The sequence below is a fragment of the Annulohypoxylon maeteangense genome, assembly GCF_022496945.1.
Source record: "Annulohypoxylon maeteangense strain CBS 123835 unplaced genomic scaffold GGS22scaffold_25, whole genome shotgun sequence".
Taxonomy (NCBI): domain Eukaryota; kingdom Fungi; phylum Ascomycota; class Sordariomycetes; order Xylariales; family Hypoxylaceae; genus Annulohypoxylon; species Annulohypoxylon maeteangense.
The window spans coordinates 203,437-339,165 of NW_025953272.1; the positions used below are offsets into that span (position 1 = coordinate 203,437).

Consider the following 135,729-nt stretch of genomic DNA (forward strand, 5'->3'; position numbering starts at 1 on the left):
TGTATGAGGATGACGAAGACCTGGATCTGCTCCAGAGGAACAGTATGTTGCTTTCATTCTTATACGTATTGATGATGTCCTACCCTTCCCAGTTACTCGCACACATCTTGAAATCTATCGATAAAAAGGATGTTAGTTAATATAATTATTTATAGTGGACTCAATCCATACTTCGGGCAAAGGTGACCTACTCATGTGGCAGAGGAGGTTGTCGTCGACCTGGGGAAGCCGACATTGGAGATGCGAAGAAAGAATGCAGTACGAGAGACGAAAGTCAGTGGACCGCACCAACTTCGTGTCTATGATGCTGGTTTGCAAACGCATGTATGTTTTCACCGAAGGCCCATCGTACCCACCATCGTGCATCGCCACTCGCGATGAGCTTCCGTAAATATTAATATCAGACTAACCAGCCGAGCGCATAGGTTTCCTGAAGTCGTCGAGTCAATATTTGAATCGCACCAATTTCTATTCAACGACTTTTTCTCGGCACATAGGTTCTTCGTCTATAACCCATCACCATACATACCACATATACGCCATCTGGACTTATCGCTTAATCTTCCTTTCCATGAATACGCACCATTCATCGTCGGCGCATCCAAGAGCCGAGTTAGAGAGCTCTGGAAGGCCCTAGGACGTATCTCATGTTTGCATACTTTGCGCATCTCTCTCGATATTTACGATCGCGGTGCTTGGCGCAAGATCCCGGAACAGCGCGTCACGGAGCAACTCAAGGACCTCAAGGTATTGAGAAGTTTTACTCTCGAGTTGCCACCATCGCTGCCCATCAAGGCACATATTCCAAATATGGAAAATCTCGATGCGCAAGAAGAAGCACCATTCACAGTTGTACGCCGCCCTCCTTTGCGATATTGGCAGTTCGCTCCTGGTGAGGTGGAGCGCTTCACGTGGGACATGCACACGAAAGGCCAGCAGACTCACTGCTTCATTGCTCTGAGCAGAGATGCGAGGAATGTCCCTAATCCGTACTTATTGGACTTCTTTTGAAAATGATAGGCTATAGGCAGTGAAAACGCGTGTTGATTGGTTCTTCGGTGTACGAGCCGGGAGCCAGGAGTCGGGAGTTAGATCCCGCAGGGTACTTAAACAAAGAATAGGTAGGTATTACTAACATCACATGTCTACAATTAATATCGAATGAATCCGAATGACTCATTTCGGATAGGGTCGTCTGGATGGATCTGGATGGATCGGAATACATTTTTATGAATTTGTTTTGCAGTTGATGTGCGTCCATCTGGTCATATTACTCGAGTCATTAGTTCTCATAGGCAACACCCTCCTGGCCCCCCCTTATTTCTCCCACCTTACTCTTTTCGTACGTATAAACAATACGCTGCATCAGCCACAGTCGCATCGGACGACTGACGTTGCTTAAGTGTAGTTACACGGCAAGCCAAAGCCTCCTTTCAATCTCGCCGGTCAATATATGACACGGCAGAGTGCCGCATCGGAATACGCCATTATGCAAGCCGTTTGCAGAAATGACATAACCTGCTTTTTTATGTGGATATTACACATTCCGATTCATGATCCGGCGTTACATTGGCGATATCCATACCTACCTCTACCTAGAGGTGCCTATGCGGTTAGTTCGGCGAAGGAACGCACCTAGGTAGTAGGTAGACTATGCTGAATAAAGTCCATAAGGCAGGCTGCATACTGCATACTGCGTAATTCCTCAACTTCTAGGGCCTCCAGCCAATGAAGTCGTTACCTAGCCGCCAACCCGCAGTATCACAATTCTTCCTCAAGCGAAAAGTGCCACCCATCATCCCCTATTCATATACGACATCGACTAGATGTTGGCGACTATTGACCAATGATAATGCCCATACACAATAGTCACCTCTGTGTCGGTACAATTACAAGCGCAGAAAAGCTCGCGGAGCCGGTGCTCGGACCGTGTTAATGAGTTCAGCTGCCGATGAAGAATAAGGCTGCGATTCATATAAAAACCAGAATATATCATCCAACAGACAATATCTTATATTAATACAATGAGTGGCTATCTAGTACCTATCAAAATTATGCCAGAAGAGACAAACTAGAACTACTTAGTAGGCAAAATGTCGCTCACAAAAATCGTCACACCCCCTGACACGGCTCGCATGCGGGAGACGGCTAACCCTCAGTCGGGCTCAATACTCTTCGGGGGACTGCCTTTGGAAATTCGAGACATGATATATGTCGAGTGCTGGAAAGTATCCGGACTTAATCAGCATATCTTCATCCGTGCTGGGCGTCTAACACACTGGCCATGCGCGTTATCATCCGACGAGGTGGATGAAAGACCCGACGAGCTTCAGCGGATGCTCGAAGCCCAGGAAACCCAACGGAGGTCACGTACACGTTCTCTAAAATTAGATGACAAATGGACTAGAAGGTTTTCATCTCCATGGCACAATCATTGGCGGTGCGAGGAAGAGATGGAGATGATGACTAACGAGAGGACTGGTCTTGATCATCTACCACGCCCCAATCGCACTCTTTTCTTGCCCATCCTACTAGCCTGCAAGAGAACGTGAGAATCCCTCTCATTATCCTCACACACATACATTTCTCTCACACCCCTTCGAATGAACCCCAAAATCAATAAACTCACATTATACCTCCTAGATATCTCGAATCTCGCCCCAGCCTCTACGCCATGATAACCCCAATATTCACCTCCCTACCAGCCGCCCACGCCTTCTCAACCCTCTCCCCTAAAACCGTATCCTCACAACTCCATTCCCTCTCCTTCTCCTTAGCCCTCCCCATCGAAACCCTCCACCAGCACCATCAACAAACCCACCCCACCGACCCCCCTGGCCCCTGGGCCGACCTATGCACCCATCTCTCCAACCTAGTCCGCTTCGCCGCCCTCCGCGACGTAACCCTCCGTCTCGCCGTCTCCGCTACGGATACCACCACCGACTACATCAACCGCAGAAACGACGACACCGACTCCATAATCAAAGTCGCAATCGGCCCCACGTGGCGCGACCTCCCCTCGTGGCCATCCGTTCGTGAACGCTGGGCCCTTAGCGCCGTACGCGGGTTACTCGCTAGACGGCTGGTCGTGCAGCTGCCGCTTGTGACGCCGACGTATAGGTATCCGGAGTGGGTGCGGCAGTTCCAGTATCTGGAAGATGATGCGAGGGGTGTGCCGTTTCGGCGGTTGGAGAGGTATACGGCGTTGCCGGCTATGCGGTTGCGGAAAGATGTGGGGATTGGTTCGCGTGGAGATGGGAGCGAGTTTATGGGAGGTGGGGAGAAGGGGAGGGGGGAGACGAGGTTGCAGAGGACGAGGAGGAGTGTGAGGAGATTGGTTGGGGGGTTGAAGTCAGGTTAGAGTCTGCCTGGATGTCTTTGATGAATTCATACTCTACAGTCCTATGATCCTCGGAGCTCGCATGTAACATGCATTTATAACATCACGGAAATATATTGATACCCAGTACGTTCACGTCCATGGCCCGTTTAGATATTACCTACTACTAGTTGCTTCACTAGATTTCAATGGCCCTTTGAGTGCCGCTTCATCGTATTTTAGCCCCTTTACCATTAGCCTCCCTGAATTTAGCTTCCTTTTCCTCTATCTTGCGCTTCTCTTCCGCAACAAAACCCGCGACTAGGGTTACGGCTCGCATGGGGGCTCTCTGGTGTTGGAGAAGATATTCTTGGAGCTGAGCTGGCGTGAATGTTTCTCTCGGTATCTCTTTCGAGAATCTTGCAGCCAGTGACGCCAAGTCTTCGTCTTCAATATCACTTGTAAATAAGCCATCTTGGATGCTGGAAAGTGTTTCGATGCTACTGTCTCTTTCGATAGGGTCTTCCAGTAGATCGGCTTCGTACATGCGGCGGAACATCTGTTCTGCGCCGTGCTGATTGACGTGACCGAAATAGATCTTCCGGTCGACGCGTCCAGGTCTTAACAAGGCCTCGTCAAGTCGTTCCGGCTGGTTGGTAGTCATTAGCAAGATACGCCCCTCGCTCGAGGCAACACCGTCGAGTGCATTTAGGAGTCCGGCAAGAGTGCACTTCATATAAAACCGTTTCTTCGCTTTCTTTTCCTCTTCGTCGTCATTCCTGTCCTTTAGCCCCACGACGTCAATATCCTCTAGAAGTACCAGACAGGGTGACGGTAATTCCTGGAACAATTGATCTAGAACTTCGTCGTTCGGAACCGCTGACAAATCTAGTATGAATAGATCGAGGCCAAATTCCCCTGCCAATGCTACGGATAGCGATGTCTTACCGGTCCCCGGAGGACCGTAGAGGAGATACCCTCTACGGTAAGGGATGTTGAGCGAAGTGTAATACTGCCGGGTTCTAGGGTTAAGATATTGTTCTATATCCGCCACTAGGTCCGATTTTACATCCTCGTCTAGGTGGACGGAATCTAGATGTCGTGTTGCCCTGTGAGCCTTGACCTCCCAACCATATTCCATATAACTGAACATCGTAAATGCATGTATGGCAACGGTCGATTGCTGTTGATTCTCCGAAAAGCCGCGGCATTCCTTGAGGAACCTCCTGATTGGTTCCTGGGAGCGACCAATCGAGGAAACAGTTAAGTTAACCTTGCTGTTGTCTTTTTCATCTCTTCCTCTCACCCTCCGACGACCGGTTCTAAGCTTAACCCCGATTGTCGCGTTGCGCGACAGCTTGATTATAAAGGGGCGCCGCTCGTATAAGAACCAGATTGATTTGAAGGAAGGCAGGTACTCGATCTCGACTTTTCTCCTGCCCCTAAATTTAGCATAATCCTTGGGACTCATCTCGTTCCCCCGGTGGATTGTCGTCTGAGCAAAGAGAGATCTGTTGGCCCGTTGTTTCAGTACATGGGCAGACACCCAAGTCAAGACTTGTTCGTAGAGTTCGTCCGGTGCTGGCACGCATACGGAGACCATGAAAAACTTCTGGATCCATTCGTATGCCTGGAAGATGGATCTGCTGGCTGGCGTGAAGACAGCAGAGATAAGACCGAATAGTGTTAGTATGAAGGAAAGGCGTGTAAAATCTATCTTGAGGGTGTGAGATAAGAAGTGAAGCATCTGAGAAAAGGGATTTCTAGGATTAAGGAAGCGCCTGGTTATAGGAAAGACTTTCATATACGGAGTTAGAGCCATGATAAAATTGGTAATGATAGATCCGGTCGACTGGGGGTCTTTCATACACTTCAGCAGGTAGTATCAAGATATCAGGATGGTCAACCGTCCTATTTATAAATGGGAGGACAACATAAACCTAGGTAGGTATGGTTATTAATAAATTAGGTATGCAGGGTGTTTGGGGAGTAAGACAAACTTTCTACCATCCACAAACATGCATAGTATATCCCAAGGTTCATGATATCATGATAGGGAATATGGCAGGGGAGATATTGCATGCTATTTCCATGTGGTTCTTGGATTAGTCTCGGAATCCTTTGTGCCATAACAGACAACCAGTACCTAGGTAGACGAAGTCTCATAGACGGTGGAGAATTGTCTACGGCTAGGAATTTGACAGCGTATGTAGGTAGGTAGGTAATCATCCTGAAGCACGTTTCTGTCCTATGTAGTATCTGCGTGAGCACAGTACGGGGCCGGGCAATCATATCTCTGAATTCAGTAGAGTTTAACGAACCGGTTCGCCATGACAAACGTTTATCAACAGACTGCAGAAGTATGGCAACCTATCACAGAGTCTTCGTGGCGTAGCAGCATTGGATCATCCTGCTAGCTAGTACCACGGTAAGTATGGTACAAGAATGTAATACCGATGAAATTGAGTTATCTATGTGAGCCTAGACTCATGAGAACTGAAGCTTTTCCTGGAATGGCATCCGGTACGCCTATGAACACTATCATTACGCGTAACAAAACAGTATATACGTGCTCGAAAGATGATGGTACCGCAGCAAAACGAGAATCGGGGTTATCGATCGTCTCGACTTCGATGTCGTGATTGATCTCACCAGCAATATCCGACCTTGAAGCCAAGCCTCCCTAGAGCTTTTCATGAAACACCAACCGATAAGCCTACCATAACTTGCTATCCGCCTAAAACGCCCATTCACCAAACTCCGTCACCTAACCACGTTCATCTCAACACCACTTTCGGTAAGGCAATTGGAAACAACCTTCAAGAAGCCTCCTCGCCAACTCGTCCTCCTAGACCAAGTCCTCCACCAAGATTACGCATGTGAACTTCTCTCAACCGACCGACCCAATGTCGCCGAAGAATCGGCGTCATCTTAACGAAGACCATAGCTTTGTTTTCGTCCGTGAGGGCTTTCTCCGCGATCTTGAGCTGGAGATCGGCATCCTCATCGGCGAACTCGGCAAAAAAGATCTCTACTGCCTGCTCCGACCATTTGGGGGGAGACCGAGCTTTGAGAGCTTCGGCAAGGGACAGTATGCTGTCTTCTATAAATCCGGGGTTAGGGGCAAAGACAGGTTGGGAACCTTGCGGCGCTGCCGGGGTGGCAGCGTGCTGGGCGGCGGAAGATGATGATGGTGTCGTGGATTGCTGGGTGTAGAAGTTGGTTGAGAAGCGCGAGGGCCTACCCCGACGCTTCTCGGGATACATCGGGCTGGGGTTAGGGTTGGGGCGCTTTTGCGCCTGGGTGTTTGGTACTTGCTCATCCGGCGGGGTGAGTGCACTCGGGTTTGAATTAAGAGATGATCGGGGTGGAATGGTGGTCGATGAGGGTCGTTGCATAGGCTGCGACATAGAAGGCGTCGGTATCGGTTGACTTAATGGCTGTGTCTGCTGTATCGGGTTGTGCGTAGGGGTCTGAGCGTATATGCTCCCATCGAGAGAGGGATGGATGACTGACTGATCCGCAGCTGCAGATGCGGTGCTTGGTCTGGCAGATAATGTACCATCGGGGTTCCTTCGTCTCGGCTTCATGATTCGCTTAGGCGCACCACCAGATCCCACGACATCGGGAAACAGAATCTCCATGAATTCTTCATGGTCGAAAGGGCGACCCCTGAGGGCCTTAGAGAGTGGCTCTCTCTGTTTAAGGAGGGGATCATTGTTAGAAATATTGTCCTTAACTAGACTATATTTTATTTTGTTTTATTTCTTAGAGGATATTTACTTACATTAAAATGACGTTGCCAAGCTTCCTCGCTCGCGGTGACCATTCTGGTGGTGGGGTTGTAGAGAAATTCAGGGTCTTCTCGTAGACCTCTCCACATCCGGAACTTCTTACGCGCATTGTCGGCTTTGTTAATCAAGTGACTTTTCTCGGGATAAGCGCCATGCTTGTCGCGTAAAGTAATAGCTGCTCGTTCCCAGGCGCCTGACTTGAAGCTGTGGTTCTCTTTATAACCCATCGACATGGATTCACATAGCGACCTAAAGAAGGTCTCCTCATATGCGAGGTTCCAGCTGAATCGCGGGGTCCGTCTGTCGGCATTGCGACGCGAACCACGCGTACCGGTGACTTCGACGTCGTCGTCCGACATGATGGCGATTATCGCTGTCCTTGTCGTTGTCGCGTCGTTGTCGTCGTCTAGATTGATAAGAGACGACAAGACAACAGACGATAGACGATATATAAATATCGAAAGAACGAGCTGAATCCGATCAGACGGAAAAGCTGTTATCGCAAGTTAAACGGAGACGTCAATCAGATGCGAAATGTGCTTATCGGTCGAGTAGCTGTCTTCCGGGGTCCACGGGTGTTGTGGTCAGTTACGGTAGAAAATGCGAAAATGTGTGAATGTTGGGGGAAATTTCTGGGCTTTCCGGTTTCAAACGGTGGGCAAAATCGAAAAGACTATGACAATCAATAATAATCAGTGGCTGGAATATTTCCCTCACGTGTGACGGTGTGGCCCTAGCAGCCTAAGTTGGCCTATGTATGTGGCGTAAAAATGGCGTAAAATTTTTATCGCGTCATTTATCTGATTACGTATCTAGGTATCTAGGTGTACATAACATACGGTTATTTACATTTGCACTTTAGACACCTTTAGTATGTAACGGTTAAACACGTATCGATAGAAGCTTCTCTTTATTGCCTAGTACAAAACTTGGACTTAAACGGAACCCCGCAACAACCCATTTAAAATTTGGAATCTGCTATCTAATAATAATACTACTTAATGTACTTCGTCCGCTTAGAAAAGCTATTAAGTCGAACCACCTCGTAATTAAGCTTAAACCATTTTCGTTATTAATTTTAAAACCACCTTTTAATTTATAAACTAAAATCCCCGTAATTTATAAAATTAATTATAAAATATATTTAAAATTAAATATAAATTATATTTAATTTAGTTTTTAATTAAATTTTAAAATTTATTTAAAATTAAATATAAATTATATTAAATTTAATTTTAAAACCGTTTAATTATTTTTCGTTATTTATTTAAAATTAAACGTAAATTATACTTAATTTAATTTTAAAAATATTAAAAAATATTTATTTTTTAATAGTTAAATTTATATTTATTAAAAACGTTAATTTTTTATAATTATTTTAAAATTAAATAAAAATAAATATTTAAATTTTATATTTATATTTTAATAATATAAAAATAAGTTTATTATAATTATTAAAAAAAATAATAAACGTTATAATTATAAAATATTTAATTTTCGTATAATTTCGAATTAATTTTAAAATAAAAATTTATTATTTTTACGAACCCGTTTTTTTTTATTTTTATTTTCTTTTTAAAATTTTTATTTAAAACGTTAATAAAAATATTTAATTAAAAATAACTTAATAATATTTATATTAAAATAATAATATTAATTTATAATATATTAACTTTTTAATTAATAATAATTAAATTTAAAAATAAATTTTTATTTATGTTTAATTTTTTTTATAAAAATATAAAACTTTTAAGTTTATAATTAAAAAATTTAATTAAGGTTAAAAATGTATATTTTTCGGTTAAAAATTATTAATAAAAAAATAAATATTTTTTTATAAAAAAATACTTTATTATTTAACGTTTAAAAAAAGAAAAAAAATTTAAAACTTATATTTTAATAAATTATTTTTTAATTTATTTTATTTAAAATTTTCTTTTAATTTACCTTTTCTTAACTTTTTATTTAATTTATTAATAATAAATCTTAATAATTAACATTTAATTAATTTTAATAAATGAGTAATTTTATTTAATATTAATTAAAAAAAAAAAAAAAATTTCCAATTTAATTTAAATATATTATAATATAAATTAAAATTAATATATTATTTTCGGTATTTAATAATAATAATAAAATTAAAATTAAAAAAAAATTAATAAATAAAAAAATTTTAAATTAAATTTAAATTAATATCGTTTATGAAAACCTTTTATTTTATTACGGTAAATTAAATATTTTTAATTATTAAAAAGTAATTTTAAAAAATTTATTATTAAAATAATTTAAAACCGGTTTAAATTTAATTTAATGTAAAAATATAATATTATTAAATTATTTTTAAATTATATTAATTAAAATTATAAAATTTATTACATTTAAATAACTTATATTTATTAATTATTTAATAAAATTAACATATTAAATAAAAAAAAAAAAAAAATAAAAAAAATAAAACGTTATTTATAATAAAAAAACGATTTATTTAAAAATTATAATATATAATAAATTAAAACGTAATATATAAATTATAAAAAAAATTAATCGAAATAATTACGAAATTTATTATTATATTAATTACGGAAATTAATTATAAATTAATTTTAATATAATTATCGAAATATTTACGTTATAAATTTATATTTTTAAATAAATCGGGTAAAAAAAAAAATAACGGGTTATTAATTTATAATTAATTTAATTTAAGTTTATTTTAAAATAATTATATTTAAATTTTTAATAAAATCGAAGTTACCGTTATTTTCCGTTTATAACGAATCGATATATAATTTTAAAAATATTAATATATTTTTAAAAAAAAAAGCTTAAAATATTTCGAAATATTTACGTATTAATTATAACCATTTTTATACGGTTAATTAACTTATAATTTTAATATAAAATAATTAAAAAAATACATTTTTAACTTAATATTAAAATCGTTTTATAATATATTTATTTTAATTATTATATACGATATATAAATATTATTAAAATTAAGTTAAATTAACATAAAAAATTTTATAAAATAATTTATTAAAATAAACCGTATTAATATTTTAAAATATTTAATTATATACGAAATTAAAACTAATAATAATAAAATAATTAAATAAAATAATTAATTTAAATTTTAATTTATAAATAAAATTATATATATATATAATATTATTTAAATCGTTAATTACGAATAATATAATATAATTTTTAAATTAATATTAACATTTTATATTTTAAAAAAATAAATAAAAAATACTTATTATAACTTAATAATTAAAATTAATGTTATTTAAATTTAATTAAAAATCGGTTCTTAATTAATTACGATAAAATATATTAAAAAAACGAAACTTTAAATTAATTTTTATAAAAAAACTTATATAAAATTAATATAAATTATAATTATTATATTAAAATTAAAACGTACTTATAACATAAAATTAAACTTTATTAATAATAAAAAATAAAATAATATATAAAATGTTATTTAAATAAAAATTAATATTTTAATATAATTTAAATTTTAATTTTATTTAAATATAAAATAATAAACTTATTAATGTTTAAATTATTATAAAAAGCCGTAATAATAAAAATAAAAGTAATTATTTTAACTTAAATATATATAATATTTAAGTTTTAAAATATTTAAAAAAAATGAAAAATAATTTTTAAATTATATTTAAATTACATTTAAATTACACTTAAATTATATTTAAATTATATTTAAATTACACTTAAATTATACTTAAATTATACTTAAATTATCCTTAAATTATACTTAAATTAATTATTAAATTAATATTACTTTAAGCCGAAATTTCTCGAATTTCCCGTATAAATAAATTATAAAATTAATATTTTTTATATATAAAATAAAATTATTTTATTTATTTTAAAAAATAATAAAAAAATATATAAAAACGGGTAAATAAATTTATATATATAAAAATAAAAAAATAAAAAGAAATTCATTTTTAATTAATAAAAAATAAGTAAATTTATATAAAAAATAATATACCATGAACGTTATAAATATAAAAACTTTTTAACGCGTTAAATAATACGCGAAAATTACGTAAAAATCGTAAAAAAAATACGAAAAAGTTATAATAATTAATTAAAATTATATTTAAATTATATTAAAATTATATTAAATTCGATTTATTATTTTTCGTTTATTAATTCTTTAAATAACATTTATTTTTTATTTTTTAATTTATAAGTTTTTATTTTTCGTTTTTACTTTTCGGCCACTTTTTAACGTAATTTTTTTATTTATTACTTTTTTTCCGTAAGTTAAATATTAAATATATTATTATTAATTATAAAAATTTTTAAATGGTTTTTTTTACGTAAATTCGAACGTGGTTTAATTTTAAAATATATTAAATTTATTATTTCTTTAATATTATTTTTTACGAATTATTAAAAACTTAACGAAAATGAATTAAAACTAATATTTTACGAAAATAATTATAATTCGAATTTATAATTATTTCCTTAAATATTTTCGTTAATATAACGTGGATATTCCGGTAATTTAAACTTAAATAAAGTTATAAATTTAAATTATTTTTAATTTTAATTTAAAGTTAAAATAACTTATTATTATAATTAACCGAAGCTAAATAATCCGTTAAATTTTATCCATTACTTAAAAAGCTTATTTAATTTTTTATTAATATATATAACGACTTTATTATTATTTTTAATATTAATATTATTAATTAATTTTAATAATTTATTAAATTATTACATTAATATTAAATTTTTATTAAATTAATTTAAAACGATATTAATATTATTAAACGAATTCGAAAAATTAAATAAAAATAATAAATTATTTTCTTTTTTCGCTACTTACCCGCGGTAATTTAAATTTATCAAAATATTAAATTAAAATTTATAAAATATTATTTTAATTTAGTTACGATATATTTACGAAATTATTTTAATTTATTTTAATTTTTTATTTTTTATATAAAATATATTTCGATAAATATATTTTTTTATTTATAAAAAATTTCGTATTAATTATATAAATTATACCATTTTTTATAACTATTAATAAATTTATAAAAATTAAATAAAATTTACGTTAATATTATTTCGAAATTTCTTTATCGTAATATTTATAACTTTACGGCCGTTAATAATACGATCGCTTTACCGGTATAATTATTTACCATAAAATGTTTATTTTTATTAATCTTAATATATTTAATTATATTATACTAATTTACGGGGTTAATTTTAAAATAAACTTAATAAAGTTTTTTTTAAAATTAATTTAATAATTTATTTTCTTATTATTTAATAATTTTTATTTTACACGAATTTCGTTAACATTTAAATTAATATTAAAATAATTATTAAATTATATACTTATATAAATAAATTTTAATCGTTATATTAATTATTTTCGTTAAATAAACTTATAAAAGTAATTTAAATATTTAATTTATAAAAAAATTTAAATCGTAATTAAAAAATTTATTTTTAAACTTATATAATAAATAAATTTTATAAAATATTATAATATATAATAAATGTTTTTATTATAATTTTAAATAATTTAAATTTATAATAAATTAATATACGTTCGAAATATTATATAATATTATATTATATTCGCACTTTTTAAATAACGGTTAAATTTATATGTTTATTTCTTGCATATATTTAAAATAATGATAAAAACTAATATATTAACATAATTTTAATACGGGCTTTAAATATGCTTAAAACATATTAAAATGCTTAATATTATTTTAAATTAATAAAATATACGGTTAAATAACTTATAATATATTTTCGTTATTTTTTAATTAAAAAATATATAAATAAATATTTAAATTTTTTTAAATAATTAATATTATTTTTTATTATTAATTAATTTAATTATAATTATATTTCGTGTAACATTATTTATTTTAATAATCGAATATAAATTAATTTTTTCATAAATTATTTTAAATAATAAATTTATTTAAATATAAACGTAGTTTTTAAACATTTTCGTTTATTTTTTCGTTATATAAATAATAAAATACCGGTTAATGTTTTTATATATTTTTAAATAATAAATTTTTCGAATTTAACGTTCGTTTTTAAGCCGGGCTTAATTTAATTCGAATTTACGTTAAACGTTAATAAAATTAATCTTTATCGAATATCGTAAAAGTTTTTTTTTACGAAAAATAATATTTATCACGCATTTTATATTAAATGTTTAATAAATATTTAAAAGTTTATTTACCTTAAATTTTTAATATAATTAATTATAATTTAAGTTTATTTAAAAGTAAATTAAAATTAATTTTAATATATAAGTTTTATTTAATTTACGTAAAAATTTACACATTAAATATAAACTTTAATATTTTATAATTTTTAAAAATTTTTAAAAGTTTTTTTTTAATATTAACGGGTAATTTAATAAATAATAATAAATAATACATATATAATTTATAAATAACGAAAATTACGAATAAAAACTTTTTATAATTATACGGGATATATAAATTATATTAAACTATATAATAAATGATATTAATCGTTTCGAATTTTTTTAAATAATTATAATTATAATTTTAAAACTTAATAATAATACGTTTTATAAACGAGTAAAAATTAAGTTTAAATTATATTAATATTCCATTAATATATAATATTCGAAAAAATTAATGGTTTATACGATTAATGTTATTTTTTAAAAATAAAACTTAATAATAAAGTTTCGTATTATAATTAAATAAATAATTAACGAAAAAAGATTATATATATATTAAAACTCGTAATGTAATTAACCCGTTAATTTAAATTTAAAACGAAATGAAATAATTAATTAAATAAAATTAAACTTATTTTATTACGTTTAAAAATACGTAAAATACCGTTTTCGTAAATATTATCGTAATTTTTTAATATATAAAAAAACCGCGGAACTTTTTAATAATTTCGGCGAATAATATAAAAAAACTTATTATTCGATAATAATTAAATTAATTTAATATTTAAATACTTATATATATATTATCGATATTATTATAAACGAAAAAAAAAAAAATTTATTTATATAAATATTTTATCCCGTAACTTATCCGATGATATTTTCTTATTTTTTCGCTTAAAGTTTTTTTAATATAATAACTTAAACTTCGTAATATTTATTTAATCGTATAAAAAATTATACTTAAGTTATTTTAATAAGTTTTTTACGAATATTTTCGAATTAACGTGTTCGTAATAATTAATTTTAATATAAATATACCGTTAATAATATATTTAACGTTATTTTTTAAATCTTTTATATTTATTAATTTAATACTTAACGGTTTTATATTTTAACGTACAATAAAATTTAAAAATAATTATTATTTAAAATATTAATTTATTTAAAGTAAAATTAATTATAAAATAAAAATTAATAAATAAAAATTTATAAAAAAACGTTACTTATTTTAAATATAATATTCGTTATAAATTTCCGAAATTTTTTTTTTTTAATTTTTTTATTTTAATTATTTATTTTATATAAGTATAATCGTGAATTAATTTTAATAAAATACGTTACCCCTTTCGAATTAATATTAAAATATATAAGCATATTTAAATAATTTTATATTTTAAAACTTTTAACGTTATATTTTTTAAATATTAAAAAAATAACCTTAAGTATATATATAATTTTTTAAATTAATTTTAATATAAATTATAATAAATATAAAACTTAACTTTATTTTAAAACTTAATAATAAACATATTAAATTAAAAAAATTATCGTTATATATATTTTAATTTTATTTTTACGTATAATTAATTAAGAAAAAATTTAAATTTTTTTTTTCTTTTTTTTCTTTTTTTTAACTTATTTTCATATTACTTTTAATATAACTCGAAAATGAATTTTCGATTCGATTAATATTTACATTATTAAATTACGTTTAAAATGTTTTTTTCGAACTTTATTATCGCTTTTTTTTATTAATAACATTATATTATTAATCGTTAAAAATTTACCTCGAATTATATTTAAAGCTTAATAAGTTAAAAATTTCTTTTATATAAAACGAAAAATAATATAATATTTATATTTTATCGTTTATAATTAAATTTATTTATATAATTTTTTTATTTAATTATAAAATATAACGATATATTAAAATATTAAAATGTTTAATAACCCCGACCTTTTTAACCTTTTTAACGTTATATAATAAATACTTAAATATTTAAATATTTACGTATTTAAATAATTACGCGGATTAATAAAAAAAAAAAAAAAGTAAACGGTTTATTAAATTATTATTAAAGTTTTTATTTTTTACTTACTTTATAATAATTATTTTTAATATAATTAAACCGGTTTAAAACGTTTCGAAAATTTTTTATATAACTTAACTTTTTAACTTTCGTATATAACGGGTAATTAATATATAAATAATTTACTTTATTAATATAATAATAAATTCGAATTTAACGGTTAATTTTCCCGATATAAACCACGTTTAAAATAACGTAAAAATTTTACGAAATAATTTTTAACGAATATATATAATAAATCGTTACCGGTTTTTTTTAAAACGGTAACGGGTTTTTCGTAATAACGTTTTTCGAATTAATATTTATAAATAAATTAACCATTAATTAATTATTAAATTAACGAAAAAATAAATTCATTAATAAAAATATAATAAACTTTTATTACTTTTTAACCGTTAAATCGATTTTTTAATAATAATCGCGGCGTAACGCCGTCGTTATAAAAATAAAACGTTAATAAAAAAAAATATAATTATTAATTACTTAATTATAAAAAAAAAAAAAAAAAAGTTTACTAGTAATTAATATTTAATTTAATTTTAAAATTCGAAAACCGTTTTATCGAAATATATTATATATTTTAATTAAATAAGTTTTTTATTTTAATTTAAATTAATCGAAAAATATTTTAATTTTTAAATAAAATTTATTTAATGGTTCGAGTAATTAACGATAATTTTAAGTAATATATTAAAACCGGCGTAAATATATTTTATAATTAATTTATAAATTTTTATACCGAATATTTACCGTTAAAAATTTAAAATAATTTTAAGTTATTTTATTTATTTTATATATATAATATAATCGAATTAACAATTTAAAAAACGGCATAAATATAATATAAAATTATTTATTTCATGTAAATTTTAAGTTCGTTTTTAATATAAAATTATAAAAATGCATATAATAATTTAATAATATAATGAAATAAAAAGAAAAAAAAAAAAAAAAAAAAGGAAAGAAAATGTAAAATAAGAAAAAAAGGGGTAAAGTTATTATCTTCGATATTTTAATTTTTTTTTATAAAAAAAAAAATCCGTCGATTTATAATTAAGTATAAAAGTAAATTATATAACGTTAAATAATCGTATATTAAAATCATGTTTATTATTTTAAAATAATTATTATTCGTAATAACGTTTTCGAATATATACACGAAAAAACCCACGCATATATTACTTAATATTTATAAAGTAAACTTAAACTTAATATATTTCGAATAATATTTTTAATCGTTTAAAAAAAACCGCGAAAAATGCTTTGCTTATTATTTATTATATTATTTATTTATTATAAATAAAAATAAAAATAATAAATTTTATAAATGGTTTATTAACGTATTAATTTTATAACTTATTAATTTTTTAAAATATTTTTTAACTTTATAACTCGTTAATTATATATATATTATTATATATTTTATTATATATAACGGCTTTAACGGTTTTATAATAAATATATATAAACCGGAAAACTTTTTACGAAATGTATAACTTTATTTTAATTTTATTAAAAATAAACTAAACGAATTAATATTTAATACGTAAAATACCATTTTTATATTTTATAATATTAACGTTCGTACGTATTATATTAATTATAATTTAATAAATAAATTTATTAATAATTTAAAAAAAAATCGAATAATTTTACGAATTTATTTATAAGTTTATTAATATTATATTAATTAATAAAAAACTACGACGACATTTATATTAATTCGTTAAATTAAATATTATAAGTTTAATTTATATTTAATAAAATACCCGTTTTTATATATATTATTTAAAGTATATTAATATTATAATTTTTCTTAAAAAACGAGAAATTATTTTATACGATTAATTTATAATTAATATTCTTTATAATTTCGAAAAAAATTAATAAAATATTATAAATAATAATTATCATTTTAAATTCGTTAAAAATATACGAATATTTAAACGGTTTTATATTATTAAAAAAATAATAAAAATCTTTAATTATAAATAAATAATAATAAATAACTTATTAAATAAAAAAAAAACACCTTAAAAAAAAGTAAAACTTTTAATTAAAAATATTTTTTTAAAAACTTTCGTAATTTTATATTAATAATAAATCGAAACGTTTAAATATTCGCAATTAACGGTAACTTTTTTTATACTTGTTTTCATTTTATTAACTTTTTTTATATTTATTTTCATTTCGTTAATTTTTTTTATATTTACTTTTATTTTATTAACTTTTTTTATATTTATTTTTATTTTATTAACTTAAAAAATGTAAAATAAAAACTTAAACGACTCGTTTAATAACGACGTATTATATATAAAAAATAATTAATTTATACCGAAATATAAAAAATACTTTTTTATTTTAATACGGGTAAAAAACGAAACGTTAAGGAAAAATCGTTTATTCGGTTTTAACTCGTTATTAATAATTAATAACATAATAAGACGGGTTATTTTAAATAACCGAATTAAAATAATCGAAAAACTTATTATTAATTATTTTAAAATAATAAATTAAATTTAAATATTTATATAAATATTTAATTAAATATTAATATTTTTTTATTAAAATTTAATATTAATTAAATATATTATTATCTTTTTATTACGATAAAAAGCCGATAATATAATTAAATTATTTAATAATAATAACTCGTTTTTTAATATTCGCACTTTTATTACGCGGTTAAAAAAGCCCGAATTATATTTATAATTAAATAATTTTAAAGGTAAATCGGTAAAATATACGCCGGAAAAAACGTAAATTATGTTACGTAAAAATTTTTTCCTTAATAATAAATTAACGCGGCTTATAAATCCGAAAAAAATGTTTATTTTTAATAAAAATTAAAGCTCGCCGAGTCGCGTTACCGTTCGAAACGAACCCGGTATATTTTTAAATAACGTATATTTAAAAAAAAAAAAGTTAAATTAAACTTTAATTAATTTTAATAACATTAAAAATAAAAATAACACGTAAAATAATGTTAAAATTAAAAACGTTTAATTTATTAATATTTTTTTTTTTAAAAAATAAAAATATAAACTAAACGAAAACTCGGGCGGTTTTACCTTCTTACTTTTTAAAAAATTATTATATTTTAAATATAATATTTATAAAATTAAAAGAATTTTTAAGTAACGAATATAACGTATATATTAATATACGATAAAAGGAAAACTTTCGTTAAATTTATTATTTTTAATATATAACGAAAAATAATATTATAAAATAACTTAAAAATAAAAATATCGCGAAATGTTTATATTATTAATTTTTCATTTAATTTTTTAATTAATTAAAAAACGTACATTTAAATTAAAAATATTAAAAATATTTAACTTTAAATTTATTTTTTTTTTATTAAAATTATTTTAAATTTTTCGTAATTTAATTTATATAAAAACTTATTAAAAAAAAAATTAAATAAATTTAATAATATTATTTTTAAATTTTATTTAATTAAATTATTTAAACATTTAATTAAACTTTATTAATTAAAACTTAAATTAAAAATATTTTACTAAAACGGGATTTAAAATAACGGTTATAAAATTAAAATAATATAAACTTTATAATATTTAAAAAGTTATAAATTAATTAAATCGTTTTTTTAAAAAATTTAATTAATTTTATTCGATACGAAATTAATTAATTAATATATATTTTAAGTTTTAATTAAATTAAAAATTATATTAAAATCGAATAATTAATTAAAATTAATAATTAATATATTTATTTAAGTGTGGAATTTAAAATTTTAAAATTTAAAAAATACTTAAATTTATATATATATTTATATAACGAAACGTATACTTTTTAAACTTGAATTTTTAAAAAAACTTCGATTTTTTAAAATAATTTAACATATTAAAATATATTATAAATTTAATATTATTTTTAAAATAATATTACATTAATATAAACATTTATAATATATTATTATTAAATGTAAATAACTTTAAATATTTATTTATATTAAAAAACGTGGTTTTTAATTAAACATTTTAAAAAATATATTTTAATAATATTTATTAAATATTATTAAAATGTATTCCGGTTATTATTAATTAATAATACTTAATAAAATATTTATTATTTTTAAAAAAATATTTTCTTTTAATTAATAATCCTTTTAAATTATATATTTAAAGTTTATTTAAATTTTCGAATTAAAAAATTATTAACGGCGTTAATATATAATATCGCACGTTAATAAAATTCGGCGACGTTTATTAATAATAAATTTATTACGATTTTAAATTAATGTTTTTAAAATAAAATTTACTTAAAAACTTAATAAAATTAATAAATATTAATATAAAAATCCACGTAATAATATATAATAAATATTTATTAATTATTATTTCGATCGATATAACCGTTACGTTTTAAAGTTTTTCGATAATTATATTAATAATAATAAATTAAAAAAATTTAAACGATACATTTAACGATGTAATAAAACTATTTATTAACCGCGTAATATTATTCGCGTTATTAATAATTAAATAATAAATAATAAAATAATTATAAAATAAGTAAATTTTTATACTTACGAAACATTAATACGCGTTTTTAATTTATTAAAACGCGTTTTTAACCCATTAAAACGTGTTTTTAACTTATCGAAACGCGTTTTTAACCCATCGAAACGAGTTTTAATTTATTAAAAAATTTATAAAATCTTATTTTTACGATTAACTGCGGGTACATTCGGACATTTTACGATTTTTTATATTATAATAATCATATTATTTACGATAAAAGTAAAATTAAATTACGGATTAAAGGGTTTTAAAAAATTAAACTATTATTTTAAATTTATAATGTAAATAAATAAAATAAATAAACGGGTAAAAAGTAATTATATAATATGTAATTTAAGTGGAAAATTTTAATATTTAAAAAATATTTTACGAAAAAAAGTTAATTTTCGAAATTAAATATTATAATGAAATATTATATATAAATAAAATATTTAATTTAAGATTTTTAAAATTTTATATTTTTTATATATTATAACTTCGTTTATATTTTTATATATAATTCGTTAATTAATATATAAAGTTTTTATATTAATAATAATAATACGGGTAAAAATAAACGGTAAAAAAAATATTTTACCTCGGGTTTATCGTTTTATATAATTTATATATATAATAATAATGCATTTATTTACATTTAAAAATAAAATTATAATTTTTTAAATAAATAAAAAAAATAAACGTTTCCGAATAATATTAAAATTATTAAAAATTATATTAAAATTATTATTAACGTTAATATCGCGTTAATTTTAAAATGTTTATTTATACGACGAATTATTACTTAAAAAAAAGTAGTTAAACCGAAAAACGTAAAGTTTTATTAACTCGTTAAATTTATTATTTATTTACGTTTTATTAATTCTTTTACGTTTTATTTACTCGGTTACGTATCGTAAAACGATATTATATTAATAATAATAATATTTAAAGTTTATACGATTTTATATCGATAAAAAATAAAATTATTTACATATACGTAATAAAAGTAAAGTTTATATTATAATTTAATTTTTAACGTGTTATTAAATTCGTTAATAAAAACGAATAAATAAACTTTATTAAAAAGCTAATTCGTGTATTTACGTAAAAATTTAAATTTCGTTTTATTATTTAAAAGAAATTAAACGTCGTAAATGTAACGAAAATTAAATCCCGATTACGATTATACGACGTAAATTATTTTTTTTATAATTTAATGCATTAAAATTAAAACGGGATTTAACCATTTAAACCAAGTTTTTTTAAACCGGTGAAAATTAATTTATTATAAAATAAGTTAATAATTACCGTTTTCATTTTTTAATAAAACGTTTTTCCCATTTAATAATTATTTTAAAAACCGGTTTTAAAACTTAAAAAAAAAATGTAAATTTTATAATTAAAAGAAATTTAAATTATATTTTTATTAATAAATTAAAACCGTTTTTTTAAAAAGCTTTTACATTATAAAATTATCGTTAATATCGGTTTAAAGAAATTTTAATAATAAATAATAAATATAATATTAAAAGAAAATATAAAATAACTTTATATTAATTACGTAATATAAAGTTTAATTAATTTTTTATATTTATTAATATAAACTTTTATAAATTTAATTAAATTAAATAAATTAAGCTTTATTTTACACGACGTAATTTTAAATTAAAATTTACCACGATTTAAAAACTTTAAAAAAAAATTTTTTATTAAAACGGTTTTAATATTTTAAATAATTTTAACGATTCCCGGTTTTATACGTAATTTTATAAATCGTATACGCGATTTAAACCGGGATTTTAATTAATAAACTTATAAATATATAAATAATATAATTAAAATTTACTTATAAAACTTAATTAATTTATTTTATAATAAATAATAACGATAATAATTTCATTATTAAATAAACGAATAAACTTTAAAATTAATTATACCTTTTTTAAAAACGTTATATATTTTAACATGTTATTTATATTAAAAATACGGGAACTTTAAATAATATATAATAAAAATTTTAATTTTAATTAAATTTTTAATTTAAAAATGCTTTTTTTAATTAATTATATTTTTAAAAATAAATAATAAAATAAACGATGTTTACGTAAATGTATATACGGAAATATAAATAAATTTATTTAAGTATAAATTATTACACGATTTATTTATAATAAAGTGTTTTTTTTCGTAATATTTTTTAAATAAATAAAATAACGTTAAATTATTAACTTTTTTATTATTAATTCGATTATATTTTTCCGTTAACGTAATTATATTATAATTTTTAACTTAATAAACTTCCGTTATTTTTTATGTAATAAAAGGGTAATAAATATTTTTTTTAAATTATTTTTAAAACTTAAAAAAGAAATAATTTATAAAGTTATTCGAATTTTAATTTATTATTTAAATTTTATTTTATTAATTATGGAAATATTTTATATAATATCGTTTATTATTCGTATAACCGGGAATAAATAAAACGTTAATTATGGTTTTTATAATATTCGTATTTATATTACTTTTAAAAACGAATTTTAATAATTAATTTTTAACTTTTTAATTTTAAATAATAATCCCCGATTTTTTCTTATATTTTTATTTTTAAACTTATTTTTAACGGTGTATGTTTCGATATTACATATATTATTATTAATTTTTCGAAAAATTATTACCGTTATAATAAAAGCTTTTTAATTATAATAAAAAATTATATAATACGAATGAATTTACGTTTAATTATTAAAAACGTTAAAATAAAAAAAAAAATATAAAAGCGAAAAACGTAAGCGTGAATATAAACGCCGATATTTAACCGATTTTAAATTATTAAATAATAATAATGGTTATTTTAACGTTTTTAATATTAAAAAATTTTTTAATTAATATTATAAAAAACGTAAATTTTTTAAATAAAAATTATTATATTTTAAGGAAAGATAATTTAAGTGATAAAAAAACGAATCGCGAATTATTTAAACGTAAACGTTTTTTTAAACGTTTATTTATAAATAAACGAAAAAATATTTAAACTTCGAATTTTATTAAACTTATTAATTTTATTACGATTCGTTCGCATTATTAAAAATAATAATAATAATTTTTTAAAAAACTTTTTTATTAATATTAAAATTATATTTTTAAATATAATTAAACATTTTAAAAGTAAATTAAATTTTAATAACGTTTATAATTTTCGTTTTATATAATTTTTTAATTAAAATAATAAGTTAAATTTAAAATAATAAATTTAAATATAAATAAATAATAATTATTTATTTTATTTTTTTTTTAAAATAAAGTTAAAGTTTATTTAATTTAACCGGGGGTATTTAATATATAAACGAAATATAATAATAAAGAAAAATATTTCCGGTTAAATTTAATATATAATTAATAACATTTTTTTATGTTAAAATATATTTATAAATTAATTTAATAAGTATAATTAATAAATAATAACATTAAACGATTTATTTATTAACTTTATTAATAATTTTAAAAACTTTTTTAATAATATTTATTTTTTAAATAAATATTATATTATTTAATAAAAAAAGTTAATATCGGTAATAAAAATTTAAAAACGAATTATCGTTTTATTTTAATACTTATATATTTTCACGTGTAAATTATAATAATTTAAATGTTTAATAAGTTTTAATTTATAAAATAATCGTGTTATTTTTTTTATATAAAACGATATTTATTAATTTAATAAAATTTTAAACTTAAAGTAATTATATTATAAACGTATTAAATATTTAACTTAAAAGCGATTATATTTATTTTCGCTTTTTTAAAATAAAAATAATACGTTCGGTAAATTTTTAATTAAATTTTATAAAATAAAATTTAATAACGTAAAATCTTATTATATATAAAACTTAAAATAATAAATTATCGTTTTATAATAATATAAAATTTTATTTTTTATTACCCATTTATTTTTTTATTTTTTATTAAATAAATATACTTTTATAAAAAAAAAATTACTTAAGTTTTAACGATTATATAAAATGTTTAAAATTTTATTTAAAAAACGTTTTATTTTACCGAAAACTTTATGTAAAATTATTTATATTCGAAATAAATTTATCGAATTACGTAAATATTTTATAAATATAATTAAACTTATATTTAAATATTATTTTTAATTAAAAAATTATTATATAATATTATTTTATCGAAACGAAAAAACTTAAATAAAAAATAATCGATATTTTTTAATTTAATTTTAAAATATTTAAATCACGTAAATAAATTTAAATATAAAAATAAAACTTTTATAATTTTACCGAATTTTCCGTAATTATTATATTACTTAAAAAATTAAAAAAATACCGGGAAAAGCTTCGTAATTAAAATTTTTATCCGCGTTTTTAAATTATTACCACTTTTAATAACGTAAATGTTTAAGGTTTATAATTAACGGGCGGGCGGCGGAAACGAGTTATAAACTTTAAAAAGAAAAAAAAAAAATAAAAAAATAAAGTTAAAAATTCGAATTATATTAAACTTTAAGTAAATTTTAAATAAATATTAAAATAATATTAATAAAAGTAATATAAAATTAACGTATAATAAAATGTTTATTACGATTTAAATTAAATATATATTATATTTATTAATTATATTTAACATTTTATACGGGGTGTTATATTATAATATTTTTTCGAAAAACCGGGTAAACTTTATAAAATAATGTATTTCGATACGTATTTAAAACCGTGGATTTTTAAAACGTTATAAACTTTTTTTTTTTTTTTTTTTTAATATTTAATAAATTATTATTTCGATTAAAAAATTAACTTATTTAATTACCGAATATTTTCACGATTTTCGATTTTTTCGTAACGTTATTAATTTAATTCGAAATTATTACATATTTCGTTACGGAATTAATAAAACGCGCATTTTAATAATAACGATATTTTTTTTATATTTAAATTTATTAATAAATTTATATATATTTATAAAAGTAAAAATTAATTAAATATATTTTATTTTTATAAAAAATATATAAAAATATATTTAAAATAAAAAGTTTAACGTTAATTAAAAATTTAATTTTTATTAAATTTATAATTTAAATATATATTATTTAAATTAAAGTAATATTTATAAAATAAGCGTTAAAATAATAATATTTACGTAAATATAATTAATAAAATAAAAACCTAAAAAATCATTTATAATGTATATATTTAAATATTTAAAAAATAAAAAACAAGTTTTAAATATAATTTATTATTTAACTTATTTATTTACGGTAAATATATATAACGAAAAATAAAATGGAACTTTACCTTTTTTTATAATATTTAAAAGAAATATTATTTAAAACGGGTTTTTTTATTTTTTTTATTTTTTAATTATTTTTAATTATTTTTTATAATTATTTTAAATATTCGTTAAATATATATCGTTATTATTATTATTTTTATTTTAATTTTTTTTTTTTATATTATTAAAGTTATTATTATTAATATATTATAAATAATTCGTTAAATAATTTTTTTAAATATATTTTATAAATTAAATTATTTTTAATTAAAGAATTTATTTTAATTAAAGTTTTTAAAATTAAAATTAATAAAAACTTTCGCGTTTATTATTTAACTTATTTAAAGTTTAATTTAATGTTAAAATTAAATGTTTCGAATTTTAAAAGTGTTTATTATAATGTAATTTATTATATATATATTATTATCGCCGGGAATTATTAAAATAATAACGGTTTTTATAATGTTAAAATAATAACGTAAAATGCGATTAAAAGTTTATTATTAATTAATTTATTATTAACCGGTTTATCGTTAATTAGTTTATTATTAATTAATTTATTATTAACCGGTTTATTATTAATCGGTTTATTATTAATCGGTTTATTATTAATTAATTTATCGTTAATCGTTTTATTAAAAAAAACGGAAAAAAAAGCGAAGAAAAAAGCGAAAACGGTGGCAGCGGCGTCGATTTAATTATTAACGTTTTCATTTTTTACTTTATTAAACGATAAAAAGAAAAAGTTTATTTAAATTTTAAAAAATAAAGTTTTAAAAATAACGAATTATATTTTTATCGTGTCCGGTAAAAATATATCGTTATTTATTATTATCCTATTTTTTAACATTAATAATATATTTTTATAAAAAATTACGTTATTTATTTTAATATATATTATTATTATTTCTTTAAATAATTATTACGTTTATAAATAAATTTCGAAAATTATAATAATTTATAATTTTAATAAAATAATTACGTTATTAAAATTAATTTAATCCGTTATTTCGAATCGTATTATTTTATTAAAAAGTTTTATTTATTAAAAATAACGTATATAATTTTTAAAAATTACATGAAATAAACGAAAATAAAATTAATAAATTAATATATTTTTAACGTTAATATTATATTTTTTAATTAAAGTTATTATAATAACGTTATTTTTATAATAATTTATATTTATAAGTTATTTAATAACGGCGTGTTTATTTTATTTTTTAAAAAAATAAAAAGTTAAAAATATTATATATTATATTATTATATGTTTAAATTTTATAAAAAAAGATTCGATTTTAATTTAATTATAATAATAAAATATTATAATTAATTATATATTTTTTTTTATAACGTTTTTTTTTAATTTTTTTTCGCTCGTTTTATATAGTTCGTTTTTTAATTAAAAATATTTTTATTTATATATTTAAGCGATAAATTATTTATTAAAATGTTTATACGTTAACCGGTAAATAATTCGAATAATTTATAGCGTTTTAATTTAAATAAATATTATAAGTAAATAAAGAAATTATTTTTTAATAATTATATTATATTACGAACGGGTAATAATAAATTAAAAAATATTTTTAATTAAATAAAAAAAAAATTCGACTTTAAAAAAAAAGTAATAAAAAACCACGAAATAACGAAAATCGATTAAAAAATAATTTTATTTTTATTAATATATATAATGCGTTTTTATATTAATTTTAATATAAAAATTTCGAACGTATAATCGAGAATAATTATTTTTTAAATAATAAAAATTATTAAAATATAAACGATTTAAATATTTATAATAATTTTAATAAAATTAACGATATTATTAAAAAACGTAAATTAAAATATAAACGAATGCGTAGTTTTTTATTTATAAAAACGCGTAAATTTATAAATAATTTAATATCGAATTATAACGAAATTATTTTACATTAACGAAAACGTAACTTTTCGTTTATAAAAAAACGTAAATTTATAAATAATTCGATATTAAATTATAACGATATTTTATATTAATTTTTTATTAATATTATTATAAATAATTATAATAATAATAATTTAAATAACTTTTATAAAAATGTTAAAATTATGCCCGTAATTTTTTCCGAAATTTTTAAAAATAAATTAAATACGTTATTTATTTTTATTAATTAAATTTAAATCGCGTTATAAAATAAGAAAAACCCTGGCCGCGCAGTATGGGTACATCGTCAGATCCGCGCAGTAGAGCTAATTCGAAAGAGGTATAGCTCGGGGGTACCTTGAGCGCCATATAAACTAGTATGTGGCAGAATGTATCTTTTTCACTAATGTACCTTTTTGGAACACCTAAGTCCCCGACCAATTTCAATCAATTGTTTCTCCCCTAATACCGGGTCAAAAGCTTTATAATTACAATCATTTAATTCCTCTGATGAAGCGCTTTCGAATGAACCAGGTTGCATGTTTCCAGTCTAATGTGACGTCATAGAAGGCCAGTTTGAACTTGGAGGCGCTACAAGAGTGCGGCCGAAGGTCATAGAATTCTAACCCTCTGCCCGAATATTTTCAATCCGAGATATCTCCTTTACCCCGATTGATACAAACCTGCAACCTTGTTCATTCGAAAGCGCTTCGTAAGAGCAATTGAATGATTGTAATTATAGTAAATTTGAAGACATGGTACAGGAGAAATAATTGATCAAAGTGGATTGAAGGGAAAGAGGGCGTTCTGGGTACCTTTCGAATGCGCTAGCGCGGATTTTAGCGCTACTGCGCGAATCAGCCGATGTACCCATACTGCGCGGCCAGGGTTTCTCTAAAATAATTAAGTAAAGTAATTAATATATAAAAGTTTTTTATAAATTACACGTTAAGTTTAAAATAAAGGTTTTAAGTAAAAATATAAAAACGAATATTAATTATTTTTTTTTTTTTATTATATTTTAATTTTAGGTTTTTTTTTAATTTAATTAATATTATTTAATATATTAACGGAAATGGTAATAATAAAAATTATTTCCGGTTTAATTTTAATGTGCGAATAATAAAATTTATGTTAAAATGTTTTTATAATAAATTAATAAAATAAATATAATTAATATATAATATATAATATTAAAGTTTATTTACCCGTTTTATTATAAAACCCGGGAAATTTTTTTAACGATTTTTACTTAGTTTTTTTAATATAATATTATATAATATAAGTTTAATATTAATAATAAAAGTAAAAATTTAAAATAAATTATTATTTTATTTTAAATGTTTATATATTATAAAAATTACGATAATTATTTTTTATCGTGTTTTTTATTTTTTATTCGTATTTATATAATTTTAACGAAATATTTAATAAATAAATAAATATAATATTACGTATAAAAATTAATTAAAATAACGTTAAAAAAAAACGTTTACGTGTTAAATAATATTATTATATTATTTACACGCCGTATATAATATAATATAATTTTAATTTATATATAAACGGGATTTTTTTATTCGATTTTATTATTACGTTTAATTAAGCGTAATAAAATAATTATATTCCTTTTTTTATAAAATAATATTTAAGTATTTTTTAACTTAATTAAATTTAAATTAAAAGTAATTATATTATGAAAATTTAAAATACACGGTTTAAAACGTTATTATAATAAACGGTAATTACTTTTACGTTCGTTTTTATTCGATATAATTTCGTTTTTAATTTTAAACGTATTTATTAATTTTTTTCTTTTAATTTAAAATTAAATATTTTCTTTATTTTTATTATGTTTTTAAGGAAAAAATATTAAAAAAAAAAGAATTTTTATAAATATTAAATGTTAATTTTTTATTTTATAACGATGTAAATATTTATATTATAATAAATTTAAATGAAAATTATATTATAAAACTTAAATTTCGTTAAGGATATTTTTAATTTTAAAGTAATAAATTCGTTAAATATTTATTTATTTATTTATTTAAATATTTAAATATGTTACGATATAATTAAATAAATATTTAAATACGTAAGTAAAGTTTCGTCACCGTTTTAACCATTAAGTTAATTTATACGGAAATTTTAAAAACGGACGGCGTTTATATTAAAGGTATGTTTTAACATCGTGACTTTCACGTGGAATATTAATTCGGTTAATATTTTATAAAAAAAAAAAAAAAGAAAATATTAAACATTATAAATAAATAAATAATACGTTTATAAAGTTAAAAATTTCGTACGTGAAAATTTCGATTAAAAAAATATATTTTATTAAATTAAACGTTTATAATTAAATTAAAAAATAATTTAAATTATATAATTAACCTTTTTTTAAAAAAGTTTTCTTATAATATAAATAAATAATAACGGATAAAAAAAAATTTAAAAATGTTATACGTTTTATTTAAAAAAGTTAAAAAATTAAATATTTATTCCGTTTAAATAGTTTATTTTTCCGTTAATTAATTATATTAACATTATTATTATTAATTTTTTTTTATATTATTTAATTTTATTAAAAGTGATATTATTAAATATTTAATTTTTTAATGCGTATTTTTATTTATTTTTATAATTTTTCGTATTTTAAAATAATTTTAATTTATTATTTTTAAAGCCGGGGTTTTATAAAATCGTAAAAAACCGTTTATTTCGGTTAAAATAAATAATCGATTTATTCGAAAAAGTAAAAATATTAAACGAAAATTAACATATATAAATTAATCGATAAAAAAAGTTTTTTTAATTTCGAAATAAAACCGTATTAAGTAAATAATTAACGAATAATAATAACGATAATAATAATAATAATACGTTTTTTTAAAAGTTTTACCGTTATTAAAAATAAAATATAAATTAAAAAGTAAATAAATAAATAAATAAATAAGTAAATAAAAAAAGTTAAAAAAATAAAACATTTAAATAAGTAAAAATATTTCTTAAATACTTATTTATTTATTTACTTATTTAAACATTTAAATAAAAAAAATAATAAATATTATTAATTTCCATAAGTTTTTACTTTTATAAATTCGTATATAAATATGTTTATATTTGTTTTTATTTATTTACTTTACTTAAATAAATATTTAAAAAGTTTTATAAAAATATTTTTTAAATTTTTTAAACGGGGAATTTATTAAATTAATTTATTAATTTTTTATTATTACGATCGAAAATTATTAAATATATTATTTTATTTTAAAAGTTAAATTAATATTCGATAATTAATATCGTATTATTATATATAAAAATGTAATTAAAAAGTTTTATTAATAAATAATATATTAAAAGTACGTATAAGCGTTTTTTAACGCGTTTTTCGCCGATTTTATATCGTTACTTAAAAATTAATTATAAATAAACATAATTTAATTTAACCACGAAAATTTCATTAATAATTATTATAACGTGCGAAATTATCATAGTTTATATAATTTTTTTTAAATATTATAAACGTATTAAATACTTAAATATTAAATATTACGTAAAACGTTTAAAATTAATATAATTAAATCGAAAATTTTTTAATGTTTTTAATTATAATTTATTTTTTTTTATTTTTTAATTTTAATAATTATTTATATTTATAATTATTTCTCGATATTTATTTTAATAATGTATAATTTTCGAAAACGAAAAATTAACGTCGTTAACGATAATAATAACGTTAATAAACCCGATAATATTATTAATTTTAATTTAAAAATAATTTTATTATTTAATAACGATATTAGTTTTAATTAAAATTTAATTATTACTTTTAATTAAAACCCGATTAAAAAAGATTATTTTTTAATTATATTTAATTTTATTATTTAAAATTTTTTTATCGAAAATAATAATAATAAATTAAATTTAATAAATAACGCCGATTTAACTTAATATATTATTTAAATTTTAATTAAAATAAAAATAATGCGAGTAAATAATAATGTTATTTTAATAATTAACGACTTAAATGTATATTTTTTTTTTATTAAATATATATTAATATTAATTTTAAATTATTAATTAATAAGATTATAACTCGAAGTTAAATGAACTTTTTTTTTTAATAAATAATATTAAAATTAAACATTTCGTTATAAAAAAATTAAGCTTATGCCGTTATTTATTATTAATTATAAAAGTAAGTTTTAATTAAATTAATTTAATAATTATTTTTAATATTTTTTTAATTATTTATATAATAATAATTAACATAATATTATTTTTAAAATATGTTTATATAAATTACAAGTTTCGTAAAAATATATTTAAACATTATATCGTTTTACTTAATTATTTTAACGGTGTTTATATTAAATGTTATTATAATAATAACGGTTATAAATATTTTTATAAATTAAATACGTGTAATAAATATTTACTTATTTATTTATTTATTCATTAAAACGAAGTTTAATATTTCCTTAAAAATAAATAAAATTAATAAACGTATAAAAATAAATAACTTATTCACGTTATATATTATTTTATATATTATTTTTTTAACGTTAAAGCTCGAAAATACGCGATTAATATTTAATCGCGATATTTAATTCGTTAAGTAATAATATTTTTTTAAAATAATTAATAATATTTAAATATAATTCGAAAATATTTAAGTATAATTATATATAATTACGGTTTAATTAAAAAGGTTATTAAGTTTATTATAATTAATAATTAATTTAAATTAAAATTTTAATTATTAAAACATTTATAAATATATATTAATAATTAATTACTTATTTTTTTTTATATATATTTAATTATTAAACGATATAAATATTTATATTAAATTAATTTATATATGAGTTTTTATTAAACGTTGTTTTTTTATAAATAATTTTTATTTATTTATTAATTTTTTATATACGATTATAATATTATTTCGTACTTTTAAAAGGAATTTTATTAAACGTTAATTTTAAGTTTTTATTTACGTATTAATAATTTTTTAAGTAATTTTTTAAGGTTATATATTTATTTTCGTATAATTATATAAAGTTTTTTATTTTTAACGAGTTTATTACGAGCCATTAATTATAAAAGCGTTTCGTGTTTAATAACGGGAAATTATAAAAGTTATAATAAATTAACGGCTTTTTTAATGTATAAGTTAATTATTATAATTTCGGGTTTTTTATTAAACTTAATTTATATTAAAATTTAATGAATTAAATATATTTAATTATATTAAATTAACATAACCGGTTATTAAATTTATATAACGTAATTAAAATTAAATTTAATATTAATTTTATTTTATAACGAATTTAATAACTTTTTATAATATTATATTTTTATAAAAAAAATATATTATTACTTAATTAAATATTTTATTTTTATTAAAATCGTTTAAACTTTTTAACTTTTTAAAAAATTATTAAAATTATTAATGAAAATAAAATAATTTTTTAACATTTTAATATTTATAATTTAATATATTATAACGGTTAAAAATAATTATAACCATTATTATTTTATTTTATTATTTTCCTTATTTATTTTATATTTATGTAAATTTAAGAAGCGGTTTTTTTATATTTAAATACGTTTTATATTATATAAAATTATAATAACGATTAAAAATTTCGAATAAATAATAAGTTAAAATTATACCCGAGTTATAAATAACGTTTTAACTTCGTAATTTATTTTAATATATTAAGGCCGGAATTTTAATTTAATAATAATTTAAAAAAATAAGTATAATATATTAATAAAAAGATAATTAAATTTATTAACATTATATTATAAAATTTTATAAAAATATATATTAATAATTACGTAAATTTTAAATTTAATAAAACGTAATTTATAATAACCGTTTATATATTATATATAATTAAAACTTAAAACTTTTAATTACGTTCGTTTTATTTTAATTTACGATTTTAAATTAACACGTTTTTATATAATTTAAAAATAATATATACGATATATATCGTATATTATTATTCGTAATATAAAAATTTATAAAAATTTACGAATGTGTTTTTAAAATAAATCCCGTTTTATATGTTTAAAAAAATTAAATGTTTATATATATTCGTCGAGGAAATTTTTTAATTTTATTATTACGTTTTATCGTTTATTAAAATTAATTATTTTTTTTTATGTCGTTTTTTATTCGAATTTAAATAAAAAAAACATGTGATAATTTTACGTTTTAAAAATATTAAAAGTAATTTAAAATTTCCGCATTATAAAACTTTATAAAATAAAATAAATATTAAATAAAATTTATAAATTTAAAAGTATAAAACATTAAATTATATCGAATTTATTATAATTAACATTTTAAAGTTCGGCGTATTAATTTAATTTTAAGTTTTTTAATTTTTAAATATTTAACGATTAAATTATATAATAATTTAATTTTAAAAAATTAACGAATTTTAACTTCGATAATATTAATATTATATTCGTTTTTTAAAAACTTTTATTTTTTTAAATATTATCGTAAAATTTATTTATTTATTATAATATTATATTTAACTTAAAGTTTTTAAATAATATTAAATTAAATAATTTTATAATTAATTAAATTTCTTATATAATATTATATTTATAAAATATAAAATAAAACTTAAAATATTAACGATAAAAATTAAAAAAATATAAAATGATTTTTATTTTTTTAAAAAACGGTTAAATTATTCGAAATAAAAAAAAAATAATGTTATTTACGTTATATAATTTTCGCGCGTTTTACGTGTTATATTTTATTTAAATTTAACGTATATTTAATTAACATAATTTTCGCGTTAATTATATTTACGATATTTTTATTTAAAATTTATTTTTTTAAAATATATTTAAATATTTATATATACGTAATATTTTAAATTAATTAATAATATATATTTTATTTAATATATATATATATTTTATATTTAAATATATTTAAATATATATTTATTTACTTTTTATTAAATAATATTATTAAGTAAATTTTATTAAATATTTTTTTTAACTTATTTTTATTTTTTTTTTTTATTTTTTTTTTAATTTTATAAAAAGTTAAAAAAATAAATTTCGTTTTATTATAACATGAAAAATTTTTTCGTAACATTTTTAATAATTTTTTTATAAATTTTATTAATTTTAAAAATACTATATATTTTACGTAATTAATTATTATTTATATTTAAATCGTTCGTAAAATTTTTAATATTTCGTATATAAAGTAAATCGATTTTAACATTATAATTATTAACGATTAAAAATTTAAAATTATTATTTTCGTTTTTATATTTTATTATATTATTAATTATTTTTAAAAATAAACGTAAATGTTTTCGTAATTAAAACGATTTATTATTATAATTATTATTATAATTATTATTATAATTATTATTAAAATTTTTATTATCGAAATTATATTAATTATATATATTATTAAAGTAATCGTTATAATACGTAAAATTAAAAAAATTTAAAAAAATAATATTAACGTTAAGTTTATTTTTAAACTTTTTTTTACTTTTTTAAGTTTTAAAATATATACGTTTCGTATTAATTAAATTAAATTCGATTTAACGGGTTTCACTTCGTAATTAAAAAAAACCTTTAATTATATTTTTTTCGATTTTTTTATAATAATCATTTTCCGTTTTTTCTTAAAAGTTAAATATAATAACTTTATTTATTTTATTAAATAATATTAATATAATTAATTTAATAAATAATAATTACGTGAATTAAACGAATAAATATTTTAATATAATTTTTTTAATTAAAAAAAACGGTTAATTATAAAAAAAAATAATTAATTTTAAATTATAATTTTCGAATTTACTTAAAATTATAAATATATAAATACGTATTTTACGTACATTATTAATTTAAAAATTAAAGTTAATTTTTAAGAAAAATGTAAAAATATTATTATTATATAATTTATAAAAGTTTATATAAAAAAGTAAAATATTATAATAATTATAAAATAAATTATTTTATTAATAATTAAATTTTATATATTTATATATATAGTTTTATTTAAATTATTTTTTTTTACGTTTTAAAATAATATAATATAATTTTAAATTATATAACGTTTTTATTATACGGTACGATTTATTATAATAATTAACGATTAAAAAAAAATTATTAAAATATTAACGTTTATTCGTTTACGCGGGGATATTTTTAATATTAATTAATTAATTAATACTTAAAAAATAAACGGATTTTTAAAAATTTAAGATTTTATTTTTAAAGAATAATTAATAATTAAAAGTTAAAATAATAAAATATCGGTTTAAATAATAATCGTTAATATTTAAAAAATATAAATATATAAATATATTTTATTAATTATTTTCGTATTTTAAAATATAAAAAAAATATTAATTATATTATAAAATATTATTATTAAATACGTTAATAAAAAGTTTATTTATTTTTACGTGTTTTAATAAAAAAAAATTATTATTTATTAGTTTTTTATTAATATTACGATTTTATTTTTTTTTATTAATTTATATATTTTTAATTATAATATAATAAACGTAATATATAATAAAATAAAAAAAACTTTTATTAATAACTTAAAAATTTAATAAAAAATTTAATTCGAAATAAACGAAATAATAAATATTAATATATTAAAAAAAAATTTCGGTTTTTTTTTCGATTAATAATTTCGAAAATATAAAAATCCCTAAAAAATTTATAATAAATTAATATTTTATTAATATAATAAAATAAAATTTAAATAATATAATTATTTATATAAATAATAAAATAATAATAATAATAATAATAATAACGTATTTACGTTAAAATTAAAATAATAATAATTAAATTATATATTAAATAAATTTAAAAATAAAAATAAAAATAATTACGTTATAAAATTTTATTAATTTATTAATAACGAATTATTAAATTAAATTCGTTAAATTGTTAATTTAATTAATATATTAAAATATATATAATATAATATAATATAATAACGTATAATTTAATATATATTTTATATAATATATTAAATTTTATAATAAGTTATAACGTTATAAAACGTTAAAAGCTTTATAATTTATAAACGTTATAATATATTAATTTTTTATATTTTAAAAATAAATTATTACGTTATTTATTAATAACGTTACGTATTAATTTAATATAATTTATAAAATTATAAAACGAAAAGGTTATATTTTATAAAGTAATTATAATATCTAAATTTTTTCGATAATTTATTTCATAAAAAAAATCCGAACGGTATTTAAAAGTGGTTTAAGTAAAAACCCCCGCCTAGAATATCATCCTAACTTCTTCTTTTCTTCTCCCCATAATCCAACACTTATAATCCACAACTCAAGACCTTGTTGCTTGTGTAAAGTCTTATCCCGAACAAGCTTCTTCTAGTGTCGATATATCCATTCCAATTATGGCCAAAATGGCCTTCAATCCCTCATCATTAATTCATGTTTTAAGTGCCCTGTAGTGTACTGTAATCTTCTTCTTCATTTCCATAATATCCACACCCACAGACGCTGCAAGGGTCCCTGATCTCTCATACCCAGCCTAAACCCTGCGCCGCTCTTGAAACACACCAGCTTCTCCATTCAAAGCCGTACGATTGGCTTCTCGACTTTCGACACCAAGAGATGCTCCATATTTCTGTCAGGCCTTTGTCGAGGAATAGGGCATACCTTGCTCATAACGCTCCGTAACAGTAAATGCTTGAGAAGAGAAGCCTTTGTTCCTTTGCTACCTGCCTACCCACCTATTCAGCCATAATCATCATAGTCTTTGTAATCATCGACAAGACTTGCTTACCCTCGATTCTCTGTCATCTTTGGCCGACAGCCGACAATGGATTGTTCTATCACGATGGTCTCTACTATGCCGTTGGATGTTTCATGTAAGTGCGTGGGGGTTTTGACCGTTAGTTGAAAATTTTATCTAGGTAAGTAAATTTTTAGCATCTGAGGAAGGCAATTATGAAGCATTTTTCCATTTATTATAACCGTATTAGTGTCAGCCAGAACTGGCCATGATAGCCATAATAATATACTGACTGGTATCGCATATTCGGCAATATTTTGGGGGCTGCGTCGGCAGATATCGAGAACCATACGCTGTACACTGTTGAGGCGTAATTCCCCAGAAACTGTTATTGGGGGGGGGAACTTGAGCCCCTGCATTAGCTCCTGAAGCTTCACATCCACTGGATCTCTTCCTTGCAGACCAGTCAGGCTCTCAATTACGAAGTTGACTCTCCGTTTTGAAAAAAGAGCCCCCTCGGCTATGCCACACCATGCGTCTTAAGAAGATTCCTAGTGGGTCCCGTTTCGATTGTCGACGGGGAACATGACGACGCATATCCTATTCGAGTGAATAGTACCGCCGTCGTCCTAGCACTCGAGACAAACCACGCATCATATCCATGATCGGCTCTAGCAAGCTTGGCTAGAGCTTGTTTCTGATCTCCATGGAGATCGAATGATGGTGTACATGGGTTAATCCCTGACCCCCTTTTTCGTTTCTCTTGTCACTTGCTTGGCTTCAAAAGCAGAGGTCTTGGCTCTCTTCTATTCTCTATTTTTTTTTTAATCTTCAACTCTCATGAAGTTCGTTGTCTGAGACAACTTCCATTCAGCAGCTGCTTTATTGTTTCCTTTCTATTCGTCTCTCATTGCTTGCTGGTGCTCTTAGTTTCACCATTCTTTCTTCGAAGATCCGTCCACTTCAAAACCGACCCGTCCTAGTCGAATCGCCAAGTGAAGTTTGTTTCTTCCGTGTCACTTCTTTTTCAATCCACCTGGCGTGGTGATACGTATATTATTTTTATATTATTTCTCTTTTTTTCTTGGGGAATACTTGGAACATGCAGTCCCTCGCACAACTACTTTTGGTCTTCGGACTCGTAGCCTTAGCTTCTTCGTCTCCGACGGGGATTCAAAAACGAGGCGTATACAAGGTCGAACGAGTAGCGAATCCGAACTTTACTGGCCGCAATGGACCTCGAGCTCTGCTGAAGACGTTGCGAAAGTACCGGATGCCCATACCGGCTTCCGTAGCGAGCGCTGCTCAACAAGATGAAATGATTACAAAGAGACAGAACCGCAAGAAGGGGAAGGGTCGCAAGGGCAAGGGAGCTGGCGCAGCCGGTGCCGCTGCTGGTGCTGGTGCAGCCGCCGCCGCTAAAGGGTCAGCTGCTAACGGGACCGGCCTTGTCACGAACACACCCGAGGCCAACGATGTCGAATACCTCTCGCCCGTGAACATTGGTGGACAGACCTTGAATCTTGATTTCGACTCTGGTTCATCTGATTTGTGGGTTTTTAACACGCAGCTTAGCAAGACCGCAACCCAGGGTCACCAAGTCTACGACCCAACACAGTCCAAGACGTTTGCTCTCATGCAAGGTGCCTCGTTCCAGATCTCTTACGGTGATGGATCAGGAGCTGCGGGCAATGTCGGAACCGATACCGTTAACATTGGTGGTGCTACCGTCACCAACCAGGCTATTGAAATGGCAACTGCCGTCTCTTCGTCTTTCGTCAAGGACACCGCAAATAACGGTCTGCTTGGTCTTGCCTTTAGTCAGCTCAATACGGTGCAGCCGGCTCAGCAGAAGACATTCTTCGACAATGTCAAGTCATCTCTCGCCGAACCCCTGTTCACTGCCGATCTCCGCCCTCAAGCAGCGGGTGCTTATGAGTTTGGCCGTGTAGATACGAGCAAATTCACTGGTGCTATGACCTGGGTTCCCGTTAACACGACGGCTGGCTTTTGGCAGTTTACTAGCCAGAGCTTTGCCGTCAACGGTGGCACTCCGCAGACTTCCACTGCCGGAGCTCAGGCCATTGCTGACACCGGCACTACCCTCCTCCTGGCCGATGCTGCCGTAGCCAAGGGTTACTATGCGCAAGTTCAGGGTGCCGTCAATGACCAACAGCAAGGTGGTTTCACATTCCCTTGCGACGCGACTCTACCCGACCTTCAGTTGGACGTTGGTGGCACCATGGCCACCGTCAAGGGCGCCGATATCAAGTTTGCCCAAGTCGATGCTCAGAGTAAGTTACCCAAACCCATATATCCCGCATTCACTTTGCTAACAGAACACAGCTTGCTTCGGTGGTCTACAGGCTACAACGGCCGGCCTACAGGTTTACGGCGACATCTTCTTCAAGAGCAACTTCATCGCCTTCAATGGTGGCAACAACACTCTGGGATTTGCGGCGCACGCTTAGGCGAGCTTGCCTGTAGCCAGCTGTACACCTATTTCCTGTGAAATATGAGGATCACCTGTATATACTATTTGATATTTCTACCAAGGGCATGAGTCAGGATATAGTAGACTTGGAGATTTACTGAGGACCATGGTACTTGTACATACCCATGAATTTTTAGAGGAACATTAGCAACTGCAGCACTTCGGAGTTTCACTATGTGGCATGTAACATGAACGTGCAAGAGTATCCTACATTGGAACGAGATCTGAATTTTGAGAAGTGTGGCGCCAACATAGGTAAGTAAATGGAGATACATGTCAATTATTCAAACTTCAAGATTGAGATATGTGATAATCTGCTATTGTCTGGTGAACCCTTTTTACATCTATTATTCAGTTTCGATTCGTAAAATTATCGCAAGGTTCTTCTATGCTGGTATCAAATATCTGAACCATACCTACCTACCTATGATAGATAGTAAATCTGATGTTAAATTTGTTACTGAAACGCCCCCTGACGACGCGGCCTCACCACGATGTGGCCGCATTTCGCGCCTTTCGCCTCGTGCAGTCCACAGCTCAAAAGTTAAAATCAGTTGATTGCCCAGGTGGCTAACTGGTTGGTTCATATCATTTACACTGTTTACTCGCAAAGTCTGACTATTTGAGGTCATACTACATCCTCGCACCGAAACGAAGCGCGCTTCCTTTTAGATTTTTTCAAACGGACCAGCCACATTCCTTCCTTTGAACCCGACGTAGACGCCATCGGCGATAACAGCTTTGCCGGAACTTAATCCTTCCGGAGGCGCAGATGTTGGACCGATGAGAAGACCGTGTGGCCGAGGCCTCGTCTATTACTGTAGATGATGAATCCGTGGCGTAGGGCGCTACCTATCAAGTAATTCCAACAACGACTCGTTCTTTATGATTCTAAAGGTAGGTAGGTAGGTACCTACACCTACCTAATTCTGAATTGTAAGACACCCATACCAAAGTAGCATCATCAGAGCAAAGTAGAACGATCTTGTCCGCCAACCATTTAATTGGAATTAATTCATCGCAAACGCACCGAGAACCATCGCCGATTGGCTGATTCACTTAGTATACCAAGATGCCCAAGCATTTTAGATCGCATGAGAGTTACATCGTGAAGAAATAAATTAAGCTGAGCCGGTCCCAATTATTCGGCGAACACCTAGACTTGTGCATAAGGCTGTCCGATTCGTCGTTCGAGAAAAGTGCGCTAGAATACCCTAAGGTCCTTACCTAGCAGCCTAGGTAGGCATGAGAAGATGGGCAGAATGAAGCTAATAACATACTCGGAAAGTTGAAGCCGTAGACGGTATTGAATTACGTACAGAAAACCACCTGGGCAAACGTCAGCTTCCCGAGTAGTGATGTACACGGACATTGCATGAATACCGATTTCAATACGGATTTATAATTATCTTCGTGTTCTAGAAATACTTTAATAGATCATAACAAGCTTCGGTATGAGGTTGAAATCATGGATACCTACAAGCAGTCAAGGATCGGTTCTTACTTGAGTTAGGAACTTGGAAGTGTAACAGCCTTGAAGGCAGGGCAGCAAGGACGGTTCCCTTAAGAGATCCAAGTACCGGATGTGCAGCGAATACATCAGTTAAAGGTGTTTGTTCGACTAGTCTTCCGAAATCGGAAAAGACGATTGGTTCCCCTTGCGACGCCAATGTATTCATCATAGATCAGGTACGAAGTGTGAGCTGACCCCCATTTATTAACACTCCATCTTCATGACCTACCTGCCAGAATAGCGTCAGAATAAATGGGCCATGTGTGAACCACCCGAAATGGTACTGTATTACACTGTGTTTTGATCTATCCCCTATATTATCTAACTAGGAAATTGTCAGCTTTACCTCAGCATCAAAGAGTCTAGGGGATAGTAAGCTTACAGTGTATTACAGTAGTATTAATACATGGCTCGCACATGGCTCACTTATTCTGACGCTATTCTGCCTGCCTACCTACGTACCTACTATGTAGGTACATACATACATACACACATACATACACACATACATACCTCTTCCGCCAACGGTCACCCGCATCGCGAACAAGACAAATACTCCACGATCATGCTCGACCAGCAGTTGACGTAAAAGTTTTACCCACTAATGGAGACTAATGCACCAAGCTACGTGGCGAACCTGGTTCTTATGAGCAAAGGACCTGCCTACTTCACCAGCTCTACCAACCACATGCCACGGCCGGATGATCTGATACCATACTGGGCATCGCCTTCTAAGTCAGCTCGATGCGCTCGAGATCTTAGAGCTTGGGGGACCTACACCATCAACCATTCAGGCGGAAACCCCGTAATACGATGCATACGAGCAACTTACCTGTTTTGTCTTGCTCTCTTGCGAAAAGGTGAGCCAGCCGTTCGTGCATAAGGTGAAGAAGATGTGGAATAATAGGATGTAGATCTTTTTTAGGTACCACATTTACTTACCTACATCTGCCCTGCTCCGAATGTGCAGATGCCACTCGGACTGTGCTAGTAGTACCTAAAGGTACCTTGAAATTTACAACAAATTCGGAGCATCGGATCGTTAATAAGACTGATGAGTTACTTGGGAGTTAAGTCTTGTAACTCGTGAGTCTCCTTTTAAGTCATCTGCTCGAAAGAATTATACGTACGCACATACATACTTACCTACCTACCTAGTAGGTAAACTTCAACATGACATCCATCTAGTGAATCACACTCACACACTTTTTGCGTCTTTTATGTCGTTGTATTCTTGGGGGTTAATCTATAGGTAGGTATTGTATCTACAGTACCTACAGTACCTAGTCTGCTACCTACTGTAGGTGGTATGCTCAAGAATTAAACGACCGCTCTCACTGGCTGTTCTTCCTTAGCGCGTATCGACGGGTGCTCGGGTGGGGTAGGCTATCTTAGCTGCAGCGTGGCGGAAAATGAGGGCATACGCAGGTTTGAATAATTGCAGATGCAAAACATCCAAAAAAGGAAATAGGCGCTCGGAGTTTACACTCGTAAGGAGTAAGCTATGCCGAGAAGTCGCCTGTCCAATGTCTATGCCCCCATAGAATGTCGTTCAAAAGTTGCCGCCGAGGCTTTAGAAAGAGTTCGAGTATATGAATTTTGCGACGTCGATTATACATAGTACACTACTACCAAGGATCGACCCGGGTCTTCCTTGGCTTTAACCAGGTTTCTGAAATTACTACGAGTTATCTGATCCGTTTAAAGTTATCAGATCCGCCTTCTTGTGGAGAAGAACGTACGTTGGCGTCTTCTTGGTGTCTTCTTGGGATCCGTTATAACGGCCCTCTTTAGGTCCCCCTCCTGGACCCTCCGTTACTCCATTACGCTGTACTATGGTAAAGCGTTCTAGGGCCGAAAAGGAATGTTGCTTCAAGTGAGCCACATACTTCGGTCAACATTCTCTTCGTAACCTGGTGCCTGTGCTAATGAATCGTGGGATGAACCAGTTGCCGTTGTCGGCAAGAATGGAGACAGGTATGGAACTATCATGTGCTTGCTGGTCTTCTCATTCCCCTGTTAGTCTTCTAGGCGTTCGGTGTCATGTTTTTTTGGGGAGGTTTTTTTTTTTCAAATTATTATTTTTATTTTAAAGTGATCCACGATCAGCATGCTTCTGCATTCTGCATTTTGTAAGACACTTAACAAGTCTCTAGGCTCCACTTGCCCGTGAAGAGACATGCGAGAACTCCGTTATTCGGGCGCATGAACAACTGTAGACCAAGCTCGAAAGACTTTCTCAACGAATGGGTAACGTCGTCGCCGGAATGTCAGCAATGGAGCAGAACGACGTCGACATTTCGTGTGCTAACTCCATCCACACCGACGAAGGTGTGTCGAGTGGCCATCTAACGACGCCACCGACGGACTTCGAAGAAGATGGCATAACCGCAGAGCAACTGGAACAGATATGGAGTTGGAATACTCCGGTTCCCCCGACCTTGAAGACATGCATGCACGAATTGGTTGCCGAGCAAGCGAATAAGGATCCTAGCCGACCAGCAGTCAACTCATGGGATGGCGCATTCACATACGGCGACGTGAACTCGAAATCAGATCAATTCGCGGCTCATCTGGTTTCAGTAGGCGTGAGAGTAGGATCTATTGTGCCGTTATGTTTCGAGAAGTCGAGATGGACGGTTGTGGCCGTTTTGGCCGTTATGAAGTCCGGAGGCACATTTGCGCTTATGGACCCAAGTCAGCCCGAGGGAAGGTTACGTACTATCGTCGAACAAACCGGCGCGTCGATTATCGTAACTTCAAAGCAACAGGAAAACCTCGGCAGTCGCATTGCGCCTAACGGAACGCGAATCACCCTATGCGACGAGAACTTCACCAGCTATGACACATCATCAAGCTTACCTTCTGTGCCAGCAAGTGCAGATCTCTACATACAATTCACCTCAGGCAGCACCGGAAAACCAAAGGGTTGCGTGGTAACGCATGAGAACTACTCTAGTGGAGCGATACCGCGTGCGGATATAGTCGGATATCGTGCGCATTCCCGAGTTCTCGACTTTGCATCCTACGCCTTTGATGTCTGCATCGACTGCATGCTCTGTACATTGTCAGTCGGAGGCTGTCTATGCATTCCCTCGGATGCCGATCGAGTCAACGATTTAAGCGGTGCTATACGGAAGATGAAAGTCAACATGGCTAGCATGACGCCCTCTGTTGCACGTGTTCTTGATCCTGATATCATACCTTCGCTTGAGGTTCTCGGGTTAGGAGGAGAAGCTATATCGGCAGGAGACGCAGCTGCTTGGAGTCGTCACGCAAAAGTCATAAACGCATACGGCCCTTCAGAGTGTACCGTAGGTTGCGCCGTGAACGGTGATGTCGGATCTGAGAGCCATAAACCGGCTGTCAGCATCGGCAGGGGAGTTGGAGGATCGCTCTGGATCGTCGACCCTTCTAACCATAACAAACTCGTAGCCATAGGCTCAGTTGGCGAACTTCTAGTCGAGGGAGCTATAGTAGGACCGGGATACTTGAACGATCCTGAGAAGACAGATGCGGTATTCATCAACAACCCAAAGTGGCTTCTTGCTGGGAGCCCGCAACATGATGGCCGCAAGGGCCGGTTGTACAAGACTGGTGATCTCGTGAGGTATGATCCTGACGGGACGATTATCTTCGTCGGTAGAGGTGACCAGCAGGTGAAATTACGCGGGCAAAGAATCGAACTTGCAGAGATTGAGTACAACATGCTCGACAAGCTACCACCGGGAACTCGTGTCGCCGCTGAAGTCATCCGACCTGGCGGTCCCGCAGGTGAACCGACCTTAGTTGCGTTCGTCGCCGAGCGAGCAGGCCTTGTGTCAGAGTCGGATTCCCTTCTGGGTTCGCTCTCCTCCCACGTCTTGGACTCTCTCGCAAACATGAACAAGGCTCTTTCGGAACACCTCCCTATTTACATGATTCCTGCAGCATATATCCCGTTACAAACCATGCCCCTATTGGTGTCAGCGAAGACCGATCGTAAATGTCTTCGAGAGTTAGGACATTCGCTAAGCAGGAAAGATATCGCCAAGTTTACCGCCGCGATGGTTCCTAGAAAAGAGCCTTCGACCCCAGCAGAGAAGAGCCTAGCTCAGCTATGGAGTCAAATCCTAGGTCCCGAGGTGGAAATCGGCGCTCACGACAACTTCTTCAGCTTAGGGGGCGATTCCCTTCGTGCAATGAAACTAGTTGCTGCCGCGAGAGTACAAGATATCGCACTCACGGTTGCGGATATTTTCGCCAATCCGGTACTTTCGGATATGGCTCTCGTTGCAAGACCTGGCTCTGGGGAATCGAGTGTCGAGATCCCGCCCTTTTCTCTTCTTGGCGAACAGTGGAGTGAAGAGTCTGCTAGAAACGAATGTGCTGCTTTCTGCGACGTCGATCCATCAGCGATCGAGGACATCTACCCATGCACGCCTTTACAAGAGGGTCTCATGGCTCTGTCTGCTAAGGTCAGCGAAGCCTATGTCGCGCAACGTGTAGTTGAACTTGTGGATGAGACAGCGGTACAGAAGCTTGCCGATGCTTTCAAGTTGGCGTCCAAGGACTGTGCAATCCTCCGAACAAGAATTGTTCAGGTTCCAGGCCAAGGATTGATGCAAGTGGTTGTCAAGGACGATTTCGATTGCAAGACATTATCTGGACAGAGTCTTAATGATTACCTAGTCCAGGATCGAAGCGACTCAGTCCAACTTGGCAAACCTCTAGTTAGATACGGAGTGGTTGTCAACGAAATATCCACAGGAAAGTCGCATTTCGTCTTGACGATGCACCACGCTCTCTACGATGGTTGGTGTATGCCTCTAATCGTTGACCGAGTCAACAGAGCGTACAATAACCTTTCGACCGAGAGGCCGGCTGATTTCAAGCATTTCATTCACTATCTTGGTGACATGGATAGAAAAGAGTCGGAATCATTCTGGAGAGAAAGGTTGGATGGTGCCAACGGAGAGCAATTCCCCACTCTCCCCTATTCTGGCTACCAGCAACAAGCCGATTCCCTCCTGGAACACTACGTACACACCGGAAAGCCCAATAGCGGAATAACAATCGCTACAATCATCCGAGGGGCTTGGGGATTGTTGGTCTCGAATTATATGGCATCAAACGATGTCGTGTTCGGCGAGACACTCACTGGCCGCAACGCCCCGATTCCGGGTGTTGAAGAGATTGAAGGGCCTATGATCGCTACTATACCGGTCCGAGTTGCCGTTAACCCTGAAATGACAATAACAGAGTACTTACAAGATATCCACGATCAATCAGTCGCTAGCATCCCCCATGAACACTTCGGGTTACAACATATTAGACGCTTAAGCCCGGATGCTCGAGAGGCTTGCGAACTGAGGACCGGTCTAGTGTTACATCCTAGCACGGATGCTGATGCTGAGGCTTCAAGTGATAAACAACCAGCGGACAGCTTTGTCCCTGCCGGCGATGCCGAAGCGGCAGAAGAAGCACTCAAGTTCAACACTTACGCTCTGATGTTGGTGTGCTCTCTAGACCCTCAAGGTTTCTTAATTATGGCCAGTTTCGACTCCAAGACGGTGACGAGTCCCCAGATGGAGAGAATGCTGCATCAACTTGGGCAGATTACACAGCAATTTATCAAGAACCCGGACGCCAAATGCGGCCAGCTTCAGATTCTAACTGAAGCAGACACATCCGAACTCACTCGTATAAGCAAGATTGGTGCAGAAAGTGAAGCCGTCAAGACTTTGATCCCGGCCGATTCCGAGGCATCTGAGGCATGGATTGTCGACCCGACAGAAATAGAGAGGTTACTCCCCTTAGGCGCTGTCGGAGAACTCCTAATACGGAGCTCAAGCAACCTGAGCTTAGAGTCAGTACCATCACCTAAATGGGCTGAACAGAGCCAAGACGGCCAATTATATAGAACCAACAAGCTCGCAAAATACGATGCGAATAATGTAATCACATTCGTTGAACGAACAACCCCCGTAAAGGAACCAGTGGCCCCTCGACAAAAGCGCGTATCGGCTACTTCAGCGAAGCAAAAGAGTCTGCGACAAACCTGGAGCCGAATTATAGCTATCGACGAAGAAGACATCGGATTAAACGATAGCTTCTTCCAGCTTGGAGGAGACTCCATCGGGGCCATGAAACTCGTATCTGAACTTCGAGTGAAGGGTCTTGAGATAACGGTACCTGAAATCTTTAAGCACCGAACATTGTACGATATGGCCAAGGTTCTAAGAGAAAGAGAACAAGTACCGGTCGAATCTGAAGAGGCGCCCCCGTCTCCATTCTCACTACTCGATGTTCCAGACGTCGAGGCCTTCATCGCCGAAACAGTTCGACCAGTTCTTCCTCAAGGGGACCACGTAATCAAAGATATCCTACCAACGCGACCACTCCAACAAGTCGCCGTCAAGGGTACCGTTCAACTCCCCCGCTTCTCCTCGCGATACGAACTCTTCCACCTCGACGGACACGTAGACCAAGAGCGCCTCTTCACAAGCTGCCGCGATCTCGTCGCGCGCAACGAAGTCCTGCGAACGGTCTTCGTCGAGAGCGGCGAGAAGTGCTTCGGCGTCGTCCTCGAAGCACTCCCCGTATCAATCGACGAGTACGAAATCGAAGGAGACCTCGACTCATTCGTGCACAAGCTATGCGATCTAGACGTGCAGACCAAGATGCCGCTCGGCTCCGCCTTCGTCAAGTTCTTTTTCGTGCGCGGCGAGGGCGCCAAGAGCTGTCTCATCTTCCGCATCTCACACGCGCAGTACGACGAAGTCTGCCTCCCCGCCTTAATCCGCCAGCTCGCGGCTCTGTACGATGGTGAGACGACGCCGGATTCCGTGCCGTTTTCGTCGTTCGTGTACCATATCATCAATAAGTGCATCCCGCGCAGCATACCGTACTGGACAGACTTGTTGAAGGACAGTCAGCTCTCGATCCTGCGCCCAGATCTGCCGCTTACTTCGAGGGTCCCCGATGCTATTACCCGCACGGTGGATATCTCCGCGCGCTTAAAGGATATCACGATCGCGACTCTACCTACCGCCGCGTGGGCGCTGTGTCTAGCCCGCCGTCTATCTCTCCGTGATGTCGTGTTCGGTGAGGTTACCACCGGACGCAACATCGACTTACCACATGCTGACGCCGTCATGGGACCAACATGGCAATACGTACCCGTGCGGGTGCGCTTCGACTCCGACTGGAAAGCAGTGGACCTACTACAACACGTGCAACACCAACACATCGAGAGCGCGCAGCACGAAGGCATGGGTCTCCTTGAGATTGCGCGGGAGTGCGTCCCGTCCTGGCACGAGGCTGGCGTAAATTGGTTCGACAGCGTCGTGCACCAGGACGTGTACCATGTCGAGGAGCTCAAGTTCGGCGGCGACCAGGCCGAAGGCCGGCTTGAGACCGTGTACCCGCACTACGAGCCGCTAAGGGAATGGAAGATACAGGCTTTCGTGAAGGGGGATAGTCTGATGTTCGAGATTGTCACATTTAAGGATTGGATCCCCGTCGCGGAAGAGCTGCTAGATGAGTTGGAGGAGATTATGGGGTTGTTGGTACGGAGGCCGAATGAACGACTTTTTGAATAGGGGGTTGGGTTTCTAAGGAGATGGTATTTGGGTGCATGAGAGCATGAGAGCATATAACTGAGCATATAACTTGAGATTCGAGTAGATATTTATTTTGTGTTGTTAGTCTATCTTTCTTTTTGTAGAATTTGGAATAGGTATCTTAGATTTTGAAATTCATGCTATATATTTATATTTTGCTGTTATCTTTCACTTTTGTATATAACCTCACTTATCAAACAACTAACTATGTCAAAATAAAGCTCTCTCTCTTTTTAACACATATTTATAATTAAAATATGGAGAGCTTATTTCAGCAAGGTCGAAGGCCCTATAGTCCTACCGGTGGGCCTAGTATTGACCCTAAGAATAGAAGCCTAATTAATGGAGGCAACCTGCTGTAATCTGTTAGTCGGGGCTGTTTAAAATATTTTTGGTGTTCTATTATAGGCGGCGCTTGGCCGAAATGCGCTGAAACTACCCGAACTAACAGTAGGATCACCTATTCACCCCTTAACGCCGTACACTCTTCCATCGTTCGGGCGCTTACATAGTACTATCAAATACACATGACTCTCGGTATTTCTGGAAGATACGTACCTGGTAAATAGGATTGTATTTTCGAACAAGGTGAGCAGTTCTAGGATGTTAAATAACCTCATGCAGGGAAGCCTCTTCGGTTCTATCTCACCCAATCAGGCGGATGAATAAACAATCCCTCTCTTCCTCTTTGGCAGAAAGCACATGTATCTCTTTTCTAGAAGTCAGCCTTCCGAGCTCGAAATTCCTACGTACCTAGTACCTATTTAGTAATACGCCCAAGGACTTCTGAACTACATGTGATTCCGGATTTGTAGCACACGGGACGGACCCGCCATCTCTTCGATGCTTTTCATAATCTCTATCTCTCGTGGAATAATCTTGATCGAGTGATTTGGAAATACTTTATTTATTTTTGAAATCTTATGTATAATGCCCCGTGGGTCAATTAGCCCGTAATAGAATAGACACAAATACCAAACAAATAATAATCGGCAAGCTTGAAGGGGTTGGAAGTCTAAAGCACGTTGCCCAAATCATATCCAGTCCGCCGTTGAACCATTAACCCAACACCGTTCGACGGTATCTACTGAACGCCATGTAATTTAAGTCTCGGGTCATCTCTTACTGACATTGTTGGCTTATTATATTCTTCCTGCGTAACCGGGCTTGCCATCTCTCGCCTTCCTGTTCCTGTACATGTCTCGGTAGTTGTATCGTTCGTATGTACCGAATGCGTAGAACCCAACACCGACTACAAGCCAGATGCTGGTAATGATCAGACCAACCGGGAAAATTAGGATGTTGACTCCAGGCAGCACAAAAGCGACGGTGCCATTGCGTAGTCCGGCGACGGCTTCGTCGACAGCCAGGGAAGCGAGCGAAACGTCGGACATGACGACTTCGTTCGAGAAGATACCGTTGACGAAAGCGGCCTCGTTGGAAGAGACGTTCGTGCTGACTTGAGGACCGGTCGGACTCTTGCCAGTCAGTGTGACGATGGGCATCACCAAGGCTTCTAATACTCCCCTATTGAATTGTAAGCATTTACGGCGCAAGAAGCAACGTGTGACAGGAAAGATCTACTTACATTGTCATGGGTTCGGCCATTTTGGCTTTGTCTATTTGGCCTACGAACATATATGTCTGGAGAACTGTAGGTGCCGCAGTCTGTCGTTTACCCACGCCGGAAGTTGTTTGGTTGGTCGAGCTAACCGGCGAGACGGAAGCTCCAGAATACTGAAGCCCAACAGAGATCTCTTGAGGGGGTATGTTCTGGAATGCGCCGGAAGGTGTTGATACTTGGAAGAGGCGTAGGTCGGCCATGAATGTGCCGGCGTTCGTGTCGAGACTGAAAAGATTGTAGCAGACGGCCGTCCCCGAGGGATTCGTAGCGGCGCCGAGTTGAGAAAGCGCGGTTTGGCAAGCTGCTAGAGTATCGGTATTCCATTGTGTCAAATTCGTATCCGCTGTCGTCAAAGTCTGCCGTCTCCGTAACGAATCGTCATCCGATTCCACATCTTCAAATCTCGTCTCCAGCGTCGTCGCCCTCGGAGCCAACATGCCACCCATTGCGTGGTTCATACCACTAGCGAGTGCCGACGAGGCAAACGCCAACGAAGCCAGAGCTGCACTTTTGCAAACCATTTTGACGATAGGCTTTTCGCTGTATCGTAGATTATATATTCGAATAAGATAGGTCGGTACCTATTTATGTTGTGAACGTGAATTAGCCGGCCGGCGGTCGAAGGATATGCTGTATCTGTAAAGAGCGTATGGAACCTGTCCGTCTCGTAGCTGTGCAACTTCGCCGTGAGCGGGGGACTCGAATAGCGGCGATCAGATTAGAGATCTGACGAGAGAAGAGAAAGAAAAGAGGGACCTGCCCGATGGGAAGGAGAGGCGGCTATGTTTTGTTTTGTTTGGTTCGACCCAAGTAAAGGAGAGAAGAGAGTAAGGAAAGCGACTGGATATCAGCTCGATATCTTAGAATGGATACTATGAGACAAGTGGGGTCTACGAAGACACCCCCAAAACCGATCAATCGCATGACGGTGGGTCGTCTAGCGATCTTGCTCGGGCGGCTTAGACAGATCAAGATGCTAGGCCTTGTGTGGTCCTGGTGCGGTCTTGGTGTGGTCCTGGTATGGTTGACCCCCAATACCACCTATGAGAGATTGGAACCTAGAACACGAGCTGTCGTAGTCCTTGTTCATTATCATGCTCTCACACTACCTATGGTACAGATCTGTACATCCTGCGACAGTGAGTCTCATGGTTATGACACAGACGCTGGAACGTGGAGTTGAGGACTCGTACGCATAGGAGTAGCAGGTGGTACCATCAAAAGAAGATATTCTAGTATTCTAGCAATTCTAGACATAAGAAATGAAAAGCCAAGCAATGGTACGTAGTAGTGGCTAGTGGATATTTGCTGAAGAAGTTGCATTTGCCATACATAGTACATTGTAACGGCGCGAAGACAGCCAATAGGAAGCGAAGAATAGATGCACCGGTACGCCATTCCCGAGATTTTTCGTCATAGAAAATTCGCTTAGGTGCCTATCCTCAGTACCTACTCAGGACCAGGACTCAGGACTGACAGGACTGGCTGCGCCCGGCGAAGGAACCGAGACCATTTCACAATAGCGCGTAGGTTCTCAACTTCTCATGAACCGTTCAGCCAACGACAAGACATAGGATTGGACAAGCTCTGACGCTCAGATAATTCTAACATTTTCGTGTCGGATCGCCTGACGATGCAACGATACAACGATGCGACGATACTGAAAAAGGAGAAGGTTTCGAAAAAACCGGACGCCAGTGAGACAAGAAGCGTGGCACTACCGTTAAGTGAGCCAATCAATTATCGGCTACAGGTCCGTGAAGACCCCTAACATGACCCCCTGGACCCCCTGTCGACTCATCTTAGACCGCATCTTGAGCCTCGAAACCTCGAGTTCCCCCTGTTCATTTTGTTACAGCCAAGCATCAGACTTCGATTTTCATCAGGGTATTGATTCATCGAGCAACCTAATGCAAGACCTTGCCATTTCTATCCTATTAGGTATCAAGCAAAAAGATGAAAAAGACGAAAAAGACGAAAAAAAATAAGAAAAATAATAAGGCGACCAGATTCATCGCAATCTTTAGTTGTGTTATATCATCAAGAGGCATCTTCAAAATAAGTAAATGAGAAACTCCGAGAAACATAGTAAGAGAACCAAAACTTCTACCGTATTTTTCACTAGAATAGGTATTTTGACGCACGATCCTCTAAATTCAGAGCTCCGAAATCGACTATTGAGTATCTTTTGAAAGATGACGGGAGCTACTCAGCCGCGACGCGCTTTTCCTTTAATCCTCCTTCTCGAACAGGTGATGCTCTGCTCGTATCGTACGCCAATTCTAATCCTCCAAGAAAATAGTCATTCGAATTTGGCTTAACTGGATTGAAGGAGTCAGTAATTTCATTCAACTGCTATTATCGGCAGCTCAGTAATGCCACATTAAGAAGGTACAGTAATTGTCGATACCAAAGACCAAGCTTTAGGTGCATGGTAGTCGATTTAACGTCAGTTCCTAGGTAAACTTGCAAGATGAAGCTGTATTTGCGATCCCCGAATAGAGACTTTCCTAGATGCTATTCCCGCGCTGGTGTCGAGTTTACGGGCTTTGCTCGAAAGGCGTGCGCTTACATCGCAGGTTCATTGACAAGAAAACAGCAGTATTGATGACTCATAATAATTGCACCATTTACTCTTAGTCCGACATGTCATAATTAAGGCGTTCGCAAACGCTACTAGACTAGTATAAAGAGATAGGCGTTTGTAGGTAGGTATGCACCTAATCAATAAATCCAGCCAAATCAGCCACGGCGCAAAAATGAAGTCCGCAAACACGGCAAAGACAGCACTGATCGTCATCGATATTCAGGATGGCTTTTTCCATCCGACACATTGGGGGCCTAGCCGCAGCACGCCGGATTTTGAGAAGAATGTTGCCCTTCTACTAAAGGCAGCTCGGGAACACAACAAGAAGCAGGGCGAAGGCACAGGGGAAACATCAAACACCGTAGTTATCTGCCACGTTCACCATCACAGCACCGAACCAAACTCCCCGCTTCGCCCCGGCGCCCAGGTCGAAGTAAACGGCAAACTTGTCGAAGGACTTCAGCCTCAGTCATTCGTGCAACCGCAGCAGGGCGAGCCGCTCTTCATCAAGAACGTCCACTCGTCTTTCGTTGGTACCGGACTAGAAGCCTATCTGAAAGAGCGAGGAGTTAGACAACTCGTTCTTCTTGGCTTGACGACGGATCATTGCGTTAATACAACGACGCGCTTCGCAAACAACCTTGGTGTTGTCTCCGCGACGGACCCGAACGGCGAAATAGACGAAGGCGATATCGTCGTCGCTAGTGACGCATGCGCTACTTTCTCGAGGGGAGAGTTTGATGCGGAGACCGTGCATGCGGTGCATCTTGCGAGCCTAAAGGGGGAGTTTGCACAGGTCGAGGAGACGCAAGATATCTTGCACATCATATTTGGGTGATCTTCTCTTATCTATGGTTGAAATTCCCAGTTCTATTGTTGATTACTGTAGATATCTAGGCTCATATGCTCTCAAGAATTAGCCTAATGGCCTATTCAAACTATCGATCCAGTAATATGCCTTAGAATCCTACCGAGGCGTAATTTATTACCTCGATGCTGTTAAGAAATAACGATATAGTATGCGCTTCGAGATGCACCTCGCAAGATGGGTATAGCGTAAGAAATAAGGAGAGGCGGTAAATAGGTATGTTCATGAAAAGGTAGGTGGTTCAGTTTAGCGAGATACTCGACAGGTACCCTAACCACGAGTTATGAACTTCAGCCAAGAAAGAGCTCGTGGCGAGTAAGTCTTCACCAAATGACCGACATCCGCAAAGACAAGATAACTACCAACAACGACCCAGAAGGAGAAAATGATAGATAATGCCCACGCCAATTTCGCCTTGATAATCTGTGGGAGCAGGAAATGTCGTACGGGCCCGCTTAGAAGTAACCATCCGAAGATAGGAAACCGCGTCGTCGGTAATGCACTCTTCTTCTTGTTTTGGTCAAACTTCTCGATCGTGTCGAGCATCTGCCAGGCCGCCTTGTTGCTTACCCTCTCCCAGGTGGCCTCGCAAGCAAATGTGCGAGCCGCTAAGGCAAACTGTTCACGGGTAATCGTGTCATGGCCGAGCTTCAACACCTTCTGCACAAAGTCATCCAAGTCGTCAGGCCGGACGAGATATCCAGTTTTCCCATGTTCGATGATATCGCTCGGTCCTCCTTCGTCCCTTGCGATAACCGGAACACCGCTCGCCATCGCCTCTAACACCACAAGCCCGAACGTCTCTGTGATGGAGCAATGAAGGAAGATATCTGCCGAGGCATAATGCGTCATCAACTCCTCTCCAATCTTGAAGCCGGGAAAGATCACCTTGTTCTTCTTCTGGAGCGGCGCGAACATGTCTTTGACTTCTTGCTCGACGACCGAGTTACGATTCCCGCCGACGATGACGAGCTTGAATTCCATTCCCCTGTTATCTAACTCCCTTGCCGCATCAGCGAGGAACGCAAACCCTTTTTCGCCCGCCAATCGCGAGCAGGTGAATAGGATGGGTTCCCCATTCGGCGCCCATTCCTTCCTTAGCTGCTCGCTTCTCTTGGCCGGACTGAAACCCTTAGTTTCGACTCCTCGTCTCAGCACCTCCATCTTATCAGATGGTACGTTGACTGATGTTAGGTACGTCTTGACGAATGTGCTAGGGTAAAATATTGTCTTGACCGACGTATCGCGGAAGAGATAACCCTGTACGAAACCGAAGACTTCATTCGCGATTTTACCTAGCGGCCAGGGAAACAAAAGAGAGCAATACCCGGCTAGGTCGGTCTGAAAATTGCAGATGATGGGCACTTGTAACTCCTTTGTATATTGCCGTAGCTGCAGCATCACTTGAAAGCCCAAAGATGCGGGACTAGCTAAGTAGATGAGATCTGGTGGCCCTCCGAACGTACGTCTATACAGCTCGGAAAGTCGTACGGGATAAGCCACGGAAAGCTCTGGGTTGAAGGGTAACGGATACCCAGATAGGCGTACTTCCTCATAGTAAAATGGACAGTCGACAGGAGAGCTGATCGGGTTGAAGGTGTTCACTTTGGTATGGTTGTAGGGCGCGACCACTGCTACGAGAGCTCCATTAGATCGCAAGTGATCCACTAACATCTTAGTAGTGCGCGATACACCGTTGACAGGACCAAGACTCTCCGTGCATAGCAGGATGCGCTTCCCGCCTAAGCCGGACGGGAAGACGTTAAGGTCGTGAGTTCTCTCTGCCATCGCTACCAAATATCTTGGGACTTTGAAGCTTAAATAAAGCACCAAACGGATAATATTCTTTTACCCCAGTTAAGCGGGTATCTAAGGTCTTTGACAAAGCTTGTTGTAACTAATACTTCTAGGCATGTCAGTCTCCAAGGCGGTAGTTCATAGCGACACACATACCTACGTTGGGTATTTATTAGCTGAAAGATGGACCAGAAGTATTGTAGTCAAGAAAATATGTAGAATAGTTGATGTGAGATGTAAAAGGTGTATATGGGGAAAAGTTGTATGTGGTAAAGGTTCCCAAGGTCAACGGCAGCACAATAGAGATGGGAGGGCAACGTGAAATATCCTCATGATACTGATAACAATAGATATTTGTGGCGAGTGCTAAAGTTGGGTAGAGTTTGTCTACAATCAGCCACAGCTGTATATAGCTTCAAGGTTCGTCGTGACTAGATACTAGTCACTGGTGGTTGAATATGGGGTTCACGGGGCTGATGTGATGGTACGGTAACTTTGAGTCATCTTCACCTTTTTCTCTGCTCCGGGTGGCCACAAGACCAACAGTCCTATCATAGTCACGCATCTCAAGCTACGTGTTTTTGGTAGCTTGATAATGGTAAGTAAGATAAGGTGCCTACTGATTTATAACACCTTTTTCTTCTTTTTTTTTTCTTTTTCCTTTTTTACTCAAATAATTTTATCTGATCTTATTTTTTTTTTCAGGAGTATTTCGGACAAGTGAGTTGAAAGCTAAAAACCGAACGAAGTAACTAACCCGCAACTCAACTAAACGGCTGTAACCCAGCAGCCCAGCTCGACCCTAAAAGAAACTCTAATCTGGTCCGTGGATCTTTCTTCTTCTTTTAACCTGCCTAGTAATTACCCTTTTTGGCTTCCCGTCCCTTCTTCGAATGAACTGGTCCAATGATAAGCTCAGGTGGCAGCACACGCGAAGGAATCTACGCACCAATCTGGTCCAATTAGATTCTTCGTCGTCGGCACATTTTCTTGATGGGAACTCTGTAGGAACCTTGAACAACTTCAGATCCACATCGTACATGGACAAGCTGCAAGAGAAATCCGGGGTCCTACAAACCTTACAGCTTAGCAGTAGGTACCTACCTACCTAGTAGGCATCTAGGTCAGTGATTGGGTTTGTCCAAGATATGATCTTTTTTTTGCAAAGTGTCACATGCACGTTATTATCTGAGGTTATCCAGATTGGCGCAGATTGGCGCACGTCTCGTCTCTATCATGTACGAATTAGCATCCCTGATCACCCCCTCGTGTGTCTGGAAGGCTTATCTGTTGGCTATCTATTCGCGAAAAGCACCTTGCACTACCGTCGTTAGAGTAACCTTTTTTCTACTTTTTACCTTTTTTACTTTTTTTTACTTCTCATTTTCTTCGGCTCTTACCTCCAGATGAGAAGAGAGATTGAGATTTCCAGTTCGTCGTACGGCTGATATATCTGACCTTACGTTGGTAAGGAAAAGGAAGACAAGGTACTTTCAAGCACTGTATGTGTACGGTGATAATCCGGTATACACCTACCCAAGTCCTAAGCATTTATGATGTTATAGTTTCGCCGAGCTACGATATTAAGTAAGTGATCAGATATTCTTGAACGGCTTAAGTTGTCTGTCAGCAGCCAGATACTAACTCGCATCACTAAATCTAGTATTATCGAAATCTCCAAAGTCGAGACTGTCGAGTGACTCTCAAGTAACCTCTTATCCCGTCTACTTCAAGTGTAGGCGTTATTCTGCTATGATATCCTCGGTCGTGAAGTTGTGGGAAGTCTCCCACATCGATTCCCATTCCCACTCTCATCCTCCCCATCCTTTCCCCCGTAATGGGTATGAAGGCAAGGTACCTTACATATGTGTAAACGTTCTTGTCTGGGCTGCGACCCAACCCTTGGTGGATCTTGCGTAGACCTGTATAGGTCTTAGCAGGACATGCATGTTTGCTTCCATGCAGCCCAAGTACGACCGTTATCGCAACTGTCGCAATATATATAGATACCTAGTAGCATCTACCTAGTAGTATGATGCGTAAACATCACTTACCTAGGTGGGTATACTATACTCTACTCTACTCTAATCTACTCAACATGGACTAGGTACTAGGTAGTGAGCACAGTACCAGTACGCGTGGCATCCGTACCGTTCGCCAAACACTATTGTACGTTGGATGGGATGCCACTTGACATATCCATTGTCCCCTGAGACCTGAACTTCCCTGGATTTCCTATCTGACTCTCCCCCCCTCCCTTCTACCCCGATCCGACACAAGTTCGGCTCGTGGCACAAATTTAAGCAGAACACTGGCTCCGCGTCTAGATCCGCCACCTGCGCATGCAACGAGGGATCCGGTAGAAGTTCGACGCGATCGCACATCTATTACTACCTAGGCTAGGTCATATATCATGTACCTTGCTGTTCCTTGCTGTTCTCTCGAGAAGGCTAGCTACTAGGAGGTAAGCTCTTAAACGCCGCATGTGTCTTTCATGGTCAAGTGGCGTTCTGACCCTACCCAAGTCTCGATGCTGTCGTACTTGACCTAGTTTATTCTTATCTAGAGGGTCCCCTTCTCTCAAAATCATCTTTCTCGGCAGCTACTACGCCTCCATCTACATTTTCAGCTGCTCACGAAATCTTATTGCTTCCTGAGTAAGCAGTCACGCTCCCCTTATTTCCAGCTACCTCTTTACCTTTTTACTATTATCTTACGACAAGATAATAACGAACTTAGAACTTACCTACCCAGTACCTCCTTAGTCTGACGTGCGACTTACTCGTATGTCTATTTTTAAGGGGAGCTTTAAAGACGCCGTGACTATTGATTTCTTGAGTTCTCATCATCACAGAACGAAAGTTTCAAAGAAGAGAAAAGGCGGTCTTATAGCTTCTATAATCGATTTAAGATTCAAATTCCCCGGACTATCACTTTATAAAGGACATCCTCAAACTATCGCCCCTAATACTCGACAATATTTAAGCGCCATGGGTTCTGTCCAAGTATCAGCCACGGAAGCTGAAGAAGTTGTTGCATATGTTGATGGTGCTTCGACAGCTCCGACCACTCCTGACGAAGGCTCAACTTCTAGTCCTTTACTTGCTGCTGAACTGACAGCCGATCTTGAACGCGCCGGCCTACCTAGAGTATTGAATTCCGCCATGGCAGACTTAACGCGTCCTATCTTGAACATATGTTGTGTGGGTGCCGGTTATGTTGGTTAGTTGTCCTGTCCCCTGCCCTCTTAGCACTGCTGCGCATTGCCATTACTGCCAACGTATTATTATTGTCATTATGCGCCTAGAAACTAAATCGTGATGTAGGCGGTCCTACTGCTGCGGTTATTGCCTTGCAAAACCCACAGCTTCGTGTTACTGTTGTCGACAAGAATGTGCAGCGAATCCGAAGATGGAATTCGGCGCATTTGCCCATCTACGAGCCAGGACTAGGAGAGATCGTCCGCATTACCCGCGATGGATCTAGAAAATGTTATTTTTTCAACCACCCGGAGAGCGAGCAAGTCTTCAACTGCGACCAACTGCATCATAGCAACTGGGCAGTTTTACCAGAGAGGCAACCGAACTTATTCTTTTCAACACAAGTAGCGCGGACTATTGCGGAGGCAGATATCGTCCTCATTGCGGTCAACACGCCGACTAAGACAAGAGGCACTGGAGCGGGAATTGCTACCGATATGACTGCTTTTGAGGCCGTTACTAGCGAGGTCGCCCAACATGCTCGGCCAGGGATTATCATTGTAGAGAAGTCAACCGTTCCATGCAGGACAGCCGATCTTGTTCGAAGAACTGTAAGATAAAGTCTACTATTCACTGGTTTGAATACCTATGAAGGCGTGAACTTGGTTGGCTAATCATCCCAACAGATGGCGGTTCATCGTCCGAACGTCCACTTTGAAATCCTGTCCAACCCTGAATTCTTGGCTGCCGGTACAGCGATGAAAGATCTCATGTTTCCCGATCGTGTACTTATCGGATCTTCGACGACCGCATCCGGCCGCTGGGCCGCCGAAGCCTTGGCAGATGTCTATGCGGCATGGGTTCCGCGAGAACGCATCGTCACCACTAACGTCTATTCATCGGAGTTGTCTAAGCTCGTGGCCAACTCCATGCTGGCGCAGCGAATTAGCAGCATCAACTCGATATCTGCCATCTGCGAGAAGACGGGAGCGAATGTCGACGAGATAGCGGCGTCTATCGGTTACGACCCTCGAATCGGCGATAAGTTTCTCAAGGCAGGCATTGGCTTTGGCGGGAGCTGCTTCAAAAAGGACATCCTTAGTCTAGTCTACTTGGCCGAATCTCTCGGTCTCGAGGAAGTAGGCGAGTACTGGCGACAGGTGGTCAAGATGAACGAATACCAACGCGATCGATTTTCCAGGCGAGTGATCAGCTGTCTAAACAACACATTAGTGGGCAAGAAGATCACCTTGCTCGGATACGCATTTAAGGCCAACACGTCTGATACGAGAGAATCGCCCGCACTCGAGGTCGTCAAGACCCTTCTCGAAGAGGGTCCTAGGGAAATTGCTATATTTGATCCGTGCTGTAACCCCGTGGTTGTCCGAGCTGAAATCAAGGAACTTCTTGACGGCAGAGCTGCACTGAAAGAAGACGGAGGTCCGATCGAGATTTATTCGAGTCCTTACACCGCCTGCGACGGTACCCATGCCATCCTCATAACGACTGAGTTCGATGAATTCCGGACAACACCATCCACGAAGCTGTGTAAGATGTCCTCTGTGAAAGCGAAGCCTACTGTCAAAATAGAAAAGAAGAGAGATATCGATCCTCGACCTATTATAGATCTCACAAAAGGGCCAACAGAGACGGAGATTCTAGCTATCCACAAATATCTCCTGAGTACTACCGCCCCGGTACCTGATAACGACCCTTTGCAGCGCTATAAACCGGAACCCAATTGTGAGAGCGATTGTCCTGACTGCGGACTCATAAAGACCAGCGGGTACTCGACAGCAGGAAACTCGGGCGAAGATCGGCCCAAGGAAAGGCTTGATTGGAGCAAGATCGCCTTCAATATGAACAAGCCCAAGTGGCTGTTCGACGGCAAGGGAATCGTGGATGCCGACCAATTATCGACCTTATACGGCATTAAAGTAGAGAGCATTGGGCGTTAGTTAGATGGCGGGCGATACGGATACCATGTGCATTTATACTGATCTCGTTTTGGAGGGGTTCATTTCTGCATTGCATATGTACCTACCTGAGGTACCACCGGGGGCGGCAGGTCGTCTCAACTGGATTTCCTAGGTAAATATAACTTATATGGACTGGATATGACTCTGTAGACTCTTACTACCTATGTTATCCTCCTTATTTCAGATTCAGCACCCCCTTTTCCTTTGGGTGGAATAACAAGATTCTCATACTCCGGTGTTGAAATAGCGAACCATTCTCATAAAGAGAGGTCTAATAGGAAAACGAATTTATTAAAACAGTTGTACTAAACGATTTTGGGTCTTTGAAATGTTGCTGATGTATCGAGTTAGGTAAAGGATTTGAAGTTGACGTAATGCATACCTAGCATAGGTACACTGAGACATGCGACTAACTTAGTCCCTTGAGCTAGGGGTTATTATTAGATCTTCCATTAGGTACTAGGTAGGTAGGTATCCTTTCTTTGTCCTCCCTGTTCTCGCGTAATACTCACCCGATGAGTCGGAGAAGCGGGAAGCGGAAGAGAGCGCGCGTCGATCGTGGCGGGCATAAATCAACAGCCGATGAAAGCTCCCGAATAGTTAGCCAGAGAACACCGAAAACGAACCTCGGTGAAATCCTATTTCGTCACGATAATAAAATAAACCCAATTTATTCATTCGCTTTATTAATTTCCTCGTGGTTAGGTACTAGGTAGGTAGCTCCGTTAACGGACACAGAAAAAAGGAATAAGAAGATATACGCAACACGAATTGCACGAACGGGCGCAAATGATCCCATTCGATTTTGATCCTTGAACATCCTCTCTTACCTAGCTACCCCTCTGCCCCTCCCTCCCTCCAAGATGGCGCGTCCGCGGAGTGCGCTTCTACGGACAACGGTCCAGCTTTCACACCGATGGGCTGTGCCCTGCGTGCGACGGCAATATAGTGCTGCCAGCGCCACGATCGCCTCGACCTCTAGATTTAAGCCATGCCTTGTGCGATCATACCGGTATTACTCCACTGAAGCACCCGCGAAAGCGCCACGGGGCGGTTCTAAAGTCTTCAAGTCCGCGGACGAAGCTGTCGCAGACTTGAAAGATGGCGCTGTTGTCCTCAGCGCTGGTTTCGGGTTATGCGGTGTTGCTGGTACGTAACAAACGAAATAGCCGCTGTACGAAGCAATACGGTTCTCAATCCAGCATTTCTTGAGTGAAGAAGATCCGGTTCATATTGCTAATACCTAATACGTATAAATTGCTAACGGCGAAATCGCGCAGAAACTCTCATTCAAGCGATCCATAAGAAAGGCCTTAAGGACCTGACAGCCGTTTCCAACAATGCCGGCTCCGGCGACCACGGCTTAGCTCTTCTCACACAAGATGGACGATTGAATCGCATCATTCTCTCATACTTAGGATCGAACAAAGAACTCGAGAAACAATACCTTACGGGAAAGATAGCTGTCGAGCTATGTCCGCAAGGTACGCTAGCAGAGAAATTGAGGGCGGCTGGTGCTGGAATTCCGGCGTTCTATACGGCAACGGGTGGGAAGACTTTCATCGAAACAGGCGAGATACCCGTGAGGTTTACCCCTGAAGCTGTTCTTGAGAAGGGCAAGCCGAAAGAGACGAGGGTTTTCAATGGCAAGTCTTATATTATGGAGACGGCGCTTCCCGGCGATGTAGCTATTTTGAGAGCGTGGAAGGTTGACGAAGCTGGAAATTGCGTATTCAAGTAAGTCTATCTCAATTGTCACTTTTAGTCTTTTCACACAGTACATGATACTAACGTGCGCTCGCTATTAGACACACAACGAAGACATACGCAGGTCTCATGGCCAAGGCAGCCCGCATAGCCATAGTCGAGGCAGAAAATATTGTGCCCATTGGGTCTATCGATCCGGACGTAGTCGACTTACCCGGCATCTTCATCGATCGCATTGTTCCGGCAACGGCACCCAAGAACTTTGAAGTTTTGAAAGTAGCGCCACCCAAATCAGACGAGTCCGCTTCTGGCAAACCTACCACGCTTGACTCACGGAATCGCATCGCCCGCCGTGCGGCGAAGGAGCTACTAGATGGATACTACGTCAACCTCGGAGTCGGCATCCCAACATTAGCTGCTTCGTATCTGCCCGAGGACACCAAAGTTTGGCTGCAATCTGAGAACGGAATCTTAGGCATGGGCCCATACCCGGCGACGAAAGAAGACGCAGATCCGGACCTAATCAATGCGGGCAAAGAGACGACGACACTTTTACCGGGAGCATCGACATTTGATTCGGCCGAGTCTTTCGGTATGATTCGGGGCGGCCATGTTGATGTGTCGATTCTGGGCGCTTTCCAGGTATCGGCCTCAGGAGACCTCGCCAACTATATGATTCCCGGACGCGTATTCAAGGGGATGGGCGGCGCTATGGATCTTGTGTCGAACCCCGATCACACCAAGATTGTGGTGGCTACGGAGCATGTCGACAAGAAAGGACGGAGTAAGATCGTCCAGGACTGTCAACTGCCCCTTACAGGTAAGGGTGTCGTTAGCACCATTATCACAGATCTAGCCGTCTTCCAGGTTGACCGTATCAATGGCGGTTTGACTCTCACTGAGATTGCCGAGGGTGTTGATTTGAAAACTGTGAAGGCCAAGACTGATGCTGAGTTTGAGGTCATAGATAATCTAAAGACATTTTAGACATGAAGAGATGAGAAGAGAAGAGGTGGGATGAGATGAGAAGGAATAGGCCAGGGGATATCTATTGTATATACACAGTGTAGAGGTAGGACTGGCGATTAGGAGCATTTTGATGTATAAACAAGCGTCTTCGTTGACAGGTACCTAATATGACTGTACCTAGCTTAATTCGTTACTATTTCTCGCCTATTAAGATGAGATAAAGATACCTAGTGGACACTTGCCTAGGAAAGTAAACAATACATCATCTCGTGATCGAGACTTTTGTGTACATGATATATGTAGATACATTTCATCCATCATCCATTCTCCAGAACTCGTACCAGCGCTTCATTCTTCTCATCTCGTCTCACCTCCTTCTCATAACTTCGGCCGTATTCCAGGCGCAAACGTAGTACCCTCACCACTAGTAATCACAGTCACCAACTTATCAATATTCTCCAACAACCAAACATTCCCATCCTCAGTAGCCAACCACGGGCCACCCTCCACGGGCTCCTCGCCCTCGGCATGCGCACCCCCATTCTCGTACGCCTTGCGCAGCCCGAAGACGTGCGACACAACCTGCGGCCCGCAACCCGTTTGCGCGCGCAAACACGCAACGGCCACCAGCGAAGTGAGCACGCGACCGACCTTCGCCGGCGCATTTGCGCCCCGTGGGTTCGACAACAAGTTCGAATAATGCCCGTTAAGAATGTGCACGGGCAAGTCCGGATGCGACTGGGCTAGCCTATCGAGAAGCTTGCGCTCGAAGCCGAGGTACACGGAGTCCCAGAGGGCGAGGCCGTCCTTCTTGCGGATTTCGAGGTTATCCGTTGTTAGCTCGCGCGTTGGCGTCGTGCTCAACGCGGATGCGACATCTTTTGGTAGGCTGGCGTAGAAGGCGCCAAGCGTGTTGATGCTCCGCGGGATGCCGTTGAAGGATATGCACTTGAGCCCGACTTCGCGGATTAGCTCGGCGTTTTGGGCCGGCGTGCGCGGTGAGTCTGGTGTGGGCGTTGAGTTGGCGAGGTTAAAGATTTGTGTCATGGCCTCAGGGCAGTTCAGTGTTGCCGAGACGGCGGTCTGGTGTTTTGTTTAGTCGTTTGCTTCTTTGAGGAAGAAAAACAAGTAAATTTCACCTACCGACAACGTTACCCAGGCGGGTAATCCAACTTTCCTCTCTGCTGCATCACTCGCGAATTTCGTCAACGCCGTTTGCACACCTGCTGACGAGGGAGTGTACCACGGACTCGCGTGGCTGGCATTGATGAGCGCCTTGACGGTATTTGAAAGCTTTGACATCTTTGCTCTCTCTGATCGTTCGTCGACTTTGCTTGCCGCAATTGTCTTTCAAACAAAATCCGACGTCATCAGCTTATGAATTAAATATTCTACTTGTCTCCTAGGCGACCTTAGGTGGATAATTCATGTACCTAAGGTGTTCGTTATGAATGTTCGTTACAAGGGAGCTGTCACCTTGTTGATTCCGAAAGTATGCCGCGGTAAAGATCCCTGAAGAAAGAATTCGGTGGTTCAAGAACCCCCGAGATCTCATTCATATCACCTAAAATATCCTAGCTTTGGCGGCTTGTTTTACTTACAGCCCACTATATCGAGGCGCTAATTCAGGAACAAATGGCCCTAGAAATAACCAGTTAATAGCTGCTGGGGTTCCATCCATTAGTCCTAGTCTTCGATCCTCGGGTAATATTTATGATGCCGGTAACACATGTGCATGCTCACGAGAGTATCATGTGTTTTTAGATAGAACTTATAAGCTTCAAAAAATGAACTTAAGTAGCAGGATGAAGACGGATTTGAGTATAATATGGGTACTCCTAAATGTTAGCCAAGAAGGCCAAGAGGGCCAAGCTACCGCTGAAGAACCGACAAAAACATCACAACTATAAAGATATTATATTTCCCAGTTGTTACGTAAAGTGTTCAAAACTCCAGGAAACCCCTGAATACCAATTCTATAATACCCATAATCCTATCGTTGGCCTATCGTTAGCCTATACTCAAAAGTATCTCATATAATTCCCATGGATATCTCAGTATATCGTGAAGTTTCATGAAACCATGCGGGTATCTGGTGAAATACCTCAGTGAGGGACTTAAAACGAGACCAACCTTCCCTTTAGACTCATGCCAAGGTAAGTTGGTCCAATTTTTCCTTGCATAAGATGATTCCGTCGTGGCTATATCGTTACCGACTCCCCATAAAACACATGTTTGCTAACCTTCCCCTCATTCTCACTCAGCCCATCGATAATTTATAGAACCAGCTTGAATGCCGGATCACGGTCGTCACCGAACCCGCGGTACTTGTCGTACTTGCCATTCGCCTTATCTCGGTTGATCTTCCAGCAGTATAACACATTACAAGCGACTCTGGAGATTTGTTAGACAACTAGGAGTCTCACGACGTTCGACGGGGTTAAATAACTCACAAGAACCATCCACCACACAGCAATCCCATAATAATGGTGTGGCCTTCATAGTATGCCGGTCCTTGGGACTTCGGGTAAATGAAGACGGCGACGAATCCACCACAGTTCGCAATGGCAAGCTGCAGCGCGCTCGTCGTAGCGCGCTTGTAGTGACCGGCAGAGTTCTACGCGGTTTATTGTTAGCACGTGGATGGCATTATGCACGGACATGGATTGAGGCGTTGATTGAGGCGTTGATATCCTCGAGGGGGTGCTAAGGAAACGACTTACGTTCGAGAGCCAACCCAGAACTGGTGGCACGCTACTGTAAAGACCGGTAGCCATGAGGAAAGTCATGCCGTATTTGACTTTATCGTTCTTCGTGTTAGCAATCACACCGTATCCAATAATCGCCAACGGTAGCGAGCAGAGCATAACGGGACCTCTGACACGGAATCGATCGGAGATAAACGCGGTAATGACTAGTCATGGTAAGTCTCATATCAATAGCAGAAAACCACCAGGTGATATGATATACATACCTGTGATTACTGAAGCCACCGCGTAGGGGATAACGGACCACAGCTGAGCTTCGTCTGCAGTGTATCCTAATCCTGAAATGATTGTCGGAAGCTAATGGTTTATTATTAGAACAACATACCAGAGAAGAGTGGCTAAGTGATATATCACTTACGAAGAGACCGAAACTGTAAAGACCACTAAGAATACCGAAGTATGCACAGGCTGTGAACCAAGTCTGCAGACTGAAGACACCACGAATCACCTCAGACCAGGCGAACCTCTCAGAAGCCTCCCTGAAATTTCGTCAATACAATGTCATATCAAATGCAATGGGGAGTGGTCAAAATATACTTTTCACGATGGTTGCCGTCGCCGGTACCACTGGAGGCATGAAGCCGATTAACAGCGAATTCACGCTCTTCGGGAGTCAGGAATTTAGCCGAAGCGACACCGTTAGGAAGCAGGAAGTAAGCAGCAATTCCGACGAGGGCCGTCTTTGAAATTGTCAGCATTTATTCGCTGGTCGCGTATCGCAGAATGGACAGCAACTCACGAAGAGACCCTCAATGACGAAGATCCATCTCCACTTATTCAGGCCACCCCGAGTGCCTATCTCAGCTATCCCACGAGCTAATAGGCCTACGATGCGTCAGATTTGATCTTGAACGACGAGATCTTCTCATTAGGCAATTTTAAAGGAAGGACATACCTCCAAATGCGCCTGACAAGGACGCGGCTGTGTAAAAGACGCCGATGCGCAGGGCGAGTTCACCTCTCGTGTAGATGGTCGACAAATATAGGACCTATGTCACCTGTAAGCTACAATATATTCATACCTAACTAATAATATTGAAAGCAGGTCACTTACAATTCCAGGTAGTAGACCACCTTCGGTAAGTCTGCATCGTGCGAATCAGCAATTGGTCTTCGCAAACGAGAAGCTGCCCCTGCTATGCAAGGAGTGAAGCCGATTGGGAAGCGGAAATGAACAAAGCAAAGGTGGTGAAACAGTCTCGGATGCAGGAGGAATGAACTGACCCAAGAAGCGCACGAACGCCAGCGAAGCCCGCAAAGTTCTGTACGAATCCAAGACACATAGCCGACACGCCCCAGAAGAAGGTCAGGCATGGTAGCCAGATCTGAGGCGTGAGCTTCTTGAGGATCAGGTTACTCGGGATCTCGCTGAGGATGTACGTCGCGTAGAAGACAGCGAGACCTTGATCGTACTGGTGGTCCGTGATGCCGATGTCCCCCTCGAGATTGTACAGCCGCGCATTTCCCACGTTGGTCCTATCCAGGAACGAGCAGAGGAACAGTACTGCAAGAACCGGAAGGATTCTATTTTCTCATGATTAGAATCCATCACGTGTTGTCGAGTTTTATTTTATTTTGTAAGTATCTTTCTTCCTTCTTGAAATCTTTTTTTCTCGTTTTCCAAAGAGAGAAATAAAAGCGAAAGGAATGGTTGGACGGAACCTCGTGTCTAACTTCCACAGGACCCTACGCGTCAGGTTCTTCTCGGTAGAGCTAACCTGGATCACGCTCCCCTTCTCGAGCTCCTCCACCGTCGCCTTGTTCGACGACATTTCGCCGGATTCTGAAGACGGCATCGTTCTAAGCTGTTCCTCTTTTCTTCTTTCCGTGTCGCAAACCGAAGAGGAAAAAAGAAGAATGACGGAAAGAGGAAAGTTAGGTGGATTGTTCTGTTATTCGGGACACCGTACAACCGACCTTTAAAGCTTCGCAAAAACCCAGTCGCACCAACAGCCAGGGTAATACAACTAACAGGTCAGCACGTCGAGGAACCGTGGACATTGAACTCCAGTCATGTTGCGGGGGAATTAGATTACTACATTATTGGTTACCTTTTGCGATAGTTGGGGGGGAGCCAGGGGGAGAACGGCAGGCCGTTGAATCCATCGAAATTGGCGTGTGGGGTAAGTAAAGCCCTTTGTCTTGGGCTGTTCTTGGGCTGTTCTTGGTATCGCGGACAGTAAGCTGTTGGTCTGTTGGTGATCTTCGCAGCTAATCAAGATACAAGCATTAGCAACGCGGAGTCGCTGCGGGGGACAAGTACCAACTTCCTCTGCCAATTTGCGGAGTTTGATATATCCCCGACGGCTGACGGCTCTTTGACCTAATCTGAGGAACAGGGGGGACCAGGGAACCGAATTCATTACTAGACAAGACAGACAAGAGAGAGAGGCTGACTGGTCAAGCGTGTGATTTGTCACTTTCGTCAGTGCCACCACATGATAAGCTCCGCGTGGTGTGTGTGATCGAGAACGCAAGGGAGCAGTAAGAATGTTGCCGCGTAATGCTCCTAACCAATGACTACGCTCGATAGAATATCTCACAATTCCAGGGTCCTTATTGTACATACAGCGTATATTGGCTTGGCCTCAACGAATGTGCCCCTGTCAGTTGCGATAGGGAAAACTCGTTACATCGGGCGCCACAGTGCTGCGCTACGGACGATATCCTACATCTAGGCTGCATTGTGGAAGTCTTCGAGCTCTGTTCTAGAAGCTCACCTGGAGTGGGATGTCACTTTTGGGGGGTGGTTTTTTTGGTGTTTTTTTTTTTTTTTTTTTTAGTAAACCTCAGCTCTCGGATTTTATGGTTGAAATGTCTTGAATCTTCGTCGACGCATCCAAAACGTGTCTGCAACATTTTGTAGCATCACCTGCGAGAAGGGTCCTGTCAGAGTGTAACCATTTAAATTTCTGGTCTCTTCTCAGGAGACATTGAAAATCTTAAGCCTGGTATAGAGACCGGCATATAGTAAACAATGCATTGAACCGGGATTATCCAAAAATCTTTCCATCCCGTTTCCTGTTTCCTATTTCCAACACCATGCGATGCTCTTCCCTGTGACCCCTCGTGAACGCCCAAGTGCCGTGTACTCATGTCGTAGATATAGAATTTATACATTCACGTCCCGAACGTTGACCAGTCCATCCAGTCCAAGTCAGCACTTTGAAACTGAAAATCTTCCCAGAATGCGTTAAGCCCAATGTCGGTACTGTGGATAGCTTCATCTAACTGGTTTTCGTTAGACATCGTAGAGAACAGCAAGTAGTCCGGCGGTAGAGTTGTCGCCGGGACTTGCATTTGCATTGCTCCGGGGTGATTGGCCATGTGGGCTGCGGCCAAGTCAGCATAAATAGGAGCGTTCTTAGCCACCTCTCCATTTGACTCCGGAAGAGTCTGAGTATTTTCCGAGGCCCGCGATGCATATTTTAGTATCTGCCTCAGTTGACCGGCGAATAGACAAGAAAGACCTTTCCTTTGAATTGGGGTCGATCCTATCCTTTCTAGTACATCCGTAGTCTCTGCTATTAAAGCCCTAATACTAGGGGCTAGGCTGGAGCCCCTACCATCAGCAACAGTACTAACCCTAAGCGCGAAACACGCGGCAAAGGATATCATGATGGCTGTGTTGTTAGGCATGGATCTTAACTGCCCCTCGCCTTGAACGGCTACCCTCAAGACATTCAGCGCAGATGAGAGGCCAGCAGCGCGAAAGAAATGCCGTGCCCCTGTGGGAGCAGTGCTATGGTTGATCACCGAACTGTATAGAGATAGCCGAGTATGGGAGGCAAGGATCTCGACATATGGAGGTAATGAGAGTTCTACATTGGTTAGCCATACTAGTCGCCCTTCATTTTTTACCTATAGAAAACTCACTTTCACGGTCTCCTAATTGTACGGGCCAAGTCTGGTACCATCTATCGAAGAAAAGAGTGATTTCGCTTTTGACTCTATGGTCGCTTTATGTGAGCACACCTCTTAGCTGTGAGCACCGGAAAACATACCTATCAACGACAGATGATTCGCTATTGCCATTAACATAGCTGTCGCATATTGCCCTTACTTTTGTAATTATGTTCGTCTATGATGAATATCAAGTAAGCCTATTAGTCTTTCGTCTTTAGGTAAACGAGGGTGAATACCAGATCTCGCCTTAAAACGGCGACAGACACAATTGAGCCATCCCATCTATCTGCTAGCTCGCTTAGATGCCACTGGTCGCAACTCTCAATGAGCGGCGACATTGGTAAAACGTAATTCCTTCCTCTCGCGAGGCATACACTATAAACAGGATTAGTCGACTATTTGTAAGCGAAACTTTGTGATCTTATTACCCTCTTTCGAGAACGAAAAGAGATAGCCAGGCGCGTTCTCTTCTTCTCAAGAGCCTTTGGCCGCTCGGGGAATCTGGATCAAAATCGCTAAACCCATCTATATTGAGCGCCTTTCGGCCAGAGATGCAATCAGACGTAGCAATGGTATCTCTCGGGCTCCGTGGTTCCGTAGATGAAGGCAAAATGATCTTATTAAGAGATAAGTCCAAGGCTATTGTTAAGGCCATGGAAAGGTAGGTCGAAGTCTCGTCATCTGCCCAATGCTCACCAGCTGATATCCATGGTATATTAACCATGAAAGCCAGGACGATCTCTACGGATTTATAGCGCTTTGACATAACAAGGCCAGCGAGTTTTTGTCGATGGTTTGAGAGTCTCTTATATAATGATTCCATAGAGGGTGAGAATAGTGCGGACGCGGCAGCTATTGAGGTCAATAGGAATGCTGAGCGATTTCGAACAAATTGTACCGTGTGCACCACAGGATCAATTCCCCAGCGCGTATGTGAGAGTTTTTCGTAGAAACTGGAGTGGTGTCGGTTAGTATCAAAATTATACGAAGGCGAAGCAACAAAAACATACTAGGTAAATAGTGCTTCGGTCTCCGCAAGTGTGATGAGACCTAATTCAATGGGGTCCAAATCCTCGCCGACATCTAGTCGTGCTTGAAAACGGCCAAAGAACTTTTGTAAGTCATCGCCTTCTCCAGCAGTACCCCGATTGGGGGCAGATTTGGGAAATCGTCCCGTTCCGTTTCCTTGCACCTGTGGCGTTATGGATGATAGTAATTCGGAGGTTCGGGCGAGCAATTGCAGCGGGTTCTCGGCATCATCCAGGCTAAGTTGGTCTTCTTCAATCTTGGTATGTACTGCTGGATCATCACGCGAACAGGTTTGTGAAGGCGAAGTCCCTATCGAGGGAGAGGTTTGCTGAGGAGACAAGGACGCTTGGTCATGTTCCATGCCATTTTGCGATATGCGCCGTGGTAGACCATCTTGGCCACTTAAAAGCTCCCTACTCCTTTCGAGTAGAAATCTCAATTCGGTGGCTTGCTCTGCCGTCTGTACCTGATCGATGGCGCCTGCGTGCGACCTTCTTAAGGCCTGTTCTATCTGAAAAACGGCCTTCTCTAAACCCGAATGTTTGCTATTACAAAAACAATTAGTCAATTGGATTTCGCTCTGATTTCAAAAGGACGACTGGAATATGAAACATTGAATGGATAGGTAGGTATTGGATATTAAATAATAAATAATGAATAATTATTAGATATCAAACGTCAGATCTTACTTCTTTACTCCCTTATGTCGTCCCACATGAAAAAGCGGTGCAGAACACTGAATTGAGCGCTGAGTGCATCTAGTACAGGTGGCAGACCCGCTAGGACGAACACACTTCAGCTTTGATTTCTTACAGTTGAAGCAGGCAGCAAGGCGCTCCTCGTCTCTTGAATCAGTGTCTGACTTCGGCGCCATTCGATCCGATATGGAAAAGCGGCGGATGAGAGGAGGCCATACGATTTAATGAGATGCGAACATATGACGAAAGGGTAGACGAGGTCGCGGCCAACGTCTGATACCAAGATTACCAACTAATTAGTTATTCTTGCGAAGTTCCCGTGAGTCTTGGAGCTTTGGGAGAGCTTTTGGAGAGATTCGAAGGTTCCAAGGTTGTTGGGTCGGTAGAAGCGTCCCGGCCCCGCACTTTTTCCCCTTCTCTTCTTCTTTTGTTCAAGGCTTGTCAGGGGCAGGGGTACCAACGTAGGTTTAGAATGGGGTAAATGTACGTAAATGTACGTAAATTCGAGGCAATTGGCAACTGCGAGTGAATTATTCGAAGATGTACCGCAATAATGTACCCAGGTCCCAGCAGCCCAGTAAATGTTATTCAATGGAGACCTCGGAACGATTGGAGAAGTTGTCACGTGATGACCGTAGTTATATTTCTCAATGAAACATCTTTACCGTCTCCTTCATATCCCGCGATCGGGGATCGTTGGAATAAAAAACCACGCTCTATGGGAACAAACCGGAACATCATCACTACCATCACTACCACCAACCATCCCTATTCGATCAGGTAGTAAGTGTGATACGGGGAACCGGGATTCACTTACATCACACTGTCCCATCCAGACCATTTCTAGAATTACTAAGTTCTGCAATATCCGTCCAACCTTTCTAGGCAATGCTACTGTTTTACCAACTCGCGCAGATCCATTGGCCTCGTCTTCGATATACTTATCCGTAATTGAGCATCGCTTGGTTGCTTACTTCACATTCCTCATTCGGCCTTAACGTTTCGTAGTTAGAAAGAAGAAAACACCAATCCACCTATCGACGGCGCTTAGGATTATCATATACGTGTATACCTACATTACTTATCGAACCAATTTGTCTTTTGTCAAGTAGGTAGGCAACTAAGAACAACGAGGCTCACATACATATACACAAACTCGTGGTCGGTTTAGCTATCCGGATATGAGAACGATTCTCAATGCTGCCGATTACAGTCCTGTGATCATATTATGTAACTCCCTGCAAGACGACTATAAGTTCGGAGCTGAACCGGCCACGCGCAAACGACAAAACTAGCGATTGGATATTCTAGAATGCATGATCCCGACCATCGAGGACTGGTATCGATCACCATCGCTTTCCATTTTCTGTGTCACGCAATACAAGTTTCAGATTAGTCGCGTGAAGTCGGTGTTTAAGGCTGTAGTAAGACGACTAACTCTTACACACACTAGGCACCTAGTAAGAGGCGAGTTAGCGGCTACCGATGCAATTCTGCATATACCTTCTTCCGCTCGCATTACTAGACAAGCGCCACGCATCCTATGAATTACCATTGACCTGCGTTAGCAACTGCATTGATGAAGCTTACTTGTTACCAGCTACCTATCGCGGTAACCAAGTCCGTGGCTGCCATCCTATGTTTTATCTTAGGGCCGAAACATTTTGAAATCGTTGAGGTTTGGGGCTGAAGCCTGAAGGCAAATGTCTCGTCATGATTCCCTCGTTGCCTACCATTACTCTTCCTTGATAGCCGGCTACGTAGCAAGATCTGGACGATCGACACATCCGAGATGGAGCCTCAAAACTACCGGCTCTGCTACTAATTTTCCCTTTCAATTTTCAGTAACGAATGGAGAAATTATTTAGAGTATCGCCGGACGTAGGTCAAAATGACACATTCTGTCTACCAAATTTACCTATCATTACAACACCATCGCAATCTTTGGTCGACTACAACCGCTCCCACAAGGGAATATTGGAATACCTACAAACGAGTTTTATTAGGCACATTTTGCCTTGTCGTGTCAATACTTCGCACATAGGCAAATTGTCTATAGTCAATTATCTTATTATCTAGCGGCCATAGGAATTGTCGATATACCTACCTACCGTAATTATATGTACCTGGTAGCTGAAGATTCCCTCTCCTTTGCGTACCAATGAATATTGGGACGTATGACACTGCCACAATATACTAAGGTTATACTAAGGTGAATCAGAGGCGTCTGTGTTAGTCGGTTAGAATATGCTCCCACAGCTGCTTTGTTCTATAAACAAGCCGTCGGGCAAGAAATTGACCCATGCCGCTAATCAATTCACCATGTTCCCCCGAAATATAGGCGGGTTCCTCGGAATTTATGCACTGCCAGTGCTGGCTTATCCTAAGTCCGTTTACAACCGGTGCTAACACCGCTAGGGAGGCTACAGGCTACAGGCTACAGGCTAGCGTCAGCTCCTGATTTTGTAGGGCTGAAAATCTGAACACTGAGCTGACTCAAGTAATTCCGATCATAATTATCTAAGCATTGTTCTTAAAGCTGTGTGATAACTATACGTAGACTTTCATCATATAAGACAACCTTCGATTAACCATAGATGACATTTCGTAGCATCTCAGAGTGATCAGATTTGCTACCTCTTAAACTCAGAAAACATATCAATACGAGACATAGAACTATATTTCCGCCTTAAGCCATTCCCGACATCACCCCTTTTCTATCAGTTACAAGAACAAAACTGCTTCAGCAGAATGCATCTCATACTTACTGGAGCGACTGGGCTCGTGGGCTCGGGTGTCCTTGATGCTATGATCAAGATGAAAGACATCAGCAAAATCTCTATCATCAGTCGACGACCAGTTCAGATGGCGGAAGACGCCAAGGATCCTCGAATCAACGTCATAATACACAAAGACTTTGAGAGCTACGATTCCGACCTGCTCTCTAAGCTCAAAGGGGCTACGGGGTGCGTGTGGGCCCTAGGCATTAGCCAGACTCAAGTTGGCAAGGAGTAAGTACCTAGAAGTGCAGTCCCAGGGCAAGGGGCTCGGATCACTAATACATCTCGGCCAGAGAATACGTAAAGATCACCAAGGACTATGCATTGGCTGCATCGACGGCTTTCCAGACATTAGCATCGGAACAGGAGCCCTTCAACTTCGTATATATCTCGGGAGGAGGCACCACCACGCAACCGGGAATGTTCACAGCCCTGTTCGCAAGGGTAAAGGGAGAAACAGAGCTAGCACTAGCCGAGATGCGCAAAGTGAACCCATTATTTCACGGAAGCTCTATCCGCGCGGCGTTTATCGATGCAGCAAAACACGACGCCATTAAGTCGTATATCCCGACTCAAACTTTTGCGATTAAGGCTACTGGCGCTACCTTAGGGCCTCTAATCAGATGCGGAATGCCGCAATATTGGAGTCCCACGGCAGACCTGGGACGATTTGTAACCGAGATGGCGATGGGAAAATATAAGGATCAGCTAAAAGCGAGTAATGGTATCCAAATGGAGGGTGAGTTCCCTATACTGGAGAATTCGGCGTTCAGGCGACTAGCTGGTCTTGATCGCAAATGAAGGGAGAGGATGTAGGAGTTTTCACGTCGATTTTTGGGGGGCGTCTATTAATTTATTTACCAAGGTACCTACTAGGTAGGTAAATAGGTACGTACATGTATAGAATATTCACCACCTACATGTACCTGTCTTAGTTCGAAGGGGCGGTATCCTGCCTGTATTTTAGTATCTTTATCCCCTATCTTATTAGTACTCAAAACGCCATCTCGGGTCCGAATCTCCCCTCCAATCCGCAACTTCTCCAACGTGCTTTATTTCTTCTGCTATGGTCTCCCGCCTTTTATTTTCTCTTTTCAACTTTATTCCCAAGATTGTGACAACCACTGCGTTGGCCAGGAGATACGCGAGCGCCAAAGAATGGCCTACAATAAATCTCGGGCCATCAGTAGCACGGTATAATTGAGTCCCTAATACAGCACCTAGGTTTCCGATGCTTATTTGCATAGCGTTACCTATGGCTCTCTTGGTCTGGCCGGACACGTTGATAGCGGGCCACGACAATACCAAAGCAGTAGCCGGAAAGATGCCCCCTGCTGCGAAGAACACGCCGACATAACTGACCCCTGGTCTGCCGATCGGATCGGCGTTACTGAGGAGGATCGCATAACCGATAGCTGCGAAAATAGCGGATCCGCCGATAAAGATCGCTCTTTGGCCGAGTCGCTCGGAAAGAATAGCTATCGTAGCGGTTGTTAGGAATGCGAAGGCGTAAGGTGGCACCGTAAGTAATTGTGCTGTTGCTGCCGTGTAACCTAGATTGGATATAATCGTCGGCTAGGTAAGATAATTAGTTACTATCAAAGGATATGTTGATTTTTCTTGGACATCACATACGAGAAATAAAGACAGCGTATAGAGAGGCAAGCTCATGGTATGAAAGCCTAGACCGTAAAGCCAACAATTTGAATCTTTCAATGCCTCTGCGACGGCTCCCCACGTAAACCGTTCGTCGTGAGTTGCATCACTATCAGCTGCTAAGCGCTGATGAATGAACTTTCGCTCATCTTCGCTTAAGAACTTCGAAGTGTCCGGGTAGTTGTGGATAAATCCATACGCTGCAGCGGCTACGAGAACTGTAAGAATACCCTCCTATTTGAATGAATTAGAAGCTCTTCTAGTAATTAATGACCATGTAGGTTAGGGTAACATACCAATATAAAGATCCAGCGCCATCCATTCGACCACACGATGCCTCCCATTCTACCAATGCCCTGCCTTTGAGTTAGTAATCAATACCGTTCGAATCGAATTCTCCATATACTAACATAAGCTAAGATACCGCCAAACGCACCAGCTAGAGATGCAGCGCTGAAGAAGAGGGATATACGATATTGCCGTTCCCGCCTCTTATACCACATGGAGAAGTAAAACACCACTCCCGGGAAGAGACCACTTTCAGCCTGCTTAGAGTTAATATGGTATATGGGGCTTTGAATCCATAGCCTATTGAGTTTCTCTATTCGTAGAGTAGACCAAATTCGGTTCCATGGCCACATAATGAAAGGATTTATCACATACTGTGGACTTGTCAGTTTCTTCGGAAACGAATAGAGTGACACAACCAAACAATGTGCCAAGGAATGCTTCTATACTCACCAACTCCAAGGAAGAACCTGCTCACGAGAAAGCCTGGCAAATTCTGGACAATTCCGGTCAAAGTTGCAACAACACCCCAAACTATGGTCAATGTCGGCAACCAAATACGCGGTGTCGTACGTTTGAGTATTATGTTGCACGGAATCTACCATCTAGTTAGTACGGGATATTAAGAGACTGCTTTCGAACGTTATATCCTACCTCAAATAGGACATATCCCACGAAGTAAAGTGTTAACCCCGTGAGATACTGGTTCCCGGCTATACGAACAAGTCAGGTAGAGGTCAGCTAATCACGTTTTAGGCTTACTTACTCATATGTACATCGTTAAGGAGACCTTCGATACGAGCATTGCCGACTAGGTAGAAAGAATGTTAACGAACATACCCGATCTTGGACAACTAGCCAAAGGGGTTTGGATTATACCATTGCTTCGATCAAGAAAAGATAAAAGATACAAGACTCCCACCGCGGGCAAAAGTCTGAAGTCTAACTTTCTCAACAGGGCACTCTCATTGATACTAGACCCTCCGGTCTCAGAATCAGATCCACCAGTGTTTTCTCCAGCATCGTGTACAACTGTTTTTTCGGCCATTATACCAAGAGGCGACTTCAATTGTGCGACGTAAGAGATTCTCAGTAGGTGAGATTTAATTAAAAGAACTTAAAACTTTCAAAAAGGTTGGCTATTGGTGTACCTAGATACTAAGGTAGGTAGGTAGTTGAGATAGCTTGTAGATAAACCTGCAAGGCATGTCGACGAGAGCCGTGTCCCTGGTCCATGGCATCATAATGGCAATTACTGACTTAAGATAATCTGTAGCAGACTTATACCAGTTTCAGGGAGATCAAGCCGATGCTGCAACGTCTTAAAGTATCGTGATTGGTGAGTTCGTTGATTCTGGAGGATCACGACATTCTGACCCCGTCTTACGTGACAAGCTTCCCGTTCGCACAGCATGTTATATAATTGATCTCATGCCATATTAGAATCCTGTTATATTTTGGAGGGGTTTTTCTTTGTCTAGTCTGGATTTGTTTTTGATTTCCTTTATGGTGAATTATAAGCCTTACATATATGAATTGATCTATTCACTATTACTTGTTATGGATGTCGATGTAGAAGTTTGCTACAACACATCTCACTATACACCAATTTGCTTCTCATGTGTGTATATGCTCTTATCCGCCAATATTTTATTCCATCATACAACGTCATCCTATCTATGCAACTTTGAGTTTAATTGACAATTGATCCTCAAAGGTACGAAGTAGGTACCTTAGGTAGGGTCCTATAATTACCTAGTAGGTATATATGCCCAGTGGGTTGTAACTTCTTATGTACCTAGGTAGGTACATGATAGGATTTAGTATGTATTGGCTCTTAATCAACCCCTTCTAGAACGATTGATGATAGGTAGCACTTGCGGCTCAAAGGACGTTCTACCATAGGCGAGGGTCAAGCGAGAAGGTATGGCAGGACCTGAATACATTAGGGTCTGTGTACTTATTCGACGTCCCTCTAAATAAGCACATGCGATGCGGGGAATAGTATACTAGGTAGGTATAGGCCGGTACTAGGATTGGGTTTCCCGAAATTCGGGCTATGCACTGATTAGGTAGACATCCATAGATTATTTTCTGTGCCCCTCTACTGCTACTCCAACATTGAACGAACCCTGCATGTGGGCCACTTCTATACTAGTACTGCATGAAGGGCGTGGTCCAATATCACCAATATTTAAAGTCCCAAGTATTGTAGTGGTATAACAATCCATTGTGTCAACTCGTCGAAGTCGCAGTAAGGATCATTCCCAGGGACCTGAGAAAAATTATTCCCACAATGGCACCGGTACCTTGTAAAGTTCGGCATGCTCACCGAGAGGGTATGCTTGCTACCAGCTATCTCTCGCTTCCTGTTGACGAAAAATGCTGACTAGGCTATCTTCGGTAGATGTGCCAACTATTCTCGAATTGATCCGAGAGCTAGCCGACTATGAGCATGAGCTCGATGCTGTCGAAGCAACCGAGGCTACGCTTCTGTCTACTATAGCATTCGCCCCCGACAATGTCGAGTCGACTTCTACTGCCCCAAACACAGAGCCTACATCGCCGTCTAGACCAGCACGGTGCCTCCTCCTATTCAACGAGGAAGGGAAACCAGCCGGAATGGCGTTGTACTTTTACAACTATAGCACGTGGCGAGCGAAAGCAGGTATCTATCTCGAAGACTTGTTTGTTCGACCGACGGAGCGGAAGAAGGGGTACGGGAAGAAGCTGCTGGTTGAGTTGGCAAAGGAGGTAGTCGCCACAAACGGCGGTAGGCTCGAGTGGAGTGTGCTGAAGTGGAACGAGCCGAGCATCAAATTCTACGAATCCATCGGAGCTAAGCCGATGAACGAATGGGTTGGCATGCGAGTCGATCGCGAGGGCCTGACGAAGTTGGCTGGCCTTCTAGACTAAGCGAGTCTAAATATAAAGGCACGTATCATATAACCTTAGACGTCTCCAGTTTTATAGAATTTTAGAAGCTGTCTATGATCAAGTGTCTTTTCTTGTGGGCGCAGATCGTATAGGTAGGCCAACCTCGTTGACACCTTGGAAGAATTGTAGATCCTTCTTTCTAGGGCGAGATACCTTGGTCTGGTGATTGCCCCAAGTGACTAACCATTTTCCCGAGCGAGGATTCTTATCGACAATAGGAGATGCCTCCCAGACAGGAAGATATATTCCACGACGTAGCTTTCTTTGATTTAACACCCGGACACCGATCTTGCGGCCGTGTCCTCGAGGATCTTCATCTTCACCACCACTAAGACTCTTCATCTTTCGAGAATTTGGCCTCTCTATCATCCGCATCGGCTTGGTCACGAGATCCGCCCAGAACGGTAGGTGGTCTGATTGAGGATCGTCTTGGGCGATAAGTTGCGCAACTGGTCTCCTCTTGGGCAACTTATAATACTGAGGGTCAGCTTCACCCCGGGCCAGGGTACCCAACTGATCCCATTCTCCCTTAGGCAATGGAGGCAATAGCTGGCGGAGAATCTGGGCCCAATGTTTCTTTAACTTGTTGCGGGCTAACTTCTTGGATAATGGGCGACCGAAACTGTTCTCGGTTGGGATGGCTTTTCTCGGATCTATAGTTCGGCGCATATGATACGGCAGGTCTTTCTCGCTCCGTTCGGCCTGTGATAACGCAATGGCTTTGACCTTTTCCATATCCCAATTGTCCACCCAGTCGCGGTATTGTTGTTCGTCGACGTTGGCTAGTATGGTTTTCTCGTCCAGCTCGGCGGAGGTAGTAGGAGGGTCGCTGGATAGTTCGGTTTTGCCTAGTAGACGACGTCGTTTGCCGGCCCTTCCTGTTGCCATATAGCATAGTCGTAGCATTCGCTTGACATTGCCATCGTTGGCGGACCGAAAATTTCGTAGATGATGGTGAGCATCTTTGATATAGCGCTTGGGGTACTTTTCATGTTCACAATCGCGATAACGAGCTTTTATGCGCGAAGTTATCCATGGCCTACAGAGAGCAGGAAGGTATGTGGCTTCACGTAGTAAGTGTCTGTAGAGATGTAGAGCATTATTCGGGTGGGGGATTTGTAAGGGCATCGCAATAAAATATGAATGAGACTTGAATTTATGAAATTGGTTTATCGGTTTCGTTATCGAGGAAATAAAATGATTTGATCGGAGTTGAATGCCTACCTAGTAGTACCTATCGATATGTATCCACTTTAGTACACAGGTACCTAGTACTTTGTCATTGCATTCTAGGCAGTCTCGGTGCTCGCTGCCCAATGATACAGACGACGATCGCATCAATACGTAAATGCCCCACTAGTAGACTAATAGCTTCTTACCTTTTATGGTAATCCCCCCTCACTTTAATTACAAAGTGAGCCGAAGAAAAGCGGTCTGTGCGTCGCGTCTATTGTAACTTTGGTTGTAACTTGGGGTACATCCATTTTCCTTTTTTTCTTCCCTCCGGCACGAGTCACGACTTCACGATTACACGATTACACGAAACTGACACGTCCCATATGGCTCGCCTTCTGCCCTCCGCGCAGCGCATCGAGACTTTACCTTAACTGCACTATTCCTAATTCCTACCTTTTAATTGAATTCCAGTTTTTTTGAGAAGTGAGACTTTACTATCTACTATCTCATACCTCCGAGTTTGGAACGGGAATTAATAAGATCGTCGCGATTCGCGAAAATTGATTGACGAGAATTACTTAGGCGCTTTAGGTGCGCTTAGGTCTTAAGAATATATGCGAAAAAGCGCGTCTTTAGTACCTTGATCCAAGATATCTAAGATCACTTGAGATTCTGTGTTTAAACTATCGCTAATCCCATCGTCAATCCATCTTCACTTCGTATTTTATATCAATACTAAGGTATATTCTATTATTTCTTTTATTTTTCTCTTTTCTGGATCCTTATATCCCCATTGCTACTATTGATTTATTTTACTTTTTATTTCATTTCGTCATTATTCGTTTAATGTGCGCTATGTCTACAACCATTCATGGATATTGACGCCGCCAAAACTATCGTCAACCCAACTTGATTCCCTTTATTCCATTAACGCCTCATGAGGCACGATATTTTCAGAATTTACCTTTTCACATTTATTGTCGAATTGTAACTAATAACAAAAATAGTTGGTGCATGCATGCAACCTCTATATCTTTTATACCAAATGCGCAATATTTCTATGCCGACATACTAAGAAAGAGGAAAACGTCACGGCGGAATATTTTTTTTTTCTCGTCGCAATCTTATTATTATCGAAGCCCCGGAATTCTGCACATCTCCTTGAATCCACCCCTGGTCCGCTGTCCGCTGATGGCCTCGGCCACAACCGCTATCTCGCACCATCATCACGTCCAAAATCCACATATTCCTACTTTCATCTCCGATCAATCCAATTCTGCCCTCCAGGCACCGCCGAACTTACAACGCCAATCGAACTCTTCTGCTTTGATACCGCCGTCCCAATTCCCACCTTCATCCCTTGATAGCAATCACGGCGGCATAGGCGCTGCCTCCGACAGCGTCAAAATGTCGCAATCACAGCCTTCGTCGCAACAGTCTTTTACCACAATGAACCAACCTGGTCAACCCTATAGACAATTCTCTGATTCGAATATGAGGTTAGGCAATGGCCATGCACATGATCATGATGCACCCCAGATTTACTCGGTTAGACACCTTAGTCCCTACCATCCGGCTAGTTAAACTAGCGCACTAACATTTTACTTATAGGCTGTTTATTCTGGTACTGACGTATACGAGATGGAGGTCAACGGAGTCGCTGTCATGCGCCGACGTGAAGATAGCTGGTTGAACGCAACCCAGATCCTCAAGGTAGCCAACATCGATAAAGGCAAGAGAACAAAGATTCTGGAAAAGGAGATACAGACAGGTGAACATGAGAAGGTACAAGGCGGATATGGCAAATATCAGGGCACATGGATTAAGTTCGACCGAGGTGTTGAGGTGTGTCGTCAATATGGGGTTGAACAACTACTTCATCCTCTCCTAACATACGATATGGGCCAGGATGGAGGCATTGCTGGTAGAGGTGACTTTAACACACCCACTAAAGAGCAAGCTATGGCTGCCCAAAGAAAGAGGATGTACAGTGCAAGCCAGGAAGGGCGTGTCAATGGACTGTCTGGGACTTTCTTCAAGAATATCTCAAGTACGGCATCTAACGCTGTCGCTGCTATTAGCAAGGCCCGTTTTGATTCCCCCGGTCCGAGAGGTCGTAACGGTCCAACGAGACCCCCTAGTTTCAGTCGCCAGTCCTCGATGCAAAACGTCGACGAATATCCTGGAAATTCACAACAAAGCTTCACCTCGGAACATGGCCAAAATGTTGATTCGGCATATTCTACACAGAACACCCATATCTTTAATGGCGATGAGCCGCCACGGAAACGACAAAGAGTTGTTACACCGGCGGATAGTTTTGGGTACAACTCGCAGTCTATGGATATGTATGCCAATGCCTTTCCTGGGTCGCCGACGGAACTCAATGATTCCTTTGCCTACCCCCAGGCTGGCGTCGACATCCACGAGCACGACGTTGCCCCACTACCTCCTCTACCTTTTGAGATGTCTCCCGAGGCAGAACAAAAACGTAATTTATTAATGGGACTCTTTTTAGATCCTAACGCCAACGTGTCAGATTATTCTCAGAATGAAGCTCTGCAAACATTATCACCTGTGGACCTGGATTCTCCAATAGATGCATCGAGTCATACTGCCCTCCACTGGGCTGCTACGTTAGCCAGGATGCCCCTATTACGAGCGCTCATAACAGCTGGAGCTACTCCCTATCGCGTCAACGCATCCGGCGAAACCGCGTTAATGAGAGCTTCGGCGGTGACGAACAATTCCGACCAGGTTTCGTTTCCCGAACTACTCGATATTTTAGGCAATACTATCGATGTTAGAGACAACAAGGGCCGAACAGTTTTACATCACATTGCCCTTACGAGTGCTGTAAAGGGTAGGAGCCATTCCAGCAGGTACTATCTCGAGAGTCTTCTTGAGTGGGTCGTAAGACAGGGGAGCGCGCCGAGTAGCCAAAACACGGCAGCCAACGGTATCTCAAGTCAGCCGAAAATGGGTATCGGACGATTCATGAGCGAGATTGTCAATGCGCAAGACAAATCAGGAGACACCGCCCTGAATATTGCGGCCAGAATTGGCAACCGGAGCATTATCTCGCAGCTACTTGAGGTGGGCGCGGACCCTGGAATCGCCAACAAGGCAGGTCTGAGACCCGTCGATTTCGGCGTGGGCGGTGACGTTGATGAGGATGGAACTAACGGCGATCTGATGGCGATTGACAAATCCAACATTATCAGCAACTCCCAAAAGACCCGGGAGAGCGGTGCTGATATTATCACATGTGAGTTTATAGATATCTCGCGTTTTACTATTGTGTCGATTCTAACTATTTTAGCCATCACCCATCTCTTAAACGAGACCTCAAGTAGTTTCCAGTCCGAGTTAAAGAAGAAGCAACAAGATATCGATTCTCTTCATATCTCTTTGCGAACGACATCTACCCAGCTAGGTGATGCACGACGCCAGCTAGAGACATTAACAACATCTTTCAAGTCACAATCTCTTACACGCCAGAAGATTAACAATCTCAACCGAGGCCGCGACGAGGAACAGAAGCGAATGCAACGTCTCGAGCAAGGCTACGGGCGATTGGACACGAGTAGAGCGTGGGAGTCGGAACTCAGCGCAGCATTAAGTCCTGCGGAAGGGGACGGACCCAACGCCGCCTTGTTACCCAGTTCTACAGTTCTCCGCGCACGCATTCAAGCACTTCGCAGTAGGACCGATGCTATGAAGAAGAGCGTAGGCGCTCTCAAGGGCCGTAGCAAGGATGTCGAGGTCAAATATCGACGCGTAGTTGCGTTATGTACCAACGTACCAGAAAGTGAAGTTGACGCCGTCGTAGACGGCCTATTACGCGCCGTTGAGAGCGAGAAGGGCGAACTGGACTCTGGTCGTATACGAAGATTCCTAGGGGGCGTTGACGGTGTGCAGTAATGAGGCCGCGTGTGACAACTATTTTTGGGGGCGTACTGGGGATTGTCAGGCAAGTCTTTCACGACTTGAGGGCGGCATCGTCTGGTGGGGCTTGCATTTGTCTATGTTCGATATTGAGACCCATCGAGTGTTTGAGGGAAGGTTATCATGACTTTACGTCTATAGCATCATCCGCGACCGATTGTATATAGCCAAATTTTACAGGTTGCGGGGGACAAGAGGAAGCCATAGCTTCACAGTTGTATATGATGGACCTGTTAATATTGCAAAATTGGTGATACTTGGTGATCATCTTTCTTGCTTACCTAGGCTGTCGACGTTCAATATGCTTCCTTCCTGTTGCTCTGTACCTGGCCAGGTATTTTCGTCGACGCCGTTTTTTAGGAAGGAAACGGGGTTAGGAGATACCCAGTTATTTGAGGTTAGGAATGAATGAATACTTGTAATTGCTTTAAAAATGATTTCCAATTATGCATCCAAAGGGTATCGTTACCTAGTATCCGTCCACTTACATATCCCACATACCGTCAGTTAATTTATCTCTTTCCAATCTAATACCGATAATTTGCAATTCACCATAGTTACCTAACAGGTAAGTATAAGTATACTTTACTAGGTATCTCATAACCATCGTCCCATATTCTACTATTGTTCAATCGAGCCCTTCATTACATCCGCGCTCCATCCCGACCTATTACCCTTAGCTCTCTGCACCAACCCCCGCATCAACTTCCACACAGCGCTTTCTTCCTCCTCGTCGCTATGATGCCGGCCAGGGGTAAATAGTTTGAACCTCCCGTCCGATAGCGCAAAGCCATCGCAAGCAACTCTTAGGATGCGAATGCCCGGGTGGAACAAATCTAGTCCAAGATGGTGCCACAGGTACTCTGCTAGAGCTTCTGTGAAGGGTTGATCGATGATCTCGGGTTGGATTTCCTTGCTGTTGTCGTTGTTGCTGTTACGAGCTCGCCATGCCCAACCATCTTCATCTCTGCCACCCGCAAGCTTCCGGCGCCTCCTGCTCTGCTGTTCGTCTGATAAAGTAGTTGTAGAATCTACTTTCCTCTTCTTCGTATATGCGTCATTAGACTCGCTGTCTAGTTTCTCACCTGCGCGCAGAAAGCGGTGTACGTCCGAGGCGGGGATGGTGATATCAACGGATTTTAACCCAAGATGTAGCGCTTCAGGTTTCTGACCTTGATGTTCACCAACAACTTCTCCCTCTCCAGAGCCTTCCAGGACTTGTGATTTCTGCTTAGGGGGTTCGATATGAAAGCCTAATGTTATGAGGACGTCTTTGCTCAGCGCCTTTCTCCCGTTACTGGACCCGTTGTCGGAGAGCCAAGCTTCCCAGCTGCTAATGAGGGACCGTGTGCCTAGCGCAAGGGGGCTGATGCGACAGTCGAAAGTGCTTGATATGAAATCCACCAGTACCGATTTTAGGGGCGCGGGCATCCGAAATAAAAGTAATGGGAGATGTAGAAAAGAAGTCGTGTCTACCTCACTTTTCCGCGAGGTTGTAGTATCCCCATCCATATTCCACGTCCAGGAAGGCTGATACCCAGACCCGGAACCGGCTGAATCCTCATTCCCAGCTAGATCAGGCACAAGCAAAGCGCCGAACCTTGCATTCTCATACCGCAACTCAATACACATCACACGCCTTCCACTCCCATTGCTCGCCTGCTCATCATCCCCATTCCCTAATTCCACACTCCCTTCCCGTCCACTACCCTTCTTCCCCAAAATGCGCTCCCCATCAACCCATCGCCACTCTACACCATACAGCGCCCCTGTACGCCCTAAAGCCCCGCTATCGCTCTCGAGTCCGACCTGCACGCCGCGCACCACGTCCCCAACGAGCACGTCCCTCAGCCGTCGGGACAAGAGTTCCAGACGCTCGGATGTTAAGCCCTGCGGCCCGAGGTATAGAGGAGAGACACGGTACGTAGTGAAGGTCGTATTGAAGAAGCGCGGGGGCTCGGAATCATCGCGCCACGAGTTGTCGGCGGCACTAGGAGATCCGGAAGGGGCGTCAGAACCGCCAGAAGAGGGCGAGCGGGCGACTGGTGGTGGTGGTGGAGATGGGGAGGGGGGAGGGGTGGGCTTGCGTCTTCGTGGTGGCATCTATGAGAGTTTCTAGGGGCGTAGAGGTATAGTTGATTCGGCGTTAAGTTTCACGGGACCTATAAGTAGGTGCGGTGGCTACTCGCGAAAGATTGGCGCGGTGTTGGGAATCGTCGTACAAGGGTGTGTAAATGATTGTATTTTCGTCGCGTCTCGATACAATTATGTTCGATCTCATTCTTGATATTGTAAGTCAATTGGACAAACGAGATAGGCTGGCGCGTATGAAGAGGTAATTTACACGTCGTAGGTTCTCTATGATGTGGTTTAATGAAGTAGAAATCGATACCTCAAGCAGAATTGAGGCTTCAAAAGTTGATGTTCTAATCCAGTTTGTAACGGACAAAAATAGGTGGGGCATCGCCTTAGACTAGCGACTATCATGCGCTAATCATGTAGGGTTATAGTGGGGTTCCCGTGTCGTGGGGTCTTCTAAGGTGATTATGGAAGCTGTAGCCCTGGCCCTGGAGTGGTTGAGTGCGGGGAGTAGCTACTCGTAGCTACCGAGTAGCTTATATTTGTCACTGGTTCAATTACTTCAACTACTGAGTATTTTGTATTCTTCCATCCGTCTATCTCATCTACAATATCATTTTCATACATTTACTAAAAAGCACGATAAACTTATAACACTAGTACTCCGATGGCTTCATCTCTATCCCCATCTCCCTCCACTTCCTCCCCGGAGCCCTTGTTCCCTAAGTTTCTAGACCTCCCACCGGAAATCCGGCACCAGATCTGGCGCTTCGCCGTCCCAGTCCCGGGCATAAACTTCTTCAACGTGCACTGCATCCCCAACGACCATCTCGGCGCAAACCGTAGCAATTCCCCGCCTTGGTTGTACCTAGACCTACGTCGCCTGTCCATCCACGACTCCGACGACGAGGTGAGCCGGTACGATCCCTCGGCATGGCAAGCCCGCGAGACGCTACGTCGCGTGTGCCGCGAGGCCCGGGACTTATGCGCTCTTTCGAAGTCTGAAACCGCCAACATCACGCTAACGCGCCCTCGTCAAGGGTTATTTGTGATGGCGGGAGACGGCCAGATAAGGCACATGACTATGTTCAGCGTACCGGCGATGGTCCCCGAGCCGCTAGAGTACCGGACGGTTTCGGTCCGCGCCAACGACGTGCTCTGCCTGTCCGTCGAGAATTGTAGTTTTAATATGCCGTTAGAAGAAGCTGTGATGTTTGACGACGTGGAAACTTCTACGTTGCTGGGCTGGCCGTATGACCCGCAGCTGACGCCCAAACTGCCGCTTGCTATTTCTCAGTCGAGAATCTGTCTTAGCCTCGCTCGGGGTGATAGATCGGCTCTTGCGGCTTCTAGCGAGGTGTTGCGATGCCTGTTCTCGTTTAGCCACGGCCGGTCGTCAGAACCTACTTCCGAATCGTTGTCCCTACTCATGCTTGACGCGTATAAGCAGGAGCTAGGGAGCCGTCGCGTCGAAGAGCTAACGCCGCGAGACGAAGTGCTTTGGGATCGTTTCGGAGACCGGTATATCGCGCTACCATGGGACTCGATCGAGCTTCCTGCCGAGTACCGACTCGTCAAAGTGTGTCCAGAGAATAATAACATTAGGGAGAGATATCTACAGTCCGTAATACTGCGGTCGCCTAAGAGGCCTGTTGGCTACTCAATGTAGACATGCGCAAGGAGAAGGGAGAAATGAAACTAGAAATTAGGTAGGTAGTAGTTGAAATATGACGATTCCATAGACTGTCGATAACGAAAGCAGTAAACCATTTTAAATTTTCATGATTTGCTAAAATATACACGGACCAGAAATATTAGAAAAGATAGTTGGATAAAAGACCTAATTTCCAACCCCTTTTAACAATGACAGCGCTTGCGTAAATAAATTTAAGGTTGCCAAATACCCTGCCAACAAACGCCATTGCGATGCAGTAGTCTGATGTCTGTACAAGTGCGATCTCACATTCGCTTCCACGCGAAGCCTCTCTTCACCATCTATCCACCTATTCCTTTAATTTCATGCTCACAACATGAGTATAAAATGGGTTCTCACAAGATTACTCCAGGCCCACCATTCGCGTATAGGCCTTGCCACCTATCCTCGACAGACGCGACCTTGCCCCTAATGCTCTCGATTTCCGTGTCTAGCTCCTCAATATTACGTGTTAGGGCGCTAACTTCTTCGAACCGTCGAGCGCCGTGCGCGCTATTAATCATCTTTTGCACCATGTACTTCTGCTCCTCTAACACAATCAAGCGCTCGCGTAGATCCTTCTCTTCTGTCTCCAGCGCGGACACAACGGTGCTAGTTTCGCTCGTCTGGCTTGCCGTTTCCAGTACATCACTACCGTTACGTAGCGGGCTCGCCACGTGCCCGTTCGTGAGAAGCCGGTTCCTAGACGAACTGGAGCTGGAGCTGTTGTGTTTCAACATACGCGGTAGGTTTTTAAGAGGTAACATGTGCATATGTAGGAAAGAAGACGCTGCTTGGTGGATAGCTTTTTGAAGCTGTCGTTGGGCCGGGTTATCCGTCTTCATGTCGCGTATTCGCCGAGCGGCAACATCGTACTTGGTGAAACTATCAGTGAGTCGCTTCCTGATCTTAGAAGCCTCTTGGATCTGTGCATGGTTTGGAGGGATATTCTCGTCCTGCAATGGTAGTAAAGCTCTTTGGAAGGTAGGAATCAGAAGCTGTATACCACGTTCAAATTGTTTCAGCGTCTCGTAAGCCCGTTGATCAGGCGGCTTGTGCACAATGGATTCCACGAAATCCCTTTTAGAGAAGACGGTGAACTTGCAATCTCGACACATGCGAACATCGACACTTATAGGGTTGCTTCCCGCCGGTTTCTCGGACGCGAGAGCAGACGATTTCGCAACGTTCAAGCCAACATCGGACGAGCACCCGGTTTGTGGATCCGAACATACAACACGCCCACATATCCTACAATGATGCCTTCTGAATGTCCAAGAAAACTCTTGCTGACAAAATGGACATTTAGCAACTTTCCCGTCATCCTCCCATGTTACGATCGTCTGTTCGATAGCCTTCCGCTGGTTCCTCTGAGCAGCCAAAGGGGAGAGCAGACTCGTCCCACCACTTGCTCCCGCTTCCTCGGGTGGATGTGCAAGTAATTGGGTCAACTTGGTAAGCCGCTTTTCTAGTCGTGATATTTCGAGGGTCTGTCTGTCGACTCGCTTTCTCCGTATAGTTGCAAACTCTTTCGTATGATCTCTCGTGAGCCCGTTATGATCATTGTATCCTTCTCTTGACTTGTAACACGTTTCACAGACTCTATACCAGTAACCCCTCACAGGTTCGTGCGATGCCGATCTCGATAATTTCATCTGGTACATGGTATGTTCCTCGCAGAATAACCTCCCGCATTGCCTGCAGTTTATGCTGCCGTTAACCGCGCCTAATCTCTTCCCACACGCCGGATCTGTGCATAAATCACTCGGACCCGGTCGTTGCCAATGTGATTTTGTGATTATATCGTCGGGATCTAGGGGTAAATCGGGAAGAGGAGCTCTATTTGTCCTCACCACGGCTGGCGCAGGAGGCGGGACGGATTCGTTGGACTCGAAGACTTCGAGACCACGAAGTTTTTGGTTGATAAGAGAGAGAGGTTGGAACTTCTTAGCCTTGAGAACCTGCTTATCTATCCAGGACTTAACCTCGTCCTGCTCGAATTCGGGTAGTTCTTGGTGCGTATCATCGATATGGCGATTCAATTGTAGCAGGGTCAACATTTCCTCTTCACATATGGGACACACAAGCTTAGATCCCGACTGACTGCCATTGCTTGGTCCTCCCAGACTGATATTGGAAGTAAGATCTTGGGCAAAATCAGGCAATGGGCTCGTACCGGGGGATAGGGAGGCGGCGGGAGAGCCGATAGACAAGGTACTATCAGACGGAGCAGAATGAGCGGACGGGCTCGCTGCTCTCTCCCTCTCTCTTCGAATGGCTGGGGGAGCCGGAGGCGCGAGACCTTTTCCGTTACCTAATATTCTCCCCCCACCAAGCTTGCGACCGGACATGTTGAACTTCTACTAGAATTGTAGCATTTGAAAAGCCATGAGGTCTAACAATTTCCGCCGAGGCTCCCACTGCTACCGTTGTCGCTTTCGCTTTCGTTACTGTTACCGTTGCTAGGTCCGGATTCCGTGGAAAGGATATCAAATTGTAGGAATTGGATTCTAGAAGATCTAATAGGCTCGGCTTGTACATTAGATGGTCTTCGGCGATTTGTAAATTGTAGCGTACATTTGGTTGGGCATCGGGATCGATATGGGTACGGACATGGGAATTTGTTGGCTTCAATGTTGTAGTTGGAGAGTTTCCAAGGTTGCGTCGCAAGGCAGTTAGAATTTAATTTACGAGGGGCGCAAGGCTGTTAATTACATATCCATAGGCGCGTTGGCACCTTCCTAGTCCTAGAAATTAGTACATAAAGGCTGATAACGGCAATCTGTGATTTGCTAGTCAGCGCTATCTATACGCATGTACATACATTCATAAAATGTGGATGGGAAGCTTCAGCTCAGCTTCTAGGTTAGCCTCAGAAGCTACAGCACTTGCCTGCTCGTGCCTGTTCGTGCTGGATTCCTGGAATATTGCTTCCAGAGCAGCCAAAATTCATATTGTCAGGTAACATCAGAACCTTCTAAGTTGGAGCATCCCCACTCTGTCCACTATGGCTAAGCTTGTTTAGGCACCCTAGGCTTGTCGCGTGCCACTAATTGATCTAATTGATAGAAGGAACCACAAGAACCACAAGAACCATCGTTTCTATATCCTGGCTCTTTTCGTCATCACATCTTTTTTCTCTCTTTAAATCACACCGTATCAAATCTCTTGAGGCTCATTATTCGCTGCCTCTCCGATGCCAGCGTCTCCGGAGAAATACGTGTAGGTAATCAAAACAAAACAATCTAAACATGCTTTAATTTGTAGCATACTCCTTTTTCGATTTTTTTTTATCTCTCTCTCCCTCCCTATACGTCCCTGTATTCTTATATCTCTATCTCTTAATTATCTAAGCCCCTGAGCTTCAACGTGTATATTCTCGACGACCATGCAGTAAAACTGTTTCACTTAAAAGCTCGGAGCTTGCTAAATGATAGGATGTCCAGTAACAGCAACGACCAGTTCCCTCAAGTCCAAGGCGGAGGGAGTTTGATCCTCGCCTGGCAGATTAAGAACAAACATGTTTTAGTAGTAGGAGGCGGCGAGGTGAGTAACCATGAATTCTTCTGTAACTCTTCAATTATAACCATGGTCCGTATAGGTTGCGGCTGGCCGCATCCTCAACGTCCTGAACGCCGACGCCCATGTAACCGTCGTGTGCCCGTCTTCCGGTCTTAACCCCGAAGTGCGCCATCGTATCGACAACGACGAGGTCACTCACGTCAACCGCCTCTTCAACCCTTCAGACCTCGAAACGTTGCCCCCAAGCAATGGTCCTCCTGATATGGTCCTTGTCGCCGTTGATGATCCTGCTGCATCCACCCAGATTTGGAAGCTATGTAAGCAACACCGCATACCCGCCAATATCGCCGATGTCCCACCCGAATGTGACTTTTATTTTGGGAGCATGCACCGCGATGGCCCCCTGCAGATCATGGTCAGCACCAATGGAAAGGGCCCCAGGTTAGCTGCCAGTATCAGGAAATGGATCGGTAACCAGTTGCCCAAGGGCGTTGGCGATGCAATCGAGAGGATCGGGGAGTTGCGTGCTAAGCTGCGCCAGATAGCCCCCAGTCCCGAGGAGGGCCCGAAGAGGATGCGCTGGATGACGAGAGTCAGCGATGCTTACAGCTGGGATGAGATGTGTGGCTTCACCGACGAGGATATGGACAATCTCTTGACCTTTTACTCTAGTAACCAGGTACCTCATTTAGATCTACTGAAGGGTATGCGAGGTGGAATGAGCCCGGAAGACATCGATATCTTCGATGGATCGTTCGGGTTCAGTGTCGTCGCATGAGGCTAGCGACCAGCTAGACACCTCGCTAGGCGTTAATCTGGCTGGCTGTGAGGGAGGTTAGCGGACAGCCACGTACGATCTCGCCATGGAGGCTTCGGGATGGCGAAATCATCTACCTATGATCGAACGATCCAGACCACGGTCTGATTAGTCTGTCAGCTTATTTCGTGGCTATTGTGAGATTCCTGGTTGGGATACCCAATTTGAAGGGGAAATGGTCTGGAAGAAAAATTCTGCATTGTATTGTCCAAATTTCAATCCTCGCCAGGGTTCTGGGTATCAAATAAGTTCGGTGGATTTAATGGGATTTATCCTTTCCCATGCTAGAGCTAGACTAGGCTCAGCATGAAAGAGAATCGACATGTCAATTTCTAGGTTCATATCAACTTCATCCCGTGCATGACCCGTATTCGATTCCGGTATCTCTTCGTATGAGTTTATATCATCATTAGTTAGGTGAGCATGTCTATTAGGAATCTTTCTCATCACCTAAGTTGAGGGCTCTTCGACTTAACGAGTTAGCTAGATCTTGACGAAACTTCTTAAGATATGTCTAGGTACTCGTAACTGATTGACTATGGGGATTCTACTTCGTCACTTAGCATCGAGGCTTAGGCACCAAGTACATCATAGAAAGCCACGAGGTTCTATCGCGTACCAACTAGGTACTAATGTTCAAGTTTTCTCTCAATTGCGAGGCTCGGCGAAGTGAATATCATGGGTGAACTCGTAAATTATCTCATAGATATATGAAGATCTCTTGATCTAATTAACTCCTAGGTATGTAGTCCTTACGAAGGCTTGTGTATGGGTACTTATCTATATACCGTAATGGGAACATCCCACTTATGAGAATAATTCTAAATAGCTTTAAATTCTTACATGCATAGGAATGATTTAATTGGAAGAAATGATTTTATACTTAATATATTGATTCTACGATTAATATAATGATTTTATAATCGATTTAATGATTTTATAATTAATTTAATAATTTTATAATTAAGTTAATGATTTTTATTATTACATGTATAAAAATAATTTAATTAAAAGTAATAATTTAAAATTAATAGAATGGTTTTATTATTTAAGCTTTATAATTTAATTTAAAAGTTATTTAATAAGTTCGATCCTTTAATTTTTCGATTTAGTTCAATTTTGCGATTTAATTCGATTATATATTAGTATATTATTTTATTAATTAATTGCTTAATTAATAAATTTATAAATTAAAACGTACTTTAATAAATTAAAAAATTAAAAAATTAATATTTATTTAAGTAAGTATATTATTAATATATTAAATTAATTAATTAAAAAATATATACGTAAATAAAAACGTATATACTTTAATTAAATAATTTAAAAATTACTTACTTAATTAATTATTAAGTAAATAAATTAATAAATCAAACGATTATAAAATTAATACGTACTTATTTTAATTAAATAATTTAAAAATTACTTACTAATTTACTTATTTATTAAATAAATAATTAAATTAATAAATTAAATAATTATAAAATTAATACGTACTTATTTAAGTAAATTTATCGATTACGCGATTAATATTTTAATATATTTATTATTTAAATTAATAAATTTAAAAGTTAAAAAATTAATATAATACGTACGTACGTACTTAAGTTAATATAACGTAATAACTTAATTAAATATTTTATAAAGTTAAATAATTAAAAAATAAAAAAATAAAAAAATAAAAAAATAAAAAAATAAAAAGATTAATAAAAGAAAGTAAGTAAATAAATAAATAAAAAATATAAAATAAAAAAGAAAGTAACGAAAACGGTAAGTATTTTATTAGATATTAAAAGTAATAAAAGTATTATTAAAATAAAAGTAAAAAGGTTAAGTACGAGGTTTTAAATAAATCGAATAAATCGAATAAATCGAATTAATTAAATTAATTAAATTAATTAATTAAATTAATTAAATAAATCGAATAAATCGAATAAATCGAATAAATCGAATAAATCGAATAAATCGAATAAATTAAATAAATTAAATACGTATTTATTAAAATAAATAAGTAATTAAATTAATTAAACTAATTAAATACTTAAATTAAATAAATTAAAGTTTAAGGAACGATTTTTAAGTATAAAAGTTTTAAAAGAAAGTAAAGTTATTTAAACCTTAAAAAATACGAAAAAGTAAAATAATTATTTATAATTAATTCGATTATAATTTAAAGAATAATATTTAAAAAAATAAGTTTATAATTAATTTAATTATAATTTAAAAAATGATATTTAAAAAAATAAATATTATTAATAAATTCAATTATAATTTAAAAAATAATTTTTAATAATATTAAAAAAATAATTATTATTAATAAATTCGATTACGATTTAAAGAATAATTCTTTATTATTTATTAATTTAATTATAATTTAAAAAATAATTTTAGTAATATTCGAAGGAATAATTATTATTAATAAAATAGTTAAAAAGAAAAAAATAATTTTAAAAATATTTTAAGAAAAATAAAACTATTCGCATATATTTTATAGCTTTAAAATAATTCTTAAACATAATCAATTCTCTTTATATACCTTACCACCAAATTTATATGGGAAGGTACTTAAGATTAGTAGAAATATTCTTGTAAAAAGAATAATTATCTTATAAGAATAATTGTAAAAATACCCCTTTTGCCGCTACGGTACCTAACTACACAAAAACGGACTAAAGGCTAGTGATGCAGTCGAATCCTATACAACTCTCTAATAGTTGATAGTTTCTAGAAGCTTACTGTCACGCTTTCGACGTACTGTAGAATCCTTGCAGTGAGACTCCAAAATACGAAGAGGTTTCCTTTGTATGTATATTCCAATACACGCGTTGACATCGCCGAATTTCACTCCGATTACTACGCCAGTGACGCGATAGCATGACTGGATTAGGTGTACTAAGTTGCATACCTATGTAGGTACCTAGGTATGCAATGGCTGGCGCGTGATATGCCCGACGCCCCTTCACCATAAGGTCAGATAGAAGGCCATATGCGGTGATATTAAGACATAGATATAGTCATGCGCATGGGCATCTTAAGAACCTTGGAAGCTTTCGGCTCATAATGAGTAAATCTTATATACATGCCTGTAGGTAGGTACAGTAGGTAGGTATATGTCCAAGGACTCGTACTTAAGAGATCGCACGTAAAAAATTATATACACCTAACCCTATACTTCGTAGGCACGTAATAGAAACTCGCGGACAACATTCACATCGTGCTTGGGGTAAGTATTCTGTCGGTGTTGCCGCGATTCAGGTACCTTTAACATCCTTGCTATTAAGCCCCGGGGTTAGATCTTAGACCAGCCATCCACCTAGGTACCTAGATAGGTAGTTACACATCGCCGAGCTATAGGGAGAAGGGTCCCGAATATACGTGGCGCTTCGCTAATCTGCCTATGGATCAGGATTCCAAGGCCTCGGCGCATGTAAAGGTAGGTACCCAGAACGGTGGAATGGCAGCGACACGTGGGAATATCCATAGGTAGGCATAACTACTAGGTATTTTCCTTATATCACAGGGAGACATACATTAGATCATCAGTATATCTAGCTATATAAACGATCAATCACTCGTACCTACCTAGAGAGCTCAGAGCCTACGTAGGTAGTCGCGCCGATAGGTCACGATCACGAGTATCGGTACTCCAATAACTACCTACCTATACCTATGGACAAGGCACATGATATTCACAGAGCTAGGCCCACCGAGTAGGTACTCCGAGTCTTGTATGATATTATACTCTAACACTTATTTCATTCTCGCCTCCATTAGGATTTCGTTCCGGGTTCCTGGCGGTTTTCGTGGTTAGAAATTCGAGAGTTTAAGATCAAGCAAATAGGAACTCGCAGAAGGCAAGAAATTTATCAAGCTAAGCATGCTAAGCTTAGGTCTAGACATCTCAATCCTCTGCAGCCGCGGCGCACCCACAGCAGGCAAATAGGCGGTCAACCCTATCTGGTGGTGGATGGCGTTCCGGGCAGCATGACGATCAAAGCCACCGGTATAGGGGTGCAGCCAATACCTGCCCGAGAATTCGCTCGCTTGTACGGAGAATTGCGGTTATTAGTTTCTAATGGGTGGAATTCATCTCCGACTAAATTTGGAAGAAGCCTAAGATAGAAGGAGACTACGAAACTACTCCGGCATGAACGGACAAAAGAAGCAAAGAGTCTTTCACCGAGATACACTTAGCGAAGCATTCTTCGACTTACTTGGGGTTCCCCTGTAAAATACATGTTATATTGGAGTTGGTAGATGCCACTTCGCTTAAAGCCGTAAGTAGTGCAGCCATAGAAGCGCAATTGTAACCAAAGGGGTGAGGCTAGCCTTTCTCTGAGCCAACCCTCTCTGCCTCTGTCGCTCGCTATCTCTTCCCTCGGCTGCCAGAGAGGCCCTCTTTCTCATCCACCTACCTAGTACCTATCGTACCTGGTAGGTAAACAGGAGTCACGTTCAAGGTTAATATCCTGTGTCACCGATACGGGTGCCAGCAAGTATGACTTGTGTGCTCAAAGTCAATAAAATTTCATCTTCGTCACTCGAGATCAGGCAGTACCATACCTACATAGTTCCCAGATCCAGTGACCCCCTGCCCAGTATCCAAGCGACGGGTGCTTGCATGAATCGGAAACGTGCTGTAGAGGAAATTTCTCGCGGTCTATCAGCCTATGCCCATTCATCCATTCGTTCTACCTTTTTACGTGAGAGCCCCGGAAATGCTTCACCGGTGGCTGCGCGGGCTATTTTGATTCTGCGCCTGGGCGTACTCGATAACCGGTATAAGGTACCGCTCTTTCTCTTTCGAGAAAGGCATCATACGTTGCCGACAATATCTGGTCGGCGCCAAAAATGGCGATGGTGAGCACAAAACCCACGTGCGGCTCGTTCGTGGAAAACTGAGACAGTGGCTTATTGCGTACTAGATATCTTAACGATACGAAATAATACGAAATGACACAGAATGACACAGGATATAGGACACTGGATGCAGAATACAGACTTTAGAATACAGAACATGCCCGCAACAAAACATGACGACGGACGGCTTTCCGACCCAGATCCATCGGTATGGTAACTCTCTGTACTTAGCCATCGAGCACAAAGAGTCCCCATCTCAATTAACCCCAGTCCCCTTTTTCCTCGAACCATATGACGAAACGAGTATTACCGCTGCAGAAATCGGTCGTGTTTGTAAATTACTGGGCACCAACCGACCAGCTTGCTGGGATGTCCCACATCATCAGACCCATGGGTAGACGGGAAGATGCATGCTCATTGAAATCGCCAGCATGTTACAGGCTGTCGAGTCCCAGGAGTCCGGTAACAGTTTCACGGCAAAGCAACACCTAGGTAGTCACGTATCCTTTCCCGAAATTCTTTAAACCCTGGTCAGGCAGCCACTGAAAACTGGGAATATCTACTAGGTAGTCCGTCTCTTACTAACCGGCATCTCGGAGCCTCTGTAAAAGACCATCGAGTGTTACAATTCCTAATACGGGGTCGTTTGGATCATGTCATGTAATTTCTAGAAAGCGAGCCTCTAAGGTAACTCGGAACGACCTTTCATCCTAACTGGTTCCCTATTCGGCTGAGCGCATCATCCCACGGCGACGTACTGTGACTTTATACGTTTTTACCATCAATAGAAGTATCTCAATCTACTTCATGCCGTATTTAAGTATTAGTCCGAAGTCATGGGCGCAGAAACATTCGCGTCAACGTGATAATAAGGGGCGGCTCAAATTGGTCATCGGTCAGACCCAACGGTATTTAACAAGCCGTTCATTTATATGATGCATACCTACCTAGGTACCCATCATAAATATCGAAATCTACGATATAAAAACATTCTATGGCAGATGTAGAGTGACTGCCCATGATAGTTGCTTATACCCTGCAGTTCCGTAGACTCACCCTAAATAGGAGTCCCAGAGGATCGAATATTATTTGACACAGGTCCACTTATGTGTCTGTTGCACAGCAGAACACGCACGTCTGTTTTACGGACGTAAACTTGCTGAGGTCGGAGTACACGCATCGCTGCAGGATCGAGGGACACACGGAGATGAGGTACCCAGAAACGGATAGCTGCTTACATCTCAAGCGCCCTAATTTTTCACATCAACCTACCTAGGTATGTATATGTCACTGAGAATTTGATTGGATTATATTAATATGAGAACTAATCTACGAGGCTCGGGTCTTCTGTCTTTTGTTACGTAGGTAGGTAGGTAGTGACATAGTCAGAGGCGAAAAAGGGGTAAAGTTGTGAGAATTCCGTAATCGCCATGTAGGAGGTTCAGAACTTCTCGGTGGACCCATGCAGTTAATATTAACGTAAAGCTGCTGAATTTTTATTAGCATGCTCTAATTGTGTACAACGTTTGATGTCGAGTCATAGGTATGTATAAAAGCTCTCCAAGGCTTAGGCCAAAGGTTCCTGCGTACCTACCTAGGTATCTACTAGGTAGAAATAGGTAGGTAGATAAATCGCCAGGGCTGTTACTACAGGTTATTCGGTTGGGCGACTCGTCATATGACGTTGCTCTGTTATTCCGGCAGACTCATTCCTTGGGCTATTCTGTTATAGCGTAGCTAAAGAGAGTAATATGCTGCTAGAAGGTTTGAAACCTATCTTCTACCTATGCACGGGTGGGTAGGCACTAGGTAGATAATTATCACGACGAGGGGAGATGTCCGTACTTAGGGAGATTTTGGCAGGCCTGGTAGCGGTATTAGAGAACCCATCTAAACATACCTAGGTAGACATTCATAAGTAATGATTAATTATTAACATATAAAAATCGCAGGGAGAGTTAAACTAATTTTCGGGATAGGAGAAGAACGTTTATAGATCATCTGTCAGGTTCACATGAGCTACCTGGTGGCTTGGAACACCACGTTTCTGTAAGGATGTCGATAACATGTGGAGGGGATGACCTATCACGTCTCAGCATAGTTCGATGCTGCAAGGGCTCGAAACATCTATATTAAACGGTAAGATGTCTAGTCTCAACTTTGCCATCCCACCCTCTTCCTCGAGGAGCAAGACAAAGCCGTTGTAATTGGGAAGAACCCGGCGAGATGGCAGCGTCGCCCGACCTCCGCTTGCCTGCTTTCTTGCCGTAGGGGTGATTGAATCATACGAGCTCCGTTGTGAATGACATGATTGAGAGGAGAAGCAGATCCCGTAGGCCCGAAAGCACGAAGTATGGGGAGGTATCCTATAGACCCTAAGAACTTTCCTAAGTGCTTTGGGAGAGATGTCGGGATGTGTATGATGTTGTGAATTACGGAATGTCGAACCGCACAAGCTTGCCCTGGCTTGGGAAACCATGCCGGGATGAGCTCGCCAAGCTGGTGGTTGAGAGATGGCAGCCAGATCGTCGGTTCCCTCTTCGCTATTATAGGGCGAATGACAGCGGGAATACCACCCTCTATTCCTGGCTGCTGCTGTGAACGTCGTACTGCATATGTGGTGGCACCGTGTTACTTCATCTTTTCCAAGCGCCAGGATCGGGGACGCCTAGAGGTAAAGGGAGTGCGCGAGATCTAAAGGGAACAATCTCTCGCTGCATAATCTCTGCGCACCTAAGCGTGTTCCTCGTTTCCCGTTACTGTTCTTGGCCAAGCCTCTGTCGTCGATAAATGAAATTTCATGTCCTTGGTGTTGCCTACTAGGTAGGTACCTACTTACAGTGCTTACCTACCTACACACATACACATACACAAAATACTTACACCTATGTTCCCTCCCAGCTCCGGCATTATGGGGCTAACAAGCGAGCTTCGGGGTGCCGATTTCTTGTTTATCATCCATACCATACCTACCGTACCATCTCATCATCCCATCCCATCTATTTCTAGGCCTCCTGTAGGTCTTCGCAGTGTTCCCGTACAACAACTGATGACCTAATTTGGGATGGGCTTAAGAGGCCCTTACCTCTGAGATGAGAGACGAGAATAGATAGTGCCTGGCCAAGCGGCACTACGTGCGATCGATGTTGCCGTGGTGCTCTATGGGGAAAGGTGGAGCACTACATAGCTATGGGTGCCGGGAGGAAGGATAGAGAGATGGAGAGATAGAGATGTAGATGGAGATGGAGATGGAGATGGAGAGATCGATCTTCAATAACTTCCCCTGGTCGGTCAAATAAGCTCTGAAACCCTGCCGGTACTATGGCAGTATTGGCTGGTCCATTCTCGGCCTGAGCCGAATGGTATGGTTCCTCCAGTTTTATGTGGCTGCATCCGTGCATTGAGAGGAGAGCATGTGAGCGGCACCTATTCTAAGTGAAGCCCGCAGACCCGCAACACTTATGTCTGCATATGCACGAGCCTGAGATCCTTGTACATATTATCACGCAACCCTGTCCGTAATAAGCCATTTCCTACCCACCCTGCCACCCTTTTTTTTTTTTTTTTCTTTTCTTCTTCTTCTTCCTGACCCCACTAGAAGCAGGTCATCAATTTCCCTTGTCAGAGCCGGAAGAGGCATACGTCAAGAATATGTATCTAGCGGCTGATCGCCATCATGGGGTCGTTTTGGTCTATGATTACTTACCTACCTAGGTACTCCTTTTCGGTGATGATGAACGTACGGAGAAACATGCCTTAGGATGGAGACGGGAGCGGGAAGCTTTTGGGGAAGAGTAGATCGTGGCTATAATATTATTTCAATGAAGATGGCCCTTACATCGTTATATCGATGCGATTAGGTACATTGATGTGCTTACGGACTATTACGTACCTGCGGAACTAGAGATAGTTACTACCCAGTAGGTACCTAGTAATTTTGTATTGTACAGTTATCGAAACGCGCTGGACCTCCTAGCCTACCTATCTAGGGTACCTACCCAGGTACCTAATTGCAGCTGAAGCTGAATCTATCTATGGACCCGTCGTTTACCTGCTGATTAAACGAGCCCGATATTATCTGAGTTACTAACAGCCTTGGAACCTTGGAACTTAATGGCTCGGCGATCACAGCGTTTGAAAACCAGGGGCGGTGATCAGCTACGCAGTTGCACAGTCGGTACCTCTTTATTATCTTGGTCCCAGTAGACGGGGACGTGTTACCCTACCATGGGGGCTTCCATCGCGAATCTGCGACAAACCCTGGGGTGTGACGGGGGCAGATAGCTATTCCCGGTATCCAGGAACTTCGATTTTAAGCCTACTGGTAGGTAGGTATGTAGTAGGGTAAGAGAGAGACACTGGGGGACGTTCATAGCCGTCGAGCATGTGCGAGACATGGGAACCAACCGGACTTTGGCCCAAACTATTGGGACCCGAACTTACAGAAACCGCGTACGACTCACTCAGGGCTGCTACAGGGCAGCAGGGTTAGGTATATCGAAACAATACATGGTAATAGAATCCAAACCGTGATTTAAGGAAACTTGCATGCGTTCGTGAGTAGTAATTATCTAGTACATAGCATTAACTACCTAGTATCGCCTAAAAGACATGACAGGGTAGGCACCTATTCGAAGATCAGCCCTGCTGTGACATTTAGCGACGATACGGAGCCAGTGTCAACTCGGCGTGAAGGCTGCGAAGTGCGAAGGCTGTACCCTACCTGCCTGCCTGCCTACCTACCTCCTCACGGACCATCGTACAACACTGGAAATGCACTTGCGCAGTTCCGTGCAGCCCGCATCGTAAGCCGGTGGATTGGTTTTTGCGATGAGCTTCTCGTTCTACCACGCTAACCATATACGGCCGTATCGAAGATCGTAGAAGAGAGGTGGGACGATCAAGTCTTGACGTGCCTAGGATTGATGAATCTTGGAACCGGTGCAAGGGTGTCACTAAATTTTATGAAGACAGGTACCGTATGTAGGTATGTATTGCCCATCTACCTGGTACCTACCTAGCAGCCTAGGTAGGTAGATAGGTACTAGGTAGGTAGGCATATACTAGGTAAGGTAGGTAGGCTGGTAGGTAAGTCTCCTCTTGGAAGGCCTTGCTAACTAGGTACCTAGCACTGGTGTTCTAATCCATCTACGCGCACATAATTCAATTTCGGACCGGGGTCTCATGATTAGATCGGTGTGGAGATATTCGCCGGTGAGGTAAGATACGGGACAAGGGACTCCCGAGAGCGATGATTGATGATTGATGAGGGAAGAGGGTTGGACTTCACGAGACTCCTATAATCAACAACCTGTAACTTACAAGTTACCGTAGCACACGAATGTGGTCATACTTAACACGCCCAGATACAGAGAAAGCTTGATACGACCTAGACGTCTCTCGTACTGTAGTCATCAGGTAGGTATACTAGGTATGTGGTAGGTATATGTGGTAGACATGTTAGATGTATCCTGCATAAAAGCTATTTACCGTATGACCGCATCCTACATCACTGTAGATACGCCGCCTGGCCGCACCGTCATTAAAATCCCTGCGACAGGGTCTCCCCACCGCCAAGGGCGATCATCTTACGAGGGTACATATAGGTAAGAAGTATTATGCAACTAGTAGATTCTTTATATGAACAGGTAGTTTTCCTTCCTACCTAGGTACATACGATGAGAGTTTTCGAAGCGGTGCTACATATTTCTCACTCGAATTTTACATATGCGCGTCGGAAAAAGGAGTGATACCGTTTATATGGGTTAATATATGCACCTACATAGACTGTAGTTCGATGTGGACAAACGTGGGGGGTGACCTTCATACAAAGGGTTGTTTTTTCAGTGCATAAGTGTTAGAAGCAGTAGACAAAAAATAGCAAGGGACGAGTTCGATACCTAGGTATAGTTGAGATAACTATCTTTATTGGAACTTCTTGAATGGGGGCGCCAGGCTCGATGAACGACTTAGTTAAGACTGACGCCTCCTACGCTGTGACACCTCAGCGATCTACTACCCAACGAATGATGTTGCATGAGTCGGACTTAACGAAACCGTATGCTGACTCTCGATATACGACATTCATCGATTATAGTCGACGTCTCCGAGCACGATGTGTTGCTATTGATTCCAGACTAAATGGGCATCGTCAGCTTTGCACTGTCTGTTTCTCCAGTCTCGTTCTTATGCCACACCGGCCATCGATTATGGGCTTGTTCATAAATTCCTTATTAGATAGGTAGGTAGGTATGGTATATATACCTATATATATATAGTGTCTAGTAGCCTACTAAGCAGGTAGATACCATGACTTGGTCTTTTTATATACCTAATGGACTTGATGTTTATCATTAATATTCCTCTCATAGTCCAGAGAAGATCGAGTGTGAAATTGCGAAGTCCGAATGACACACCAAAGCTGGCTGTCCGATTTAATGCTAGCAGCAGCTGGAAGATAGGTAATATCACTACTAGGTGATCATTCCAAAAAGCTCCAAGTAAAAGTTTTATCTTCTCATGACATGTCAGTTTAACATTTTTACTATTGCCATATGCTAGCCCCCTTCTGTAACGTCCTGCTCACCTTGCCTTGGCATGTTGCTTTTTTTTTTTTTTTTTACCCCCTTCTCTTCTAGATAACTATTTTTCCGCGGACTAGGGATTTATCGCTAAGCATTCCTACACATGGTGGAAAAGACCGAATATTCTGAAGAGTATCGTTAAGTCGTCAGCGTCAGAAATCTTCTACTCATACGTAAGTAGGTAGGTATTTTTTTTTCATCTCAAAATCGTCGGTCTGAAGACCGATTACCCGAGGAAGAAAAAAAATAAAGATGCTGCCAAGATGGAGGGAAAGTTCCTCAACTTGTCTTTCACGTACCCATGTACACGCCCCCCTGGTAATCGTCCTCTAAAAGTAAGGGTTGGCGTTCCACTAGGCGCGGCTGATGCCGTCTATCATCTCTCCCCCTTCTATTTTAGAATTTGCCACTACGAAATGAGCAAATGTCGCCGAGTGGCACACATACTAGTTGGGGATGTACCCTATCTGGGAGTGCTTGGGAACGGCGACGACGATGACTGTCAGAGTATTAGTTCACGAGGATATGGAGTAGCAACCCTTCGCTGCGAACTCCTAGGTCATCCCACCCATCCGAACCAGGTTAGAGATCTTTAGAGATGGCTGCCCACAGCTCCATTGGCCTGCGGAGATCGTCCAATAGCTGCATAAGCTAACAGGAATAAATCGGCTAACCAATCATATTCCTGGCTACTCACCTCTTTCCGGTAATCTCACCACTCTCCCCTGCTCATCGATCTACGCACGATTAACACACGCGTCCCCATCTTTAAACCTTAGACTCGATTTGGGACGGGAAAAGAGGGTAAAAAAAAAAGCACATCGCAAAGGAACTTATGTTATTTTTCACGCCGTTATCCAATAACGTCGCCGTTATGCCGAATACTATCTCTTCTACTATTGCTACCACTACTTTACAAGTGCAATGCCAGCTTTGTTTTCAGGTACCTGGCTAATTAGGTACCTACCTATGCTGCTTTTGGTGCTTATACTATCTATCCAGGTCCTAGAATCTAGGTAGGCACCTATGCAGGTAGACATTACCTAGGTATTCATCCGTATATCATCACCCCTACATAGTACTTACCTACCTAGGTACTTCTGTACTTGTTTATCATAGTCATCTCGCCTCAGTTAACGACAGAGCGTTTCGAAACTTATCTGCTTGGCTAGTCCTGTCAACTGCGTAAGTCCTAGTCTAGCTTATACAACGTGGTGCAGTTTACTACGCCGAGCGATGGAAGTTGCGCCATCTTTTCCACTTATACTTACCTACACTTACACCCCCTTCCAGTTGTGCGCATAAAATGTATAGTATGTATACCTAGTATGTATAGTATGTGTATAGTATGTATGTCTACTCATCCTTGTCTTGTCATTCCCGCTCCTTGCTCTTTTCGTCCTGCGCCCTCCACTCGCCCTATGCTTTTTCCATTATTTTTTTTATTTCCCCCCTCCCATACCCGTCATACTAGGAGCCACCATAGGGACCGTACTCCTGATGGTCTACCTATCTACCTTGTCTATCCGCCTACCTGCCTACTTAGAAGCTATCCCTTTGGAATAATGTGGGGGATAGTCACCCGTCCTCTACCTACCTGTCTTGACTCTGGGGCACAACCCCAAGTTGTCGTCTCTCACCCCCCAACCACAGACCCTTGCATGATTTGCAGCTTTTAAGACATTGGGAATCTCGCATTTCAACGGCCGGCATCCCTGTTAGCCTTGACTCCTCCACCCTCTCTCTCTAGGCTATCATTAGGGTCGGCATCATCATCGTTGCATACCTACCCAAGCAACCGTCCGACTCAGCATCACCCGCAGTCAGAATTCTACAGTTTATAGAAATTCGTATACCCTTGAGAGGGAAAATACCTACCTACCTATATGTAGCAAAAGGCACTAGAAGTCTGCGGCCGCCTATCCGACCCATTTCGAGAAAGGTTGAAAATATTACACGAGCTAAGAAAAGAAAGATAAAAAAAATATTTAGCAATAAAAGTAAAGCAGGGGGAGGCCTGAGATGCGCAACCAAGCAAAAAAAGGTACATCGATAGTACTATACGCCTGTGTAATGCAATGGTCTCGACCGGCCACAACACAGGAATCTTAACTAAAGCCCCAATACTTCACAACGGCGATCCGACAAGAAATGTGTCTCGCACCTTATTCTTTTCGTCTCTTTATCAGTTCTTGATCCCTTCGAAGAACTTCTCTCCATCTTGTCCTAGTTTGAGGATCAACGTCTCACACACACATATTTGAGAGACCCTCCTTCTGAGTCCCAGTTCGTTTGCTGACAGGTTCTCCGACAATTTGCAGTTCTTTAGCCCGTTTACCAGTTCGTTGTTGGCACTTGGTGTCTTTTGGTTCAAGTTACGACACGAACCACGCGGGACACGCGAACTTCCCGGATAGCTGCGTACTTCTGATTGTAGCTCTCCCAACTCACCTTCATGCGAACACGTTCGGGCAGGCTGCATACGAAGAAACTCGTCTCCACACTCAATCGAATTTTGGGTGCAGTTCGTAAGTCATAACCCTTTGTCGTTTAGCCGCGCCATGTCAACAACTATCGCCATTCCCACTTTGAAGCCGTCCGATACGGTCTTCCATACCTAGTACTTTAGCTTGTATGACGACGGGGTCTTCGGGTTTGACCTCCGCCGCTATTTCTCTTAGCTAACTACCAACGATATAGTATAAATAACTAACAACCCAACCAGACGAACAGGATATTCAAGGAGTTGAGTATCCTCTTTTTGGGGCGGGGAAAAGTTTTGGATACTTCCACTTTCCGAGACTCGACTCAGAATCAGTTTGCCAACAACCTGTTTCAGCCAATGAACGCCGCTGAGCTCCTATCTACTTCCACGAACTAACGCTGTCAAAGATTCTCAGACCTGTTCGGAAGGAAGAAAGAAGGTGTTTTCATATTAATCCCCCCACGAACAAGCCGCTGGAGCATCCTGCGGTTCTGGTCTCTTGAGATTCAAAAGTAGTCAGCTCTCAGAGTGGTCTGTTTCTGCCTTTTCAGCAACCGCCACTCCTCCTCCATCCCGCAGAACCTTGAATGTTTGTTTCACTAGTATTTCCAACGGAGGCTATCAAATCTTCCCAAGGACTCGGCAGCAAATAAGACAGGCGGATCGCGAAGAGGAATCCAATAACACTCTATTAGCAACCGGGAAGCCGTTTCCCATAAGGGATCCAAGGGTAGAAAGGCTGTAGAGTCTCAACGCGTAGGGACCCTCAAGTTTCTGCAACACTGCTCCCGAAACAGGTGTTTGTTCGTTCCATTTGGAACAGGTCTTTCGCCATATTCTAGACTTTCTAGAAATAGACAACTTGATGTCTGCTGTCAAGTTTGAGTATCCGACCTATAAGCTGTTCGAGGTGAGTCAAGGCGAAGGCAAACTCCTGCTGAGAAACTTGGCAGTTCGGTTTCGGGGAGAAATCGCTAACGGACAGGAACGATAGCCTCAATATCATCAGAGGCCAATCATAGTCGACGCTGACGCGCTCGAGTCTCCTGAGACGGTGATCCTTCGGTACGAGGAAGAGGCAGCTGCCAGAGCGAACGGAGGAGACCTTCGTGGGGATTCCCCGCCTGGTCTCCTATCTATGCCCGCATATTCAAAACCTCAACCGCCCCAGATGCATGGTGAGTTCTCCGTGCGGTTGTCTCTCGGTCGAGATCTAGATCTATAAGTCGGCACGATATCGTGGTCATATCCGTACCTAGTAGTATCTGGCCCGGGGTAGTGATAGCATCGGTTATGAAACGTAGGGATCTGCGAGCTAACTTGATCCTGGTCCTTCAGCGTTTGATTCACCAAGATCCTACCAAGATCCCCAGTATCAGTACTCGGCTCAGCAATTCGCGGCTCAGCAGTCTGAAAATGCTGCCGCGCAGCTCAATCAGATGGCCTTCGCGGCAAACGGCACGGCAGGCCAGTACATGGCACCGATCGTGGCCACGCTGATTTCGTATCAACCGACGGCGGGCATGATTGGGACTAAGGTATTAATCAAAATAACGGCCCCATACGATCTGATCACCATCACGAGCCACTTCTTCTTAGCATTTGGATCCCACAAGAGCCCGGCACACGCTATTAGGGACACGGGGGATGCAAGCGGATTTGGTTATGCTGTCAGCGGAGACGCACCGCAGTTTGAAGACACGCGGAGTCCAAGCGCCAACGTGCCTTTATCACTCCTGATCGAGAGTGCGACAGGGCAGACTTTGGCAACTATAGACGCAGGCACGTTCACTTATCATAACACTCCAGCCGGGACTGCAGATGGCCCGCCTGAGAGCGTCACGCGGGCCAAGGGGGGGTCCAGGTCACCTGAGCAGAGGGAGAGCCCTACAAAACAACAAGACCAGGAGCAGCTGGCAACCGATACAGCTACAAATACATACGGCTACGCTCCCACCACACAGCAAGCCGTTACATCCAACTATGATACCGGTTATACCAACAACGACAGTATGATAGGGACTTACCACCGCTCGTCTTACGCGCTCGACTATCCTCGTCCACCACCACCCCCGCCCCTAAAGACTCCCTCGTGGAGTCAATATGCACATTCTCTCTCGGGTCGAAGCCCTGCCATAAATCACACAACTATCTCTCGACCTAGCAGCATCACGACTTTACCCGTTCCGACTTCCAGCGCGCCGCAGCTGATTCGTACTAGCACCTTACAGGCCTCCGGGTCATCTGGTGGAGGACAGTTAAATCCTTACGCCCTGTACTCCACTAAGGCGATATTAGAGATAAATGGAGATCTCGAATCGATGGCATCTGGGTGGACCCAGGAGGAGTGGGAAAACCGGAGGCGGATAGTGATGTTCAGCAAGAAGCAACGAGGCTCGACCCTTACCACGTCGTTTAAGCCTGTTGCGGCCAACGAGAGACCGCCAAACAGCATCTGCATCAGCTGCATCTACTGGGCCGAAAAAGAGGAATGCTACGTTACGAGCGTCGATACCATATCCCTGCTGGAGCAGCTCGTTGCCGCGCCGGGGAGGTTCACGGTGGAGGAGAAGAACCGGATCCGCCGCAATCTCGAGGGGTTCCGCCCCCTGACAGTTAGCAAGGCGAAAGCCGATAGCGAGGAATTCTTCAAGGTCATAATGGGCTTTCCGGCCCCCAAACCACGCAATATCGAGAAAGATGTCAAGGTCTTCCCCTGGAAAATTCTAGGCTCGGCGCTTAAGAAAATCATCTCCAAATACGTGAGTTTTGACTCTGATGCATCTTCCTGCATCTAATCTGCATCTAATCTCCTTAAGCCCCATCTTGTTTTCCCCAATCTGTTTCACATATAGATTTTCGAGCGGTATATTCGTCATGGTTCATGGGTTTTTTGGGGGTTTTTTCTTTTTTTGACGTGCGGGAGCCGTGCCCATTCCAAATCTCATCCTGCCTTACGTGCTCGAATCCTCGCATCCTCACATCCTCACATCCTCGCATCCCTTCCAAATACAGACTGACAGATTGGCTAACCCGAAAACTCTAACTAGTCCGCTTCTCCGTCGTCGACGTTACCCTCTGGGCCGGGACCGACCCTGCTCACTCCCGTCAGCAGCACGAGCCCTGGTCTCTATGGACCGCCCCACACGCCGACGGTATCTGACAACAGCTACTCTCACCATGACTCGCATTCGATGCCATCGCCACGATCTCTCACCGGTGGCCCGTCCGCATGGGCGACCTATCCCGGCCGCACGATCTCGCCCGGGATTAAGTCCCATTCCCCACAAGGCATACAGATCACTAGTTTGCCCCCTACGTATAGGCACGCAGATACGAGGCCGCAACAACACCTACCGGCGCCGCCAAGCTACGGACTAGCGCAGCGTTGGGATACCACCGCCGTCTCCAACGGCTACGGCGATGCCTCCACTCCCGCCTACACGACGAGCCACCAGCACCAAAGTCATGTGTACGGCGCAGGCACGTACGGTGATGTCAGTCATCGGGAATAGCAACATGACTGGAGGTCTTTCTTAGGGATGGAAATGGGTGGGAACAATTCAGAAGGCATGTGTCGCGGGATGACGAGGGTTGCATAATGAGCCATACAATTTCAACGGTACAGAGAAGCTAAACAGATGCCCAAAGCGCGCGGGATCCAACTTGAGCATCCGTACCGCATATCCTCATACGATACCGTTTATACCCCGGCCTTTCTATCTTCTCCTTACGGATTCTTACGGCACAACGTATGGGTGTGAAGCGGGAAGGGTTGGACAGAAATCTGAACCGCATACTGTACTATGTATGGAGTGTCAAGATTATTATTATTATTTTTGGATGTCTGGTGCTTGGTTTGTGATGGGGATCATGCTATGCTCCTACATAGACTCCAAGATTTCCAGATCTCTAATAGGGAAAAAGGAGGGTTATTCGTAATAAGGGCATATGCCAAGTTGATGGATGCTGGTTTTTGGGGGGCAAGAGAGAGAGAAAGCTCAAGTGTTTAGGTGGTGTGTATATGTTATGTGTGTGTGGGGGGAAAAGGGGGGAGTCTGGCCAAGGTCAGCTGTTGTCGCTTCAACCAATCACCATTTCTCCCGGGACTCCATTTTGATCGCACGACACAAACGACCTGCCTTGATTTTATTCTCCGGCATCCTGACCTACGCATATACTGCGCATATACAAGGCTCGCTCGGCCTTCAGAACCGCCCTACCCGTAATGAATTCCTCTGCGGTACCAGTTAGCTAACCCATCCCTCAAGTGCCGGCTTCCCTGTCCCTCCATCATCAGGCAGTTTTAAAATCATTTTGTCTATTATCACGACCGTCTTATCTTTTCTTTCCTGGTCCCGGGAGGACCCTACCCAGGCGGCCATGATCGACTTTGCATCGCTAGTCTCCGGTGACTGATTGGTCACGAGCTTGTCGACTAGCAGATGCATCCATGTGGGCAACATGGATGGTGTGCGAGCCTTAGATGTATGTCTATCGGGTGCGCGCCGCTGCCGCTGCATGATGCATGCCATCTGCGTCACGCCGTTCCTTACTTCCTCACTGGGTAACCCTCTTCATTTTCCCTGGTCGTCATCGGGAGCCCACCTCTTCAACGCCTCGAAGCTTGATCAATCTTGAATTACCAATTCCATTTTACCCTTATGCACCATAACGACTTCGACCGTTTCACCACAGCCGCATGCCTCTTGTTACCGCTAGAGCCTATATCGCCTGCGCAGATGATCCACACATAATGCATAATCTGCCTATACCTATACACATAACTCTATCAGCAGACCCTGGAGGCAACTTATACGACCTATACACGCTGGGCGCGGCGGGGGAGATGAATTATGTCCAATACCCCTTGCGGTCTGGTTGAGCAGAATATGATATCCGTCCGGCCACTCATAGCCCCAGTCCTCACCGAATATGAACGCCTAGTGATACCCACGTGTTTACCTACCTACCTACGAGTCCAGGTAACCTAATCAATAGTCGTTTACGAGGAAATAGTCGCTATACACGAGAGCATGACATGTGCATCTATTCCCATATCGCAAAGCAACGCATCGATATTTCCGATTCAACGACCACGTACTTCCACCTCTGCCAACCTCGTCCTCGTTAGATATTAGAATAATTCAGGGGCCCGGATTGGGCACGCACAATACACTCCTGGTCGCCATGTCTCTTGTTTTCCTCGGCGAACTGGGACTTTAGATTTTGTTAGATCCCTGGCGTCTCTCTACATCTAATTCCATTTTCTGGGAAATGGAATCGATGTCATGAATCTTGGTTTCGGCTCTTTTCGCTTATGCGCTTACGGGATGTTACCTTACTTTCAGCTTCCTTGAATCCAGCGACCCTTTTTGCGCATGGCCCACAGTTGACAGCATGCAAATCCCCTTCCCCTAATTTTGATTGCAGGTTTCTGCATATTTCTGCATAGGGGCTCGGACACATTTCTATACTCATTTCTACCACGAATTGCCTTTCGCTTTTACTTTCCTTTTCTGTCATATTGTTGTAATAGTTTATCTTTCCCATTTCCCAACTGGGCCGCTTTGATGGTGTCTTCTTGGTTTATGTAGGGGTACCTGGTTGGAATATGAGGAGTTTACAGCGTCATGTAGGTAGGCACCAGGTAGTTTCGAACGGGCATGGCCATAACGGAGGAGTATGGGTAAGGGGGGGAGACTAAGGAGCCGCGGCACGGTTTCTTATCAAGGTCGATCGGGTTGGGTTTTCTTTTTCCTCTTTGTTAGAGCGTTTTATACCCTGTTTCTATCATAACATTCTTGTAACGTTAGCTCTATCCTTCCTCTTCTTGCCTTGCTAGACCAATATCTTGAAACCAGAAATGCATTGTTTGCCGGATTTTTACTTCGGAGTGGTGTATCTAGGGAAACAGGCATGGAATATCGGTATTTAGATGGAATGGGCTCGGATATGTTATCACTGGATGCTAGGAATCAAGTTCATGGCGCAAATACGTAAAATGGTTATTGGAGAAGGGTAATAGAGTGGACATGGTACACAGGACAGGGACACAGGACACGGGACACTGATTATCATCATGCTTGCCTACCTAGGTAGATGGAGGAAAGGCGTCTTAGGGGATGGCTTGTTTATTTTATTTACCGACTTTTGCCTGGTAGATATCGTCAGGGACCTACCTAGGTAATCATAATTTATACCTTTACCATTATACCCAGATCAGATTTGATACAAATCAACGTATGACTCTTGTAATAAAAACATCGTGAACGTGATTTTCACTTGGGTGGCTTGATCATTACCTACCTACTACCTACCTAGGCATGTACCCAGTATAGATCAGAAAGGTGGCCTTCTCAGATCCCTATTTTCTCTATATCTACCTACCTAGTAGGTACTAGGAAGGTAGGTAGGTAGGCAGAATCCGTGCGCTCGCCACTGTTTCAAAGAGAGACAGCTGAACTCTCATTCTTTATACTCTACATTTTCAAATCATCCATCATATCCGTCAAGGTCTGCCACCTATGATCATCCTCCCAAGACTCTTTGGCCTTTCCCATGATGCTCCTCACGGCACTCCTCGCTTTGCCTTTCCATTTGTTACCAATGTTATCCACCCGTGATCCGTAATTTTCGTACGCTGCCACCAACTCCGATGTCCTCTGCACTACAGCTTCCCACGCATCCGCATTTGTCAACCAGCTTCCCTGCTGGCCTTGTGTTCCACTGGATGCAGAAAGCGCACTACCAACACCACCAACGGCCGTCCTCCATGCCTTCTCGGCCGCATCCAACGCACCTACCCAGTCCCTTCGCCATGCACGAAGACGGGAGACCAAAGCCCAGCACGCCGAATTCGTCGTGATGAGAGGTATAATGTCTTTCTCGAAAAGGGCCACAATTTTGCTTTCAATAGTGCCTCTTCTGGGATCGTAGATCTTCGGTTCACCTTCATTGCTGCTAGGTATTGGCGTTTTAGTCGCCTCTCTGACTAGGAGGGTAAGGATGTCGATGTCTAATGTCTCTTCTGTCTTGCGGATACGGATCACATTTCTCACACCAAGCACCACATCGTCTAGATCAGGATCCGGAGATAGGCTAGCTGCTAGGGTAATGACATTATCCCAGATCCGCCAGTTCGAATCTGCAAGCGTAGCGCCACGCTTGAAGGCGATTAAGGAGTCCTGTAGTAATTTGTGGCCAGACTTTCCAAGTTCAGCTGCCCGCTTTGTGCTCACCATATCGTCTAAGACGTCAGAGCCACTCTTACCGAGCTTTTCTTGGCGGCCATTTTTCTCCGAGATGATCTGGCGGTACCAGCTTAAAAGTGCCGTTCCAAGGTTGCTCCAGGTCCTCGCATCCTCGCCCCCGGAAGTATTGTTCGCCGTTGATATAGCCCTCTGAAACGCCTCAGCTGCATCGGGAAAATTTCCGAGGCGCAGCTCGATGTCGCCGAGTCTATTCCACATCTCCGGGCTTAACCTATTAACGCCAACGGCGAGGAGGTATGCTTCTCGAGCTTCCTTCCATTCTTGCTTTTGAAGGTGAAGCTCGCCCAGAGATCTCTGCGCCCTCGCAAAACGTCGGTTGGAGATCTCCCACGCACGGTGGTAATGTTGAGGGTCGTTTTCGATATCACCCAGTATACAAAACAATCTGGAAGAATTAGGGGGTGGGGGTGAGCGTTCCGGACCATAGAAGTCGGCCGCTTTGAGAGACGAGATATCAACTTCAGCGTCATCTAGGTCAATATTGCCCTTTGATTTGGCGTCAGCGTCAACATAGTAGGTGCGGTGGAATAATCGCCACCGTACGACGGCCCGAGCCTTTTCCTCGCCCCCGCTTCCTCGACCGTCTGGGTCATCGGTAGATGCGCTGCTTGCTAAGCATAACGCGACTTCCGCCCAAAGGCGTAACCGTTTAAAGATTTCCAAAGCCGAAACAAGAGATCCAACAGAAGTCCAAGCATAAGCGAGCTCCGACTCTAGATGCCAACGAGGAGGGGAGGATAAAGAGTTTACATACCGCAGCCTCTCTTGTGGGGATGCTGACTCGGAGGTTTTGGGAGCTGGGAGGAATGAGGTTGGTTTTTGAACGTCAGCCGACTGGCCTGGTTGGTGTTCAGCGGTGACTTGGATGATTGGAATACTATATTCAGTCGCTGTGCTATTGCTATCACCATGAGGCTTGTTCGCCAAACCTTCAGACTCTTGCGTCTCGACGATAACCTGGTCTACAAGCGCTTGCATCTGTAAGACGGCACGTTCGATCGTGCGACTTCTGTTGAGTTCAATCCGCGATCGTACCAGTAGCGCTTGGGTATATGTTTGCCAGTTAGTCGACTTATCATCGATCACTCGTTGAGCAAAGGGTAAGATTTCTTCGGAAGTCAATGAGTCGGCGGGAGAGAAAGTATCTCTCATTGTAGCTTCAGTCAGGAGTATGATATGATCTTCTGGACAAAGTTGCGGTTGGCCATCCGGATTGATATCTCGCAATTCAGCTGGAAGATCCGAAGCTGATTTATCGGCCTGACCATTATCGAACTGGATATTCTCTAATAATGTATCGTCATTTAGCGGAAGTGCAACGGGCGCTACGTCGAAGCGCTGGTCGGATGCCGTGTGAGATCGTGCATGGCTCTTAGCAAGCACGATGAGCTGACTAGTGTTCTTCTCCTGAAATCTTGTCCGTTTCCCCAGGGCACCAGAGAGTGCGTAGGAAAAGCCACTGATATCCGTAGCCGACTGCAATGCCTTCCGGGCGTTTGTATCGTTCCCAAGCATTAAATGACAAGCCGCCTCCTCCAAACGGAACTGCACACGAGATTCCTGAGGCCATTGTGATTTCTCTGAGTCTTCATCTATTTCGGTTGGACCGATGATAGAAGATTCGGCCTCTATGAGACTATTTTCTATGCGTTCCTGGAGGGTTGGTACATCTGTCCAACGACCACTTTTGGTGAATAATGATCCAGGGCCTAATGATGGCTGAGAGATGAGCTTATAGTGCCAGAGGTGAATCCTTAGACGAGTCCAGGATAAATGAAGTGAAAGAGATTGTCGTGGGTCAGACCAGACTTCAGGTAACTCGATGGGCAATATAACACCAGATGTGAATATAAAGCGAGATAAGCAGAATAACTCGATATGAGGTATATAGGGATACGGAGAAACCCCGTCCACGTCGAGAGACCTGAGGCAAATTCTCCTAAAAGATAATATGGGCGCCTCGACGCTGCCGTTCGTCTGGTCGTTTGGAGACTTTGTCTCCGCAAAACTTGAAAGGAAAATAGCTTCAACTGCGCTAGACCTTTCGAGAACTGGACCCGTAACATTCGCTTGCAGGAAGGCGTATAATGAAGCCAGGCCTAATCGAACTGTCTGTGCGATATTGTAGGGGCCGCCCTCTATTCGTGTGTCGATCCCAGGTTGATCTATTATCATATGCCGGACAAATTGGGATATTATGCGTCCAGATGACTCTTCATGAAATGCCTCGAGGAAAGACGAACCGGCAAAGGTCTTCTCGATAGAGCCAAGTTTCGCGGGCGAAAACTCGTCATCCGCCATATTGTTGTATTTGGTATATATTGCTTTTTAATGCTTTAGGGTCTTGGAAAAGTAAGTCTAAGGCACACAACTAAAAAAGGAATTGTTTGGTTGATCCGCATGGAATACGGGCATTAGGTACGGATAACCTGGAGAACTTATGTACCTCGTAAATACGTATGATAACTTAGGCGTTTTTTGAATAAGAAAATGTAGATCGATGAATACCTAGTATATAATGGATTTATTCATATCATTCAATGCCCATATCCTTGAACAAATTCAATACTTGAATAGATTCATCGATAATGGATGTCTTTTCCACCGAGGGGGAGGGGCCATCTCGTTTTTTTCTCCACACTAAAAACCTAGCAGCCTAGGTCATATCCCCATCTTACTAGGTAGGTACTATACATGGTCCGTGCACAATGATTATCAGGTCCTGGGTTCTTAGGTACAGTGCCTACGAAGTATGTACTAGGAACTAGTTACAGTAGGTATGGATACCACTAGGTAATGCCGTAAAACGAAAGATCTATGCAAATTAGGCACTTACCTCCCGGCGAAGTTGAGGTCTATACACCACGCTCAAGCTCAAGAAATGATCGTATTAAGGAATTTGAGCACAAACGTATATAGCTCCTAAACGTAGAAGCAATTCTTATCATTCATCTTTACATCAATTATCGTCTGCGCACTCCATCGTGGAAGGGGCCGATCCTTGCTACTATACATGAACAACTCCTTTACACATGGATTTTCATTACATCTCATCAGAGCCCATAACCCCTGACACTCATATGCTTGAGCTCGTCAGCCATTAGATTCAACATTTAGAATCCATCATTTCTTTCCCTTCTTGCGCCCAGGAACTACCTTGAAGCCGGCACCCTGCATCGAGTTGGTATCGCTACCAGGCTCCTTGTGGCTGCTCTTCTTAGCCACCTCGTTCCAACCTCCAGCCGTGCTAGACTGTGTGTCCACCGAGGGGCTCTTTGCAGGCTGCTTCTCAACTACACCTCGGTCGGCTAGCTTCTTGCGACGGATGAACTCCTCCGCAAAATGACGTCCATCCATCGTTTTAGAGTTAGCGTATATCGCATCCGATATAAGATCGCCCACTAGAGGGAACCCTATGAGCGTGTTGGCAAAGGCCTCAACTGTTTGAATATCGCCGTTAGTAGTCGTCCTTGTATATGTGATAGCCGCCTGACTAATTCTCAACTTACTGTCCGTAACACCCGTTATTCCTTTAGCCAACTGAACATGGAGCCATTTATTGAACTCATCCATAGCTTCTGTGTGGGTGGCGCCGACTATCGGGTTTGCGGGTTTGGCGACGGCCGGTCGTGGTGGAGGAGCCGCTACAGCAGGCGTTGGCTTCGCCGCGCTCGAAGGCCGCGCTTGGGAAGCAGGACCGGTCGGTGGTTTAACCTTACCGCCAGCTCCGACGGTAGCCCACCCTGACGTATTGGCTGTGGGTGTTTGACTAGGTGCAGGAACCGAATTGGGCTTGCTAGCGAGATCAGCATAACGCTTTCCAGCGCTAGCTGCGAGTCCAGCTTGTACGGCCGCGTCCTTCGCTTTCTGCTTGCGAGCCTCTTCTTCGCGTTGGATATCGGCTAGTGTCTTCTTTTTATCCGAGACTTGTGTCTGGACCACTGGTCCAGATACGGGTACCTTCCCTGGGGCTGGCTTCGCCCAAGGACTACTGCTCGTCCCGGGATTGACGGGAGATGCGGTTCCCCACGTGCTAGTTGTAGGGAGACCCGGAGCAGCGGCAGCGGCCTTTTCACGTTCTCGTACTGCTTCCTGCTCAAGCATAACACGGCGGGCAAGTGCTGCAGCTTCCTCGGCCTTGGCGGCCTTTAGAGCCTCTGCCTGCTGGATCTCCTTGAGGCTAGGGCCCTTGTGCGACTCCATGCCAACCTCTTTAGCCCACGGCGCGAGAGGCGGCGGCTGAGCTGTTGCAGATGACGGTGTGATATCAGGCGTACCGGATCGGGAGCTTGTAGCATATTGTTCGGGTAGATTAGACTTAACCCGCTGAGGAGCGGGAGCCGGCAAAGGAGTAGCAGACGGGGGTGGTGGGAAAGGCATTGGTAGCCCGGTAACCTTTGCAGCGGCTGCAGCGGCTTGCGCCTGCTGATACTGCTTAGTCAAAGAAACCGACTGGTCTGCTTCGGCCTGACGGTGAGTAGTATCCGCGTCGGGAGATTGTTTAGAAAACCCGGGTTCAGCATTTTGAACAGGTGGGCTTAACTTAGACATTTGCTCATTACTGACATCGCGAAGAGGTGAGACTTGTCGCTCCATCATTTCGGCATCATGCTGCGCCCTAAGCTTTTCGAATTCTTGCAACCTTCCTCGAAACCCTTCAGTGTCTTCAACCAGCTCGCTAGAACCTGGGAGCTGGCTTCGCACGCCTGCTTCTGAAGTGGGAGCCCCAATAGGCTGCGGGGGGAGGTTGCCGCCTACCGCCCCGGTACTGTGGAGGCCAGCTAACATCTGGCGTTCTGGCCCTGATAGACGAGCAAGTTCATCCTCTCTAAACATGTCTAACCCTTGTCCAGAACTACCTTGTACCGCGGCTTGATGTGTAGCTGGCGTGTCGAAAAAAGAACCCGCAGTTCCGATGGCGCCGATGGGAGGTTGCGGGGGCATCGTGATAGGAGACGTAATACTACCGAAACTTGGCTGGCTCTGCAGACTGTGGGCGCTGGAATGATGGTGCAATCCCGGAACACTAGGAATGGGAACCCTAGCCATAGATTGCTGGGTAGCATAGAATTCGCGGTGACGGGCCATCAGATACTGCTCTTCTTGTTTTCTTCTCTCGAGATTATTCTGCTCTTCCGCTGTCAAGGTCCTACCAAAACTGGGGAATGCATTGACGAGTGGTGGCTGGATCACGCCTCCCGAATTCGAGAACGGGCCGGTTTGCGATGGTGGGCCATGAGGTATGCCGATCTGAGGAACTAGGAAGGGCTCACGAGAGTTACCAATGCGCCTTATCAGTTGCCCTAACGGCTCGAATTCCGAGTCCTCTAATTTCTTAACTCGTAAATCTGGAGTGAAGAAATTGGCCTTGTACCAATCATTCATTTCCAGCCCGGTGAACGGACCCTGCTGATGACCTTGAGGATCAAGATACACCCATCTCATCCGGTCGGGCATGACCATAGTGCGGGACTGGACCGAGGGGGGATCAGATGTCTGGCCGGCGGGGTACGATGGCGCAGTACTGGTTGCCGTGAAGGCCTGGCTATGGGGGGCACTTGAGATGCCACCATGTAAGGGTTCAGAGCTCACCGGAGTTCGACTAGGCTCGGCCTGGGCAAACATCTCGGAAAAAATTCCTCTGCCTGCTCGCATAGGGCTATCAGTTTCCCGAGCATGGTCGCCGGGAGCGGTACGGCCGATAGCACCTAGCGGATTTGGTTGACGAAGCTCCGGTATCGAGTCGCCCAGACTTTCATTGTCCTGGGACTGCATCTGCGCCTGCATCGCCGGAGGGAACAACGAACCAAGCTTGCTCGCTCGACCAAAGGACCCGGAACCGCCGAAGCCTCCCGCACTCGAAGGTCCAAAGACGCCGCCAAGATTCCCTAGACTAGGGGACTGAAGGTCACCAACAGTGCCAAATAAGGAACCGCCAAAGCTAGTGAAAGGCGCACGCTCTCGATCCGGGGTACTCGAGGATGGCCAACCAGTGAGGTTGCTTAGAGGTGGATAAACCTTTGCCCCGACACTAGAAGTCTGGCTGCGATCACTACCATCAAATCCCGCATGGGCAAAGGAGCGTGGCACCCCTCCACTGAAACCGGAGACGTGATCAGAAACACCGATAGAGCCATGCTGCCTATCACCGATGTCCTCATGTTCACCACGCTCGCCCGGAGGACTTCGGAAAGGGTTCGTTTCTGACGGACTTAGAGGGGCTTGTTCGTGTTCTATGTTGCCACCCAAGTTGAGGCTGGCCATTCCAAAATCTCCCGTAGAACCTTTCACTGGAGTATCGTAAGGGGCATGAAGAGACAGATGAGACATCGGAGGGGGGCTTGTATCTTGAGCACCTCCTAACACAGCGCTGCCCGAGACACTGTCTTCGCCAAAAGGGTCGGTGTCAGTACGTTGTCGAGGACGCCACAGGCGATTTGAATCTGGCGCGGAGCTTTCATTCGATTTTGTCGCGATACTATCGGAGCTTTCCTTAGGAATCAAATGCGCCAAGCGACTTTCGCCACGTGGGTTTCCAGACCGCTTCTCCCCGATAGTAGAACCCGGTAGGGCGAAATTTCCAAAACTACCTATGCCAGGTAACGTGGTCGCCGCCGACGCCGACGTTGACGTTGACGTTTGCCAAGGGGACGTACCGCCGAGCCCAGAGCCTGGGATCGTATTGTTACGCATCAATCCACCGAAAGGCAGAGTCTTGGCAGAAGCGTCGCGTGCATTGGTGTCCTCTTCAGGCTCCTCAAAGGTCAAGTCCTTCGCGTCCGTATTTTTTCGGCCAAACCAGTGTGATGAATCGTCTCGGGGGGGACGCGTCGCGGACGCCGGAGAGGTCAAGCCGCCACCGCCGGAATAAGGATTCGTGTCGGTAGTTTCACGCCGTCTTGTACCAGGCCTCGACGAAGCCGAAGGTGAAGAGAGTCCGAAGTTAGTGGAGCTTCCATGTGAGAGTGAAGTCTTTCGACCATTTACCCCTCCTCCGGGATGATTCCCATCTTTATTCTGAGCTGGCGGCTTTATAGAAGAATTAACATCAGATGCGAATAACTAATATAGAGTCAGCTCCGAAAAGAATTGTACTCTACACCTCCGGCCGCAATCAAGGACTTGGGATAACAAGGTAACAGGGCAAGGCTCACCTCCTTTTCCTCCGCGTTCATCTCCTGTAGGCCGACAGCTTTAGTCAACCCCGGAGTGTCCCAACAAATATCTGGCTCTTGTGGAGCTACATGGGAGTCGCCGGTCTTACCCCATCCCCTAGACGCGGAGCCATTGGCGTGCCCCGGATTCCACCCAGGTGCGAACAAGGTGGATATATCAGGTCGTTGGGAACTAGGATCGTAGGCCGTACTGAAAATCGAGAGTAGCTGATCCCTAGAATATCTCAGAGTACCCGAACTTTCGACGTTAGTGGAGCCGACCGGCATAGCAGATATGACGGCAGGGTCAGCAGCAGCCGATTGGAGCGTTTCGGAACTTTGCATCTGATTTAGGGATTGACTCGAAGGAGTAGTCGACGTCCGGCGGAACGTAAGAGTACCGCCATTAGCAGATCGTGCCGGACGAGACCTAGAAGAGGGGGAAAAGGGACAAGACCCGGTCAGCTTCCTATCCTAACCAAAGACATATGATGGTCCGGGGGAGGGGAAGGGGGGAGAGGTGGGGAGAAAAGAGCAACATCACCCTTACCATTCTCCGCTGGCGTTCCCTCGACCATCGTTCCTAGCGCCTGGTCTTGTGTCACGGCTCGGGTTCTGTCCGGCAGCAGCTGAGGCGAAACTTGAAGGGAGATTTGACGGCATTCTCACGGATGTGGAAAGGCTGGTAGTATTTCTACAAGAAATATGGCCTGTAACAATAACAGGATGTTCGAAGTTCAATGTTCGTAGGCGTGTGCGCAGACGTTTAAAGCTTAGGTGAGAATCAAGATACTCGGAGGGGTTGAGGGGATTCAAGCGGATTCCTGTTTAGCTTCGAGTTTAGTGTTGTGACGCGCGATGAATGACAATATCAAGGTTACGAGGCGGCTCGGGGCTCAGGGGCTTAGGGGCTTAGAGGCATATGGGTTCATGCATACGTAAATGTGAATGTGGGTGTGAATGCTCGGGTAATAGAAGTTGTTGTCAAACGATCTATATGTTGCATAGAATGCTCCCACAAGATCGCATAACAATAAGGAATCGTATAAAGTTCGTAAAGCTACCTAAGTAAGTTACGATATCGATGAAGTGGTTTTTTTTCTTATTGCTCTGCAAAGTAGGTGTTGGGTATGTATCGAGAAGTGAGTTTCTTTTTTTTCGGTGACGACTTGGAAATTCCTTAATTTTTTTTGCTTGTTGAAATTTCAGGGTGGACGGTAAAGTTTCCCTAGTTCCCTAGGCTGATCGGGGGCGAAATCACACTAGCCACCCACTCTTGACTGCCAAAATACCTACTGAGCCACAAACAGCCCACTTGGCGTCTATTAATCGGGCGGACATTTGACGAAATGAACCCTAGCCACAGTTGCACCTACCTACTAGTAGCCTACACCTAGGGCATAGAACTCCAATTTTGACCATTGACTTAAACATTCGATATTCTACAGTACCAGGTAGGTACAATACATAGGTACCCCAGTAGTATAAATTCATTATTAGCCTATGAAAAATCATAGACGTTAACCAATACACTGGGTATCCAAGCCAAAAAGTGCTTACCAAGGAACTTTTTATTTGATATGCCCATGAATGTATTCATGATTTAACGAAATTTATTTTTTTAGTTGCCTTCTTATCAATAATGGCCCATGCCCATATCATGCTTTGTATGTGTGCACACTGAATTTAAAAACATTCAACTTACAACAGTACCGAAATTTTAAATTAAATATTTAATAAAATTATAAATATAATTAAATATTTTAACACTTAACTTTCTTTCATTATTAAATACATCTCAGGTTAATTCATTACACATATAGAAAGTTTAAGGGTATGAAATCTGGCCACGAAATTTAGGTTTCAAACTAGCAATTTAGCTACCATGGGGGACGTACCCACGGACCACCCCCCAACGGGCCACCCCATCTCTCACCAAAACACCTTGTTTTCACTTACACCAGGATCTATCAATATCAAATTTATTTAAACAAGGTTTTGCATATGCGTAGTTTCGAAGGCGGGCTATATGGTGATGTGTTTTTTTAATTTATACGATTACCTTAAGAGGAGTTATGGGGTTACAAAATAATGGACCTAAAAGCGATTTCTTAGATTTTCCTAGATTTTCACCCTAGCAAAGACTTCAACCTATTATATAACGTACAAGCATCATTATAGTTAGATATTCCAGTATTATAATATACTAATCATTAGTTATTTAATGATATATTTTATATTATTATAGGTAGCGTTGTTATCTAGCTATGCGCTTGAGTATGTATTGCTCTTCCTCGAACTTCGAGAGCTCGGATCAAAAGGTGGCCTACCCTCAAAACAACCCGTACGCCTTCAAGATAAAAACAACGACTACTCAATCGGCTTGAGGCTTCTATTACGAAGTCTTATAAACATTAAATATAATTATAATGATAAGATCGAAGGAGATTAGGTTCCTAGGGGTCTAGCTAAGAGTTTTAGGGGGAAAGGTCCCTAATTTAAGCGCTAAAATTTTAAGAATTAGTGAGATATTAGGTAAATTATACATGACATCACTTTAATCCCTACTTTCTCGCCATTGGAACGGCCGCATACATAAATAAATATATCATCTGATTCAGCTTCCAAAGGCCTTTCGATTAGTTTTATTTATATAAGTTTACATATTTTATTGATTTAAATATGAATATTTAAAGATAAGGTGTTTTGGTGAGAGACAGGGTGGCCCGTGGGGGGGTGGCCTGTGGGTGCGTCCCCCATGGTAACTTTAATACAACATCAATCCTTCTAACTAACCCCTTTTCAATGTGCACGCCTTTATTCTTCTATGTACTTAAGAGCAATTTCATATTTGTCCTCCTACACAAATGTAGGCGACTCTAATCTATTCGAGTGTAACTACCGCAAACTACCCGCCGATATGCCTAGGTGTATATACTAGGTATCCATCATCTCATATGGCCCTCATGAGGTAACCAAAGAGGTCTAAACAGTGAAAATTCTATCTATAGTACGTACGCTAAAATTCATCAAACTATCTATGAAATTCTTCACTTCTTCTCCGGATCAAACTGCCAAATAACTGCCAAGTAGGTCTTCTGTGATACTCAATGCTTGGAATATCACTTAAAACCCCCATTGTTTACACCAGTGCTTCAGCAAATCGGGTGTGATAGCTTTGGCAGACTTCATCGTTCCGCTACGCTCCGTCGTACGTTTCATAGAGCAGACAACAGGCCTCTTGCCTGCTTCGTAGGCATCTGACATGCCTCGGTAAGAATCAATCAGCTTAATGCCTGGATTCTTACCCAGAGCTTGGGTATCGTTAGCTTGTGTCTTCTCTAGCCGGTCGATCCACTCCCTGAAGCTGATTAGTTCCCGGATACGGTCCTTGCCATAAAATTCTTGTACGGCTGGCGCCAGCTCGGCCCAAGGTTTGCCAGACGGATTTACGCCGTGATAATAGCCGCTAATCTCATTGGCCACGAGCTTCTGGGAGATGCCAGCAACTTCGAGTACCAGATTCGCGATACTTTCGGCCGGTGTCCAGTCGATGCGGTCCATTATTCCCAGGTCGCTTGGGAGGGCACCGAGGTACAAGCTGCTAGCAACGATTGACGGAAACCATTCATGCTTATTCCATTGTCCCGCCTCCGCCTCGGGGCCGCCGATTTGCCCGACGCGGATCATGGCAGCTGGAAAGTCGCCCGCTTTGGCAACATCCTCTAGAATAAGACTACCAATCATCTTGCTGCGCCCGTAACCACCATCAGCGACTTCGAGATCATCGATTCGTCCTTCTGGAACTTCGCCGTTCTTGTTGCCCCAGCGTTCTATTGTGCCTATCGACGAGATGAAAACGACAGCTGCGCGCTTCGCTGAATTCGTAGCAAAGTCGGCGATGTTTCGAACACTACGGATATGTGGCTCAAATGACTCGACGGGCATGTTAAAATTAACTGGCCATGCGTTATGGATCACGCGATCTGCCTCAACTAGTAGTCGATCGTATGTGCCTTGCGGAAGTCCGAAATCTGGACGCGACATATCGACGTGAAAGAATTCAGTTTTCGATGCGAAGTTTGCGCTAAGTCCCCGGTTTTCGGCAGATTGTGCCTGACGCTTCGCGCCACCGTCCTCTGATCTATTCAAGCAGACGATTTTCTTCACTGACGGGTTTTTTACCATAAGATCCAGCATATATGATCCTAGCATGCCTGTGGATCCGGTTAGGAGTACCGTTTGACCTTCGTCTAGTGGATCAGGCCTCTCTCCCCGTTTCTCTGGAAGGTTGGCCGTGTATTTCTCCCAAAGCGATTTCATAGCTTTAACCTGGTCGCCCTCACTTCCACTGGTACTGGATTCCTCCCCTTCATTTAAAATTGAGAGGATGAATTTTGCAAGTTTCCGTGGCGTCGGGTTAGTATAGATAGAGCGAGCAGCTACCGCAGATGGGGCAATCTGGTGCCCGGCAGCTTCCAATGCGCCATGAAGGAGCCGAGAGGCGTTAATGACGAGCAATGAATCAATACCAGCTGAGAAGAAATCGGTGTCCGGCCCTAGTTCGCCCTTGAATCCTAATCCAGTCTCGAACATTTTCCGGATCGATTCTATTAACGTATCCTCAGAAGTCGCGTCGATCTTTATCGTACTAACATCGAAAAGGTGGTCCGCTTCCTCGTATAACTTATCAATCTCGTCCTTATACTCCTTCAATGTGCTTGCTCGTTGAATTGTTCCTTTCCCAGCTCGATGGAATGGTTTCTTTGCATCAGCTAACATTATGAACTGGCGTGAAATTTGGCCATGTGCGACGTTCTCCTTGTTGGCTCTTTCGACATACGGCCATATCCGATCGATGAGTTTCTCCGCGTCTTCTTCGCTCTGCGGGGATTTCCATGGTTCGATAAGGAGCGAGGCTTGGAAGCGGTCAGTGCCAACCACCAGAGCGCCCTTGACCTCGGGATGCCCGTCGACGGTCTCTTCAATACCAATCGGGTTTAGCTTTTCACCGTTACTGAAGACGATGATGTTATCGGATCGTCCATAGTATATCCATTGTTGGGGGAGAGTTGGATGTGGTCTATACATGTCCTTAGTGTCGTATTCGTTCATATCTGGGAATGTATAGAAAATCCCCTGGAGACCGGGATGTTTGTCCTTGCGAACCATCACAAGTCGGTAGACATCCTCAGTGCCATCAACCCTGCGCCAATCCGCTCCAATCGCCTCCTCGTTAAATATGAAATATTGCCAGAGCTCCGGGTTTGGCTGAGTAAACATCGGGAAAAGAGTAAACCTGGGGAACGTTAGCTAATTATAAGCAAGATGCAATATTTCCATAGGCCTACTCCGTAGCACCAATCACGTTGTTAAGGAATACGCCGTTCTTCACTAGTCTGTCACCAGCTTCCTTGTTAAGATTTCCTACAGGAATTAGTATCAAAAACACATAAATTAGGTATGAAGAGGTATTCTTACCTCCACCGAACGTAACGATGTTAAGCTTAGCTAGTGGTCGAATGAGCTCGTCGCTGTGACTCATCTCTTCTAGCATAGCGGGCGGAAGCATGATCCCCTGGACATCTACGTTCTCAAGACACTCGATAGCCAAGTCGATAGACAACGGGCGTTCACCGATTCCGAAGGCGATCGGGGTGTCCCAATATATGGCCGAGAAGACGAAAATGTAAAGTCCTGCAGCGTGGAATAGAGGCACTGGAACTTATTAGCGGCATTCGCATTAATTTCCAGGGGCCGCCTTACTCGGAAGAAGATGCCTTCGTGCGAGACTTGCGAACCCTTTCATCCAGGAAACGGCTCCATTGAAATCTGGCGTTTCTTTGAATGCATCGTTCGTAGCTATCAGGCCGTTTGTGATAACGATAGGCTTGGGAAGCGCGGTGCTTCCACTAGTGTGTAGGACAACTGCAGGTTCCCATTCAGCTTCCTCGAATGTTTTCTCGTAAGGGAACGGCTTGACATCCTGTTCCGGAAACCAAGCTTCAATTTCGCCAACTTCTATGGCCTGCATGTCCCGTTCTTGTAACCAGGGCTTAACCAGCGACCGCTGCTGTTTTGCAAACGCGATTATTTTGCAGTCCGTCCTCTCAAACAGGGAAATTTGTCCCTCATAGGAGTTGCGAGGCGAGATAAAGAGAGCCTGTAGCAGCAGTTAATTACCCAGTAAACTTCTTCTAAGGAATATAAGTACCTTGTAGCCAGCCTTGATTGCGCCAACCATGAGCACGACATAACGGGCATCATTTGGACCGATATAGGCTATTGTCGGGAATGAACCCGACGAAGGTGTCCCGCACTCCTCGATAATTCTATGCGCGACGCGGTTGATGGCATTCGCATATTGCTTAAACGTGATGACTCTCCATCCATCTTTAGGGTTCTCGGATCGAGGGATAGAGAATGCCTCCCGTGAGGGATCATCCTTTGCGAACCCATCGATTATATGGGGAATTAATCGACGTCCATATTCGGGCTTGCTAGAACCGTTCGTCCCTTTGTTCGCGATTGCCGCCATCACTAGGGATACTGGGAGCTGTTGTCTTTCAGGTCACCGCGTGTAACTCTTTGGTATAAAAGAATATATAACTATGACGATGTCTTCAGGGTTATGTTATAACTGTGGAGTTTCGATAATCACTAGTAATGTAGAGAGCTAAACAAGTTGTATCACTACCGCTGACCTACCTAGAATGTGGGAGAGTTTCCCTTGTTATTATACTGGCCCAGACGCTCATCGCGTCTTCGGCTTAAGACATCGCTCCTCCGCCCTCCGGGGAAGATACTAAGAGGTAGGCCATACTTAGAGTATGATGCATTTGCACAAGAGTGGAAAATGTAACAGTAAGCTGCACAATATGGATGGATGCCACAATCCTGAGTTCAGCAACATGCATTCGAGAGCCATGAGACTTCAGGGGCATAACGTAGGTATATGTTACCGCCGAAATCCGGAGATTTTTAAGTATAGATCCAAGTACCTAAAAAGACTGGATGGGCGACATGTAGTTACGTGGGTACAGGACACTACCGCTTTAACTTGAGATGAACCAAAAAAAAAAGAGCAGTAGGGGAAAGGTGTAGACAACTAACCCGGAAGGGTGCTATGGTGCTATCTGACATCTATAGGTACTTTAAATCTCAAGGCTCTACTATACGAGTCAGCGAATCTATAGCCTACCTACCTAACCAATGATAGAACTTACGTGAGGATGGCAATCGGTGTTGTGTGTGTGTGTGTGTGTGCGCGTGCGTCTTGTGATGCTATGTCAAATTTTGACATTATCATTATTGCCGACGAAACTCTAGGTGTCTATTCGGGAATAACCACGGGAAGGATTCATACTGGAACTGTATGCTGGCAGACCGGCAGGCTGGCAACTTAGTGGAATTAGCCACACGATTTGACCCATCTCCCCCACTCAAGCCGCAATGCGACCTCTACTTAGTAGGTAGGTAAATATTCGAACCCGCCCTGAGTATCACTAATTGGTCTGATAATTTCAGCCACCCATACACGCGGCTTATTCCCGACTCAGAGATATCAACTTGAACATGGTGGGATCGACGACGCACTGTTACTGATTACCCACCTATAATTCGGTGAAAAGTACCGAGGTTATAACCAGGTGGATGTTACTGTATCAATACCGCATTGCTGGTATCCATATCTACCTACGGATCTACAGGTACTTGGTAGGTAGGTTTGTATATGGGTTATGCTGTTTACCAATGTCTTTTACTTCGTACCCCTTTTTCGAAACCCTCCTGTCTTCTTTCCTTATCCCCGGCACTGCATTGGCCATAGTAGGTAAATAGCCGGCGCAATTCCCGACTTTTGCAACCCACACCTACGGGGCTAAGTGGGTTGGCGCATCAACTTCGTTCGGGCTTCGGAGTGGCCAAACATTGGGTTTCGCCTCTTGGCTATTAATATTTTATCGGCTATAGTCACGAGGGATCCGGCCGAACCGGTACCGGCCATAAATTTCTCGGGGATGTCTCTCAGATACTTGGCACCTGCTCGGGTTAGAGAACATGAACTAACGGGGCAGGATTAGGTAAAATAATGCGAGCTGCATTCTTTTAAAGGTACCTACCTTGGTACCAAACCAGGAGCCATTAACTGACCTGTTACATCTCCGTAAATCACGCAACCTATTTAGGTACCTTAGTTAGGTATTAAAGCATCATAGTCGGAGCATTCATCGTTTACACCCTCTCTTCCGGTGTACGTAATCCCGTGCAATCCTTCGGCCACCCCTCTCGGTTAATGGCGAATCAACTATACGACAATTATATCATGCTATATCATTAGCTAGAAATATTTGTAACCGGAATCTAACATGTAATATAGGTACTTATCTATATAAAATCACGAATAATGACCTATAGGAGCTAAATTCTTACAGGTTAAGAGTACCATTAAATCAGATGAATCGTACCTAGGTAGTATTGTGTCTCGCAAATCCCAAGGGGACAATTCTTTATATTGCTGAGCGTTAAACTTATGAAAAGCGGAAAACTCTCCTCTTATATATATATCTATTCACCCAAGTACCTCACACACAACCAATCATTATAGCTTCATGCCTAAACTTGTCTACAATGCGGATTGCCTCGCCGTGACCTAAAGCGATGAGTTCACAACTTTTCTCAAATATTGATAACCTGGCATACCTACGTACCTATCCTTTACCTATCCTTTACCTATCCTTTACCTATCCTTTACCTATCAATTATTCTAATTAGTGGTGAACCTCGTGATAAGGCAATTGTGATGTTAGGATGCTGTTAGTTGATACTTATTCGACATACAATCAACTATGAGCAAGTGAAGAAGTCGATATAGCTCTAACGTCTTGTCTTATCGTCACGGAGATCTAGCAAAGGGCTTACGTTACGCCTGACGCCATCACCGGGAATAATGTTAGAAGGGCGTAGACTAACTCAAATCGACTAGTATTCACCTCTTCCTAGGAACGAATGAAACCTCGAGTTTAAGCATATTCGATATAAGGTGTGGGAGGCTCGTGTAAGGAGCATAGAATACGAACAAGTCATATAAGGAAGTCGTACTAAAAACAACTCGGCTGGAATAAACTATGAGCAGAGAACCTTGTGTTGCCGATAATCGCCACCCCTGAACCTCATAACGCGTGAAGACGACCGATTAGGACAACTGACATCGTACTAGAAAGTCATCTACGACTGCTTTTTCTTCCCTTTGTAGAGGTAACTAGGAATGGTTAGTTTTCTAGAGACGATGAGGATTTGGGGGCCTCGACAGGGAAAAGTCTCTTACCCTCCCAGGATACCTTCTATGAGGCCCACGCCGCCTAGAATACCGACACCAAGGCCAACGGGTTTCCAACCTAACCGTCCACGCTCATATAAGCCCCAAGCCTTGTAGCCCAAGTACGCGCTGAGACCGATAACAGCAGTCAAGTTAGAGACGACCAAGGCAGTGGTGGCATTGTCGCTCAAATCACTAAACCACTGAGTCAGAACACTATCTGCTTTGCGCACCCTTCCGGAACCCTTCTTCTTGGCGAGATGGGCCTCGGCGCGAGCGCGCTCGGCCGCATCTTCGAGCTCTTGACGAGTAGCTTGTGTTTCGGTCTTGACGTCCTGCTCCATAAAATCCGATGGTACTGTGCGGACCGAGGGTGTGTCGACGTCAACGAGGGATGCGGTGCTTGCTGATTCGGAAGAGATAATCTCCGGGGGTTGGGGAGCAGCGGCCTATGAGAAAACAAATGTCAGAAAGTTATCGCGATTCTACGCGGAAACAAATCGCTAGGAGGGAAGTAGAAGAATGGAGGAAAGCGAAGTAAAGACTACAGTTTGGGTAGCGACGTCGAAGTGGAGTTACTTACCTCTTCGGGCGTTTGCTTAGGACCAGATGCGACTGCGGCGGCGTATGACACTGTTTCCCCCTGTTAGTTCCTTTCGTGGATCTGGGGTTATAGATATCTATTCGCCGTTGCTAGAGCCTTTGAAATGGTTGATAGGGTAGACTTACTCTTGATTTGTGTTGTGTATGTATATCAGGTGGTATGTGTAGGTAGATAATGTGAAAGGCGAACAAATCGTAGAATGTCCTTCTGGGCCTAGGTCACCCTGTGTTTAGGGAAGAGAGATTTATGGTAATAATTAGGTGGATGTGGGTTGTGAAATCGTCAAAGAAAAAAGACAATACGATAGTGGGTAGAAATCTCAGAAGTCGCTATATGAACGAATGATCGTGACGAGTTGTAGCTGCCGCCCCCGTCCCTTGGTCGAATGACGTATTGATTCACGGCTCCATTTCCGTGCATATACCCACTATATCCATTAAAACCAAGGAAATCGAGGGGATCGAGGGGCTCTACCTAGATGCATATGCACGCAATTTAATTCCCCTTTTGGATTATATTCCATCTAATTTGCATGTAAATATTTCTTGTTTATATGCATATTAGGTAATCGCTTAAGTCACATGCCCAGTGTAATGGGTATGAAAATCAATGTTAATAACATTTAGAAACTGAAACTTTCTTTTCGTTTCCTTTTATACATACATTAGATTCAGAGTGTTCTCAATTGTTTCTCCCCATTTAGAACAACTCTGGACACACACATGTATCCGGTTGAAATTCTAGTTGAAATTGACATAAACACGTCCTTCCCAAGGCTTTAAAGCTGGTAATATAGTGTCACTTCTAAGCTTCCATCCCTCACCATCAAGCTCTTGTCGCGTACTAATTAGTAGCCTTGCAACCTCTCCAACACCACATCCTAATATATCCCTGACGTCTATACAGTCCTGCTCACTACTGGAAAAGTTGAGCATTACTAGCGCTGCTCTTTTCTTCCCGACAAGGCCGTTCGAAGTATATCCGTTCGTCCGCGGTTGGGGATCTTGAATCGTAAGGGAACTCTCCTTTACGTATGCGAAGATCGCCTTGTCTTCGGCCTTCAACAATCGAAAAGTTCCAAATACGAATAAATCCTTATATCTCTTCCGAAGTTGTAGGATCTGTCTGTAAAAATTCAGGATCGAATTCGGATCCGCCATTTGCTTTGCGGCATTGATTTTTGGGTAGGCATCGTGGACCCGCATCCACGTCTTGACACCTTCTTCCGCGAAACCAGCATTAGGGGAGTCATCCCATTGAAAAGGAATTCGCGAGTGGTCACGGGCTAGGATGCGCAAGCCATGCATCGTGTCTGCAACCGTCTTCTCGTCCCCGGAGGCCAGTGCCTCGGCATAAAAGTTTAAGCTCTCCACGTCTTTGTACTCGTCGATATCCCACGTGGCTGGCATGTTTGTCATACCGATTTCCTGACCCTGGTAAAGGAAGAGTGTCCCTGTCAACGTGGCTTGCCAGAGCGCGAGAGCTTTTGCGCTCGATCGCCAAAGCTCGGGTGTGGAGCAGTCGCCAAATCGGCTCACCGCTCGCCCGTTATCGTGATTCTCACAGAATACCGTTGTCCACCCGTCCGTACCTTCGATGAAGGTTTGCCATTTTGCGACGATTGCTTTCATTTGCGGCAAGGTAAACGGCACATACGTGTATTTGGGACCGAACATGCCGCCAGTTCCTAAACGAATCATGGAAAATTCAAAAACCATGTCCAGTTCCTCCGCTGCTGCCGACACGTACGGCAGGACCTGACTAGGATGCGGCGTGTTTGATAGCTCGCCAACGGAGACAGCTCCGTAGGGTTCGAGCGCTTTCGCCCGCATCTCATGAATGAACTCGTGGATACGTGGCCCATTGCACCACATCTCCGGGGCCGGTTGGCACGGCGAGTTTGAATCCGTAATCGGCGCATCGATATACTCGGTGCGTTTGCTGTATTTATTGACAGTATCGATCCTAAATCCATCCGCGCCACGCTCGAGCCAAAATCGCATCGTATTCTCATAGATCGCCTCGCGGCATGTCTTCGATTCCCAGTTAAGATCTGGCTGCTCGGGCGCATAGAGATGCAGGTAATATTCCTCAGTATTTTCATCCCAAGTCCAGGTGGAACTAGCGAAATACCCTCGCCAATTTGTTGGTGGGACCCGTTGGCCCTGCGCGTCGTACCGTGCCGGTTTCCAGATGTACCAATCCCTCTTCGGGTTGGTCTTTGACGAACGGGATTCCTTGAACCACTCATGCTCGACGGAAGTATGATTCACCACCAAGTCGAGGATCAACTTCATGTCTCTGGAATGGCATGCTTCTATGAGCGCATCGACGTCGTCGACAGTTCCATACGGCGCGTAGATTTTCTGGTAGTCCGATACATCGTAGCCCATATCGGCTTGAGGGCTTTCGAAAACCGGCGATAACCACACTACATCGACGCCGAGCTGATGAAGATAGTCTATCTTGGAGATAAGGCCTGGGATGTCCCCCCAGCCATCACCATCGGAATCTTTAAAGCTTGCTGGGTAAACTTGGTAGAAAGTAGCATCCTTCCACCATGGCTCTTTGCCGAACCAGCCATTCTCGCGGTAAAGGCCATTCATGATGCTTGTATTTGTGTGTACGTGCAATTAATAGCCTTCCACGACGAAGAAAGTCTTGATAAGACAGAGGAAGAGGAGGTAAATTCGGCCATTCATTGGCCCGAGACATGTTCTATATGACTGACCGACCATGGGGCTCTCCTAGGCATGATCGAAGATCAAGTTTCGTGTTTGATTCGGAATCCACATCATCGGGTCAAGTTCGCTCGAGATCGGATCCACGTCTAAGTTAGTCGCATGGCACCGCGTGTGATCCTACGTAGTATCTGCTACCTATGTATAATGATGACACCCTAACGATAGCATAGAGTTATCTGCCAAGAGAATATAGAGGTCCGTGTCGACTCCGACCATCTTGCTTAACTCCGCCATACTCCGTCATACCCCGTCATACCCCGTTATACTCCGCCATACTCCGCCTCACTCCGCCATCTCTCCTTGTTTCTTTGGTAAGCTACCCAATAAAAGCTTGGTAACTCCGAAATATTCATTCATATTTCTTTTGATGTTTCACTAAGACTAAATTTCTAACGGCTTCTCATAGTACTAGGTATTTATTTAATTTTCTTTTTTAGAAAGTAAGTAATAGTCTACTGGGAAATACAACACATAACCTACCTAGTACTTACTTAGTAAGTTAGTATACTGCTAATAGAAATTTGTAGCCGCCATCCCCAGAGAGCAATTTTATGGTACTTAAGACAACGTAGTGCCTGGGTAGGTACCTAATCTAGGTATAGTTCAGTACTTATAAGACGTGATAATGGAACGATATCTTCAGGCCATCCCCGGTTTGCCCACTCTCGCCTAGCTGCACCCCGCATAGAATGAACGTGGTTGGCTTCCCCACGCGGAGCTGGACCGTGGTCGAGCTAGACGGGCCTTTTTTCCCTTTCTCTCCCGCTCTCTCTCGTCTAATATGCCTAGATAGACTCCAAGATTATGTTCTTAGCGACAAGAAAAAAGTTAAATAGCTGCGGTCATGTCCTCGCCCATGATATTTCTAGCCGGTCAGGTTGAGCAAGCTACTTAGTACCACTCATATCAGACCTCGGAACCGTTAAGGGTTTTTTTTAGTTTTTTTTTGAGGTTCTTTTAAGTCTCGGATATCATCTCATAGCAAAAGAACGACAACATGGAAACGGAAAAACGAGATGTGTACGATGCCGAAAGCGGTCATAAACCCGTCGACGGCGTAGATGTGGCTCATGACGAGACCCTTATATCGGATGCCAAGCATGCCGCAGACGCCGAACAGCGTATGACACTCATGAAAGCCATCAAACTGTACCCGAAGGCGATCGCGTGGTCGGTCTTACTGTCGTCCACACTCATTATGGAAGGTTACGATCTTGCACTATTAGGCAGCCTCTATGCCTCGCCTGTGTTCAACAAGAAATTTGGTACCTACAGCGCAGCGAACGATAAATGGGTCGTTTCAGCAGCGTGGCAATCGGGGTTGTCTAACGGCGCACGCGCCGGCGAGATCTTCGGCCTTATCTTCGCTGGTTGGGTTTCGGACCGGTACGGTTACAAGATGACCACGATCGCATCCCTGGTCCTGATGATCATGTTCGTGTTCGTCTTGTTCTTCGCACCTAACGTACAAGTCCTTGTTGTTGGAGAGGTGTTGTGCGGTAAGCAGAATTATTCGGATGCGAATCATTACCTACATCCAAATCTGACGCCGTCTAGGCATTCCTTGGGGTGCATTTCAATCTGTTACTCCGGCCTATGCCTCTGAAGTTGCCCCCGTCGTCCTGAGGCCATACTTGACTACTTTCATCAATATGTGCTGGGTTATCGGCCAGTTCTTTGCAGCCGCCGTGAATAAAGGTTCGGTGGGCCGATCCGACGACTGGGCATACAAGATCCCGTTTGGAGTGCAGTGGGTTTGGCCAGTACCCATTCTTGCCGGGCTATTTTTCGCCCCAGAGTGAGTTAATCTTAGAAAATGTAAGGCTCGCTGATTAATTTATCAATCACATAGATCGCCGTGGTGGCATATCCGGCATGGAGATCGCGAAGCTGCGAAAGCATCTCTTTTGAGACTTACATCACGAAATGACCCGAATTTTAACGTGGACGAGACTATAGCCATGATCGAGCATACTAACGAACTCGAAAAACGGATGAAGGACGGCCTTACCTATCGTGATTGTTTCAAAGGCATCGACCTGAGGCGAACGGAGATTGTCGTGGGGATCTGGCTCGTGCAAACACTCGGCGGACAGAATCTCATGGGCTACT

The 135,729-nt window shown here is 40.0% G+C and overlaps 31 protein-coding genes across 31 annotated transcripts in view; 15 read left to right on the forward strand and 16 right to left on the reverse strand.

Moving 5' to 3' along the window:
* GGS22DRAFT_83037 (uncharacterized protein) overlaps nt 1-1,417 on the forward strand; it is a 1,932-nt gene extending 515 nt beyond the window's left edge. Inside the window, exons 1-3 of the mRNA XM_047968217.1 lie at nt 1-42; nt 156-324; nt 426-1,417. The exon at nt 1-42 is cut by the window's left edge and continues 515 nt beyond it. Coding sequence (XP_047814399.1) covers nt 1-42; nt 156-324; nt 426-1,011 — 797 coding nt within the window. The 3' untranslated portion in view covers nt 1,012-1,417. The remainder of the gene's footprint in view (nt 43-155; nt 325-425) is intronic.
* Nucleotides 1,097-1,731, forward strand: GGS22DRAFT_83066 (uncharacterized protein). Its single transcript, XM_047968218.1, has 3 exons — nt 1,097-1,121; nt 1,190-1,342; nt 1,409-1,731. Exons 2-3 carry the CDS (start codon nt 1,250-1,252, stop codon nt 1,637-1,639), a joined length of 324 nt encoding a protein of 107 aa, XP_047814400.1. The 5' UTR covers nt 1,097-1,121; nt 1,190-1,249; the 3' UTR covers nt 1,640-1,731.
* A 166-nt stretch (nt 1,732-1,897) lies between these two features.
* GGS22DRAFT_83092 (uncharacterized protein) lies at nt 1,898-3,665 on the forward strand. Its single transcript, XM_047968219.1, has 2 exons — nt 1,898-2,548; nt 2,644-3,665. The coding sequence occupies exons 1-2, from the start codon at nt 2,094-2,096 to the stop codon at nt 3,359-3,361; spliced, it is 1,173 nt and encodes a 390-aa protein (XP_047814401.1). The 5' UTR covers nt 1,898-2,093; the 3' UTR covers nt 3,362-3,665.
* GGS22DRAFT_197490 (P-loop containing nucleoside triphosphate hydrolase protein) lies at nt 3,549-5,141 on the reverse strand (the record flags this gene model as incomplete). The annotated part of the gene is made up of 1 exon (XM_047965983.1): nt 3,549-5,141. The coding sequence occupies one exon, from the start codon at nt 5,139-5,141 to the stop codon at nt 3,549-3,551; it is 1,593 nt and encodes a 530-aa protein (XP_047814402.1).
* A 366-nt stretch (nt 5,142-5,507) lies between these two features.
* Nucleotides 5,508-7,750, reverse strand: GGS22DRAFT_174719 (Myb/SANT-like DNA-binding domain-containing protein). The gene is made up of 2 exons (XM_047963137.1): nt 7,107-7,750; nt 5,508-7,017 (listed from the first exon to the last, which is right to left on the reverse strand). Exons 1-2 carry the CDS (start codon nt 7,470-7,472, stop codon nt 6,139-6,141), a joined length of 1,245 nt encoding a protein of 414 aa, XP_047814403.1. The 5' UTR covers nt 7,473-7,750; the 3' UTR covers nt 5,508-6,138.
* A 29,968-nt stretch (nt 7,751-37,718) lies between these two features.
* GGS22DRAFT_83140 (acid protease) lies at nt 37,719-39,460 on the forward strand. The gene is made up of 2 exons (XM_047968220.1): nt 37,719-39,251; nt 39,304-39,460. Exons 1-2 carry the CDS (start codon nt 38,060-38,062, stop codon nt 39,426-39,428), a joined length of 1,317 nt encoding a protein of 438 aa, XP_047814404.1. The 5' UTR covers nt 37,719-38,059; the 3' UTR covers nt 39,429-39,460.
* Nucleotides 39,461-42,527: 3,067 nt separating this feature from the next.
* On the forward strand, nt 42,528-48,732 carry GGS22DRAFT_174722 (peptide synthetase). The gene is made up of 2 exons (XM_047963138.1): nt 42,528-42,941; nt 43,121-48,732. The coding sequence occupies exon 2, from the start codon at nt 43,211-43,213 to the stop codon at nt 48,545-48,547; it is 5,337 nt and encodes a 1,778-aa protein (XP_047814405.1). The 5' UTR covers nt 42,528-42,941; nt 43,121-43,210; the 3' UTR covers nt 48,548-48,732.
* Nucleotides 48,733-49,710: 978 nt separating this feature from the next.
* On the reverse strand, nt 49,711-50,638 carry GGS22DRAFT_182259 (uncharacterized protein; the record flags this gene model as incomplete). Its single annotated transcript, XM_047963946.1, has 2 exons — nt 49,711-50,095; nt 50,157-50,638. The coding sequence occupies 2 exons, from the start codon at nt 50,636-50,638 to the stop codon at nt 49,711-49,713; spliced, it is 867 nt and encodes a 288-aa protein (XP_047814406.1).
* A 2,313-nt stretch (nt 50,639-52,951) lies between these two features.
* Nucleotides 52,952-53,617, forward strand: GGS22DRAFT_193155 (Isochorismatase hydrolase; the record flags this gene model as incomplete). The annotated part of the gene is made up of 1 exon (XM_047965350.1): nt 52,952-53,617. One exon carries the CDS (start codon nt 52,952-52,954, stop codon nt 53,615-53,617), a length of 666 nt encoding a protein of 221 aa, XP_047814407.1.
* Nucleotides 53,618-53,767: 150 nt separating this feature from the next.
* GGS22DRAFT_83199 (glycosyltransferase family 4 protein) lies at nt 53,768-55,973 on the reverse strand. Its single transcript, XM_047968221.1, has 2 exons — nt 55,601-55,973; nt 53,768-55,553 (listed from the first exon to the last, which is right to left on the reverse strand). Exon 2 carries the CDS (start codon nt 55,433-55,435, stop codon nt 53,918-53,920), a length of 1,518 nt encoding a protein of 505 aa, XP_047814408.1. The 5' UTR covers nt 55,436-55,553; nt 55,601-55,973; the 3' UTR covers nt 53,768-53,917.
* A 2,635-nt stretch (nt 55,974-58,608) lies between these two features.
* On the forward strand, nt 58,609-60,602 carry GGS22DRAFT_182261 (nucleotide sugar dehydrogenase; the record flags this gene model as incomplete). Its single annotated transcript, XM_047963947.1, has 3 exons — nt 58,609-58,666; nt 58,771-59,255; nt 59,331-60,602. The coding sequence occupies 3 exons, from the start codon at nt 58,609-58,611 to the stop codon at nt 60,600-60,602; spliced, it is 1,815 nt and encodes a 604-aa protein (XP_047814409.1).
* A 679-nt stretch (nt 60,603-61,281) lies between these two features.
* On the forward strand, nt 61,282-63,455 carry GGS22DRAFT_174734 (putative coenzyme A transferase). The gene is made up of 3 exons (XM_047963139.1): nt 61,282-61,772; nt 61,904-62,360; nt 62,432-63,455. The coding sequence occupies exons 1-3, from the start codon at nt 61,487-61,489 to the stop codon at nt 63,315-63,317; spliced, it is 1,629 nt and encodes a 542-aa protein (XP_047814410.1). The 5' UTR covers nt 61,282-61,486; the 3' UTR covers nt 63,318-63,455.
* Nucleotides 63,441-64,791, reverse strand: GGS22DRAFT_174736 (mitochondrial protein). Its single transcript, XM_047963140.1, has 2 exons — nt 64,443-64,791; nt 63,441-64,382 (listed from the first exon to the last, which is right to left on the reverse strand). The coding sequence occupies exons 1-2, from the start codon at nt 64,599-64,601 to the stop codon at nt 63,678-63,680; spliced, it is 864 nt and encodes a 287-aa protein (XP_047814411.1). The 5' UTR covers nt 64,602-64,791; the 3' UTR covers nt 63,441-63,677.
* Nucleotides 64,792-65,102: 311 nt separating this feature from the next.
* Nucleotides 65,103-68,574, reverse strand: GGS22DRAFT_174740 (MFS general substrate transporter). The gene is made up of 12 exons (XM_047963141.1): nt 68,119-68,574; nt 67,730-68,034; nt 67,292-67,591; nt 67,122-67,152; nt 66,963-67,056; nt 66,807-66,892; nt 66,605-66,747; nt 66,426-66,546; nt 66,274-66,364; nt 66,023-66,213; nt 65,753-65,916; nt 65,103-65,693 (listed from the first exon to the last, which is right to left on the reverse strand). Exons 2-12 carry the CDS (start codon nt 67,861-67,863, stop codon nt 65,576-65,578), a joined length of 1,473 nt encoding a protein of 490 aa, XP_047814412.1. The 5' UTR covers nt 67,864-68,034; nt 68,119-68,574; the 3' UTR covers nt 65,103-65,575.
* Nucleotides 68,575-68,898: 324 nt separating this feature from the next.
* GGS22DRAFT_174742 (uncharacterized protein) lies at nt 68,899-72,374 on the reverse strand. The gene is made up of 7 exons (XM_047963142.1): nt 71,692-72,374; nt 70,984-71,547; nt 70,402-70,926; nt 70,210-70,348; nt 70,072-70,148; nt 69,944-70,017; nt 68,899-69,888 (listed from the first exon to the last, which is right to left on the reverse strand). The coding sequence occupies exons 1-7, from the start codon at nt 71,874-71,876 to the stop codon at nt 69,188-69,190; spliced, it is 2,265 nt and encodes a 754-aa protein (XP_047814413.1). The 5' UTR covers nt 71,877-72,374; the 3' UTR covers nt 68,899-69,187.
* A 1,826-nt stretch (nt 72,375-74,200) lies between these two features.
* GGS22DRAFT_174746 (putative nucleoside-diphosphate-sugar epimerase) lies at nt 74,201-75,491 on the forward strand. Its single transcript, XM_047963143.1, has 2 exons — nt 74,201-74,711; nt 74,774-75,491. Exons 1-2 carry the CDS (start codon nt 74,452-74,454, stop codon nt 75,279-75,281), a joined length of 768 nt encoding a protein of 255 aa, XP_047814414.1. The 5' UTR covers nt 74,201-74,451; the 3' UTR covers nt 75,282-75,491.
* GGS22DRAFT_197491 (MFS general substrate transporter) lies at nt 75,468-77,472 on the reverse strand (the record flags this gene model as incomplete). Its single annotated transcript, XM_047965984.1, has 8 exons — nt 75,468-76,055; nt 76,116-76,370; nt 76,433-76,492; nt 76,547-76,798; nt 76,903-77,022; nt 77,079-77,137; nt 77,191-77,235; nt 77,304-77,472. 8 exons carry the CDS (start codon nt 77,470-77,472, stop codon nt 75,468-75,470), a joined length of 1,548 nt encoding a protein of 515 aa, XP_047814415.1.
* A 1,020-nt stretch (nt 77,473-78,492) lies between these two features.
* Nucleotides 78,493-79,379, forward strand: GGS22DRAFT_83306 (N-acetyltransferase). The gene is made up of 2 exons (XM_047968223.1): nt 78,493-78,763; nt 78,832-79,379. The coding sequence occupies exons 1-2, from the start codon at nt 78,721-78,723 to the stop codon at nt 79,338-79,340; spliced, it is 552 nt and encodes a 183-aa protein (XP_047814416.1). The 5' UTR covers nt 78,493-78,720; the 3' UTR covers nt 79,341-79,379.
* On the reverse strand, nt 79,380-80,530 carry GGS22DRAFT_83307 (uncharacterized protein). The gene has a single exon (XM_047968224.1). It carries the CDS (start codon nt 80,487-80,489, stop codon nt 79,419-79,421), a length of 1,071 nt encoding a protein of 356 aa, XP_047814417.1. The 5' UTR covers nt 80,490-80,530; the 3' UTR covers nt 79,380-79,418.
* Nucleotides 80,531-81,986: 1,456 nt separating this feature from the next.
* Nucleotides 81,987-84,461, forward strand: GGS22DRAFT_182268 (apses-domain-containing protein; the record flags this gene model as incomplete). Its single annotated transcript, XM_047963948.1, has 3 exons — nt 81,987-82,085; nt 82,149-83,805; nt 83,860-84,461. 3 exons carry the CDS (start codon nt 81,987-81,989, stop codon nt 84,459-84,461), a joined length of 2,358 nt encoding a protein of 785 aa, XP_047814418.1.
* Nucleotides 84,462-84,963: 502 nt separating this feature from the next.
* Nucleotides 84,964-86,894, reverse strand: GGS22DRAFT_174750 (kinetochore complex Sim4 subunit Fta1-domain-containing protein). Its single transcript, XM_047963144.1, has one exon. It carries the CDS (start codon nt 86,586-86,588, stop codon nt 85,107-85,109), a length of 1,482 nt encoding a protein of 493 aa, XP_047814419.1. The 5' UTR covers nt 86,589-86,894; the 3' UTR covers nt 84,964-85,106.
* A 230-nt stretch (nt 86,895-87,124) lies between these two features.
* On the forward strand, nt 87,125-88,333 carry GGS22DRAFT_174752 (uncharacterized protein). The gene has a single exon (XM_047963145.1). It carries the CDS (start codon nt 87,232-87,234, stop codon nt 88,231-88,233), a length of 1,002 nt encoding a protein of 333 aa, XP_047814420.1. The 5' UTR covers nt 87,125-87,231; the 3' UTR covers nt 88,234-88,333.
* GGS22DRAFT_83334 (VAC1 protein) lies at nt 88,313-91,193 on the reverse strand. Its single transcript, XM_047968225.1, has 2 exons — nt 91,082-91,193; nt 88,313-90,998 (listed from the first exon to the last, which is right to left on the reverse strand). Exon 2 carries the CDS (start codon nt 90,606-90,608, stop codon nt 88,614-88,616), a length of 1,995 nt encoding a protein of 664 aa, XP_047814421.1. The 5' UTR covers nt 90,609-90,998; nt 91,082-91,193; the 3' UTR covers nt 88,313-88,613.
* A 398-nt stretch (nt 91,194-91,591) lies between these two features.
* GGS22DRAFT_83338 (siroheme synthase middle domains-like protein) lies at nt 91,592-92,697 on the forward strand. Its single transcript, XM_047968226.1, has 2 exons — nt 91,592-91,803; nt 91,859-92,697. Exons 1-2 carry the CDS (start codon nt 91,696-91,698, stop codon nt 92,555-92,557), a joined length of 807 nt encoding a protein of 268 aa, XP_047814422.1. The 5' UTR covers nt 91,592-91,695; the 3' UTR covers nt 92,558-92,697.
* A 15,051-nt stretch (nt 92,698-107,748) lies between these two features.
* On the forward strand, nt 107,749-110,266 carry GGS22DRAFT_83424 (uncharacterized protein). The gene is made up of 2 exons (XM_047968227.1): nt 107,749-109,287; nt 109,576-110,266. Exons 1-2 carry the CDS (start codon nt 107,965-107,967, stop codon nt 110,038-110,040), a joined length of 1,788 nt encoding a protein of 595 aa, XP_047814423.1. The 5' UTR covers nt 107,749-107,964; the 3' UTR covers nt 110,041-110,266.
* A 2,441-nt stretch (nt 110,267-112,707) lies between these two features.
* On the reverse strand, nt 112,708-116,386 carry GGS22DRAFT_174773 (uncharacterized protein). Its single transcript, XM_047963146.1, has one exon. The coding sequence runs from the start codon at nt 116,098-116,100 to the stop codon at nt 113,008-113,010; it is 3,093 nt and encodes a 1,030-aa protein (XP_047814424.1). The 5' UTR covers nt 116,101-116,386; the 3' UTR covers nt 112,708-113,007.
* Nucleotides 116,387-116,697: 311 nt separating this feature from the next.
* On the reverse strand, nt 116,698-122,145 carry GGS22DRAFT_174776 (uncharacterized protein). The gene is made up of 4 exons (XM_047963147.1): nt 121,504-122,145; nt 120,954-121,383; nt 117,309-120,861; nt 116,698-117,239 (listed from the first exon to the last, which is right to left on the reverse strand). Exons 1-4 carry the CDS (start codon nt 121,614-121,616, stop codon nt 116,923-116,925), a joined length of 4,413 nt encoding a protein of 1,470 aa, XP_047814425.1. The 5' UTR covers nt 121,617-122,145; the 3' UTR covers nt 116,698-116,922.
* A 1,812-nt stretch (nt 122,146-123,957) lies between these two features.
* On the reverse strand, nt 123,958-127,637 carry GGS22DRAFT_83538 (acetyl-CoA synthetase-like protein). The gene is made up of 5 exons (XM_047968229.1): nt 127,168-127,637; nt 126,720-127,116; nt 126,435-126,671; nt 126,305-126,380; nt 123,958-126,252 (listed from the first exon to the last, which is right to left on the reverse strand). The coding sequence occupies exons 1-5, from the start codon at nt 127,489-127,491 to the stop codon at nt 124,080-124,082; spliced, it is 3,207 nt and encodes a 1,068-aa protein (XP_047814426.1). The 5' UTR covers nt 127,492-127,637; the 3' UTR covers nt 123,958-124,079.
* Nucleotides 127,638-129,825: 2,188 nt separating this feature from the next.
* GGS22DRAFT_174781 (uncharacterized protein) lies at nt 129,826-131,276 on the reverse strand. The gene is made up of 4 exons (XM_047963148.1): nt 130,999-131,276; nt 130,853-130,902; nt 130,279-130,718; nt 129,826-130,212 (listed from the first exon to the last, which is right to left on the reverse strand). Coding segments are annotated over exons 1-4 (525 nt in total). The 5' UTR covers nt 131,000-131,276; the 3' UTR covers nt 129,826-130,178.
* A 218-nt stretch (nt 131,277-131,494) lies between these two features.
* On the reverse strand, nt 131,495-133,730 carry GGS22DRAFT_174783 (glycoside hydrolase family 13 protein). Its single transcript, XM_047963149.1, has one exon. The coding sequence runs from the start codon at nt 133,477-133,479 to the stop codon at nt 131,614-131,616; it is 1,866 nt and encodes a 621-aa protein (XP_047814428.1). The 5' UTR covers nt 133,480-133,730; the 3' UTR covers nt 131,495-131,613.
* A 540-nt stretch (nt 133,731-134,270) lies between these two features.
* Nucleotides 134,271-135,729, forward strand: part of GGS22DRAFT_83573 (sugar transporter) — a 2,393-nt gene continuing 934 nt past the window's right edge. The window contains exons 1-3 of the mRNA XM_047968230.1: nt 134,271-135,116; nt 135,175-135,415; nt 135,470-135,729. The exon at nt 135,470-135,729 is cut by the window's right edge and continues 13 nt beyond it. Of these exons, the coding sequence (XP_047814429.1) occupies nt 134,615-135,116; nt 135,175-135,415; nt 135,470-135,729 (1,003 nt within the window). The 5' untranslated portion in view covers nt 134,271-134,614. The remainder of the gene's footprint in view (nt 135,117-135,174; nt 135,416-135,469) is intronic.

Excerpts from the sequence above, each read along its gene's own strand:
- GGS22DRAFT_83066 (XM_047968218.1), top strand. The coding sequence starts at position 1,250 with ATGTGCGTCCATCTGGTCATATTACTCGAGTCATTAGTTCTCATAGGC. Across the intron at positions 1,343-1,408 it reads TCTCCCACCTTACTCTTTTC|TTACACGGCAAGCCAAAGCC; the intron begins GTACGTATAAAC and ends GCTTAAGTGTAG.
- GGS22DRAFT_83092 (XM_047968219.1), top strand. The coding sequence starts at position 2,094 with ATGTCGCTCACAAAAATCGTCACACCCCCTGACACGGCTCGCATGCGG. Across the intron at positions 2,549-2,643 it reads CTACTAGCCTGCAAGAGAAC|ATATCTCGAATCTCGCCCCA; the intron begins GTGAGAATCCCT and ends TATACCTCCTAG.
- GGS22DRAFT_174719 (XM_047963137.1), bottom strand. The coding sequence starts at position 7,472 with ATGTCGGACGACGACGTCGAAGTCACCGGTACGCGTGGTTCGCGTCGC. Across the intron at positions 7,018-7,106 it reads CTTGGCAACGTCATTTTAAT|AGAGAGCCACTCTCTAAGGC; the intron begins GTAAGTAAATAT and ends CTCCTTAAACAG.
- GGS22DRAFT_83140 (XM_047968220.1), top strand. The coding sequence starts at position 38,060 with ATGCAGTCCCTCGCACAACTACTTTTGGTCTTCGGACTCGTAGCCTTA. Across the intron at positions 39,252-39,303 it reads TGCCCAAGTCGATGCTCAGA|CTTGCTTCGGTGGTCTACAG; the intron begins GTAAGTTACCCA and ends AACAGAACACAG.
- GGS22DRAFT_174722 (XM_047963138.1), top strand. The coding sequence starts at position 43,211 with ATGGGTAACGTCGTCGCCGGAATGTCAGCAATGGAGCAGAACGACGTC.
- GGS22DRAFT_83199 (XM_047968221.1), bottom strand. The coding sequence starts at position 55,435 with ATGGCAGAGAGAACTCACGACCTTAACGTCTTCCCGTCCGGCTTAGGC.
- GGS22DRAFT_174734 (XM_047963139.1), top strand. The coding sequence starts at position 61,487 with ATGGCGCGTCCGCGGAGTGCGCTTCTACGGACAACGGTCCAGCTTTCA. Across the intron at positions 61,773-61,903 it reads CGGGTTATGCGGTGTTGCTG|AAACTCTCATTCAAGCGATC; the intron begins GTACGTAACAAA and ends GAAATCGCGCAG. Across the intron at positions 62,361-62,431 it reads GCTGGAAATTGCGTATTCAA|ACACACAACGAAGACATACG; the intron begins GTAAGTCTATCT and ends GCTCGCTATTAG.
- GGS22DRAFT_174736 (XM_047963140.1), bottom strand. The coding sequence starts at position 64,601 with ATGTCAAAGCTTTCAAATACCGTCAAGGCGCTCATCAATGCCAGCCAC. Across the intron at positions 64,383-64,442 it reads CCGCCTGGGTAACGTTGTCG|ACCGCCGTCTCGGCAACACT; the intron begins GTAGGTGAAATT and ends ACAAAACACCAG.
- GGS22DRAFT_174740 (XM_047963141.1), bottom strand. The coding sequence starts at position 67,863 with ATGCCGTCTTCAGAATCCGGCGAAATGTCGTCGAACAAGGCGACGGTG. Across the intron at positions 67,057-67,121 it reads GTGGTCTACTACCTGGAATT|GTCCTATATTTGTCGACCAT; the intron begins GTAAGTGACCTG and ends CAGGTGACATAG. Across the intron at positions 65,917-66,022 it reads TTCTGGGTTGGCTCTCGAAC|AACTCTGCCGGTCACTACAA; the intron begins GTAAGTCGTTTC and ends TAAACCGCGTAG.
- GGS22DRAFT_174742 (XM_047963142.1), bottom strand. The coding sequence starts at position 71,876 with ATGGCGCCGAAGTCAGACACTGATTCAAGAGACGAGGAGCGCCTTGCT. Across the intron at positions 71,548-71,691 it reads CGACATAAGGGAGTAAAGAA|CAAACATTCGGGTTTAGAGA; the intron begins GTAAGATCTGAC and ends TTTTTGTAATAG. Across the intron at positions 70,349-70,401 it reads CTTTTCGTTCTCGAAAGAGG|TGTATGCCTCGCGAGAGGAA; the intron begins GTAATAAGATCA and ends TCCTGTTTATAG.
- GGS22DRAFT_174746 (XM_047963143.1), top strand. The coding sequence starts at position 74,452 with ATGCATCTCATACTTACTGGAGCGACTGGGCTCGTGGGCTCGGGTGTC. Across the intron at positions 74,712-74,773 it reads CAGACTCAAGTTGGCAAGGA|AGAATACGTAAAGATCACCA; the intron begins GTAAGTACCTAG and ends CATCTCGGCCAG.
- GGS22DRAFT_83306 (XM_047968223.1), top strand. The coding sequence starts at position 78,721 with ATGGCACCGGTACCTTGTAAAGTTCGGCATGCTCACCGAGAGG. Across the intron at positions 78,764-78,831 it reads TCGGCATGCTCACCGAGAGG|ATGTGCCAACTATTCTCGAA; the intron begins GTATGCTTGCTA and ends TATCTTCGGTAG.
- GGS22DRAFT_83307 (XM_047968224.1), bottom strand. The coding sequence starts at position 80,489 with ATGCCCTTACAAATCCCCCACCCGAATAATGCTCTACATCTCTACAGA.
- GGS22DRAFT_174750 (XM_047963144.1), bottom strand. The coding sequence starts at position 86,588 with ATGCCACCACGAAGACGCAAGCCCACCCCTCCCCCCTCCCCATCTCCA.
- GGS22DRAFT_174752 (XM_047963145.1), top strand. The coding sequence starts at position 87,232 with ATGGCTTCATCTCTATCCCCATCTCCCTCCACTTCCTCCCCGGAGCCC.
- GGS22DRAFT_83334 (XM_047968225.1), bottom strand. The coding sequence starts at position 90,608 with ATGTCCGGTCGCAAGCTTGGTGGGGGGAGAATATTAGGTAACGGAAAA.
- GGS22DRAFT_83338 (XM_047968226.1), top strand. The coding sequence starts at position 91,696 with ATGTCCAGTAACAGCAACGACCAGTTCCCTCAAGTCCAAGGCGGAGGG. Across the intron at positions 91,804-91,858 it reads TAGTAGTAGGAGGCGGCGAG|GTTGCGGCTGGCCGCATCCT; the intron begins GTGAGTAACCAT and ends TGGTCCGTATAG.
- GGS22DRAFT_83424 (XM_047968227.1), top strand. The coding sequence starts at position 107,965 with ATGGCCTTCGCGGCAAACGGCACGGCAGGCCAGTACATGGCACCGATC. Across the intron at positions 109,288-109,575 it reads AGAAAATCATCTCCAAATAC|TCCGCTTCTCCGTCGTCGAC; the intron begins GTGAGTTTTGAC and ends AACTCTAACTAG.
- GGS22DRAFT_174773 (XM_047963146.1), bottom strand. The coding sequence starts at position 116,100 with ATGGCGGATGACGAGTTTTCGCCCGCGAAACTTGGCTCTATCGAGAAG.
- GGS22DRAFT_174776 (XM_047963147.1), bottom strand. The coding sequence starts at position 121,616 with ATGCCGTCAAATCTCCCTTCAAGTTTCGCCTCAGCTGCTGCCGGACAG. Across the intron at positions 121,384-121,503 it reads GGGAACGCCAGCGGAGAATG|GTCTCGTCCGGCACGATCTG; the intron begins GTAAGGGTGATG and ends CCCCTCTTCTAG. Across the intron at positions 120,862-120,953 it reads TGAACGCGGAGGAAAAGGAG|TTATTCGCATCTGATGTTAA; the intron begins GTGAGCCTTGCC and ends ACTCTATATTAG.
- GGS22DRAFT_83538 (XM_047968229.1), bottom strand. The coding sequence starts at position 127,491 with ATGGCGGCAATCGCGAACAAAGGGACGAACGGTTCTAGCAAGCCCGAA. Across the intron at positions 126,672-126,719 it reads ACGAAGGCATCTTCTTCCGA|TGCCTCTATTCCACGCTGCA; the intron begins GTAAGGCGGCCC and ends AATAAGTTCCAG. Across the intron at positions 126,253-126,304 it reads AACGTGATTGGTGCTACGGA|GTTTACTCTTTTCCCGATGT; the intron begins GTAGGCCTATGG and ends AACGTTCCCCAG.
- GGS22DRAFT_174781 (XM_047963148.1), bottom strand. Across the intron at positions 130,719-130,852 it reads CTAAGCAAACGCCCGAAGAG|GCCGCTGCTCCCCAACCCCC; the intron begins GTAAGTAACTCC and ends GTTTTCTCATAG. Across the intron at positions 130,213-130,278 it reads ATAGAAGGTATCCTGGGAGG|TTACCTCTACAAAGGGAAGA; the intron begins GTAAGAGACTTT and ends AACCATTCCTAG.
- GGS22DRAFT_174783 (XM_047963149.1), bottom strand. The coding sequence starts at position 133,479 with ATGAATGGCCTTTACCGCGAGAATGGCTGGTTCGGCAAAGAGCCATGG.